Source organism: Zosterops lateralis (genome assembly GCF_965231275.1).
Source record: "Zosterops lateralis genome assembly, chromosome: 24".
NCBI lineage: Eukaryota > Metazoa > Chordata > Aves > Passeriformes > Zosteropidae > Zosterops > Zosterops lateralis.
The window spans coordinates 6,394,684-6,534,512 of NC_139784.1; the positions used below are offsets into that span (position 1 = coordinate 6,394,684).

A 139,829-nucleotide genomic window follows, 5' to 3' on the forward strand; every position below is an offset into this window, starting at 1 on the left:
ATTTAATTAATTCCAAGTGTTTGTGTGGATTTGTGGGATTGGGGAGGGGAAAAGGGAAAAAAAAAGGGGAATTTGAGGGATTTGGGGAGGAAAAATAAAAAGGGGAAATTTAAAATTTAAAAATTTAAAAAAGGGAATTGAGAGGAAACAGAGGAAAAAATAAAGGGGGAAATAAATGGAAAAAAAAAAGGAAAAATAAAGGGGAAATGGGAGGGGGAAGAAATAAAGGGAAGAAAGGAAAAAATGGGAGGAAAAGAAATTTAAAAAAAAATAAATTGAGGGGGAAATAAAGAGGAAAAAATAAAGGGGAAAAGAGAAATAATTGAGGTGATAAAGGGAAAAGGGAGAAATAAAAGGGAAAAGGGGAAAATGGAAGAGAAATAAAGGAAAAAAAACTTTAAAAATTGGAATTAGAGGGAAAAAAATAAAGGGGAAGGAAGAAGAAAAGGGGGAATAGAGGAGAAATAGGAAAATAAATAAGAACTAAAGGAGAAAAAAAGGAATAAAGGGGAAATAAAGGAGAAAATGGAGAGGAAATAGAGAAATTAAAGGGAAAATGGGGAGAGTAGAGGAAAAAATAAACAGAAAAAAGTTGAAGGAGAAATAGAAAAATAAATAATAAATGAAAGGAAATAGGGAAAAGGGAAATAAAGGGGAAATCGATGGAAAATAAATAAAGGAGAAGCAGAGGGAGGAAAAAAGAAGGGAAAATAAATAAAGCTAGAGAAATAAAATAGGGAAATAAGGGGGAATAGAGTGAGAAAAAGAGAAATAAACACAGAATAGAGAAATAAAGGGCGAAGAAAGAAGGGGAGAAAAGAGGGAAAACAGATGAACAAATGGAAATCTGAGTGGAAAATAAATAAAGTGGAAAATAGAATAAAAAAGGGGGGAAATAAGGGGAAAACCCCAGAGAAATAAAGGCAGAAATAAAAATTTAAAAATCCAAAAATCCAAAAATAAAGGTGGAAATCAGAGTGGCGGAGTCCCCGAGGATGGAACAGCGGCGGTAACGGGACTGAAAGAAATTTTTAGGGCCGGGAATATCCCGAAATTCCCCCAAAATTCCACAAAAGTCCCCAAAATTCCCCAAAATCCGGAATTGAGGGTGAGCGGGGCCGGGACTATTTCCCGCGGGCGGAGGGATAGGGAGGGCGCGCGGCGCCTCCCGGTACACCCAGCGGTCCCATGGTGTAATGGTTAGCACTCTGGACTTTGAATCCAGCGATCCGAGTTCAAATCTCGGTGGGACCTCGCGTGTCTTTTTGCCTGTGGCCGCCGCTCCGCCGTGCTGGGGCCGAGGAGGGAAAAAGAAAGGAGAGAAAAGGAGCGGATGAGGATGAGAAGCAGCGGAAGCGACACCGGGAGAACGGGGCTCGAACCGGCGCCCGCCGCGCTCCGTTTTGTGCGTGGGCGCCAGCGCTTCACGGCGCAGGCGCCAGGGGGAAGGCGGTGGATGGAAGCCTCAGGGCTCTCTCCGTGTTACGCCGCTGATTGGCTGAGTAAGGTGTCACTCTAGCATCCCTGCGTTGCTATTGGCTGGTCGCGCGGTTAGCCCCGCCTTCCACTGGCTCAGCCATGAGCCCTCCGGGGAGAATCGCGGTCTCCGTTTCCTATCGCTGAATGACTGTTCCGCCTGTCACTCTGACAGTCGCGTATTTTTATTGGCTTTTTAAACCGCCTCTTCCTTCGGCAGTCCGTAGACCCCCGAGCGGTTTCGAACTCTCCGTTTCTCAATCGCTGATTGGCTACACTTGCCGCCCCTCTCAAAATATCGCTTTTCTATTGGCTACAACCTCTCTTTGTACCGCCTCCCACTTCACAATCCCTTTCCCCTGGGAGCGATTTCGCGCTCTTTCTTTTCCACTGCTGATTGGCTCAGAGGACTGTCACTCTGCCAATCCTTCATTACTATTGGCTGGGAGCGCTCTTTGCGCCGCCTTCCCCCTCATCTTCCCCGATCCGTCATGGCGGGTTCGATCCCTCACGACGCTGCGGGTTCCTCCGGCCTTTTCTTAAGCCGCTCTTGGGCCGGCAGCGTCCCGAATCCCCTCGGAGGCGGCTTAGGCGGCTCTGACGCGCTTTCCCAGCCGTTTAACGTCGATTAAACGGGTCAATCCCCTCCGGCCCCGGCCCGGTTATGGCCCCGGATTAGGGGCAGCTCAGGCCTCAGGTGGAGCTGATCGCCTCAAGGCCACGACAAGAATATACTAATTTTTTTAAAACCTAAATAGGCTGAAATTGTCTTGGAGAGGTTGCCAGGAGAAGAAGCAGCACCTTTAGGTGAGCCACAAATTAATTACGGAGCTCCAAAATAAACCCCAAACAACTCCATTAAAAAAAAAATAGGAAAATTCGCAAAAATACCCCAGCAGAACCTCCAAAAACTGGGGCAAATAAAAGCGAAAATAAATCCGTAAATTTTGGTTTTTTGGAGATTATTTCCTACAAAAGAGACAGAGGCCAGGGCGGTGCTGGAGGGTTTATTGAGCATTTGCAAGAAAGAACAAAAACCACCTCGATTTTGGGAGATTTTTGGGGAGTTCAGGGAGAGCTGAGGGAGGTTTGAGGAAAATCCATTTTTTTTTATCCGTGCTTGAGGAAAATTCAATTTTTTTATCCCTGCTTGAGGAAAATTCACTTTTTCTCTCTTTTTTTAGGTTTTTTAGGGTGCCTGAAGTGCCTTTGCCCCTTGAGCAGAGATCCAGCAGGATCAGAAAAAGAAAAATACGGATCCAGAGGGATTTTTTTTTTTGGATTTAAACCTCTCTGGGACAAGAGGAAAAATGGAAGAAGTTTTCTATTCTGGGATGGGGACAACAGAGCTTTGAGAGACTCCAAAATTCAAATTATTGCTGATTTTCTTTGGGGGTTTGAGGGTTTGGGAGAATTTTCAAGATTAAACAGAGCTGGATTTAAAATAAAATAAAATAAAATAAAATAGCAGAACAGCTCCAAAGAGCAAACTCCACTGAATTCAGGAGCTGGTTTTGTTTTGTTTTGTTTTGTTGGGCTTTTTTTGTTTGTTTGTTTGTTTGTTTTGGGGGTTGTTTTTTTTTGTTTGTTTGTTTTTTGGGGTTTTTTTTGGCGGGAGTTTTCTGGTTTTTTTGTTTTGTTTGTTTGTTTTTTTCTGTCAAGCAGGGGATTAAATTTACCCAAAAAAACCCCAAAAAACAAACAAATAAATTAAAAAAAAATAAATTTGGGAGCAGCAGGATCAGGGCACAGCTCCAGGTCACAAATCAAAAATTAATTTTTTTTTTTTTTCCAGGGATTTTCCAGAGGAAGAAGCAAAACCCAGAGGAAGAGGAGAGTGATGACATCTCATCTTCCCTCAGAATCCCGAGGAAAAAAAGGAAAAAAGGGATTTATTTGGGGATTTTTGAGGGCACAAAGCTCATTTAACCCTGAGCAGACACAACTCAGCCCTTCCACCACCCCCAGCTGCCTCAGGCTGCTAAAAAAACACAAAAAAAGCAGAAGTTTTGAGGGTTTTGGGGTTTTTTTTACCCGTGGGAATGAAACCAAAGCTCAGCTGCAGCTCGGGGAGGGGGTGGGGACTTTCGTTTTGATTTTTTGTTCTTTTTTCTCTGTCCCTGGAGGTTTTTTCCTTTTTTCTCTGTCCCTGAAGGGTTTTTTTCCCTTTTTTCTCTATCCCTGGAGGTGTTTTTTTCCCTGGAGATTTTTTCCTTTTTCCTCTGTCCCTGGAGTTTGTTTTTTCCTTTTTTTCTCTGTCCCTGGAGGTTTCTTTTTTTATTTCCCTGAAGGGTTTTTTTTTTTTTTTTCTTCTCTGGAGGAATTTTTTTCCCTTTTTCCTCCGTCCCTGAAGGTTTTTTCCCTTTTTTCTCTATCCCTGGAGTTTTGGGGGTTTTTTTTCTTTTTTTTCTGTATCCCTAGAGTTTTGTTTTGTTTTTTCCTTTTTTCTCTGTCTCTGGAGGGTTTTTTTTTTCCCCTGGAGGGTTTTTTTTCCCATTTTTTCCTCTATCCCTGGAGGGGTTTTTTTCCTCTATCCCTGGAGTTTGTTTGGTTTTTTTTGTTTGTTTGTTTGTTTGTTTTTTCTCTGTCCCTGGAGGAGGTTTTTTATTTCCCTGGAGGTTTTTTTTTTCTTCTCTGGAGGGTTTTTTTTCCATTTTTTCTCTATCCCTGGAGGTTTTTTTTCCCCTGGAGGTTTTTTTTTTCCTTTTTCCTCTATCCCTGGAGTTTTTTTTCCTTTTTTCTCTGTCCCGGAAGGTTTTTTTTTTCCTTTTTTCTCTGTCGATGAGGTTTTTTTTGTTCTCTTTCGCTGCCGTTTGCTCTGGGGCTGTGCTGTGGGGGCAGAGGAGGATGAGGAGGAGGATGAGGATGAAGAGGAAGAGGAGGGGCAGGGACAGCCCCGCTCAGCTGATGGTGCAGCCGCCCTTCTCCTTGAAGGGGTTTTTGTCCTCGGGGACGCCCTTGAGCAGCGGGTCCTCCCCGGCCATGGACTCGATGTACTCCTTGATCTCCTTGCCCGTCTTGGACACCTGAGGGGGGATTCACAATTCCCAGGGATTCCTGGTGCCCACATTCCCAGTTCCCAGGAGTTCCTGGTGCTCAGACATTCCCAGCTCCCAGAAATTCCCCATTCCCAGTTCCCACAAGTTCCCGGTGCCCAGAAATTCCCCAATTCCTGACCACTCCCAATTCCCAGAAATTCCCAATTCCCAGAAATGCCCACAGTCCCAATTCCCAGAAATTCCAGTTCCCCACATTCCCAATTCCCAGCCATTCCCACTGCCCACATTCCCCATTCCCAGACATTCCCAGTTCCCACAAGTTCCTGGTGCCCAGGAATTCCCCATTCCCGGCCATTCCCCATTCCCAGAAATTCCCAATTCCCAGAAATGCCCAATTCCCAGCCATTCCCAGTTCCCCATTCCCAGTTGCCTACATTCCCAATTCCCAGCCATTCCCAGTGCCCACATTCTTAATTCCCAGAAATTCCCCATTCCCAGAGATTCCCCATTCCCAGAAATTCCCAGTGCCCACATTCTCAATTCCCAGAATTTCCCCATTCCCAGTCATTCCTAGTGCTCAGACATTCCCCATTCCAAGAAATTCCCCATTCCCAGCCATTCCCAGTGCCCACATTCCCAATTCCCAGAAATTCCCCATTCCCAGGAATTCCCAGTGCCTGTGTTCGTGGTGCTCAGACATTCCCGGTGTCCAGAAATTCCCAGTGCCCAGAAATTTCCAATTCCCACAAGTTCCCAAATGATCTCTAGGGTGTCCCAAAGGATCCCCGGGGATCCTAAATAACCCCTGGGGTGTCCCAAAGGATCCTTGGGGGTCTCAAAGGATCCCTGGGGTGTCCCAGATCATCCCTGGAGTGTCCTAAAGGATCCTCAGGGTGTCCCAAAGGATCCTTGGGGGTCTCTAATGATCCCTGGGGTGTCTCAAAGGATCCCTGGGGTGTCCCAAAGGATTCTTGGGGGTCCCAGATAACCCCTGGGGTGGTCCAGAGGATCCTTGGGGGGGTCTCAAATGATCCCTGGAGTGTCCCAAAGGATCCTCAGGGTGTCCCAAATAAGCCCTGGAGGGTCCCAAAGGATCCTTGGGGGTCCCAAAGTATCCCTGGGGTGTCCCAAAGGATCCTTGGGGTGTCCCAGAGCATCCTAAATAACCTCTGGGGTGTCCCAAATGATCCTCAGGGAGTCCCAAAGGATTCTTGGGGGTCCCAGATAACCTTTGAGGTGTCCCAAAGGATCCCTGGGGTGTCCCAAAGGATCCCCGGGGTGCCCTGGACACCTGTCCAGGTGTGGGGCTGAGAGAAGAACAATCCCCTGGAGGGCACAGGGGGGTCTGGCTGCCCCTCCCTGGCTTTGGGCAGCAATTCCAGGCCTCGGGGTTCATTTCCTTCTCCTGAGGAAGGAAAACCCAACTCACCATTTGCCTCTCGTTCTTCACCTCCTTCTTCAGCTGGTCCAGCTCCATCTTGAGCAGCTCCTTCTCCGTCATGTCCTGAGCCATTTTGCCCTGGAACTGAGGGAAGAGCTGATTACTGGGATTATCTCTGTGTCCTGAGAGGATTGGGACCCTCCTGGGTGTCTTGGGACAATCTTCCCAGCTTGTCTAAGGAATTAAAATTCATTAATTCGGTTTTTATTTCCTTCAGGTTTTTACAGCACGGTCCTGGACTCTGTTATTTGCAGAGCCCTGAGAGTTTTTGGGACTGTGGAGATTGGGAAAATCCAACTCTTTTTCCCTAAAAACCCAACCCTTTTTCCAAAAGAAACCCAACTCTTGTCCCCAAAACCCCCTATTTTCTTTCCCCAAAACTCCAACTCTTTTCCCCTAAAAAACCCCAACTCTTTTCTCCTGAAAACCCGTCTCTTTTCCCCTAAAAACCCAACTCCTTTTCCCCAAAACACCCAACCTTTTCCCCCAAAGAAACCCACCTCTATTTCCCTAAAAAACCCAACTCTTTTTCCTGAAAAATCCAACCCTTTTCTTCTAAAAGCCCAACTCTTTTCCCCTAAAAAACCCAACCCTTTCCTCCTGAAAACCTGACTCTTTTCCCCAAAAAACCCAACTTCTTTCCTGAAAAACCCAACCCTTTTCTCCTGAAAAACGCCAACTCTTCTTCCCTAAAAACCCACCTCTATTTCCCTGAAAAAAACCCAACCCTTTCCTCCTGAAAACCTGACTCTTTTCCCCAAAAAACCCAACTTCTTTCCTGAAAAACCCAACCCTTTTCTCCTGAAAAACGCCAACTCTTCTTCCCTAAAAACCCACCTCTATTTCCCTGAAAAAAACCCAACTCTTTTCTCCTAAAATCCCAACCCTTTTCTCCTAAAACCCCAACCCTTTTTCCAAAAAACCCCAACCCTTTTCTCTCCAAAAACCTCATCTCTTTTCCCCAAATAACCCAACCCTTTTCTCCTAAAACCCCAACTCTTTTCTCCTAACAACACGATTCTTTTCCCTTAAAAACCCAACTCTTTTCCCCCCAAAAAACCCAACCCTTTTTCCAAAAGAAACCTAACCTTTTTCCCTAATAACCCCAACCCTTTTCCCCAAAACCCCCACTCTTTTCCCCTAAAAAACCCAAACTCCTTTCCTGAAAACCCCAACCCTTTTCTCCTAAAACCCCAACCCTTTTCCCCTAAAAACCCAACCCTTTTCCCCCCAAAAAAATCAACTTTTCCCCCCCAAAACCCCCCACAACACCCATTCCCCATCCTCCTCCCCATCTCCACCCCTGGGGATCTCCTGTAGGGGCCAAACCCACCCGGAATTTCCCCGCAGGACCCCCAGACTCACCTGGCGGGGCCGGGGGGGGGACCCCTGAGCTCTGTGGGGCAGCTCAGAGCCCCCAGAATTTCCCCTCAGGACCCCCAGACTCACCTGGCGGGGACCCCTGAGCTCTTTGGGGCGGCTCAGAGCCCCCGGAATTTCCCCTCAGGACCCCCAGACTCACCTGGGGGGACCCCTGAGCTCTTTGGGGCAGCTCAGAGCCCCCGGAATTTCCCCTCAGGACCCCCAGACTCACCTGGGGGGACCCCTGAGCTCTTTGGGGCAGCTCAGAGCCCCCGGAATTTCCCCGCAGGACCCCCAGACTCACCTGGGGGGACCCCTGAGCTCTTTGGGGCGGCTCAGAGCCCCCGGATTTCCCCGCAGGACCCCCAGACTCACCTGGCGGGGCCGGGGGGAGGCCCCTGAGCTCTGTGGGGTGGCTCAGAGCCCCCGGAATTTCCCCGCAGGACCCCCAGACTCACCTGGCGGGGCCGGGGGGAGGCCCCTGAGCTCTGTGGGGTGGCTCAGAGCCCCATGGAGGGCCGGGCGCGGCTGCGGCGGGGCGGGAGCGCCGGGCGAGCTCTGTCCTGGCCGGGATAAGCCGATAATGGACTCAGAGCCCTAAAGCCGCTCAGGTGTCGGGATTAGTGCCCGGGGCCCGCCCCACACACACAGGGAGGGGTCTAGAACCGAGGGGAGGGTGGGGAGGGGTCCTGGAGAGCCCCCCGGGGGTGGGGGGACACCTGGGGTGACAACTGGAGTGACACCTGGGGATGGTCCCTGGGGGTAACACCTGGGAATGACCCCTGGGGATGGTCCCTCAGATGATCCCGCTGGGGATAATCCACAGGAATGATCCCCAGGAAGGGTAGGAGGGGTCCTGAACACCCCCCCGGGGGTGGGGGACACCTGGGGTGACACCTGCGATGGTCCCTGGGGGTGACACCTGGAAATGACCCCTGGGGAAGATTCCTGAGAATGGTCCCTGGGAATGACCCCCAGGACTGACCCAGGGAATGACCCTGGGAATGACCCCCAGGAATGACTTCTGGGAATTACCCTGGGAATGACCTCTGGGAATAATCCACATGAATGACCCCTGCGAGGGACCCCTGGGAATGATCTCTGGGGATGACCTTTGGAATGATGCCTGGGAATGACCTCTAGGAGTGACCCCCAGGACTGACCCAGGGAATGACCCCTGGGAATGATCCACAGGAGTGACCCCTGGGAGTGATTCCTGGGAATGACCCCTGGGAATGACCCCTGGGAATGACCACTGGGCGTGACCCCCGGGACTGACCCCTGGGAATGACCCCTGGGAATAATCTCAGGGGATGGTCCCTGGGACTGACCCTTTGGAATGACCCTTGGGACTGACCCCAGGACTCCCTCCTGGCAGTGACCCCTGGGGATGATCCTCAGGAATGTACCCTGGGAATGACCCCTTGGCAATGACCCCCAGGAGTGACCCCCAGGAGTGACCCTGGGAATGACCCCCGGGAATGATCCTGGGGATGGTCTCTGGGGATGACCCCTGGGGATGGTCCATGGGAATGACCCCTAGGAGTGACCCCTAGGAGTGACCCCTAGGAGTGACCCCCAGGAGTGACCCCCAGGAGTGACCCCTGGGAATGGTTTGTAGGAATGACCCCCAGGAGTGACCCCCAGGAGTGACCCCTGGGAATGGTCTGTAGGAATGACCCCCCAGGAATGACCCCCAGGAGTGACCCCTGGGAATGGTTTGTAGGAATGACCCCCGGGAGTGACCCCCGGGAGTGACCCCCAGGAGTGACCCCCAGGAGTGACCCCCAGGAGTGACCCCCAGGAGTGACCCCGGCCCAGCCCCATCCCGGTGCAGGAATTCCATCATTTCCCGGGGGAAATTCTCTCTCAGGCCGGGCCGGCCCCGCCCGGGACATCTCCCGTCCCCTCCCGGTTGTGGCCGAGCCGGGGGAGCCCCGGGGGAGCCCCGGGAGGAGCCGCAGAACGGGCGGGGGGGGCGGGGCGGGGGGGCCTTTCCGAGCTCCGGGAAACCGGGATTTCCTGCGGCCCCGCCCGGGGGGGGGGACACGGGCCGGGACAAGGGCGCGCTGGCCCCGCTGGCCCCTGGTTGTCCCTGCTGTCCCCTCTGTCCCCTCACTGTCCCCACTGTCCCCCCACTGTCCCCCCACTGTCCCCTCACTGTCCCCTCACTGTCCCCTCACTGTCCCCACTGTCCCCCCACTGTCCCCCCACTGTCCCCTCACTGTCCCCTCACTGTCCCCTCACTGTCCCCCCACTGTCCCCTCACTGTCCCCTCACTGTCCCCTCTGTCTCCTCACTGTCCCCACTGTCCCCTCACTGTCCCCCCACTGTCCCCTCACTGTCCCCACTGTCCCCCCACTGTCCCCTCTGTCTCCTCACTGTCCCCACTGTCCCCTCACTGTCCCCCCACTGTCCCCACTGTCTCCTCACTGTCCCCACTGTCCCCTCACTGTCCCCTCACTGTCCCCACTGTCCCCCCACTGTCCCCACTGTCCCCACTGTCCCCTCACTGTCCCCACTGTCCCCACTGTCCCCTCACTGTCCCCTCACTGTCCCCTCACTGTCCCCTCACTGTCCCCACTGTCCCCCCACTGTCCCCACTGTCCCCACTGTCCCCACTGTCCCCTCACTGTCCCCCCACTGTCCCCACACTGTCCCCTCACTGTCCCCCCACTGTCCCCACTGTCCCCTCACTGTCCCCTCACTGTCCCCCCACTGTCCCCTCACTGTCGCCTCACTGTCCCCACTGTCCCCACTGTCCTCCCACTGTCCTCCCACTGTCCCCTCTGTCCCCTCACTGTCCCCACTGTCCCCCCACTGTCCCCTCACTGTCCCCACTGTCCCCACTGTCCCCTCACTGTCCCCACTGTCCCCTCACTGTCCCCCCACTGTCCCCTCACTGTCCCCACTGTCCCCCCACTGTCCCCTCACTGTCCCCACTGTCCCCTCACTGTCCCCCCACTGTCCCCACTGTCCCCTCACTGTCCCCTCTGTCCCCTCTGTCCCCTCACTGTCCCCACTGTTGGGGTCCTCTTGGGTTCAGGATGATTTTAGGGTCAGGATTGTTTTGAGGTCAGGGTCCTTTTAGAGTCAGGATGATTTTAGGGTCAGGATGATTTTAGGGTTGGGGTCCTCTTGGGTTTGGGATGATTTTAGGGTCAGAATTGTTTTGGGGTCAAGATCCTTTTGGGGGATGATTTTAGTGTCAGGATCTTTTTGGGGCAGGGCGATTTTAGGGTCGAGATCCTTTTGGGGTCAGGATGATTTTGGTGTCGGGATCTTTTTGGGGAATGGTCATGACATTAAATCACCTTGATCCTAAAAAAAAGGATCCTGACCCTAAAATCATCTTACTCCAAAAGGATCCTGACCTTAAAATCATCCTGAACCCAAGAGGATCCCAACCCTAAAATCATCCTGGCCTTAAAATGATCCTGACACTAAAATCATCCTCACCCCCAAAGGATCCTGACCCCAAAAGGATCTAGACCCTAAAATCATCCTGACCCCAAAACCATCCTGACCCTAAAATAATCCTGCCCCAAAAGGCTCCTTTTGGGGTCCCTCCAGCCCCTCCATCCCCCCTCCCCTCCCCTCCCCTCCCCTCCCCTCCCCACGGCGGTGCCGGGGCCGGGCCGGCTGTCCCGGGGAGGGGAAACGGGGACACGGCGGCGCCTCCGAACCCTCCAAAGCCCACCCGGGGCAGGAAGCGAGAGCAGAGCCCGGGGATGGCGGAGCTGGAGCAGCTGCGGCTCAGCCACATCCCCCAGGGCCGGCGGCTGCTGCGGGACCAGCACGGGAACCTGCTCCGGGTGGCCGAGTACTGCCAGGGGAACTACCTGCAGGTCCGGGGGGGATGGGAGGGGGTCCTCGGGGTGGTCTGGGGGGGGGAGGTTGGTACCGAGAGAGGGTCCCCAGGGGTGGTCGGGGGAAGTTTTGGTAGCAAAGGGGGGTCCCCAAGGTGTCCCCAGGGCCAGGGGGGTCCCAATAAGGGGTCCTCAGGGTGGTCAGGGGGGGTTTGGTACCGAGGGGGGGTCCCCAGGGTGTCCTGGAGCCGGGGAGGGGGGGAGCCCAGAGGGGGTTCACAGGGTGGTCCGGGCAGGTTTTGGTACCGAGGGAGGGTCCCCAGGGTGCCCCAGGGCCAGGGGGGTCCTGAAAGAGGGTCCCCAGGGGTGGTCGGGGGAAGTTTTGGTAGCACAGGGGGGTCCTGAGGGTGCCCCAGGGCAGGTTTTGGTACCAAAAGGGGATCCCGAGGGTGTCCTGGGGCCAGGGGGGTCCCCAGAGAGGGTCCACAGGGTGCCCTGGGGAAGGTTTTGGTACCAAAGAGGGGTCCTGAGGGGTGGTCGGGGGAGGTTTTGGTACCGAGGGGGGGTCCCAAGTGGAGGTTTTGCCCCCCTGGCTAAACCCGAGGGGTCCCCGGGGGAGGTTTTGGGGGAGGTTTTTCCCCTCTGGCTCATCCCGAGAGGTGCCCGGGGCAGATTTTGTCCCTCTGGGTGATCCCGATGGTGCCTGGGGGGGGGGAAGTTTTGGTCCCAAGGGGTCTCCAGGGCAGGTTTTGCCCCCCTGGCTCATCCTGAGAGGTGCCTGAGGAGGAAAATCCCGTTCTGGCCCTCCCGGCCGGGCAGGAGTTCCTGTGTGTTCCCCCAGGGCTGTGACCCTCCTGTCCCTCCTGGTCCCTGCTGTCCTCTCTGTCCCCTCTGTCCCTGTTCTCCCCGCTGTCCCCCCTGTCCCTGCTGTCCCTCCTATCCCCATTGTCCCTGCTTGTCCCCACTGTCCCCTCTGTCCTCACTGTCCCCACTGTCCCTCCTGGTCCCGACTGTCCCCACTGGTCCCTGGTGTCTCCCCCTGTTCCCCCTGTCCCCACTGCACTGTCCCTCCTGGTCCCCGCTGTCCCCTCCTGTCCCCTCCTGTCCCCACTGTCCCTGTTCTCCCCACTGTCCCCTCTGTCCCTCCTGTCCCTGCTGGTCCCTCCTGTCCCCCCTGTACTGTCCCTCCTGGTCCCCACTGTCCCTGTTCTCCCCTCTGTCCCCTCTGTCCCCGCTGTCCCTCCTGTCCCCCCCTGTCCCCTCTGTCCCTGCTGGTCCCTGCTGTCCCTGCTGTCCTCCCTGTCCCCTCTGTCCTTCCTGGTCCCTCCTATCCCCACTGTCCCCTCTGTCCTCACTGTCCCCACTGTCCCTCCTGTCACCTCTGTCCCCCCTTGTCCCCCCTTGTCCCCCCTTGTCCCCCCTTGTCCCCTCTGTCCCCGCTGTCCCCTCTGTCCCTCCTTGTCCCCGCTGTCCCCTCTGTCCCCCCCTGTCCCCTCTGTCCCTGCTGGTCCCTGCTGTCCCTGCTGTCCTCCCTGTCCCCTCTGTCCTTCCTGGTCCCTCCTATCCCCACTGTCCCCTCTGTCCCCACTGTCCCCTCTGTCCTCACTGTCCCCACTGTCCCCCCTTGTCCCCCCTTGTCCCCTCTGTCCCCGCTGTCCCCGGTCCCGCAGGCGGCGGGGCAGAACGGAGAGAAAACGCTCTGAGCTATTCCGGGAGCTCACACAGAGTCCCCGCACAGCCGGTGCCACCCCCGGTGTCCCAATGTGTCACCAGCTGTCCCCAGACAGACAGACAGAGCTGGGTGCTCCAAAACCTGCTGGGACATCATTCCCGGCAGGAATTCCTGGTGAATTCCCGGTGAATTCCTGGATCCTGAGGGAATCTGAGTCAGGAATTCCCGGTGAATCCCTGGATTCTCCTCACCCACCGGCGTGGTGGAGCCAGGGGAATCTGAGTCAGGAATTCCCACCAGGAATTCCCAATTAATCCCTGGATTCTGAGGGAATTTGAGTCAGGAATTCCCGGCAGGAATTCCCAGTGAATCCCTGGATCCTGAGGAGGATCCGAGGCAGAAATTCCCAGCAGGAATTCCCAACAAATCCCTTCATCCTCCCCATCGCTCCGGGAGCCGGGGGGGTCTGAGCCATTCCGAAAGCAGAAGGAAAGGCCCGGGTGACACTGACAGTGACACTGACACTGACAGTGACAGTGACACCGGCTCTGTCCCCCAGGCCGAGGACAAGAGGAAGGCGCTGGAAAGGCCCGGGTGACACTGACAGTGACAGTGACACTGACAGTGACACCGGCTCTGTCCCCCAGGCCGAGGACAAGAGGAAGGCGCTGGAGGAGACGATGGCGCTGAGCACTCAGTCCCTGGCCAGTGTCACCTACCAGGTGAGCAGCGTGGCCGGGGCCCTCCTGCGCCTGCTGGAGCTGCAGGCGGCACAGCTGCGCCGGCTGGAGGCCGATGTCACCCACCTGGGACAGGTGAGACCCCCTGGGGGTGTGGGGTGGGGATGTCACCCACCTGGGACAGGTGAGACACTTTTGGGGGTGTGGGGTGGGGATGTCACCCACCTGGGACAGGTGAGACACTTTTGGGGGTGTGGGGTGGGGATGTCACCCACCTGGGACAGGTGAGACCCCCTGGGGGTGTGGGGTGGGGATGTCACCCACCTGGGACAGGTGAGACCCCCCTGGGGCTGTGGGGTCGGGAATAGGGTTTGGGGCAGCTCAGAGGAGTTGGAGATCCCCCCACTAATCCCATTGACTGCATTGATCCCATTGGTCCCATTGACCCCATTGACCCTACTGCTCACATTGTTCCCACTGACCCCATTGACACCATTGGCCCCATTGATCCCATCCCATTGATCCCATCTCATTGATCCCATTGATCACCTTGATCCCATTGACCCCATTGACCTCATTGACCCCATGATCCCATTGGTCCCACTGACCCCATTGATCCCATTGACCGCATTGATCCCATTGATCGCCTTGACCCCATTGACCCCATTGATCGCATTGATCCCATTGACCCCACTGACCCCACTGATCCCACTGATCCCATTGTTCCCATTGGTCCATTGACCCCATGGATCCCATTGGTCCCATTGATCCCATTGACGCCACTGATCCCATCTCATTGATCCCTTCCCATTCCATTCATCCCATTGATCCCATCCCATGTCATTGATCCCATTGACCTCATTGATCCCACTGATCCATCCCAATGATCCCATTGACCCCATTAGTCCCATTGACCCCATTGACCCCACTGACCCCACTGATCCCATCCCACTGACCCCAAATCCCCCCCTGCCCATCCCGTCCCTCCATCCCCGGCAGGGACACGGGCTGTCCCTTGATGGGGTGGTGGCCGTGGGAGGTTTGGTGGCACTCTGGGGACAATGTCACCCCGCAGAGCGTGGACATCCACCAGGAGAAGGTGTCCCGGCGCGGGATCGGGGCGCTGGCCGTGCCCAGGAGGGTCCCCAGCTGTCCCCAGGTGGTGCCCCCCCCGCAGCCCCCCGTGCTGGAGCCCTACTACAGGAGACCCCTGGACCTGGGCGCCCTGGACCTCGTGGGCCATGGGGTCAAGGTCAGCGGGGCCCAAATGGGGCTGGGGGGCTTTTGGTGGTCCATGGTGTCTCCTCAGTGTCCCCCAGTATGTCCCCAGTATGTCTCCAGTATGTCCCCAGTGCTCCCCCAGTGTCCCCCTGGCGTCCCCAGTGTCCCCAGTGTCCCCAGTGTCCCCCAGTGTCCCCAGTGCTCCCCAGGTGTCGCCACTGTCCCAGTGTCCCCCCAGTGTCCCCACTATCCCAGTGTCCTCCCAGTGTCCCCAGTGTCCCCAATGTCCCTCAGTGTCCTCCCAGTGTGCCCCAGTGTCCTCGGTGTCCCCAGATGTCCCTCCAGTGTCCCCCAGTGTCCCCAGTGTCCCACTGCAGGAGGAGTTTAGGAGCCCCATTGATCCTTCCCCAGTGCAGAAAATCCTACAGGAGTTTAGGAGCCCCACAGAACGGTCAGAAATCCCCCACAGGAGGGTCCAGAACCTTCTCATTCCCCCCCAGGAAGGCTCAGACCCCTCTCAATCCCCCCAGGAAGGCTCAGACCCCCCTCAATCCCCCCCAGGAAGGCTCAGACCCCTCCCAATTCCCCCCCAGGAAGGCTCAGACCCCTCTCACTCCCCCCAGGAAGGCTCAGACCCCCCTCAATCCCCCCCAGGAAGGCTCAGACCCCTCTCAATCCCCCCCAGGAAGGCTCAGACCCCCCTCAATCCCCCCCAGGAAGGCTCAGACCCCCCTCAATCCCCCCCCGGGCGGTTCAGAGGCCCCCGCCGGGCCCGGGGGGGAAGTGGCGGCCGCGGTTCTCTGGTTCTCTGGGTTCTCACGGTTCTCTCGGTTCTCTCGGTGCCGCTGCCGCCCCCGCGGCTCCTTCCGCCCCCGGGGCCGCTTCCCTTCTGGGGTGATGTCTCAGCCTTTTTGGGGGGAATTTCTCACACTTTTGGGGTGAATGTCCCACAGTTTTTTGGGGGGGATGTCTCACCCTTTTTGGGGTGAATGTCTCACACTTTTGGGGGATGTTCCACCCTTTTGGGGGGGTCCCACCCTTTTTTGATATGATGTCCCACCCTTTTTGGGGTGAATGTCTCACCCTTTTGGGATGATGCCCCACCCTTTTTTGGGGGCAATGTCCCACTCTCTTTGGGAATATCCCTCCCTTTTTTGGGGAATGTGTCACCCCTTTTTGGGGGATGTCCCACCCTTGTTGGAGTGATGTCCCACCCTTTTTTTGGGGGGATGTCTCACTCTTTTTTGAGGATGTCTCATCCTTTTTTTTAGGATGTCTCACCCTTTTTGAGGGCAATGTCCCACCCTTTTGGGATGAATGTCCCACCCTTTTGGGCTCTGTCCCACCCCGGGGGTGGTCAGGGGTGTCCGGCAGGGGTGTCACTGTCCTTGTCCCCACCCCACAGGACACCAGCACTCGGCTGTCCCGCACGGGGACCCTGGCCCGGAAAAGCACCAAATCCTCCTCGGCCCCGCCTGGGGGGACTCTGGGGTGAGACTGGGGACTGTGGGGTGTGGGGACAGTGGGGTGAGACCCCAGTGTGGGGAGTGGTGGCCCTGCTGTGTCACACAGGGAGTGGCACATGGTGTGGGCTCTGTTGGAGTCCCATCATGTCCCATCCCATTGATCCCATTGATCTCAACCAGTTGATCCCATTCCAACCCGTTGATCCCATCCCATTAATCCTATCCCAACCCATTGATCCCATTGACCCCATTGATCCCTTCCCATCCCATCCAATTGATCCCATTGATCCCATTGATGCCACTGATCCCATCCCAACTCATTGATCCCACTGATCCCATTGATCCCAACCCAACCCATTGATCCCATTGACCACATTGATCCCATTGATTCCACTGACCCCGTTGGTTCCATCCCAACCCATTAATCCCAGTGATCCCATTGATCCCAACCCTCTGACCCATTGCCCCATTGATCCCAACCCAACCCATTGATCCCATTGACTCCATTTACCCCACTGACCCTGTTGATTCCATTGATCCCATTACTCCATTGATCCCATTGATCCCAACCCAACCCATTGATCCCATTGACCGCATTGACCCCATTGGTCCCATCCCATCCCAACCCATTAATCCCATTGATCCCATTGATCCCAACCCTTTGACCCATTGACCCCACAGACCCCGTTGATCCCATTGCCCCATTGATCCCAACCCAACCCATTGATCCCATTGACTCCATTTACCCCATTGGTCCCATCCCATCCCAACCCATTAATCCCAGTGACCCCATTGACCCCATTGGCCCCATTGACCCCATTGACCCAACTGATCCCACAGACCCTGCTGACCCCATTAACCCCACTGACCCCACTGACCCCATTGACCCCACTGACCCCGTTGACCCCACTGACCCCACTGACCCGTCCCCACAGGAGGGGTGGCCGCGTCCCCGAGCCCGTCCAGCCGCCTGTGGTTCCCCAGGGGAAACTCCTGGGACCCCCCGGCAGCTCCGAGCCAGAGACCCCCAGGTATGGGGGATTTGGGGGGGGTCCCAAAAGGGTTTGGGGGTTCAGGTACTGGGGCTGCTCTGGGGGGAGACAAATCCCAAAAGGATTTTAGGGAATTTGCTGGGCCCGTGTCCAGAGCAAAAACATCCTTTAGGGAAATGATGGGAAAGGATGGAAAATTATGGGAAATTATTCCCATAATTTGGGAATTGTGGGAATTATTGTGGGAAATTATGGGGAAGTTGTGGGAAATTATGGGGAATAATGGGAAATTATGGGAAATTATGGGAAATTGTGGGGAAATGGTGGGAAATGGTGGGAAAGGATGGGAAATTATAGGAAATTATGGGAAATGGTGGGGAATGATGGGAAATTATGAGAAAATGATGGGAAATTATGGGGAAATGGTGGGAAATGATGGGAAATGGGACATGGGGTGGGAGGAAATGGGAAGGGGAAAGGTTTGCACAGCGGTGCCACCTTGTCCTTTGCTCGGGGTGGGGACAGAGCCAGCCCTGACCCCGACCCTGCTGTTCCTCCACCCCACAGCTCCAGTGGGGCTCCTGCAGCTCCTGGGGAGGGAATTCCTGCCCCCCCACCCCTACCGGGGCCACCGGGGCTGGCACTGTCACCTCCGGGGCCACTGTCACCTCCGGGGCCACCCGGGCTGGCCCTGTCACCTCCAGGGCCACTGTCACCTCTGGGGCCACCTCCTGCCATCCCAGCTCCGCCACCCCTCCCTGGGGACATCCTGCCACCCCCAGGTGAGTCCTCGGTGCTCCAGGGGGGTCACAGGGGGGCTGGTGTCACTTGTCCCTGGGGATTTTGGGGGTCCCTTCACCCCTCACTCCTTCTGGGGGGTTTCGCAGCCCTCGATGACCTGGAGCTGCTGCCACCACCCCCTGAGGTGCCCGAGTTTGGGGACATGGCCCTGCCAGGGCCACCAGCCCCAGAGGAGCTTCCATGGGCCCCCGAGAGCCACCTGGAGAGAGGTACAGATAATCCTAAACCTCCTGGGGGAAGGCAGAGAGGGTCCTAAACCCCCTAGGGAAAGGCAGAGATGATCCTAAATCCCCTGGAGAAAGGTACAGATAATCCTAAACCCCCTCAAGAAGGGCACAGAGAATCCCAAACCCCCTGGGGAAAGGCAGAGAGGATCCTAAATCTCCTGGAAAAGGGCACAGAGGATCCCAAACCCACTCCAGAAAGACACAGACGATCCCAAACCCCCTGAAGATGATCCCAAAGCCCCTGGAGAAGGGCACAGATGATCTCAGACCCCCTAGAAAAGGACATAAAGGATGATCCCAAATCCCCGAAATCTCCCGGCCCAGCCCCTGCCCTGTCCCCTGTGGTGTCCCAGCCCTGTCCCCATGTCCCCTGTCCCTGTCCCCTGTCCCCTATCCCAGCAGTGTCCCAACCGTGTCCCCTGTCCTGCAGTGGTGGCCCTGTCTCCTGTCCCCTGCCCCAGCCCTGTCCCTGTCCCCTGTCCCCAGCGGTGTCCCAGCCCTGTCCCCTGTCCCCTGTCCCCTGTCCCCTGCAGTGTCCCAGCCATGTCCCAGCCCTGTCCCCTGTCCCCTGCAGTGTCCCAGCCCTGTCCCCTGTCCCTGTCCCCTGTCCCCAGCGGTGTCCCAGCCCTGTCCCCTGTCCCCTGTCCCCAGCAGTGTCCCAGCCATGTCCCAGCCCTGTCCCTGTCCCCTGCAGTGGTGGCCCATGGCCCATGTCCCCTGTCCCCAGCGGTGTCCCAGCCGTGTCCCAGCCTTGTCCCCTGTCCCTGTCCCCTGTCCCCTGCAGTGTCCCAGCCCTGTCCCCTGTCCCCTGCAGTGACCCAGCCCTGTCCCAGCCTTGTCCCCTGTCCCTGTCCCCTGTCCCCTGCAGTGACCCAGCCCTGTCCCCTGTACCCTGTCCCCTGTCCCTGTCCCCTGTCCCCTGCAGTGACCCAGCCCTGTCCCCTGACCCAGCCCTGTCCCTGTCCCCTGGGGTGGCCCTGTACCCTGTCCCTGTCCCCCGCAGTGGTGGCCGTGTCCCCGTACGAGTGGCAGCAGGACACGGAGCTGTCCCTGGAGCCGGGGGAGCAGCTCTGAGCCCCCCGAGCCGCGGAATTCACCGCGAAATTCGTCTTCTGGAGACGGGAAATTCAGCTTTTGGAGATGGGAATTTCGGCTTTTTGAGCCGGGAATTTCGGCTTTTGGAGACGGGAATTTTTGCTTTTTAAGCCAGGAATTTGGGCTTTTGGAGATGAGAATTTCAGCTTTTGTAACCGGGAATTTCAGCTTTTGGAGCGCTGGGAATTTCAGCTTTTGCAGCACTGAGAATTTTGGCTTTCATAGCCAGGAATTCTGGCTTTTGGAGATGGGAATTTCAGCTTTTGCAGTGCTGGGAATTGTGGCTTTTGGACCCATGAATTTCAGCTTTTGGAAACCAGGAATTTTGGATTTTGGCATTGGGAATTTCAGCTTTTAGAGCTGAGAAATTTGGCTTGTACAGCACTGGGAACTTCAGGTTTTGGAATGGGGAATTTCAGCTTTTGAAATTGAGAATTTTGGCTTCTGCAGCGCTGGGAATTTCAGCTTTTGGAGCCGGGAATTTCAGCTTTTGCAGGGCTGAGAATTTTGGATTTTCGAATTGGGAATTTCAGCTTTTGGAGCACTGGGAATTTCGGCTTTTGCAGAGCTGGGAATTTCAGCTTTTGGAACCCCAAATCCCCCCCCAGTCCCATCCCCTGAGCCCAAATCTGCTCCAGCCCCAAACCCCCCGAATTTCCCCCATCCCAATGAACACACAGAACATTTTTTTTTTGTTTCACTCGCCTTTTCTGCAAATACAGAGCTCCGTCCTCACCCGCAGATTTGTGTCTTTAATTCCAAATTTCATGGCTTTGGATTCCACAGTGGGACGGGAGGAAGAACAAAAAGGAGGAGGAAGAACTTGGGGCAGCTTTGGTTCTTTTCCCGCGGGTTTTTTGGGGTTTTTTAGGGTTTTTTGGGGGCTCAGGGCCGCCCTGGGGGGGCCGATAAGGCTGCGGAGAAATCCTGGAGGAGCCACCCCCGGGCCCTGCAGAGTGCAATTAGACAGCGGTAATTAGGGGTAATTAACACTGTGATGAGGAGGGGGGTTTGGATTTTGGGGATCCCCAGGGGGGGATTTTGGCACCTCTGAGGTGAAATTCCCAGTGGGATCAGGAAGGAGGAGGAAGCCCAGTGAACAGGGATTGATTTCCCAGCTGGAATTCCCAGAAAATGGGGAAGGAGCACAGGGAGCAGAGATTTATTTCCCTGCTGGAATTCCCAATGGGATGAGGAAAGGGGAAGGAGATGAGGGAACAGGGATTTATTTCCCTGCTGGAATTTATCCCCAGTGGGATGAGGAAGGAGGAAGCCCAAGGAGTGGGGATTTATTTCCCTGCTGGAATTCCCAATATGATCAGGAAGGAGGAATGAGCCCAGGCAGGCCAGGGATTTATTTCCCAGCTGGAATTCATCCCCAGTGGGATGAGGAAAGGGGAGCAAGCCCAAGGAGTGGGGATTTATTTCCCAGCTGGAATTCATCCCCAGTGGGATCAGGAAGGAGGAATAACCCCACCAGGGCAGGAACAAGGACGTGCCCAGCCCACAGGGAACCGGCTCCTGGGTTTTCAGGAATTCTCTTTGGAGGCCAAAAGGGAACGGAGGAAACAACAACAACAACAACACCACCAGGAGATCCCCATCAGCACCAGGAACAGGCCCAGGGAACAGGCCCAGGGTGTGGCTGCAGCTCCAGGGCTGCACAAAGTGCTTCATTCCCCAGGATTGGGCTGGGACAGGCAGGAGGAGACCCGGGAGTGAGGCTGAGTGAGGAGGGGGAGCTGAGACCCCCAAAAGCGGCAGCGTTTCCTTCCTTCAGGGTTTCCTTCCTTCAGTGTTTCCTTCCTTCAGCATTTCCTCCCTCAATATTTCCTCATTATTTCCCCCCTCAGCATTTCCCCTCTCAGCATTTCCTCAGTTTTTCCCCCTCATTGTTTCCTCCTCTCAGCATTTCCTCATTATTTTCTCCCTCATTATTTCCCCCCCTCATTATTTCCTCATTGTTTCCTCCTTATTTCCTCCTTCAGCATTTCCTCAGCATTTCCCCCTCAGTATTTCCCCCTCTCAGCATTTCCTCATTATTTCCCCTCCATCATTTCCTCATTATTTCCCCCCTCAGTTTCCTCCTCTCAAGCATTTCCTCATTTCCCCTCCTCATCATTTCCCCCCTCAGCATTTCCTCAGTTTTTTCCCCTCATTATTTCCTCTTCTCAGCATTTCCTCATTATTTTCTCCCTCATTATTTCCCCACTTTATTATTTCCCCTCCTCATTATTTCCTCATTATTTCCCCCCTTTATTATTTCCCCTCCTCATCATTTCCTCATTATTTCCCCCTTTATCATTTCCCGCTGTGATCACTTCCCCTGGACCAGCTCCTGCAGGCTCCTCTCCACCTCCAGGGCCGACTCCCAGGGCACCACCGTGGCCTGGAAGGTCCCGGGTGGCTCCTGCAGGATCAGCCTGTGCATGGGGTATCCCTTCCTGGGGAACGCCACGTCCCCCGGCCTCAAACCCCCGGCGGGACAGAAATCATTGGCTCCATCCCCGACATAAAACACCCTCTGGAACTCCACGTCCTCCCCGGCCCTCTGCTCCAGGTACTCCCGGAGGATCTTCCCCTTGCACATGTTGGCCGGGCACCGCGGGCACCGGTGGCTGTGGAAAGGCCCCAAAGTCAGGAATCCTCGTCCGTCCACGCCCGCGGGATTGCTGAAAACCTTCCTGAACAACGACCTGGCCCCCATGGCCCTGAGCTTGGCCTCCACCCCAAAGACGTTGGCGTCGGAGATGAGGATGAGCTCGAAGAGCCGGCGGTGCTTGGAGAGGAACTTGAGCAGGCTGGGGACACCGGGGGACAGCGGGAGGGACTCGTAGGTGGCCCGGAGGTCGGAGGGACGCACGCCCTGCTCGCCCAGCCAGGCCAGCACCCGCTGCATGTGCCGGTTGTAGGGTTCGGTGTCGGGGTCGTGCTGGAGGTGCCCGGGCAGGGCCCGGCCCCGCAGGACGGAGTCGTCGCTGTTCTCGTCCACCAGCGTCTCGTCGAAGTCAAACACCAGCAGGAAGAGGGGAGGGGGACTGGGGGGAGAGGCCTGGGGGGAGAGGGGGGTTATTGGGGTGTCATTGTCATTGGAATGTCATTGGGGTGCCATTGTCATTGTACTTGGGGTGTCACTGTTATTGGGGTGCCATTGTCATTGGGGTGCCATTGAGGTGTCATTGTCATTGTACTTGGGGTGCCATTTTTATTGGGATGTCATTGGGATGTCATTGTCATTGGGGTGCCATTGTCATTGTACTCGGGGTGTCATTGGACTGTCATTGTAACTGTACTTGGGGTGTCACTGTCATTGGGGTGCCATTGTCATTGGGGTGCCATTGGGGTGTCACTGTCATCACTGTCACTGTTATTGGGGTGTCATTATTATTGGGGTGTCATTGTACTTGAGGTGTCATTGTCATTGTACTTGGGGTGCCGTTTTAATTGGGGTGTCATTGGGGTGTCATTGTACTTGGGGTATAATTGTTATTGGGGTGTGATTGTCATTGAGGTGTCGTTGTCATTGGAGTGTCACTGTCATTGGGGTGTCACTGTCACAGTCATTGGGGTGTCATTGTTATTGGGATGGCATTGTCATTGTACTTGGGGTGCCATTTTTATTGGGGTGTCATTGTCATTGAGGTGTCATTGTCATCACTGTCACTGTTATTGGGGTGTCATTGTTACTGGGGTGTCATTGTTATTGTACTTGGGGTGTCATTGTTATTGGGGTGTCATTGGGTGTCATTGTCATCACTGTCACTGTCCTTGAGGTGTCACTGTTATTACGGTGTCACTGGGGTGTCACTGTTATTGGGGTATTGCTGTTATTGGGGTGTCACTCTCACTGTCATTGGAGTGTCACTGCCATTGGGGTGTCACTGTCACTGAGGTCTCACTGTCCCTGGGGTCCAGTGTCACTGGTCACTCCCAGGAAGGACAGACCCCGCTGTCACTGGGGTGTCACTGTCATTGGGGTCTCACTGTCCCTGGGGTCCAGTGGCACTGGGGTGTCACTGTCATTGGGGTGTCCCTGTCATTGGGGTGTCCCTGTCACTGGGTCCAGTGTCACTGGTCACTCCCAGGAAGGACAGACCCCACTGACCCCAGTGACCACCCCGGGGCTCACTGAGCCCACCCTGATGTTCCCATCCAGGCCAGGAAGGGTTAATCCACCCTGACCCCCCCATCACCGGGGGCACCGGGATTTTGGGGAGCTCCAGGAGGAAATTCCTCATTTTGAGGAGCTCCAGGAGGAAATTCCCAATTTTTTGAGGAGCTCCAGGGGGAAATTTTGGATTTTTTGAGGAGTTCCAGAGAGAAATTTTGCATTTTTGGGGAGCTCCAGGCAGAAATTTCTCAATTTTGGGGGAGCTCCAGGGAGGAATTTTGGATTTTTGAGGAGCTCCAAGGGGAAATTCCCATTTTTGGGAGCCAATCCCGAGGTGACAGAGGTGACAATGGTGACACTGACCTTGAAGAGGCAGCACCTTCTCATCCCGGCACCATCCCCTCCTGAGGGCTGCAAAACACAGGGAAAAAAAGAGAATTTGGGTTAAAAAAAGAGAATTTTGGGTAAAAAAGAGGGAATTTGGTAATTTTCCTTGGATTATCCTGAGTTTAGGAGCTTTTTTTCCAGGGTGGGGGGATTAAAGGAGAGCTGAGCCCTCATAATTCCTCATGAGGGCAGAGAGGGAAGGGAAAAAAATCCGGGAAGAGAAAAAAAATGGGAAGAGTTAAAAAAAAAAAAAACCCACACAAAAAAGAGAAGAAGGAAAAAAAAAAAAGGAGGCAGAGGGGACAAAAAAAGTAAAAACAAAACTGGGAGTAGCAAAAATAACCCGGGAAGAGCAAAAAAAATAAAATAAAATAAACCCAAGAAGAGGAAAAAAAAAATTGGGAAGAGGAAAAAAAAAAACACCCTGAACAAACAAACAAAAACCACAACCAAACAAAATATGAACAAAATTTGGAACAGCAAAAACCAAAACCAGGAATAGTAAAAAAAAAAAAAAAAAAAAAAAAAAAAAAAAAAAAAAAAAAAAAAAAAAAAAAAAATTCCGTGAAGAGAAAAAGATTAAAAAAACGAAAAGAAAAAGGAGAAGAGAAAGGAAAAGAAAAAGAAAAGGAAGAAAAAAGGAAACAGAAAATTAAAAAAAAAAAAAAAAAAAAAAAAAAAGGAAAGAGAAAAAGAAAGGAGAAAAAAAAAAAAAAAAGAAAAAGAGAAAAAAAAAAAATCAACAAAACCCCAAAAAATTCCCCAAAAACCCGGGAATGGTGAAAACCGGTGAAAACAACCCAAAAATCCGTCCTAGATTTTTTTCCCAATTAATTCGGGATGTCCCTTTAGATGGACAAATTCTCCCAGAACAAAACCAAAAAACCGGAATTTTACCGACCCCTGGTGGCCTCAAAAAATCTCTCGATTATTTTGGGCACAAAAACCATTAAAATTAAAAAACCTTCAGCACCTGGAGCGGGGAAAAGGAGCCCGGGATGGAATTTGGGCTGGAAAATTCGGAAAAAATCTTTTTTTAAATTTTATTTGTGATGGAATTTGGGCTGGAAAATTTGGAAAAATAATTTTTTTATTTTATTTCTGAGGTCTGGAACTGCAGATTGGGCGTTTCTTTGCTAAAAATAAAACCCAGAAAAGAACTTGAGGGTTTATTTAGAGACTAAAATTGGAGGTAAAAAACCATCAGGGTTGAGCTGGGAGCGGTTTCTAAAAAGGGGGAAAAAACCAGAGATTGGACAGGAAAGAGAAATTGGGATTTTGGGCGTTGCCAGAAGAGAAAAAATAATTTGGGATGAAAATTCAGGGAGAGTTTGGAGGGTGGGAAAGAGCCCTGGGGACATTGGGGGACATTGGAGGACATTGGGGACATTGGGGGACATTGGGGGGACATTGGGGACATTGGGGACACTGGGGACATTGGGGGACATTGGGGGGACATTGGGGACATTGGGGACATTGGGGGACAGTGGGGACATTGGGGGACATTGGGGGGACATTGGGGGGACATTGGAGGACATTGGGGACATTGGGGGACATTGGGGACATTGGGGACACTGGGGACATTGGGGGACATTGGGGGGACATTGGGGGGACATTGAGGGGACATTGGGGGGACATTGGGGGGACATTGGGGGACATTGGGGGACATTGGGGACATTGGGGACATTGGGGACATTGGGGACATTGGGGACATTGGGGACATTGGGGGACATTGGGGGACATTGGGGACATTGGGGGACATTGGGGGGGACATTGGGGGACATTGGGGGGATATTGGGGACATTGGGGACATTGGGGACATTGGGGGGACATTGGGGGACATTGGGGACATTGGGGACATTGGGGGGATATTGGGGGGGACATTGGGGGACATTGGGGGGATATTGGGGACATTGGGGGGACATTGGGGGACATTGGGGGGACATTGGGGGGACATTGGGGGGATATTGGGGACATTGGGGGGACATTGGGGACATTGGGGGACATTGGGGGGGACATTGGGGGACATTGGGGGGATATTGGGGACATTGGGGGGATATTGGGGACATTGGGGGGACATTGGGGGACATTGGGGGGATATTGGGGACATTGGGGACATTGGGGGACATTGGGGGGACATTGGGGGACATTGGGGGGATATTGGGGACATTGGGGACATTGGGGGACATTGGGGGGACATTGGGGACATTGGGGACATTGGGGGACATTGGGGGGACATTGGGGGACATTGGGGACATTGGGGGGATATTGGGGGGACATTGGGGGACATTGGGGACATTGGGGGGACATTGGGGGGACATTGAGGGGACATTGAGGGGACATTGGGGACATTGGGGGGACATTGGGGGGACATTGGGGGGACATTGGGGGGATATTGGGGACATTGGGGGGACATTGGGGACATTGGGGGACATTGGGGGGGACATTGGGGGACATTGGGGGGATATTGGGGACATTGGGGGGATATTGGGGACATTGGGGGGACATTGGGGGACATTGGGGGGATATTGGGGACATTGGGGACATTGGGGGACATTGGGGGGACATTGGGGGACATTGGGGGGATATTGGGGACATTGGGGACATTGGGGGACATTGGGGGGACATTGGGGACATTGGGGACATTGGGGGACATTGGGGACATGGGGGGACATTGGGGGACATTGGGGACATTGGGGGGATATTGGGGGGACATTGGGGGACATTGGGGACATTGGGGGGACATTGGGGGGACATTGAGGGGACATTGAGGGGACATTGGGGACATTGGGGGGACATTGGGGGACATTGGGGGGATATTGGGGACATTGGGGACATTGGGGACATTGGGGGGACATTGGGGGACATTGGGGGACATTGGGGGGACATTGGGGGGACATTGGGGGGACATTGGGGACATTGGGGGACATTGGGGGGACATTGGGGGGACATTGGGGGGACATTGGGGGACATTGGGGGACATTGGGGGGATATTGGGGACATTGGGGGACATTGGGGGACATTGGGGACATTGGGGGGACATTGGGGGACACTGGGGGGACATTGGGGGATATTGGGGGACATTGGGGGGACATTGGGGGGACATTGGGGGACACTGGGGGGACATTGGGGACATTGGGGGGACATTGGGGGGACATTGGGGGGACATTGGGGGACATTGGGGACATTGGGGACATTGGGGACATTGGGGGACATTGGGGGGACATTGGGGGGACATTGGGGACATTGGGGGACATTGGGGGGGACATTGGGGGACATTGGGGGGATATTGGGGACATTGGGGACATTGGGGACATTGGGGGGACATTGGGGGACATTGGGGACATTGGGGACATTGGGGGGATATTGGGGGGGACATTGGGGGACATTGGGGGGATATTGGGGACATTGGGGGGACATTGGGGGACATTGGGGGGACATTGGGGGGACATTGGGGGGATATTGGGGACATTGGGGGGACATTGGGGACATTGGGGGACATTGGGGGGGACATTGGGGGACATTGGGGGGATATTGGGGACATTGGGGGGATATTGGGGACATTGGGGGGACATTGGGGGACATTGGGGGGATATTGGGGACATTGGGGACATTGGGGGACATTGGGGGGACATTGGGGGACATTGGGGGGATATTGGGGACATTGGGGACATTGGGGGACATTGGGGGGACATTGGGGACATTGGGGACATTGGGGGACATTGGGGGGACATTGGGGGACATTGGGGACATTGGGGGGATATTGGGGGGACATTGGGGGACATTGGGGACATTGGGGGGACATTGGGGGGACATTGAGGGGACATTGAGGGGACATTGGGGACATTGGGGGGACATTGGGGGGACATTGGGGGGACATTGGGGGGATATTGGGGACATTGGGGGGACATTGGGGACATTGGGGGACATTGGGGGGGACATTGGGGGACATTGGGGGGATATTGGGGACATTGGGGGGATATTGGGGACATTGGGGGGACATTGGGGGACATTGGGGGGATATTGGGGACATTGGGGACATTGGGGGACATTGGGGGGACATTGGGGGACATTGGGGGGATATTGGGGACATTGGGGACATTGGGGGACATTGGGGGGACATTGGGGACATTGGGGACATTGGGGGACATTGGGGACATGGGGGGACATTGGGGGACATTGGGGACATTGGGGGGATATTGGGGGGACATTGGGGGACATTGGGGACATTGGGGGGACATTGGGGGGACATTGAGGGGACATTGAGGGGACATTGGGGACATTGGGGGGACATTGGGGGGACATTGGGGGGACACTGGGGGGACATTGGGGACATTGGGGGGACATTGGGGGGACATTGGGGGACATTGGGGGACATTGGGGACATTGGGGACATTGGGGACATTGGGGGACATTGGGGGGACATTGGGGGGACATTGGGGACATTGGGGGACATTGGGGGGGACATTGGGGGACATTGGGGGGATATTGGGGACATTGGGGACATTGGGGACATTGGGGGGACATTGGGGGACATTGGGGACATTGGGGACATTGGGGGGATATTGGGGGGGACATTGGGGGACATTGGGGGGATATTGGGGACATTGGGGGGACATTGGGGGACATTGGGGGGACATTGGGGGGACATTGAGGGGACATTGGGGACATTGGGGGGACATTGGGGGGACATTGGGGGGACATTGGGGGGACATTGAGGGGACATTGAGGGGACATTGGGGGACATTGGGGACATTGGGGGGACATTGGGGGGATATTGGGGACATTGGGGGGACATTGGGGGACATTGGGGGGACATTGGGGGGACATTGGGGGACATTGGGGGGATATTGGGGACATTGGGGGACATTGGGGACATTGGGGGACATTGGGGGACATTGGGGGGACATTGGGGGACATTGGGGACATTGGGGACATTGGGGGACATTGGGGGACATTGGGGGGACATTGGGGACATTGGGGACATTGGGGGACATTGGGGACATGGGGGGACATTGGGGGACATTGGGGACATTGGGGGGATATTGGGGGGACATTGGGGGACATTGGGGACATTGGGGGGACATTGGGGGGACATTGGGGGGACATTGGGGGGACATTGAGGGGACATTGGGGGACATTGGGGACATTGGGGGGACATTGGGGACATTGGGGACATTGGGGGACATTGGGGACATGGGGGGACATTGGGGGACATTGGGGACATTGGGGGGACATTGGGGGGACATTGGGGGGACATTGAGGGGACATTGAGGGGACATTGGGGGACATTGGGGGACATTGGGGACACTGGGGGGACATTGGGGACATTGGGGGATATTGAGGGGACATTGGGGGGACATTGGGGGACATTGGGGACACTGGGGGGACATTGGGGACATTGGGGACATTGGGGGGACATTGAGGGGACATTGGGGGGACATTGGGGGACATTGGGGGACATTGGGGGGACATTGGGGGGACATTGGGGGGACATTAGGAAGGGAAATCCCGGCAGGAACAAATCCCAAATCCTAAATCCCAAATCCCAAAATCCCAAATTCTGGTCTAGGATGGGAGAAAGGGAAGGAAAATCCCGGCGGGAACAAATTCCAAATCCCAAATTTTTGTCCTGGATGGGGCAGAGGGAAGGGAAATCCCGGCGGGGGAGGAAGGGAAATCCCAAAATCCCAAAATCCCAAATTCTGGTCTGGGATGGGATAAAGAAAAGGGAAATCCCGGTGTGAGAGGATCCCAAATCCCAAATTTTGGTCCTGGATGGGAGAAAGGGAAGGGAAATCCCGGCAGGAACAAATCCCAAATCCCAAATTCTGCTCCGGGATGGGATAAAGGGAAATCCCGGCAGGAGAATTTCCCAAAAGAAGGAGAAAAAAAACAAAAAAAAAACCCAAAGCGCAGCCGGAGATTGGGGAAAGGAAAAATAACCGGGATATTTGTTCAGGAATAAAAGTTTGAACCCCCCGGGAATTGTCGGGAATCCTTTCCCGGAACGTTCCCTGCCCGAATTTCGGGAATTTTGGGGGGAATTTCGGGGAATTTGGGGATTTCTATCCCCGCTGAGCCGAGCGGGGAAAGGTCAGAACCGCCCCGCGCCCTCCGGATCCCAAAAAACCCAAAAAAACCCCCAAACCCCCCCAAAAACCCCAAAAAACCCCCCCAAAAACCCCCAAACCGCTCCCGGCCGTTTCCCCGCCCCGTTCCCGGTTTTTGGAGCGTTTTAACCCCAAATTTCGGGGTTTTTTTTAACAAACTCCAACCAAAATTATTTTTACCAAACTCCAATTTGTGTCCCGGAGGAAATTCCAGCGGAATTCCCGGGAAAACCAGCGGGGAACCCCCGGAATCCCCGGAATTCCCGGTTCAAAGAGAAGCGGGACAGGAGAAATTCGGGATTTCCCGGGAATTCCCGGGAATTCCTGGGAATTTCTGGGAATTCCCGGGGAAGGAGCGCTCGGAACCGGTTCCGGCGCCACCCCCGGATCCTCTCGGGAATTCGGGGCCGGTTTTTCCCGGGGTTTGTTGTTTTTCCAGCCGGGAATTCCCGGCTCGGGGGGTCCAGTCCCGGATTTCCAGCCCCGGGTTCCCTCCTTACCGGGTCAGAACCTGCCGGGGGCCGGTTCGGGGCCGGTTTGAGCCGGTTCGGGGCCGGTTTGAGCCGGTTTGAGCCGGTTCTGTCCCGGTTCTGTCCCGGTCCGGTCCCGGTTCGGAGCCGCCGCCGCCGCCCCGAGCGCGGCCCCTTTAAATCGCCTCCACCGCACTGCGGTGACGTCACCGCCAGCACAGCCAATAGGAGCGCGGCTTTCCCTCTGCGGGGGCGTGGTCAACACAAACCACGCCCCTTTCCCCCGAGGGGCGGGGGGAGCGCTCTCAGGCCCCGCCCACGCGGCGCCGCCAAAAGTTGCCAAATTGGGATAAAAAAACAACAAAATCCCGGTTTTTCCACCAAAAAAACCCCGTCCTTGTGTGGCCGGGGCCGTCCAGGGTGAGGGGGAGGTTCTGCCGTGAAAACACAGAGGGAAAAACGCTCGAATTGTCCCAAAAATAAACCCCGGGAGGCGCCCGGGGGATAAATTTGGGATTTGGGAAAGGGAATTGCAGGGCGGGGGTGCCAAGGGAGCCCCGCCCGGTATCGCCCGGACCGCAGGAGATAAAAATACCGGGGGAGAAAAAACCACACCCAGGGCGCTTTGACTTTGGGTTTTTATTTTTAAATTTTTTTTTCAATTTTTTGGTTTTTTTTTTTTCAAATTTTTGGGCTTTTTTTTCCAAATTTTTTTTTTCTTTTTCAATTTTTTTGGAGGTTTTTTTTATTCCAATTTTTGGGGGGTTTTTTTTCCCAATTTTTGGGGTTTTTTTAAAAAAATTTTTGGGGTTTTTTTGGATTTTTTTTTGCTTTTTTTCCCCTGGTTTTTAATTAAAAGCGCCCAGGACGGGGAAGGCGCGGCCGGGATTCCAAAGGTCGGGAAAAGCCGCCCGGGATTTGTCTCTCCCCCCTCCGGGGCTGCGGTGCCACGTTGTCCCCGGGCCGCGCTCCGGGACCAGAAATCCTGATTTTTTTGCTGTTTTTTGGTGGAATTTTGTCGCAAAGCGGAGCTGGAGAGTCCCCGGGATGTTCCCCAGGTGCCGCTCCTGGGAATGGCCGGGAATTCCTTCAGGGAATTCCTACAGGGAATTATTTTGGGGAATTATTTTAGGGGATTATTTTGGGGAATTTTTTTTGGGAATTATTTTTATCCCCCGCTCAGCCCAGGACTCTCCGCTCTGGGATTTTCTCCCGTTTTCCCCCGGAGGTTTCCCCGCTCCAGCCCCGCCGGAGGCTCCAAAAGGGGAATTTCCAAAGAGGGAATTTCCCCAGGGCTCCTCCCGGCCCTGCCCAGAGGGATCACCCCAAACCCACCCCGGGACCACCCCGGGATCACCCCAAACCCACCCCGGGACCACCCCGGGATCACCCCAAACCCACCCCGGGACCACCCCGGGATCATCCCAAACCCATCCCAGGCTCACCCCGAACCCATCCCGGATCCATCCCGGGATAATCCCAAATCCATCCTCAACCCACCCCAGGATCATCCCAAACCTATCCCAGACCCATCCTGGGAAAATCCCAAATCCATCCTGGACCCATCCTGGTCCTAACCCGGGATCATCCCAAATCCATCCCGGGATCACCCCTGACCCACCCCGGGATCATCCCAGACCCATCCCAGACCTAACCCGGGATAATCCCAAATCCATCCTGGACCCGTCCTGGGATAATCCCAAATCTATCCTGGACCCATCCCGGGATCACCCCAGACCCATCCCAAGCTTATCCCAAATCCATCCCGGGATCATCCCGGGATCACCCCAGACCCATCCCAGGCTCATCCCAAATCCATCCCGGCCCCATCTCGGGATAATTCTGGATCATCCCAAATCCATCCCGGGATCATCCTGGATCCATCCCAAATCCATCCCGGCCCCGTCCTGGGATAATCCCAAATCCACCCTGGACCCGTCCCAGGCTCATCCCAAACCCATCCCGGGCTCATCCCGACCCCATTCCCGGCCCCGGGGTTTTGGCAGAGCCGCTCCCGGTGATTTTCCACTGCGGAGAGTCCCGGGAGCGGCCGAGGACAGAGCCGGGAGCTCCTGGAAATAACCACGGGAACCTTTTCCCATCCCTGGAAAAAAACTACAGGAACCTCTTCCAATCCCTGGATAAAACCGCGGGAGATTTTTCCAACCCCTGGATAAAACCATGGGAGCCTTTTCCCATCCCTGGAAAACCACGGGAACCTTTTCCAATCCCTTGGATCCTCCTGGATTCCTGCAGAACCCGGGGCAGCCCCTGGAAAACCTGAGGAGATTTTTCCCATCCCTGGAAAAAACTACAGGAACCTTTTCCAGCCCCTGGAAAAAAAACTACAGGAGATTTTTCCAACTCCTGGATAAAATCACAGGAACCTTTTCCCACCCCTGGATAAAACCACAGAAACATTTTCCAGCCCCTGGAAAAGGACAGGAACCTTTTCCCATCCCTGGAAAAAACTACAGGAACCTTTTCCAGCCCCTGGATAAAACCACAGGAGACTTTTCCATCCCTGGAAATCCACGGGAACCTTTTCCCATCCCTGGAAAAAACTACAGGAACCTTTTCCAGCCCCTGGATAAAACCACAGGAGACTTTTCCATCCCTGGAAATCCACGGGAACCTTTTCCCATCCCTGGATAAAATCACAGGAACCTTTTCCAACCCCTGGAAAAAACTACAGGAGATTTTTCCAACTCCTGGATAAAACCATGGGAACCTTTTCCCATCCTTGGATAAAATCACAGGAACATTTTCCAGCCCTTGGAAAAAACTACAGGAACATTTTCCAGCCCCTGGAAAACCACAGGAACATTTTCCAGCCCCTGGAAAACCACGGGAACGTTTTCCAGCCCCTGGAAAATCAGGGGAACCTTTTCCAATCCCTGAAAAACCCAGGAAATTCAGGATTTTCCATTAGAGCGACACGTTGCTGGTGGATGGAGAGAATTCCCGGGATTATTTAGAAGGGAAAACCCTCTGGAATTGGCAAAAAATTCCATTTATCCCACGGCATGAATCCTGCAGGTCCCACTGAGGGGGAATTTCCCATCCCTGCAAAATTTCCCCTGAATTCCCTGCATTTTAAACCCCAATATTTCCTGCATTCTAACCCGAATTTCCCCTGAATTTCCTGCATTTTAAACTCCAATTTTTCCCTGAATTTTAACTCCAAATTTCCTGCATTTTAACCTCCCAATTTTCCCCAAATTTTCTGCATTTTAAACCCCAATTTTCCCCTGAATTTCCTGCATTTTAAACCTCACTATTTTCTGTATTTTAAACCCCAATATTTTCTGCATTTTAAACCCAAATTTTCCCCGAACTTTTTGCATTTTAACCCCAAAATTCCCCTGAATTTCCTCCATTTTAAACCCCAAATTTCCTGCATTTTAACCCAAAATTTCCCTGAATTCCCTGCATTTTAAACCTCAATATTTTCTGTATTTTAAACCCCGAATTTTCCCTGAATTTCCTGCATTTTACACCTCATTATTTTTGTATTTTAAACCCCAATATTTTCTGCATTTTAACCCAAATTTTTCCATGAATTTTCTGCATTTTAACCCAAATTTTCCACATTTTAACCCAATTTTTTCCTGGAATTTCCCCTGTTGAAGGCCCCCAGCCCTCCCTCCCCTCTCACATCACGGCCAGACCGGGAACAGGGGTTGGAATTTTTAATCTTCTTCCACAGAAAGGAAGTTCATAAAATTCTCAGAATGATCCGATACAGAGCGGAGCTGAAGAACAGGAAAATAATAATAATTAAAAAAAAAAAAAAAAAAAACAAACCCCAAAACCCCATCCCAGATTCTGGAATTATTGGAAGAGCCCCTGGAAATAATGAGGAGGAAAAAAATTAATTTTGTTAAACCTGAAATAGAAATTTTGGGAGTTTTGGGGGTTTTTTTTCAGTGTTTAAAAATCAGATTTTTTTTTTTTTTTTTTTTTTTTTTTTTTTTTTTTTTTTTTTTTTTTTTTTTTCCCCAGGTCTGAGCAGGGAATTGTGGCACGGGATGGGAATGAAGAGAATTCCAGGGAATTGGGAATTCAGGATTGGAATTTTCGTGCCAGGAGGGGAAAAAAGGGATTTAAATATTCAGGAGAATTTTTTTTTTTTTTTAAAGAAAAGTCATTCAGTTCAGCCAAAAAATGAGGTTTTTGAGCCCAAAAATTTTCCAGTGTTAAGGAAAACCCAACTCCAGGATTGGGGAAACATCCAGGGAGGAGGAAATTCCAAAGGTTTTCCCAGCCAGGAGAGAATTCCACCTTTCCTGGTTAAAAATGAATCCCAAAAAAAAAACAGGACCAGGAATTTCCCCAGGAATTGAGGAATTTATTGGGATTGGGGTGGGAAAAGCAGCAGCAGGAGGAGAAATTCCCAGGAAAAAAAGGGATTTTCTGGAGGGAATTCCTGGATCCAGGAGGGGAAATCCAGGCTGGGGGTTAAAAGGGAATCCCAACCCTTGGAATGGGGAATTCCCAGGGAACAGCTCCAGTTCCCACCCGGGGCTGGATTTGCCCAAAATCCCTGATTTTGTCCCTAAAAACCATCCTGGGTTTCTGGGATGGAACAGCCAGGGCTGGGAATGGCTCCAGCCCAGAATTTCCTTGTCCCCAAAAATGGGCAGGAGCTCCAGGAATTCCAGGAACTCCCTGATCCCACTGGATTCCCCATTCCAAGAATTCCCTGTCCCTCATCCCACTGGATTCTCCTCCTCAGGAATTCCCCGATCCCACTGGATTCCCCATTCCAAGAAATCTCTGTCCTTGATCCCACTGAATTCCCTCAACCAGGAATTCCCTGTCCCTGATCCCACTGAATTTCCCTCCTCAGGAATTCCCTGATCCCACTGGATTCCTCTCTATAGGAATTCCAAGAATTCCAGGAATTCCCTGTCCCTGATCTTCTCCCAGGAATTCCCTGATCCCACTGCATTCCACATCCCCAGAATCCTCTGATCCCACTGGATTCCCCTCTACAGGAATTCCAGGAATTCCCTGATCCCACTGCATTCCTCATTCCCAGAATTCCCTGATCCCACTGACTTCCACATTCCAAGAATTCCAGGAATTCCCTGTCCCTGATCCCACTGCAATTCCTTCTAGAAATTCCATGAATTCTCTGATCCCACTGCATTCCCCTCTTCAGGAATTCCCTGTCCCTGATCTCCCAGAAATTCCCTGATCCCACTGGATTCCCCTCTATAGGAATTCCAGGAATTCCCTGTCCCTGATCCCACTGCAATCCCTTCTAGAAATTCCATGAATTCTCTGATCCCACTGCATTCCCCTCCTCAGGAATTCCCTGATCCCACTGGATTCCCTCAACCAGGAATTCCAGGAATTCCCTGATCCCACTAAATTCTCCATTCCCAAAATTCCAGGAATTCCCTGATCCCACTGAATTCCCCTGTCCCTGATCCCACTGAATTCCCCCCTCCAGGAATTCCCTAAATCCAGAGATCAGCCCTGGATTCATCCCTAAATTAATCAATCCCATGGAAAACACACCAAATCAAACTCTTGGCTGACTCAGGACATTTCACTTCCCCCCTTTCTGCAACTTCCCAAATATTCCAAATTTCCAGGACCAAAATCTCCCTTCCCAACCCCATCCCAATAAAATTCCCAATTCCACGTCCAGCAGGAAAATCCGACCTCAAGAAGCTGAAGAGAAACCAGGAAAAAAAAAGGGAATAAAGTTTTAAAAAAACCCCAATTTAAAAAGCTCTAAAAAATAAATTAAATCCAGAAATTGTCACCGATTTTTGGGGTGATTTTTCCAGAGACCTCTCGGGGTTTTGGGTTGTTTTTTTTTTTTTTTTTTCTTTCCTCTCTTCTCCGAAGCACCTTGGAATTGTGGGGTTGGGGGGAATTTTGGGACAAGCGTCTCTCGAGGAAATCACATCTGGGCTGATTATATAAAAAAATTTCTCTATTGTACAACAAGAGGTGCAGCTACACTGAAAAAAATTACACCGTTTATGGAAATACAATTATTATTATTATTATTAATTATTATTATTATCATCATCATCAATTTTTTTTCTTATTTTTTTCGCTTTGTTTTGTTTTTAGAAACAGACTCTACTAAATAGGATCTATACAAAAAAACCCTCTAAAATAATTTCTGTAGTAAAATAAAGAAGTGTGTTAGGAGAGAGCTACACAAAAAAAAAAAAAAAAAAACAAAACAATGGGCAGGGAGGGGAAGATTTTTTTGGGGAAGGTGTTGGGTTTTTTCCTATTTTTTCCTTTTTTTTTTGTATTTTTGGACAAATACTCCAAGCTTGGGGCAGGGTGGGGGGGGTGCTGAAAGGAATCATTACGTACACAGTGATCATTAATGCTCTGTATTAATTAATTAACTCACAGCCTTTCCCATTAGTACAAAGAGCCCCGGGCCTGTCTCCTCTTTGAGGAGAGAGAGGGCCGGGATATAAAAGCCAAGCAAACCTCGCCAGCCCAGGGGAGTGAGGGACCCCCCGGGCCCCGCGGCCAAGGGGGATCAACCCAACGGGGGAAAAACAGGGACTGGGGAGGGGATCCGGTCCTGGGGGGTCCTGGGGAGGGGTCTGGGGGGGTTTGGGGCAGAGCTCGGCCCAGGAGGGGGGTCAGGGGTGGGAGGAGGGATCACAGACCCAGACTGGATCCCAAAGATGGATCTTAGATACCAAAGCTGGACCCTGCAGCCCAGACCCAGATCGGATCCCAAACCCGCATCCCAGACCCAGACTGGATCCCAAAGCTGGACCCTGGATCCCAGAGCTGGAGCCTAAAGATGGACCCTGGATCCCAGACCCAGATCGGATCCCAAACCTGGATCCCAGACCCAGACTGGATCCCAAAGCTGGACCCTGGATGTTGAAGATGGATCCTGGATCCCAGACCCAGATCAGATCCCAGACCCAGATTGGATCCCAAAGATGGTTCCTGGATCCTGGACTCAGACTGGATCCCAGACCTGGATCCTGGATCCCAGACCAAGATTAGATCCTAGACCCAGATAAGATCCCAAAGCTGGACCCTGGATCCCAGACCCAGATCAGATCTCAAAGATGGACCCTGTATCCCAGACATGGATCCCAGACCCAGATTGGATCCCAAAGCTGGACCCTGAATCCCAGACCCAGACTGGATACCAAAGCTGGGCCCTGGATCCCAAAGCTGGGTCCTGGATCCCAAATCCTGATCCTCAGTGTGCTGTGGGGTAGCAGGAGGGCAGATCCCAGATCCCACCCCAGGCGTGTCAGTGTGTCTGTCCCAGCCCAGGCCGTGCTCCAGCCCAGACCCCAAATCCCCATCCCAAACACGGTGTGGGGCGGCAGGAGAGCAGGTCCTGGATCCCAAACCTGGGCCCCAGATCCCAAATCTGGATCCCAGATCCCAAATCTGGATCCCAGATCCCAAACCTGGATCCCAGGCCGTGTCAGTCACTGTGGCTGTGCCAGGCCTGTCCAGCTGCCACAGGAAGCCCTTGCTGTGGTTTAGGGTCTCAATTCCATCCCAGATCCCACCCCTGAATCCCAGCCCAAATCCCAGATCCCAAACCTGGATCTCAGGTCTCAGATCCCAAACGTGGAATCCCAGGTCCTGGATGCCAGATCAGATCCCAAATTTGGGTCCCAGCTCCCAAACCTGGGTCCAGGGGGGGTCAGTCAGTGTGGCTGTGCCGGGCTTGTCCAGGTGTCTCAGGAAGCCACTGGTGCTGTGCCCGTGGTGGTTCAGGGGCTAAATCCCATCCCAGATCCCCCCAAACCTGGATCCCATCCCAGATCAGATCCCAAACCCCAAACCTGGCTCCAGGGCATTTCAGTCAGTGTGGCTGTGCCAGGCTTGTCCAGGTGCTGCATGAATCCATCACTGCCGCCGTGCCCACGGTGATTCAGGGCTCAAACCCATCCCAGATCCCCCTAAATCCTGGATCCGAGACCCCAAACCTGGGTCCCAGGTCCCAAACCTGGATCCCAGCCCCCAAACCTGGCTCCAGGGCATTTCAGTCAGTGTGGTTGTGCCAGGCTTGTCCAGGTGCTGCACGATGCCATCGCTGCCATGCCCGCAGTGGTGGTTCAGGGGCTCAAACCCACCCCAGATCCCCCCGAATCCCGGAGCCCAGGTCTCTGAGCCCCCAAACCTGTCTCCCAGGGGGTGTCAGTCAGTCAGTCAGTGTGGCTGTGCCGGGCTGCCCTTGTCCAGGTGTCTCAGAAATCCATCGGCCCCGCCGTGCCCGCGGTGGTTCAGGGGCTCGCTCTTGAACAGCGCCGGCGGCGGCGGCAGGTGCGGCACGGGGGGCACGGGCAGGTGCTGGGGAGGAGGAGGAGGAGGAGGATGGTGGTGGTGGTGCCCCCCGTGAGGGTGATGCCCCCCGTGGGGCACGGGCAGGGCCAGGGGACCGTAGGGGTGAGGGACCGGACGCGGCGGGGCCGGCACGGCCGGGCCCAGCCCCAGAGTGACCGCGGCGGTGGCCGGAGGGGCCGGGCAGGGGCCGGGCAGCAAGGCCGGGCTGGCGCCAGTCCCGGTGCTGGTGGCGGGGCTGGTGACACGGAAACATTTCTCCTTGTGCGCCTTGAGCATGTTGGAGAAGCGGAAGCGCTGGCCGCAGACGTCGCAGGGGTACGGCTTCTCCCCCGTGTGCGTCCGCCGGTGCCGCTTCATGTTGGGCCGGCTGGTGAAGCTCTTCCCGCAGATCTCGCAGATGAAGGGCTTCTCTCCTGCTCACAACACACAGGGGGAGGTTTGCTTGGTCATGGGGAGGGCTTGGAAAAGTTCTGGGAGGATCCCTGAGCCCTGGGAGAAGCTTTGGGAAAGTTCCCTCAGCCCTTGGAAAAGTTCTCGTATTCCTGGGAGAACCCCTGAGCCCTGGGAGAACCTTTAGTAAAGTTCCCTCATCCATGGAAAACACTTGGAAAAGTTTCCTTATCCCTGGGAGAACCCCTGGAAAAGTCCCCTGAGCCCTGGGAGAACCCCAAGAAAAGTCTCCTCATCCCTTGGAAAAGTCCCTGGATCCCTGCGAGAGGCTGTGGAAAAGTTCCCTCATTCATGGAGAACCCCTGATCTCTGGGAGAACCCTTGGAAGAGTCTCTTGATCACTGGGAGAATCCCTGGAAAAATCCCTTCATCCCCAGAAAAGTTCTCTCATCCCTGGGGAAACACCACTGCCCTTGGGGATCAATAGAGGTTTAGGAAATCTTGGCTTCCCTCAGGATTTGGGGCCAAAAGGCTCTGAAATCCTGGCCCAGTTTGGGTTTGGGCTCTGAAATCCTGGCCCAGTTTGGGTTTGGGCTCTGAAATCCTGGCCCAGTTTGGGTTTGGGGCTCTGAAATCCTGTCACAGTTTGGGTTTGGGCTCTGAAATCCTGTCTCCCCTCAGGATTTAGGGCCAAAACTCTCCACCCAGGGACTCCTCCAGACCCCAAACCCCCCAGTAAATCCTCCCCACCTCCATTTCCCCTCTCAGGAAATCCCAATTCAGACTTTAACACCACGAAGGCCCCGACCCAAGGCCACAAACCCCAAATCCCTCAGGAATCCCACAGAAATCCCCCCTCCAGGGCTCTCCCCAGCCCCTCACCAGTGTGTGTTTTCATGTGCTCGTCGAAATACTGCTTCATGTTGAAGTCCTTGCCACACCACTGGCACATGAACTGCTTGTGCCCGATGTGGATGCTCATGTGGGAGCGCAGCTGGTACTTGTACTGGAACCTCTCGTCGCAGTTCTGGGAGAAAATATTGGGAATTTTTGGGATTTTGGGGAGGTGGGAGTGACCCCCCGAGGGGTTGGGAAGGGTTGGAAGAGGATCCTTCCCTTTTTTGGGTTTTGGATGTTGAGAAATGAGGGATTGGAGTGGTTTGTTTGAGGGAGGGAGGGTTGGAAAAGCTGGGATTGGACGGGAAAAGCTGGAATTTTAAGGGAAAAGCTGGAGTTGGGAGAGGAAAGATGAAATAGGATGAGAAAAGATGGAATTAGGTGAGAAAAGATGGAATTTTAAGGGAAAAGCTGGAGTTGGGTGGGGAAAAGGTGGAATTAGGAGGGAAAAGATGGAATTGGGTGGGGAAAATATGGAATTGGAAAGAGAAAAGACGGAATTGGGAAGGAAAAGATGGAATTTTAAGGGAAAAGCTGGAACTGCCTGGGGAAAAGCCAGGCAGGGACAGGGTTATTTCAGGAGAAAAGGGTTCCTGTGGAGTGGAGCTGCCCGTTCTCTCTCCACTAGAGGACTCTGCCTCCCTCCAAACCAGCTCCTCATGGCCCTTCCCGGCTCTTTTAGGGAATTTCTTTCCCTGGAATTGTCATTCCCAAGCCTGCAGCACCAGTGTTGTTAAATCTCCATGGATTTAACCCCCTCAGTCCCTCCAGAGATCCCTGAGGAGGGACCTGGGCAGGGATCACTCCTCAGTGATTCCCCCACATGGAGAATTCCCAAAATTTGATAAATCTGCCCCTCATTCCCAGCCCATCCCAGGAGCATTCCCATGGATTTATCCCAGGGATTTTTATCCCTATGGATTTCTCCCCATGGATTTAACCCCTTCAATCCCTCCACAAATCCCTGAGGAGACCTGGGCTTCGATCACCTCTCAGTGATTTAAATTCCCAAACTCTGCCCCTCATTCCCCAGCCATTCCCAGCCCATCCCAGGCCATTCCCAGTATCCCAGGAGCATTCCCAGGGATCTCTCCCAGGGATTTAAACCCCTCAGTCCTTCCAGAAATCCCAGAGGAGGGACCTGTGCTGGGATCACCCATCAGTGATTCCCCCACATGGAGAATTCCGAAACTCTGCTGAAACCACCCCTCATCCCACATCATTCCCAGAGCATTCCCAGGCCATTCCCAGTATCCCAGGCCATTCCCATGGATTTCTCCCATGGATTTAACCCCCTCAGTCCCTACAGAAATGCCTAAAGAGGGATCAGTGCTGAGATCACTGCTCAGTGATTTAAATTCCCAAACTCTGCCCCTCATTCCCAGGCCATTCCCAGCCCATCCTAGGCCATTCCCACTATCCCAGGAGCATTCCCATGGATTTATCCCAGGGATTTAAACCCCTCAATCCCTCCAGAAATCCCAGAGGAGGGACTTGTGCTGGGATCACCCATCAGTGATTCCCCCACATGGAGAATTCCCAAACTCTGCTGAAACCACCCCCTCATTCCCAGCCCATCCCAGGCCATTCCCAGTATCCCAGGCCATTCCCAGCCCATCCCAGGCCATTCCCAGTATCCCAGGAGCATTCCCAGGGATCTCTCCCGGGGATTTCAGGCCTCACCTCACAGCGGAAGGGTTTCTCCCCCGAGTGCTGCAGGGAGTGCACCTTGAGGGACATGCTGCGCTTGAAGGACTTGCCGCAGGTCTCGCAGGTGAAGGGCATGTCCTTGGTGTGGGCTGCAGCAAAGAAAAATAATAATAAATAATATATAAATTTTGGGGGGGTCACAGAGGGGAAATCCAGGGAAAACAGGGGTTGGGGGAAATATTTCCAGGAATTTCAGGCAGGGAAGTGATTCTTGGTGGGTGGTTTGGAAGCAGAGCCTGGGCTGTGCTCACACTTGGGAGTTTCTCGCTGTTCAACATGGATTTTGTACCATTTTTCTTGCTGTTCAACGAGATCCCAGAGTTTTGGGGACAATCCAGGGAAAATGGGGCTTGGGGAGAAACATTCCCAGAAATTCCAGGCAGGGAAATGATTCCTAGTTGGTGGTTTGGAAGCAGAGCCTGGGCTGTGCTCACACTCACTGTTCACACAAAGGGGTTTGTGCCATTAAACTCTGGAATTGGCTGGGTTTCATGGGATCCCAAATTTTGGGGGTAAAACAGGGAAAACAGGGTTTAGGAGAAACATTCCCATGGAAATTCCAGGCAGGGAAATGATTCCTGGTGGGTAGGTTGGAAGCAGAGCCTGGGCTGTGCTCACACTTGGGAGTTTCTCGCTGTTCAACACAGATTTTGTACCATTTTTCTTGCTGTTCAACGGGATCTCAGAATTTTGGGGGGAATCCAGAGAAAATGGGGCTTTCCCCTCACTATTTCAATTTTCCCTGATTGTTTTACTTTACCTTGACTATTTTAACTTTCCCTATTTCAGTTTTCCCTATTTCAATTTTCCCTGATTATTTTACTTTTCCCTGACTATTTCAATTTCCCCATTCCAATTTTCCCTATTTCAATTTTCCCTATTCAGTTTTCCCTGATTATTTCAATTCCCCCTGACTATTTTAACTTTCCCTGACTATTTCAGTTTTTCCTATTTCAGTTTTCTGCGACTATTTCCATTTTCTGTGATTATTTTCCTTTTCCCTATTTCAATTTTCCCCGATTAATTTACTTTTCCCTGACTCTTTCCATTTCCCCACTTCAATTTTCCTTATTTTACTTTTCTCTGACTATTTTAACTTTCCCGATTTTAATTTTCCCTGATTATTTTAACTTTCCCTGACTATTTTACCTTCCCCTGACCATTTCACTTCCCCCACTCCAATCTCCCCTGACTATTTCACTTCCCCCAGACTATTTTAACCTCCCCAAAGCCCCCAGACCCCCCCCAAAGCCCCTGGCTGTCCCCCCGGGGTCACTCACCGACCATGTGTTTGCGCACGTGGGCCATGGTGTAGAACTTCTTCTCGCAGATCTCGCACGAGAATTTCTTCTCGGCGTAGCCGTGCACGATCTTGATGTGCTCGTGGAGGGACCAGAGCTTCTTGAAGGATTTGTTGCAGGACACGCACTGGGGGTGGGCACAGAGCGGGATTTGGGGTTAGGGCAGGGATTGGGGAGTCAGATAAGGGGAAAAAAAGGTCACAAAACGGTGAAAAAGGTGCCTGGGAATGTGGGTTTTGGGGAGGGGAAGTGCTGGTGGCCTCCTGATCCCCAAAATCCAACAGTAACGGGGGAAAATCAACCCCTGTGCTGCTGGGCTGGGAGAATCCAGACCCTGGAGTGGGGAAAATCCAAACCCTTGGAGAGAGAAACCCTGGGAGGGAAAATCCAAACCCTTGAAGAGGGAAGGATCCAGACACTTAGAATGAAAAAATCCAAACCCCTGGAGAGGGAAGATCCAAACTCTCAGAGTGGGAAGATCCAGACCGACAGAATGGGAAGGATCCGAACCCTTGGAGAGGGAAGGATCCAGACCCTTGGAATGAAAAAATCCAAACTCCTGGAACGAGAAAATCCAAACCCTCGGAGAGGGAAAATCCAAACCCCTGGAGAGGGAAGATCCAAACCTTTGGAGTGAGAAAACCCAAACATTTTCAGTGAAAAGGATCCAAACCCTTGGAGAGGGAAGATCCAAACCCTTGGAGTGAGAAAACCCAAACATTTTCAGTGAAAATCCAAACATTTCCAAACCCTTGGAGAGGGAAGGATCCAAACCCTTTCAGTGAGAAGGATCCAAACCCTGGAGTGGGAAAATCCAAACATTTTCAGTGAGAAGGATCCAAACCTTCAGAGTGAAAAAATCCAAACCCTTGGAGTGAGAAAATCCAAACATTTTCCATGAGAAGGATCCAAACCCTTGGAGTAGAAAGAATCCTTGGAGTGGGAAGAATCCAAATTCTTGGAGTGGGAAAATCCAAACCCTTGGAGAGGGAAAAACCAAACCCTTGGAGAGGGAAGGATCCAAACCAGGGGAAAGGGAAGAATTCAAACCAGTGGTGGAGAAAAAAATCCAAGGTCTTGGAATAAAAAGAATCCAAACTCTGGAGAGGGAAGGATCCAAATCCCTGGAGTACAAAGAATCCAAACACTCAGACTGGGAAAATCCAAACTCCTGGAGAGGGAAGAACCCAACAGAACTGGAAAATGCCAACACCATTGAAATCCCAAAGTCTCATCCAGCCTTTCCTGCCCCCTAAAATCCAGGTGTGGCCAGTCCAGGCTCTCCCATCCCAGTGGATCTCCTGGAAACTTCCCATCCTGAGTGATCTCCATGGAAAACAGATCAGATCCCAGTGGATCTCCAGGGAAAGCAGATCCCATCCCAGTGGATCTCCAGGGAAAGCAGATCCCATCCCAGTGGATCTCCAAGGAAAGCAGTTCCCATCCCAGTGGATCTCCAAGGAAAGCAGATCCCATCCCAGTGGATCTCCATGGAAACTTCCCATCCCAGTGGATCTCCATGGAAAACAGATCCCATCCCAGTGGATCTCCATGGAAAGCAGCTCCTGAAGCAAATCCAGGCATCAGCTCCTCCTGCTGTGCTCTCTTCATTCATTAATTGATTAATTAATTCATTTATTCATTCATTAAAGGTCCCACTGGAGTCCAAAGTGACACTGGAACGAGAGAATTCCTTTCCCAAAACTCCTGCGGAATGTCCAGGAAATCAGGAGGATTTCAGGATTTCAGCTCTTCCTTTTCTTCCTTCTCAAAAACTTCATTTTTAAAAATAAAATCCATGTCCAGTGTGGAAATTCCAGCTGGAAATCCCGGAGTGTGAGGAAACCAAATAATTTTCACCTCAGAAGGAGGAATTTTGTGCCTCGTTTTGGGGTTTTTTGGGGGATGTTTGGGGTTTTGGGGGTATCTCCCCTTCCCCCAGCCCCATCAATTCCCACCCTCTCCCCATCAGCCAGGAGGGCTGGGTGCTGATTAATTAATTAACAAATTAACAGATCCTGCTCGTTTGGGCTGTTTCTTGGACTCTCTGGGAATTCTGGGGCTCTGCCCCTGCAGCACCTGCTGGGAATTCCCCTCTTGGGAAGAGGAAAAATAAAAAATTCCCTAGAGAAAGAAGAAATTCCCAATTCCTACGAGGAATTTCCTAAAGGAATGACCCCAAATCTTTGGATTTACAGCACAACGAGCCCTTGGAGGGGGTCAAGGCCACAACCTGAATTAAGGATTCGATAATTAAGGATTAAATAATTAAAACAGCAACACAGAGAGCCCAAGGTGACGACAGAAATCCAGTGAAGGTGCTGGTTGTGATGGAGAAAAAAACAGGAATTACCTGGAAAAACAAATTTATTCCACCCCTGGGATGAAAAACTGGGAGGAGCCAACCTTGATTTTCATTTCTATCCAATAATAAATCAATATTGATATTAATATTTTGTTTCTTCAATATTAAAGCTGTTTTTATTCCAGGACAAAGTTCCCCCCTGATACATTTAATTCCCTGAATTAAGGAAAATTTTAGTTTGATTTAAACCATAATTTCTATAATTTCTCTTTTTCCCATCACACGTGTGGATGGATAAAGGACATTTCTCCATTTGATGTGTTCAAAATATTCAGGAATTCCTGCTTAAATTTTAATTCCTTTATTTTTTAAATTCTTTCCTAAATTTTATGCTGTGAATGAGGCCCCTGTAAAATGGGGCATCTCCTGAATTCCCATTTAAATGTTCCCTGCTGCACTGAACTCCAAAAATATTTTTTTCAAAAGCTGCAAAAATTACATTTATATTAATAAATCCTTCCTTGAAGCATAAGAGGAAAAAGAAACCCAACCCAGAGTTACACAGAGCTGGGAAAAAGAGCTTGGAAAAAGAGAAATTGCAATAAATATTCCCCATCTCCCACACAGTGCGAGCTGGGGATCAACCCAGTTCAGCAAACAAACAATGAAAAATGTTCAATTATTGTGCTCAAACTCTCACAATAAAAAATAACCCTCCTCCTTGCCCTGCAAATTCCAGCTGCCCAAAAATCCAACCAGAGCTGCTGCCTCTGCTGGGAGGATTTCAGGAGGAGGTGGGTGAAAAAAAGGCCAAAAAAAGCAGATTTTGGGGTGGCAGAGAAAGCAGCCAGGGGAAAAAAAACCCAGAGGGAATCATGAGAGCTGCTGGGGAGGGAAAAAAAAAAACAAACCTGAGATTTTTGTGTCTCCAGGGATATTTTTTTGGGGTTTCCTGGCAGGCTCGGGGTGCAGGTGATGAATTCCAACCCTTTAGAAACACTTTGGGAATTCCCTTTGGGGTTTAAATCCAGTTTTAAGCCCAGCTCAGATCCTGCCTCTCCGGGAATCTCACAGATTTTCCCATTCCAGGGAATTCCTGGAATTCTGTTTCCCATGGAAACCTCACCTGGCCACGCTGTGGGACCAGGAATTCCAAACTCAAGAGGAGGAGGAGGATTTACCAAACAACTTCAGATTTTTTTGGGACCATTTCCTCCAGATTCCGACCCTCCTAAAGCTCCCAACTCACAGTTTACTCCTCAGAGCAGCTGAGCATTTTTCCCCTGCCATCCCCTCCTTTTGTGAGACCCCAAAATGGGATAAATCAGAGCCCAACTCAACACTTGGGGCTGTAAAAAACCAGATTATTTTTTCCCCCTGTGAAGCATCCACCAGCCGGATCCAGGCCACGCCAGGAGGTGTGTGAGAGCCCCGGCAGAGCAGGTGAGAGCAGGACCTACCTGGATGTTTTTCTCACAGTCCGTTTGCTGGTGCAGGGACAGCTCGCTCTCGAGCACAAACTTCTTCCCGCACTTATCGCAGATCTGCATCCGCCTGTGGGTGACGTTCATGTGCTTCTCCAGGTACCAGCGGGTGTTGAACACCCTGGGGCACTTCTCGCAGGTCAGAGTCTCCTTCTCCTCGCATTTGGATTTCTGCACGGGCGCCTTGGCCTCCTTGGCAGCCGCTTTTTTCTTCCTCTTGGGGGGCTCGGAGCTTTTCCTGCGGCCCCGTGTGGCTCGGGGTGCCGGCGAGGCGGCGGCGGCGGCGGCAGAGGCGGTTCTCCTGCTCCTCCTCTGCCCCACGTTAACCTTCTCCACCGCTCTTTTCTCCTTCTTCTTCTGCCTCTCGTTGTTCTCCTCGTACTCGTTGCTGTCTTCCGTGGCCTCCTCCCCGCTGTCACCGTCCTCCTCCTCCTCCTCCTCCTCCTCGTCCTCCTCTTCCTCGCTGCTGCTCTTAAGGACAGCGGTCTCTTTGGATTGGGAGGGGACGCCCTTCTCCCCTTTGGACACATTTAAAGTTTGGTTGTTAAGGTTTACCTCCACTATAATCTGCTCCCTTTTGTAAGTCACTTCGTCCTCCTCCTCCTCGTCCTCGTCCTCATCCTCGTCCTCGTCGGAGTTCTCCCTGTCCTCCTTGACGGCCCTCACCTCTGCCACGGCTCTGCCCTCCCTGAAGAACGGGCCCTGCTGCTCGTCCCTCTCGTGGAGGTGGCCTTTGCTCACTTTGCTGTCCACCAGCACCGAGAAGGGGCTCCCCGACTCCCTCTTGTACACCTTGGTGGACAGATCCAGCTCCTGGCTGCCGAAGAAGGCGGGAGGCCCCTCCTGTGCCATGCCGGCCCCGGGGGGCTCCCCTTTGGCTGCCTGGCTCATCTGGGGGGGCTCATGGGGCTCCCTCCGTCCCGGGGGGGCTGCTCCGGCCCGGCGCCTCTTCCATCGGAGCCCGGCGGGGTCGGGGGGAGGCCTGGAGGGGCTGCGGGTCGGGATCACGGCAGGGGGAGGGCGGGGAGGGACCTCCGGCAGCCACAGGAGCCCTCGGGCATTTTATCTGCAAGAGACAGAGAGGAGAAGGGTCAGGAAATGGCCTGGCTGGGGTGGGGAAGGCAGGGATGGGACGGGGAAATCAGGGCTGGGAGAGGGAAATCAGGGATGGAACTGGGAAATAATCACTGGAATAGGGAAATGAGCACTGGGATTGGGAAATCAGAGCTGGGATTGGGAAATCAGAGCTGGGAGAGGGAAATGATCATTGGAATTGGGAAATCAGAGCTGGAATTGGGAATTCAGCACTGGAATAGGGAAATGATCACTAGAATTGGGAATTCAGCATTGGAATTGGAAATTCAGCACTGGAATAGGGAATTCAGCACTGGAATAGGGAATTCAGCACTGGAATAGGGAAATGATCACTGGAATTGGGAATTCAGCACTGGAATTGGAAATTCAGCTCTGGAACTGGGAATTCAGCTCTGGAATAGGGAAATCAGAGCTGGGAGAGGGAAATCAGAGCTGGAATTGAGAAATCATCATTGGAATTGGGAAATCAGCACTGGAATCTGGACAGATTCAAGGTTTGTAGGGCTGGGGGAAAGCCCTGAGGGTGTTTTTTTTCCAGGAGGAGCTGAGGGTGGGAGGGGTTGGGAAAGGGAGGGACAAACAGCTGGGAACAGGAGAATTCCCAGCAGCAGATTCCCAGGGAATTCCCAGGAAATCCAGGCAAGGGATGCTCTGCATCCACCAGAGATCAAACCATCTCTCCTGGATTTTTTGGGAGCACTGACAGCCCCACCAATATCAGGAGAATTCCCAGCAGGAGATTTCCAGAGAATGGAAATCCAGGCAAGGGATGCTCTGCATCCACCAAAGATCACCACAACCATCTCTCTCCTGGATTTTTGGCTATTTGTGGGATTTGGGATCCCCACAAATATCAGGGATCAGCAGATTCCCAGGGAATGTGAATCCAGGAATCCAAGGATTCCTGGAAATCCACCACAGGCCGCCTCAGTTGTTTTTCCTGGGTTTCTGGGGGGCCACTGGTGACCCCAAAATTCTGCTCTGCCCCCACAAACACGGGGCAAACCCACCCCAAAACACCCCAAACCTCCCCCAGCCCATCCTCGTGTATTCCAGAGTCACATTCCAACAACTGAGCAGCGCCTGAGGAATTCCAGAAGGATTCCAGAAGGAACTGGAATTCCAGAAGGATTCCAGAAGGAATTCTCACCTTGCAGCACTAAACCAGACCAGGAGAACAACCCCAGAGATCTTGGATTTTGAAGGATTTGAGGAATTGTTCCTTTCTCTCCCTTCCCCCAGCTCTTTAATCCCCACAATATCAGTTTCCCCATCCATTTTTCCCAAGCTGGAATTTGCCCCTGATGCTGCCACTTCCTCCTGCAGGAAGCTCCATGTGGTTCCCTCATGGACACAGATCAATCAATCCCTCACATTTCTTTTATTTATTTTTTTTTTTTTTCCCATCAGGAAAAGTCCCAGTTTGGGAGCTCAAGATGGTTTTGGGTTGGGCTGATCCTGTCAGGAACAACCTGGGAATTTCTGAGCTAAACATGGAGCTAAATCTGGGATTGGAGAGAGCAGGGAAGGAGAATTAAGGACTGAGAGATCCCAGAATGGGAATGAAGAGACACCAAATCCCATCCAGGGACACTTTCTGTGATCCCAGAGCTCTCCAGCCCGGCCTGGGACACTGACAGGGGTGGAGCAGCCACAGCTTCCCTGGGAATTCCATCCCAATATCCCAAACCCTCCTCTCTTCCAAAGATTCCCGTAATATTATTTCTGTTTAACCAGAATTTTCCTCCCTTTGGAGTGACAGGACAGGAGATGAACCAACCAGGAGATTAATTAACCAGTGCCTGAGTAATTAACATTAATTATTAATTATTAATAACAATAAAGAAAATCTTTGTGTGAGAATCCTGGAATTCCTTCCCAATATTATCCCATCCAACCCTCCTCTCTCCCAGAGATTCCGGTATTATCATTTCTGTTCAAGCAGAATTTCCTTCCCTTTAGAGTGAATTTTAACTGAATCAACCATCAGGAATTATCCAGAAGCTCAGAAAATTCCCTGTTCCATGTAAAAAACACCTGATTATTTCCTCATCACATTGAGCATTTCCAGGAATCAGGAATTCCACTGCAGAGCCAGGAAAGCACAAAACTCACCAGAAAAACAAAATTTCACCTTTTTCTTACCGAGCGGCGAAAAAAAATTCTGACAATATTTCACCTCATTTCACCAAAGGGATGTGTTTAAAAAAAAAAAAAAAAAAAAAAAAAAAAAAAAAAAAAGCTTTTTTATCAACAGGTAGCACCTCAAATGAAGGGTTTATTTTGAATTTATCAAAGGTTTTTACTGATAAAACCACCTCACTCTGCAGCATTTGTGGCTTTGAGCTTTTCGCTGCCGCCCTCGAGGGACCCACAACCTTCAAAACCATCACTGAAATAAAAACCATCATTGAAATAAAAACCAAAACCCTCCTCGGCCATTTAGTACAAACAGCAGCTCTGAAATAACGCCCTAAAAACGCTCATAAAACACTTTTTTCCTCCTCCTTCCCAAACCTTTTAAATTTCTAATCCCAAAACGGCGTTTGGGGATTTTTAATCCCCAAAACGCCCCAATTTTGGGGTTTTTTTGCTACTTTAAAGGCGAATTTTTGCACGGAACAAATTCCAGACACGCTGCCAAAAGAGAGATGCAAGCCTTGATTAAGATTTAAAAAAGAAAAAAAGAGTTTCAAAGCGATTTTTTGATGTTTATCAAGCCCCAAACCTGGGGAATATCCACAGAAGGAACCCGGAGCAATCAAAGGTTTGCAAAGTGAAAAAGCTCCAAGTCTGAAGAGAAAAGAGCACAATTTGCAGACAAAAGAGTGGGTGGAGGAAGCGCCGAGTGTGTGGGAGCAAATTCACACCGAGTTTCTGAAGAAAAACCGCATTTTTTTGGTGTTATCGGGGCTAAAAATAGAGAGATCCGGGCTCGGCTGGGGAGGCCTCGGCCCGGCCTGGGCTGGGCTCGGCAGAGGGAAAAACTGGGGGAAAATGGGGAAAAAATGATAAAAAAGAGGATTTCAGGAGAAGGGGAGAATGTGAGGGGAATGGGAGTGGAGGTAAAATGAGGGTTTGAGGGAAAACTGAGGAAAAACTGAGGGAAAAGTGGGGAAAAACTGGGGGGAAACTGACTGAGGGCGTGAGGGGAAACTGAGGGAAAAAAATGGGCAAAAACTGAGGGAAAAATGGGCAAAAAACTGAAGAAAAACAGGATTTCAGGAGAGGGTGAGGATGTGAGGGAAACAGGAGTGGAGGTAAAATGAGGGTTTGAGGGAAAACTGAGGGAAAACTGAGGAAAAACTGAGGGAAAAGTGGGGAAAAACTGGGGGGAAACTGACTGAGGGTGGGAGGGAAAACTGAGGGGAAAATGGGCAAAAAATGAGGAAAAACAGGATTTCAGGAGAAGGTGAGGATGTGAGGGAAACAGGAGTGGAAGAAAAATGAGGGTGAGAGGAAAAAATGAGGGAAAAGGGAAAAACTGAGGGGAAAGTGACTGAGGGTGTGAGGGGAAACTGAGGGGAAAATGGGCAAAAACTGAGGGAAAATGGGCAAAAAATGAGAAAAAAACAGGATTTCAGGAGAAGGTGAGGATGTGAGGGAAACAGGAGTGGAGGAAAAATGAAGGTGTGAGGAAAAACTGAGGAAAAATTGAGGTTGTGAAGGGAAAAACTGGAGGGAAATTGACTGAGGGTGGGAGAGAAAACCGAGGATTTCAGGAAAAACTGAGGGTGTGAGGCAAAAACTGAGGGAAAAAAAACTGAGGGAAAAAAAACTGAGGGAAAAAAACTGAGGGGAAAAAAACTGAGGGGAAAAAAACTGAGGGGAAAAAAACTGAGGGGAAAAAAACTGAGGGAAAAAAACTGAGGGAAAAAAAACTGAGGGGAGAAAAAACTGAGGGGAGAAAAAACTGAGGGGAGAAAAAACTGAGGGGAAAAAAACTGAGGGGAAAAAAACTGAGGGGGAAAAAAACTGAGGGGGAAAAAAACTGAGGGGAGAAAAAACTGAGGGGAGAAAAAACTGAGGGGAGAAAATGAGGGAAAAAAAACTGAGGGAAAAAAAACTGAGGGAAAAAAAAACTGAGGGAAAAAAAAACTGAGGGAAAAAAAAACTGAGGGGAGAAAATGAGGGAAAAAAAACTGAGGGAAAAAAAACTGAGGGGAAAAAAAACTGAGGGGAAAAAAAACTGAGGGAAAAAAAACTGAGGGAAAAAAACTGAGGGAAAAAAACTGAGGGAAAAAAACTGAGGGGAAAAAACTGAGGGGAAAAAATGAGGGGAAAAACTGAGGGGAAAAACTGAGGGGAAAAAACTGAGGGGAAAAAACTGAGGGGAAAAAACTGAGGGGAAAAAACTGAGGGGAAAAACTGAGGGGAAAAAACTGAGGGGACAAAAATGAGGGGAAAAAACTGAGGGAAAAAATGAGGAGAAACTGAAGGTTTGAGGGGAAATTTGAGGGAAAACTGAGGGTTTGAGGCAAAAATTGAGGAAAAACTGAGGATTTGAGGGGAAATTTAAGGAAAAACTGAGGATTTGAGGGGAAAATTAAGGAAAAACTGAGGGTTTGAGGAAAAACTGATGAAAAATTGAGGGTTTGAAAGGAAATTTGAGGGAATTATTTCAATTATTTCACTTAGTCCTCAATCCCTTCTTTCTTTGTCCATCCCGGCTGCTTTAGGTACTTAAAAAAAACCTCAAAAAAACCCAAAAAATCCTGAAAATCTGTTTTTAAGTGGGGAAGTTTTATCTCCCAGAGCCTTTTGCATTTCCATGGGAAGTGCCAGGAGCTGCCTGAGCCCATGGAAATGCAAAATAAATGCAAAATAAATGTAAAATAAATGCAAAATAAAGCACTGTGTGCTGCTAACGACCCTGTTCCTATTCCCAAACCTTGGGATCCACCTGAGCTGCAAAAGCAGAGCCTCAAAAATCAGGAAAAATAATCCTGAAATGGGAAAATAAAGAAGAGAAAAAAATCTTATTTTACTGCATTCAATTTGGGAAAGGTGCAGGAGGGGATTGGGAGAAGAATTCCCAAAAATTCCTCTGGAAAACAGGGAAAAATCAGAATTTTGCTGCCACTAAATTCCCTTGGAACAGTTTTTCCTTTAATTCCACAGAGCCTGGACAGGGAAAACCTGTAAATTCTGGAATTCCAAGGCAGGGACACAAAACCCTGGGGAGGAACAAGATAAATCCTGTAAATTCTGAGGACACAAAACCCTGGAGAGGAGCAGGAAAATCCTGTAAATTCTGAGGACACAAAACCCTGGAGAGGAGCAGGAAAATCCTGTAAATTCTGCAATTTTGGGGACACAAATCCCTGAAGTGGATCAGGATAAATCCTGTAAATTCTGCAATTTTGGGGACACAAAACCCTGGGGAGGAGCAGAGAAATCCTGTAAATTCTGCAATTCCAGAGTTGGGGACACAAAACCCTGGAGAGGAACAGGGAAATCCTGTAAATTCTGAAATTCTGGAGACACAAAACCCTGGAGAGGAAAAGGAAAATCTTGTAAATTCTGGAATTTTGGGGGGACAAAACTCTGGAGCAGATCAGGATTAAATCCTGTAAATTCTGCAATTCTGGAGACACAAAACCCTGGAGAGGAGCAGGAAAATCCTGTAAATTCTGGAATTTCGGGGACACAAAACCCTGGAGAGGAACAGGGAAATCCTGTAAATTCTGGAATTTCGGGGACACAAAACCCTGGAGAGGATCAGGGAAAAAAAAAACCTGTAAATTCTGGAATTTTGGGGACACAAAACCCTGGAGCGGAACAGGATAAATCCTGTAAATTCTGCAATTCTGGAGACACAAAACCCTGGAGTGGAGCAGAGAAATCCTGAAAATTCTGCAATTCCAGGGGGATGAAGCTTCTTTTTTTGGCCATTCCCAAAAATAACCCCGGAGTGGGGATTTTGCTGACTCAGCTGGCAGCACTTTATTTTTTCTCTTTTTTCTCTTTTTTTTTTTTTTTTTCTTTCTTTTCTTTTTTTTTTTTTTTTTCCCTCTGTCTGGAGCTGAAAATTTCCCTCCAAGTGTTCCACAGGCTCCTGAAAAATCAGATTCCCAAACCCCAGAAAAAAAAAAAAAACCCAAAAAAAAACCCCCACCACAATCTACAAACCTCTACCACTAAAACAGTAAAAAAAATAAAAATAAAAATAAGAGGAACCCTGAGGCTTTTCCCATTTTTCAAGAGGAAGGATCTGGCTGAGTCCAGATTTTTTTGGGAGACACAAAAAGCTTTTCCAGCCAGAAATTCCTGGATTTTTTTTAAGCATTATCTCCATGAAAAAAAATCCGTCCCAGAGGTTTCCATTTGGGGATTCAGCATTAAATGGGGATTTTGCAATAAATGAGGGTTTTTTTTTAATTGAATCTAAAGGAGTTTGAGATTTTACAGCCACAAACTCAAGGTTTTTCTTGAAGCAGAAAAAAAAATATCTTAAAATAACTTTTAGTTCTTTATCCTCAACTCCAGGCCTTTCCCACCACCTGAAATATCTAAAAATCTGAATTAGGAAATTCCAGGGACTCCAATCTATTCCTACATCTTTTAATGCAAAAAAACCCCACAAACAAACCTGAAAATAAGATTAAAACACCCCCAGGTGGTTCCCTGATTCACACTTTCCTTTTATCACTTTTTTTTATCATCATTTGATCATTTTTAGACCAGAAAAAAAGCTTTTTACAACCACATTAAAGATCTTTTGACCTTTTAAATTTGTAAAATTGTCCAAAGAGGTGCCAAAATTCTTTTTTTTCTTTTAAAACCTCTTGTTTTCACCCTTCTCTGCTGATGCACCTTGAAGAAAATCAAAGCTGTGCTAAGATTTTATTCAGATTTTATTTCATTTATGTCACTTCCCATTTAAGCATCACTGACCTCGAGTCCAGGAACTGTGGAAGCCCCAAAAAGGAAATCCCTCATCAAGATCTTTTGCCCAAAATTAGCATTTTTTCCCCCCAAAGAGGCCCCGGAGGTGTCTCAGTGCCTTTGGAAATGCAGAAGAGTAAATAAAGTGTGAATATCCTGCCCCAGAGTCACCTTGGAATTCCCACCTGGGCATTTCCCGGCAGGAAAAATCTCAATTTCAGCAAGAATTGGGTAAAAATGGAGGAATTTTTATGTCTGGCCTCTTAAATGAGACTTTTTCAATGGGAAAAATGAGTTTTCCCTGGTGTTTTTACCTTGATTTTTGGGGATTTCCCTCCAAAATCCCACAAAAACACCCCTGAAAACTCAGATTTTGTGTCTTTTAGGGAGATTTTCAATTCCTGATTTATCTCCACAATTCCTGATTTATCTCCTCAATTCCTGATTTAAAAATCCCATTTCAGGGGGAAAAGATCCCATTTCCAAGGGAAAAAAAAAAAAAATCCCATTTCCAGGGGAAAAAAAAGCTCATTTCCAATGGGAAAAAAATCCCATTTCTAGAGGGAAAAAAAAATCCCACTTTCAGGGAAAAAAATCCCATTTCCATGAGGGAAAAACCCATTTCCAAGGGGGAAAAAATCCCATTTTCAGGTGGAAAAAAATCTCATTTTCAGGGGGAAAAAAATCCCATTTCCAGGAGGGAAAAAACCTATTTCCAGAGTGAAAAAATCCTATTTCCAGAAAAAAAAATTCCTACTTTCAGGGAAAAAAAATGCCATTTCCAGGAGGGAAAAACCCATTTCCAAGGGGGAAAAAAATTCCTACTTTCAGGGAAAAAAATCTCCATTTTCAAGGGGGGAAAATTCCCATTTTCAGGGGAAAAAAAAAAGCCATTTCCAGGTGGGAAAAATTCCATTCCAATGAGGAAAAAAATCCCATTTCAGGGAGAAAAAAAATCCCATTTCCAGAGGGAAAAAAATTCCCATTTTAGGGGAAAAAAATCCCATTTCCAAGGGGGAAAAAATCCTACTTTCAGGGAAAAAAATCTCCATTTTCAAGGGGGGAAAATTCCCATTTTCAGGGGAAAAAAATCCCTTTTCCAATGGGAAAAAATCCCATTTCCAGAGGGGAAAAATAAATCCCATTTTCAGGGGGGGAAACCCTCCCATTTTAGGGGAAAAAAATTCCCCATTTTCAGGGGGTAAAAAATCCCATTTCCAATGGGAAAAAATCCCATTTCTAGAGGGAAAAAAAAAAAAATCCCATTTCCAAGGGGGAAAAAAATCCTACTTTCAGGGGAAAAAAAATCCCATTTCCAGGTGGGAAAAATTCCATTCCAATGAGAAAAAAAAATCCCATTTCAGGGAGAAAAAAAATCCCATTTCCAGAGGGAAAAAAATCCCATTTTAGGAAAAAAAAAATCCCATTTCCAGGGGGAAAAAAATCTATTTCTAGACAAAAAAAAAAAAAAAAAAAAAAAAAAAAAAAAAATTAAAAAAAAAAAAATCCCATTTCCAAAGAGAACAGAAGGTGCTGGAAAAGCTGCTGGGAGAAGTCCCGGTGTGAAACCTCCCCAGGGAAGGGCAGGAATCCTCTCCTGGCACCGCCAGGTTTCACTCCCTGTTCCCAGCAGGGAGGAGCAAAACCCCCAAATCACCTGCAAAACAAACTGCCAAAAATAAATTAGGGTTTTTTGGGGGTTTTTTTAGGGAAGTTTGTCTTTTGTGTTTTGGTGGGTGTGAAAAGGATGAGAATTCTGCTCCAAAATAACGGAAAAACTCCCCAAAAATGCAAAAATTGGGATGAAATCTGTTCCATTCCTATGGGGGATGTGTTTAAAAAGTTTTAATTTTTTTCTGAATTATTTAAACCTGTTCCATTTCTATGGGGGATGTGTTTAAAAAGATTTAATTTTTTTCTTAAATTTTTAAAAATTTTCCCTAAATTTTAAAAATTCTTTTAAAATTTTTAATTTTTTAAAAATGTTTTATTATTTTTTAATGAAAAAAATTAAAATTAAAATGTTCTCTGAAGCATCAAACCCACCCAAAATCTCCCTCCTCTCTGGGGTTGAGAAATTCCTTAAATTTTGCCCCAATCCAGGAGCTGCTGGAAAGGTTTTTTAAGGCCTTGTGTTTACACTGGGATCCAGGGAAGAAAGGGTTAAAAATCCACGGTTTTGGTGGAAAAAAATCCACATTTTTGGTGGGAAACACTGAGGGAGCTCAGGACAGAGCAGGGGAACCTCCCCTGGATCTGCTCTAATATTTAAAGTGTGAAAAACTTCCTCATAATCCAATGAATTTTGCAGAAAAATCCACTTTTTTTTTTTTTTTTCCTAATTATTGTTGGGGGAAAAAACTCCAAATATTCACAATAAAACAGTGAAAAGGGCAAAGAGCAGAGATTGAGTGAAATATCAATTAATACTGTTCTGAAAAGGAAAATTATGTTTAAAAATTGATTTAATCTCCCTTTTAAAAGGTCTGGATGTTGCAGGGAGGGAGCAGAGCAGGCTGAGAGTTTGTGCTGGAGGAATTGAACCAAGAGAAATAAAATATTATATTTTATATGTAATATTTTAGATGTAACATATAAAATATAATATGTAATATATAATATATTGTATATATATTATATAATATATAATATATTATATATTATATAATATATAATACATATTGTATATTGTATATTATATATTATATTATATATTTAATATATATAATTATATATTATATATTGTATATGATGCACTACAGATTGTACATAATATATAATCTATTGTATATAATATATAATAGAAAACATATGATTTATGATGTATAATAATATATATTATGTATTCTTTATTACATAAAACATAATATATATGTGTATTAAATTCCATATGAACATACAATATACAACACATATCATATAAAATACTATATATTATACACTAAAGTATCACATATTATAAATAGAATATTATCTAACATATAAACATGTAAAACTATTATATATTAAAAATAAACAGAAGCCTAAAATATTTTAATATAACAATTATTCACAAAATATTAGAGAAATTTCCTTCTCCTCAGCTGCTTCCTTTCAGTTCTGCCTCTTTAACCAGGAAAAAATTTAATTAAATTTTATTTTATTTTATTTTTTGGGGCAGGCTCCCGAGAGCTGCAGGGAGAAGTAGGTCAGTGAGGAGTTTTGTCAGGCCCTGAAATCCACCCTGGGCCCGGCCCTGCTCCTCCTGTTCTCTGCCAAAACCCAGCCCAGCCCTTCCCACACTCAGTCTCTGCCCCAAAAAAAAGGCTTTAGATGGATAAAAACTTTCATTTTAGGGGTAAAATCCCCAAATTCCAGGACTCTGGTGAAGAAGAAATCACAGCACCCCAATATCTTTTATTTTTGGGAGGATTTAGTTCCTATTTCCACCTTTCCTGCAGTGATATTTCCTCTGAAATCCATCAGAAAACATCAATTTTCTTCTGAAAATACCAATGAAAGGTTCCCTATTATCATTATTAGATAATAAAGTCAATTAAAGACTTCACAATAAAAATACAACCCGTAACCCCCAGGAAATGCAACTTTTCCACCTTCCCTACAGTGATATTTCCTCTGAAATCCACCAGAAAACATCAATTTTCTTCTGAAAATATCAATGAAAGGTCCCCTATATCACTATTAGATAATAAAGTCAATTAAAGCCTTTGCAACTCACAATAAAAATAAAAATACAACTCACAACCCCCAGGAAATGCAACTTTTCCACCTTTCCTGTAGCGAGATTTCCTCTGAAATCCACCAGAAAACATCAATTTCCTTGGAAAACATCAGTGAAAGGTTCCCAATATCACTATTAGCTAATAAAGTCAATTAAACTTTCACAACTCACAATGAAAATAAAAATACAACTCACAACCCCCAGGAAATGCAACTTTTCCACCTTTCCTGCAGTGAGATTTCCTCCGAAATCCACCAGAAAACATCAATTTTCCTCTGATAACATCAGTGAAAAGTCCCCCATGTCATTATTAGATATTAACTCAATTAAACCCTTCACAACTCACAATAATCTCCAATGCCAAAACCTCTTTTGATCAAAATATCAGAATCAGATCAATATTCCAAAGGTGTTTTAACAAATAATCCCACACAACACCCAGGGATGGGCCCCAAATCCCCATTCCTGCAGCTCTGGAAACAAACATTTCCCAGAAAATTCACAGAAAATAAAAATAAAAACCTTATTTCCTCCCCCAGCCCAGGAAACGCAACTGCTTAGCTGGAAAAATAATAATAAAAAAATAAAAAACCCTCATGAATTTTTGCACTTTTCTTTCACACAGCTCTGAGAGTTTCTGCTGGGAGTTTGTATCCAAATGTTTGTGATCACAGCTGGAATTCCAGGGATGGAATTCCAGGGGATGGAATTCCAGGGGATGGATGGGGAGTTCTGCATCCCCTCCAGAGACTGCAAAATTTTAAAATGCACAAAAATTAAAATGCACAAAAATTAAGATCCACGAAAACTAAAATCCACGAAAATTAAGATCCATGAAAATTAAGATCCACGAAAACTAAAATCCACAAAAATTAAAAACCCAGGCTAATTAAAACCCACAAAAGCAGCAGAGGAACACACCTGGCGCACAGGTAAGGGAGATAAAAACCAGCCTGAGGTGAATTATCAGAGATGATAAACGCCAGGGAGATGAGCAGAGATCACAGACCTCTCCAAATCCCACTTGGCAAATCCACAACCCTGTCAAAACCACCTAAAAAAATCCCTTTTAATTTTTTTTTAGGGATAAACTCGAGAGAGAAACAGAAGAAAAAACTTCCAGCTGGGAAAACAACCCCAAAAATCTCCTCCATCCCCTGCACACAGCGCTGAGGGAGGATAAAAAATTCTCATTTATTTTTTATCAGCACCTCAATCCCTCCAATCATTTCCTCCCTGAGCCGGCTGCGATTGAAGGCTTTGGTGTTGTTTTGGTTAAACCCGGGGAGATTCGGCGGCCTCGGGTCTCCCCCTGCACCGGGACAACCAAAGGAGCTCAAAAATCACACCCTGAAATGCCAAAATCCCAAAATCCCAACCCCGGGGCGCAGCGAGGCGGGAGAAACACCTGGAGGAAAAGGCTGAGAATGAGAGAAAACAAACAAAAATCCGGGTTTTACAGCCGGTAATGCCACCTCCCCCGGTGACAACCGCGGTGACACCAACAGGGACTCGCTGCAAACCCCGATGGCCACCCCGAATCCCGCAGGAATGTTGTGTTTGCCCCGGGAGCTCACCTGCCCTTCCCTGCCCTGCCCTCACCCGGGGAGGGGACACAGAGCCCCCGCACCCCGGGCAGAGACCCCCAGACTGAGACCCCTGACCCCCGGGCACAACCTCCGACCCCGGGCAGAGCCCTTGTACCCCGGGCAGAGCCCTCGGAGCCCGGGCACAACCTCCGGATCCCCGGTAGAGCCCCCGGACAAAGCCCCCTGACCCCAGGTAGAGCCCTCGGATCCCTGGCAGAGACCCCCGGACAGAGACCCTGACCCCCGGTAGATCTCCCCGACCCCCGGCAGAGCCTCTAACCCCGGAGGAACCCCCCGATCCCGGGCACTGCCCTGGACCCTGGGCAGAGCCCCCCGACCCCCGGTAGAGTTCCCGGATCCCTGGCAAAGACCCCTCCCCCAGACAGAGACCTCTGACCCCCGGTAGAGCCCCTCGAATTGGGGCAAAGCTCCTGGACCCCGGGCAGAGCCCCTGACCCCCGGTAGAACCCCCAGACCCTGGGGAGGACCCGGACCCCGGGCACAACCTCCAACACCGGAGGAACCCTCTGGATCCCAGGCAAAGCCCCCCGATCCCCGGTAGAGACCCTGGACAGGACCGGGACCCCGGGCAGAGCCTCTAACCCCGGGGGAACCCCCCGGCCCGGGCAAAGACCCCCGACCCCCGCTAGAATCCCCTGACCCTGGGCAGAGCCTCTAACCCCGGGGGAACCCCCCGGCCCGAGCAGAGCCCCCCGACCCCCGGTAGAGTCCCCGGACCGCGGGCAGAGCCCCCAGCCCCACGGGAAGCCCCGGATCCCGGGTAGAGACCCCCTTTCCCCGGTAGAGCCTCCGGACCCTGAGCAGAGTCCCCAATCCCATGGGAACCCTCTGGCCCCAGTCAAAGCCCCCCGGCCCCATTCCCCGCCCGCTCTCCCGCACTCCCGGTGTGTCCCCGCCGCTCCCGGGCCGAGCCCGCTCCCCCCGCCGGGCCGGGCCGTGCCGGGCCTAGCGCTGCTCGCCTGCGCCGCCAGGCCCGCGGGGGCTGAGGGAAGGGAAGGGAAGAAGGGAAGGTCGGGAGAAGCGGCTCGGCGGCCTCACGGCAGGCCCCGCACTCCCTCAGTCACTCACCCAGGCCGGTGGTGCCCTCGGGGCCGCCCCCGCCGCCGTCCATGCCGGGGCGGCGCGGGGAGGGGGCGCGGGCGGGCGCGGCGGCGGCGGAGGGCGGAGGGCAGGGCGGCCGGGGCCCTCCTCCTCCTCCTCCTCCTCCTATTCCCGGTGTCGGCCTGCGCTCCGGCCGCTCCGCTCTCAGGGCCCCGCCGTTCCGCTGCCTCAGCCCGGGGTGCCGGTGCTCAAGGCCCAGGCGGTGCTGCCGCGGCTCCCGCGGGCCCCTTTCGGCCGCCGCAGCGCTACGTGGCCGCCGCCGCCACCGCCGCCGGTCCTGGCGGGGGCGCGCGCGCGCGGGGCTCGGTGAGGGAATGAGGGGAGGAAAGGGGGGGGGGGGGGGGGGGCGGGAATGGGGAGGATGGATGGCGGGGGCGCGCACCGGGAGCGCGCGCGTGTGGGGGGTGGTGGTGAGGGAGGCGCGGGAATGAGGCGGCGGGTGAAAAGAAGGGGAAGGGCCCGGGGAAAGAAGGTTTGAAGGAAAGGTGTGGGGGTGTGTGTGTACGGGAGCGCGCATAGAGGCGGGGGAGCGCGAACGGACCCCCGCTCTGTGTGTGTGGGAGGCTTAAATCCACCCCCACAAGGCCCGAGGAGAGCGGCGGCGGAGACTCGCGGGAGCGCGCACGGATAGCCCGGTGTGTGTGGGGGAGATTACACAGTGAGCGGCGGGAGCGCGCACGGCTGCCCTGTGGTGGGGGAATTACACAGTGAGCGGCGGGAGCGCGCACACAAGGGACGCCCACAGAGAAAGCCTGAGGGGAGGCGGCGCACTGCGCATGCGCCGCCGGGGCCCGTTCCCGCCGCGGCTTCACCTGAGGCGGCGGCGCGCGCGGGGCGCAGGTGAGGCGGGCTGAGGGGAGGGGGGGCACGGACAGTGCGCATGCGCGGGGAGAGGGGCTCGTTAACCGCCGCCGATAATTAAGGTAATTAACCGCCGTGCCCTAATGGCCTTAATTAACGCGGGAAGGTGAGCGCGGGGTGTGTGTGAGGGTAAAGGGGTGCGATTGGGGGGGGTTTCCCCTCAGCAAAGCCACCCCCGTTACTCCGCTCGGGTAATTAACGAGCTCGCCCTAATTAGCGCAGCCAGGTGAGGTTCAGGTATCCCTCACGGAGCCCCGGGGGCGCCCCTGCCCTCAGAACTGCCCCGGATCCCCTCACGGAGCCCCGGGGGTGCTCCTTCCCTCAGAACTGCCCCGGATCCCCTCACGGAGCCCCGGGGTGCCCCTGCCCTGGGATCTGCCCCGGATCCCCCTCACGGAGCCCCGGGGTGCTCCTTCCCCCTCACGGAGCCCCGGGGTGCCCCTGCCCTGGGATCTGCCCCGGATCCCCCTCACGGAGCCCCGGGGGTGCCCCTGCCCTCAGAACTGCCCCGGGGGTGCCCCTGCCCTCAGAACTGCCCCGGATCCCCCTCACGGAGCCCCGGGGGTGCCCCTGCCCTCAGAACTGCCCCGGATCCCCCTCACGGAGCCCCGGGGTGCCCCTGTCCTCAGAACTGCCCCGGGGGTGCCCCTGCCCTCAGAGCCGCCCCGGTCCCGGGTGAGGCCCCTCAGCCTCCCCTCAGCCGGGGCCGCCTCTCCCTTCCCCTCAGGGCGCCAAACCCCAACTCCCGCCCGCTCAAAAACCTTTTCCCTTTAAAGCTCTAATAACCGCTTTCATCTCCAGCCTGCGGTTTGCTGATGAGCGCCCTGAGGATGGGACGGCAGCGATGCCGCAAGGAGCCGGTGACAAAGGAAGGTGACAATGGAAGGAAGGTGACAATGGAAGGTGACACCTGAGGGCTGGGGAGGCTCAGGGCTGTCCCTGTCCCTGTGTCACCTCCCCTGGGGACACCGCAGAGCCCCAGAGCTGCCGGGGCTGTGGGAGGAGGACACAGCGGGGCTGCGGTTTGGGTTTGGCAGCCGGGAGGGAAATTCAGAGAGAGCGGCACCAACCCCGAGGGGAAAAGGTGCTAAATCCTCGTTCTGGGCTTTGTGTTCCTGTCTTGAATCAATCCTTCAGGTCACAGCCTTGTGTAAAATGAAATTCGCTTTTTTTTTTTTTGTAGATTTTAAGAAATAAGTTTAATAAAAAATTAAAACAGTTAGGAGATAGAAAAAAAATTAAAACAGTTAGGAGATAGAAAAAAAAAGTAAGGTACGGTTGGTAATAAAAAAAAAATAAGACAGTTAGGAGATACTTTTTTTTTTTTTCCTAAGGTACAGTTGGTTGGGTGATTTGGCAGTTAGGTAAGTCAACACTTTGCTGTATTAGAGACATTTTTAAAATACTTTTTTTTTCTTGCATTAGTTTGTATTTCATATTCTTTTATAAATTTCACATTATTTTATAAATTTATAAAGAGAATTTAATATTCTTTTATAAGAAAAATATTAATAAGAAAAATATATTAATAAGAAAATATTATAAGAATAATTATAATAATAATTATAAGAAATATTATAAGAAAAATATTCCTTTATATTTTAGGAACTGCTTTGTATGTGGTGTTTTTTTTGTTTTTTTTTTTGGGGGGGGGGTGGCTTTTTTAGATCATTTGTGTTTTGTGGTTGTGCTTTTATTATTATTTTTAGTTTGAGCTTTGGTCTACACTATTTTTTAGATGGTAGATGCTGATAGCTGGTATATCAGTAGCAGAGTTTTTTTTATATGTTCACTGGATGTTATTTTGACCAAACAGACAATTTAAGCAGACTTATATCAAGCTTAATTTTCTTCACTAATAGCAGAAATAAAAAACTGATATCCTTACCACAACATTATTAATCCTATAGCACAAATCTTGCCAAAAGCCAACTTTATAATATAAATATATAACAACCTCTACCTGTGGTTTGTTTCTCACCTGGAGAATGTCCCCCCCAAGAGCAGAGGGGGCTGAATTTGAGATTCTACCCCCCAAAAAAATTAAAAATCTCGGTGCTCTGGTTCTCTCCGAGTTTCAAATATCAAATTCTGGAGTGTTTGAGTCGCTTGGGCATAAATAAATAAACCCCGGGGCTGAGCAGGGATTTGGGGCTCACAGAGACAAAGTCCAGGAGGGAGTTAAAAGGGCAGGGCCGGCTGGGGAAAGCCCCGCGGTGGGATCACAACAATCCTCCCCTTTTTCCTCCTCCTGGAGCACAACGGGGACACTCCGACCCTGCTGCTGCCCCAATCCCTGCTGGAAACGGTAAAAAACCACCTGGAAAATGCTCCAACGGCCCAGTGCAGTGCAGCTCCTGCAGGAAAAACAGGGAGAGGGTGTTGGGGCAGGTGCTGGGTAACTGCATTGAGGATGTGCTGGAATTTCCTGCCTCGGAGAAAGGGAAGGGAGAAGAATATTGAGTGGTTTTTAGTTTTATTTTCGGTTGTTCCTCGGAAGGTGAATGCACAAGGAGCCCCTTTTCCAAATGTGGGGTCTGAGGGGCAGAGCAAAGGAGGGGCAGAGGCACCAAAGGGGATCAAATTCAAAATATTCCTGTTGTGGTGAAAACAAGGGACTCGTGTTCCCAGCCCGGGGGTGGCCCAGGGAAAGAGCAGCTGCCAGGAGTGACTTTGGCTGTCCCCAGCAGGGAAAAGGGAATCCTGGAAAAGGGGGAAAGGAAACCCTGGAAAAAGGGGACAGGGGGGAAAAAGGAACCCGAGAAAGGGGGGGAAAGGGAACCCTGGAAAAGGGGGAAAGGGGGAAAAAGGGAACCCTGGAAAAGGGGGAAAGGAGGAAAAAGGGAACCCTGGAAAAAGGGGAAAGGAGGAAAAAGGGAACCCTGGAAAAAGGGGAAAGGGGAGGAAAGGGAACCCTGGAAAAGGGGGAAAAAGGGAACCCTGGAAAAGGGGGGGAAAGGGAACCCTGGAAAAGGGGGAGGAAGGGGGAAAAAGGAAAACCCTGCAAAAGGGGGGAAAAGAGAACCCTGGAAAAGGGGGAAAGGGGGTAAAAAATCTGTCCCCTGAGGCCGAGGGAGGTGGCAGCTCCTGGCCCCAGCCCTGGCACAGCCCCATTCCGACCGGGAATTTGCTCTCCCCATCCCTCCCCTGGAGGAGCAGAGGGAGAGAGATGGGAACCAACTCCTGCAGCCCCACAGCCACAGGTTCTTATCAGCCCTTATCAGCCCCATTTCCCGGTGTCACCTCAGAGGCAGCTCTGGCTCCTGGGCTCCTCCTCTCCAGGTGTGCCCAGGCTGGGAAAACCCCTCCTGTGGCAGGTGGAGGTGACACAAATAAATCTTCATTTCCTCCCTCGGCTGTGGCTGACATTGGCCTCCCCTACAAACCAGATTTTTGTGTTTTTTTCTGGTCTAAGCAGCTTTGGAGCCTTTCAGGGTGGAAAAAAAAAAAAGTGCAGCAGAAGTAGGAGAAGGGCTGGGATGTTCTGGCAGTGCCCAGCCCTGCAGGGCCACGGGAGCTCTGCTGCTCTGGGCCTGCCCCATCCCCATTCCTGACAGGAGAATTGTCAGGAAAAATTCCTTCTGGAACAGCTCTGGCCTTTCTCCCTGTGCTCGGTGATTTTTGAGGGGGAAAAGGGGAAAGGGAACCCCTGGAAAAGGGGAAAAGAGCCCTTGGGGTTTGGGAAGGGGAACAGTGGGAAAGAAAACCCCTGGAAAAGAACCCTTGGAATTTGGGGAAAAGGGGAAAGGGAACCCCTGGAAAAGGGGGAAAATCCCTTGGAGCTTAGGAGGAAAATGGGGAAAAGAGCCTTTGGAGCTTGGGAAAAAGGGGAAAGGGAGCCCCACCGGGTTTATCTCCCGGATCTCCTGCTCAGAACGCCCCGGGGACAGGCAGAGGGAGCGGGAGGGGAACAAAGGGATCTTCCTGCTGGGTTCTGCCACAGGAAACCCCTGTCCCGTCCCAGGGAGCTCCGGGGCTTCGGTGGCAGCGCAGGGGAGAAGTTCAAGCAGAGGAAATTCCCGTTCCCGTTCCCGGTTTAAAGGCACAATTAAAGATTAATTGATCGCCTCGAGGGGCAGAGCGGAGCTCACACCCGGCGGCACCTCCTGGGGCTGGAGAGATTCCCTTTCCTTTGAGGAACGCCAGCAGAGCCCAAAAAACACCAAAAAATGGGATTTCCCTTTGGTTTTGTGCTTTGTGGCCTCGGGGCTGCGCTGTCCCCGCGGGGACATCGCTGGGGACAGTCGGTGCTGGCACCGGGAGAGGGTAAAGGTGGAAAAGGGTAAAAGGGAACCCCCTGGAAAAAGGGGGAAAGAGGGAAAAGGTGGAAAGGGAGGAAAAAAGGGGAAAAGGGAACCCCATGGGAAATGGGGAAACAGGAAACAGGTGGAAAGGGGGAAAAAGGAACCTCTGGAAAAGGGGGGAACAGGAAACAGGGGGAAAAGGAAACCCCTGGAAAAGGGGGAAATGGGGGAAAAAGGGAACTCTGGAAAAGGGAAGAAATGGGGAAACGGGAGGAAAAGAGGAAAAAGGTGGAAAGGGAGAAAAAGGCACCTTTGAAAGGGGGAAAGGAAACTCCGGGAAAGGGGGAAAAGGGAGAAGGGAAACCCCTGGAAAAGAAAGAGAAGGGGAAGAAGGAGGAAAAGGAAACCCCTGAACAATGGCACCTCCTCCCATCCTCACTGTCACGGTGGGTGCTGCAAAGCTGCAGCTCCATCACTCACCTGCAGAACTCCCCCGGGACAATTTTGGTGAGAAAAGGGACAATTTCGGTGCTAAAAGGGACAATGTCCCACTCCCAGAAGGGTTTCCTGCACACAGCTCCCTGCTCCTCTCACCCCACAGAGCTGAGCCTGAGCTGAGGTGGCTCTTGGGTGACACCTGGAGCCCTGTGCAGGTGTCCCCAAGCTCTGAGGTGACACCTGGGGTGGCTCAGGGCCCTGAGCATCCCTGTCCCAGCCCAGGTGGGGACACCCCTGGGCCATCCCAGCCTGCCAGGGACTCACCTGGGCTCCATCCCAGGAAATCTCTGCTCCTGCTGCTCCAAATTCCCAGAAAGAGGCAATTCCCAAACCTCCCTCCCTCAACTCCCAACTTTTTTTCCTGAATCCCCAAATTCAGTCACCAAAATCCTCCTCTGTGACCTCACAGGGGACCAACCTCAGGCCTGGCTGTCGTTGTGAATTTTTATTCCATTCCCCTATCCTCAGTTCCTCAATTTATCATTTTTTTCCTGAATCTCTAAATTCAGTCACCAAAATCCTCCTCTGTGACCCCGCAGGGGATGAACCTCAGGCCTGGCTGTCATTGTCACTTTTTATTCCATTCCCCATCCTCACTTCCTTATTTTTTTTCCTGAATCCCCAAATCAGCATCACCAAACTCCACCTCAGTGACCTCACAGGGGACCCACCTCAGGCCCGGCCATTGCCATCACTTTTTATTTGATTTCCCATCCTCAAATCCTCATTTTTTTTCCTGAATCCCCACACTCAGCATCACCAAACTCCACCTCAGTGACCTCACAGTGGACCCACCTCAGGCCCGACCGTCGCCGTGACTTTTTATTCCATTTCCCATCCAAAAAAAAAAAAACCCCTCAAAAAAATCCCTCCAAAATTTCCAAAAATTTCCGTTTCCTCCCGCGCGAGGAAATGCCGATGATTTCAGGGTGTTTCTGTGCCTTGTTCCCCCCTGGGGGCGGTCACTGGGGCAGCTGCAGCAGCACGGACTGTCCCGAGGGCAGGTAGGTGATGTTTCGGGAGCGGGACAGCTGGTAGGCGATGTCCTCTGCCGCCTCCAGCTTGCGCAGCTCGATCAGCCCGTCCCCGGCCGTGGCCAGCGAGTTGGCGATCAGCTCTGCCGCCTTGGAGTCTCCTTCTGCCGAGATCACCGCAGCCTTCTTCTGCTGCTCCGCCTGCAGGGGGGAATAAAGGGGGTTAGGAAACATGGGGGGGAAAAGAACAACAGGGAAAAAGATCAGAAAAAAAAAAAAAGGGGAAAATAAAAGGGAAAAGGGAAAAAAAAAAGGGAAAAAAACAACACGGAAAAAGATCGGGGAAAAAAAAGGAAAAATAAAAGGGAAAAAAAGGGAAAAAAACAACGGGGAAAAAAGGGGAAAATAAAAGGGAAAAGGGAAAAAAATCAGGGAAAAAAACAACAGGGAAAAAGATCAGGGGAGAAAAAAGGGAAAATAAAAGGGAAAAAAAACAACAGGGAAAAAAAACAACAGGGAAAAAAAGGGGAAAATAAAAGGGAAAAGGGAAAAAAATTGGGGAAAAAATCAGGGATAAAAAAAGGGGAAAATAAAAGGGAAAAGGGAAAGAAAAAGGGAAAAAAAACAACAGGGAAAAAAATCAGGAGAAAAAAAAGGGGAAAATAAAAGGGGAAAAAAGGGAAAAATAAATTGTGGGAAAATAAATCGGGGGAAAAAATCAGGGAAAAAAGAAAAAAAATTGGGAAAAATCAGGAAAAAAATTGGGAAAAAATCAGGAAAAAAATGGGGGGAAAAAAGGGAGAAAAAATGGGGAAAACAAATCAGGAAAAAAGGTGTTGTTTAAATTGGTGAAGGGGGGAAAAAAACCCCACAGCCAGTTTTCCTTCTGTGGGAAAAGGGCAAAAGGCCATTTCTAGGTGGATTTTGGTGATTTTCCACCCATCCCTCCCACAACCTGGATTGTTTTGTGGATGCTCCCAAACCCAGAAAGCTCCAAACAGCTGAAATTTGGGACGGCACAAGGGATGGAAATTCCAATTCTGCTGCTCCCAGAGATGATCCAGGCAGCAAACACGGAGCAGGGAAAGAGGAGCCTCCAGCCAGGATTATGTTGGATACTGGGAAAAACCTTTCCCAGGAAGGGGACAGGGTATTCCAGAGAAAGGTTTGGGGAGGGCAGGAGGGAGCAGGAGGCAGTTTTAGGGTCCCAAAAGTACCTTCTCCACGATGAACCGCGCCCGCTCCGCCTCCTGCTGCGCCACCTGCTTCATCTCCACGGCCTCGGTGAACTCCTTCCCGAAGGTCAGGTGGGTCTGGGGACACAAACCACACCAGGGTCACTGCAGGGACAGGACACCGGCGTGGGGACACAAACTGGGGGCCTGAGAGGAATCCCAGATCCCTGAGAGAAATCCCAGACCCCTGAGAGAAATCCCATCAGGGTCCTTGAGTGAAATCCCACTGAGATCCCTGAAGGAAATCCTGCCAGGATCCCTGAGAGAAATCCCTGAGAAATCCCACTGGGAGCCCTGAGAGAAATCTTGCCAAGATCCCTGAAGGAAACCCGATTAGGATTCCTGAAGGAAACCCCTTAGGATCCCTGAAGGAAATCCCAGATCCTGAAGGAAACCCCACAGGGCTCCCAGGCCGCCACCTCAGGGCTGGGAAAGCTGCAGAAACAAAGTGTCCGAGTTTCCCTTTGACAGAAACAAAGTCACCTCCCCACAGAGGCTCCAGGGGAAGCCCCAAGGGAAGAGGGAGCCCTGCAGGAGGAGCCTGATCACAGCTCTGAAATTAATTACAAAGGGATTAATTCCATTTGTAAAGGGAGGTGGGAGGGCAGAGCTCCCTCTTTAGCAGAGGAGCCAGGGGGAGTTTTCTGCTGTCCGAGGGGGAATTTTGACTCCTGGAGCTTCCCCCGGTGCCAAATCCCAAAAGCAGCTGCAGCCCAATCCATCACCCTCAGAAAAACCCCTGAGGCCACCAAGGGCTGCCCAAGGTCACAGGGACAAAAACAGAGCTGGGACCACGACGGCCAGACACAGACATGGGTCCAAAAGTCCAACTGTACAAAAGTCCAAATGTCCAAACAGCCAAATGTCCAAACGTTCAAACTGTCCAAATGTCCAAACATTCACACATTCATATATCCAAATGTCCAAACAGCCAAACGTTCAAACATTCAAGTGTCCAAACGTTCAAATGTCTGAATGTCCAAACGTCCAAACATTCAAATATCCAAACATCTAAATGTCCAAACATTCAAATGTCCAAACGTCCAAACATTCAAATGTCCAAACGTTCAAATGTCTGAATGTCCAAACGTCCAAACATTCAAATATCCAAACATCTAAATGTCCAAACATTCAAATGTTCAAATATCCAAAATATCCAAACATCCAAACATCTAAATGTCCAAACATTCAAATGTTCAAATATCCAAAATATTCAAACGTCCACACATTCAAATATCCAAATGTCCAAATGCCCAAACATCCAAATGTTCAAACATTTAAATGTCTAAACATTCGAACAATCAAATATCCAAAATGTCCAAACATTCAAAGATTCAAAAATCCAAATGTCCAAAACGTTCAAACATTGAAATGTCCAAATGTCCAAACATTCAAATATCCAAATGTTCAAACATTCAAATGTCTAAACATTTAAACATTCAAATATCCAAATGTCCAAACGCTCTAATGTCCAAAAGTCTAAACATTCAAATGTCCAAATGTCCAAACGTTGAAATGTCCAAACGTCCAAATGTCCAAATATTCAAACGTCCAAAAGTCCAAACATCCAAATGTTCAAATGTCTAAACACTCAGGCACCCCAAGGTCCCCCCTGCCATCCCGGGGCAGTCGGGGTCTCACCAGGGACACGTCGTCCAGGATGAGGCCGAAGGTGGCCGCGCGCTCGGTCAGGTCCTCACTGACCTGCCGCGACACCAACTCCCGCTGCGTGATCAGCTCGCCCGCGTCGAACCGCGCCTGGAACGGGAACAGGGTGGGAACTGGGTGAGAACCCCTGGGAATAGGGTGGGAACCTCTGGGAATGGGGTGGGAACAGAATGGGAACGGGATGGGAGTAGGGTGGGAATGGCATGGGAATGGGGTGGGAGCAGGATGGGAATGGGAAAGACAGAGCTGGGAATGGGAGGGAAACCTTTGGGAACAGGATGAAATGGGATGGACACTGCTGGGAATGGGATAGAATGGGATGGAATAGGATGGACACCTCTGGGAACAGGCAGTGACCAGACACAGCCCCAGGCTGCACCAGCAGCAGGAATTTCCCCATGGAAAGGGCCTTGCAGGGAGGTCTGGACTCCCCACCCCTGGAAATACTCAAGGCCAGGCTGGCTGGGCTTTGGATCCCAGGGCAGGAGATGGAGCTGGATGAGCTTTCAGGTCCCTTCCCAAACCCAAACCCTGTGGCCCTGATATTTCTGAGCCTAAGAGATTTTAGCCCTGCTGGCAGCTGCTAACTTTTTCCCAAGGAAAAAAATTCTCAAGAAAGCTTCTCCTCCTCAAAACAATCTTGGCAAACAACTCTCCTTCCTCAAAACAACCTTTCTCCAGGTGGTGTTTTGCTGTTTAACCAACAGGATCAGAGAGGTGTCATTCCTATTCACCAACCACATTAAATGTGTATTGGAACACTTTATAAAAGGTAATAAAAATTAGATAATGAAGGGGGTTTTTTCTCTGCTCTTTGCCTTTTGAAACATTTGGGGTCTTTCTTTTGTGTCCTACAGTGACATCACCCACACCAGGCTGGAATCCCGGGGCACAGCACATTCCCCAGGGCTCAGCACACTCCCCAAACCCCCAGGAGAGGGCAGGACGTGCTCACCACCACGGACTTGAGGATCTCGGTGGTGATGGAGGGCAGCACACGCTCGTCGTAGTCCTCGCCGATGCTGGTGAAGATGCGCGGCAGCTGCGCCGTCACGGGCCGGAACAGGATCCGCAGGGTGATGTTCACGTTCTGCAGGTCTGGGGGGACACAACCCACCTCTGGGAGCTGCTCTGGGACCCCCAGGGCTGCTGGAGGACCAGGAGACATTCCCCAGACTCGGTTTGCTGGGGAAAATGAGGTGGTCTTGCTGCCCTTTTCCCCTTTGGGATCTGAATGTGCTGCTGGATTTTGGCCCCTCCTGTGTCACCTGGCCCAGGTGAGCTGGGAAAGCTCCAGAGGTCCCTCCCAGCCCCTCCTGTGGCACCTGGCCCAGGTGAGCTGGGAGAGCTCCAGAGGTTCCTCCCAATCCCTCCTGTGGCACCTGGCCCAGGTGAGCTGGGAGAGCTCCAGAGGTCCCTCCCAGCCCCTCCTGTGGCACCTGGCCCAGGTGAGCTGGGAGAGCTCCAGAGGTTCCTTCCAGCCCCTCCTGTGGCACCTGGCCCAGGTGAGCTGGGACAGCTCCAGAGGTTCCTCCCAACCCCAAAGATTTGGGACCAAAAGAAGAGCTCTTTAACCTGTCCTTTATCAAAACCCTCAAACCCTCAAACCAAAGTCCTGTGTCAAACTGGGACATTTGATATCACACGTTTGGGACTGGAGGATCTCCAGATCTTCCAACACCAAAGATTTGGGACAAAAGGAAGAACTCCTTAAGCTGTTCCTTATCAAAACCCTCAAACCATTCCCGTGTCAAACTGGGACATTTGGGATCGTCACAGAGCCAAGGAACGTTTTGGGACTGGAGGGTCCCTCCCAACTCCAGCTACTCCTGGATTCCATGGAGATCCCACATGTTTGGAACAGCCAGGCATGATTTAATCTCTTTAACAAGGATATTTTCCCTCAGTCCCAAATATTTGGGGTTGGGAGGGACCCAGCCAAGGTGGGGTCACCTGGAGGAGGGGACACAGGAAGGGCTGGAATGTCTGGGACACTTTGGGGACACTCCGGGGACACTCCAGACCCTCCCCGTCCCAGTGTTTGCTCACCCTTCAGCAGGAACTCGTTCAGTTTCTGCCCACTCCTCCACCCCCTGCCTTTTAGGAACAAAAGGACAAACCGCAAACACCCCAAATCCCCCAAAACCCCCCTGAAATCCCCCCAGGTGTCCCAGTGCTCGCCCACCCTTGTCCCACACTCAGCTGGACCTTGCTCAGTTTCTGCCCACTCCTCCACCCCCTGCCTTTCATGAGCACAACCCCACCTCCAAAAGGACAAACCCCAAACCCCGCAAAAACCCCCTGAAATCCCCCCGGGGGGCCCAGCGCCCACCTTTGCTGCCGGTGATGACGGGGACGTTGCGGGGCCGCGAGCGGCAGTCGAAGATGATGGGCTTCTGCACCCAGGGGATGAGGAAATGCGTCCCCTCGCCCACCACCACGTCCTGCACGCCCCGGAAACGGTCAAAGATCACGGCACGGTGCCCGGCGTCCACTGCGGGGACACGGGGGGACATTGCTGAGGGGGGACACTGCTGAGAGGGTGACACTGATGAGGGGGGGGACACTGCTCAGGGTGGGGGACATTGCTGAGAGGGGTGACATTGCTGGATGGTGACAGTGCTGAGGGGTGACACTGATCCTGGGGTGACAATGCTGAGGGGGGACATTGCTCAGGGTGGGGGACAGAGATGTCACAGGGGGAGACAATGCTGAGGGGTGACATTGTTGAAAGGGTGACACTGCTCAGGGGTGGCATTGCTGCAAGGGTGACACTGATGAGAGGGGTGACATTGATGAGAGGGGTGACATTGATGAGGGGTGACACTGCTCAGGGGTGTCCCCTGTGGCAAGGGTGACACTGCTGAGGGGGGAACCCTGCTCAGGGAAGAGAGGGGACACTGCTCAGGGGAGAGAGGGGACACTTCTGAAGGGTGACAATGCTCAGGAGGGGACACTGCAGACCCACCAGTCCAGCCAGGGAATCAAAGCCATAATTAACACAAAACCAGGAAATTAACGGGACCATTTGGATACAAACCAAGCCAAGAGAAGCTCCAGAGGGAACTCCAGACCCTCCCAACCTGCTCCTCTTTCACAAAAACCAGCTCCCAACGGCCTCGGTCTGGTTTTTATCGGGCAATAAAAGCTCTGGGAGGGTCAAGGCCGGGACAGAAATACAAAACAAGGAGCCCCAGCAGCGCCCACTCACCGTTGTAAAGAGCCGAGTTGACAACTCCCCCCGCCACCGCCAAGCCCAGGCCCAGCTTCCCGATGCTCTCGAAGACCTTGGCAGCCATCTCAGCGCTCCAGCACCCTCCTGGAAATACCCCGGGGCTGTCAGACCCCACCCGGGGGCAGAGAGACCCCTGTCCTGCCCCAAAACCCCCCTGTAAATCCCCCCGGGGGAGAGAGACCCCTGTCCTGCCCCAAAACCCTCCTGTAAATCCCCCCTGGGGGTCTCCCTAATCCCGGGGATCTCCTCGGTCTCAGGGGGTCTCCCCAGCTTCGGGGGTCCTCTCAATCCTGGGGATCTCCCCAGCCCCGGGGGGTCTCTCCAATCCCAGAGGTCTCCCCAGTCCCGGGGGTCTCCTCAGCCCAGGGGTCCCCTCTCAGTCCCGGGAGTTCCTCCAGCCCTGGGGGTCCCCTCAGCCCTGGGGGTCTCTCCAATCCCAGGGGTCTCCTCTGCCCCAGGGGGGTCCTCTTAGCCCTGGGGATCTCCCCAGTCCCGGGGGTCTCCCTGCCGTGCCCCCTCCCCGGGCTCGTCCCCTCCGTCCCCGCCGCCCCCCGGGGTGTTCCCCCCTCCAGGGCCTCCCGCAGCTCTCCCCGTTCCCCCCACCTCGACCCCACACGCCCCCCAGGCCTCTCCCTCCCCGCTCCCTCCCAGGCCGCTCTCTCGCAGCACGGGCACCCCCCTCGCTGTCCCCGCCCTGCCCGCCCGCCCTCAGGCCCCGGTTCGGCCCCGGTTCCCCCCGTTCCCCGCAGTTTCCCCGGACCCACCGCCGCCCTCAGGCCCGCCGCTCCCGCCGCGCCGCTGACCTCCACATGAATCCCCGGCCGCCCCTCCCGGCGCGCCTGCGCGCCGCGCCAAGACGCGCGCTCCCGATTGGCCCGCGCCTCCCGCGGCTCTCTGGGATATGCAGTTCTCCGCCGCCCTGCCCGCTATAGGCCGGCATACAGCTCCCGGCAAACCCCGCGGGCTGAGCAAGGCCGCGCGCTATTGGCTGGAGCTGCGCGCAAAGGTTCTTGGGAGGTGTAGTCCCCAAGGGGAGGCACATGGAGGACATTTCTATGGCTATTTGAGATATTTCTATGAATATTTGAGATAATTGCGTGGATTGATGGGATCCTCTCTCCAGTGACAGATTTCTACCGATATTTGGGATATTTCCATGGATTGATGGGATCCCCTTTCCAAAATGAGAGATTTCCATGGATATTTGTGATATTTCTATGAATATTTGAGATTTTTCTATTAATATTTGAGATATTCCCATGAATAATTGGGATGTTCCCATGCACTGACAGGATCCCCACTCCAGTGTCAGATTTTTATGGATATTCCCATAGAATTAAGGGATATTTCCACTCTCACCGGGCTCAGCTCCCTCTCCCCTCCTCTCCCGAGCTGCTCCAGACCTCAAAAATAATTTTTAATATTTTAAAATATTTTTAATAATTTTTAATAAATTTTGGGGCCTCTCCGTGTCTCCTCCTGTCCCCGGGGCCGCTAGAGGGAAGCAGCGCTCTCCCTTTGGTTCCGGAAATCCCGAAAAATGGGGGAAAAAGGGGGAAAAAGGGGAAAAAAAAGGGAGTGAAAAAATGGGAAAAAAAGGGGGGAAAGGGGGAACATTTGGGAGGCATTTTGGGGACATTTGGGGAATATTTGGGGACATTTGGGGGACATTTTGGGGACATTAGGGGGATATTGGGGGGATATTTTGGGGACATTTGGGGGACATTTTTTGGGGATATTTTGGGGATATTTTGGGGACATTTTTGGGGGATATTTGGGGGGATGTTTGGGGGATATTTGGGGGATGTTTGGGGGATATTTTGGGACATTTGGGGACATTTTGGGGAATATTTGGGAGAAATTTGGGGGCCATTTGGGGGATATTTGGGGGATATTTTGGGGGGCATTTGGGGAATATTTGGGGACATTTGGGGGATGTTTGGGGGGACATTTTGGGGACATTTGGGGGACATTTGGGGGGTCCCAGCCCATCTGGGGGGTCCCAGCCCAGCCCCAGGCGCGGCACAAACCCGAATTAAGCTCAATAAAGGCAGAAATTGAATTAAGGCAAAGGACATGGAAGGTCTGGAGGGTTTAATGTGATTTTTGCGGGTCCCGCCAATGGGGTTTGTGCTTTTTGTGCTCCGGGCGCGTTTTAATTAATCTGCTTTAAATCCCCGCCTCGGTCTGGGCTCAGACAATTCACCCGGCCCGGCCCCGGGGACAGGAAAACAAAAATAAAGTTAAAAAAATATATAAAAAAATATAAATATAAATCGCAAAAAATCCCCCAAAAGCACAAAAAAAAATTTCCCGAAAATCACCAAAAAAATTCCCCCAAAAACACACACACACAAAAAAAAAAAAAATCATCAAAAAAATTCCCCCAAAATCTCCAAAAATAAATCCCCCAAAATCACTTAAAAAATCCCCCCAAATCGTTCCAAAAGTCCTCAAAATCACTAAAAAAACCCCAAAATCTCAAAAAAAAAAATCCCCCAAAATCACAAATTTTCCCCAGAATCACACAAAGATTTCGCCCAAAATCACCCAAAAAATCCCCCCCAAGTCACTAAAAAATCCCCCCAAATCACCCAAATAATGCCCCAAATCACCAAAAAAAAATCCCCCAAATCACCCAAATAATGCCCCAAATCACCAAAAAAAAATCCCCCAAATCACCAAAAAATCTCCCAAAATCACAAAAAAAAAAAAAAATCCCACCAAATCCTCCAAAAATCACACACATACACAAAAAAAAAAAAAAAAGAAAAAATTAAAAAATAAAAAATCCCCCATAATAATTAAAAAAAAAAAATTAAAAAAAAAATAAAAATCCCCCATAATCACCAAAAAAATTCCCCAAAATTCTCCCCATTCCTGCTTTTCCCAGGCCAAGGCCTGCCCTCCCCATCCTCCCCCGGACAATCCCGGTCATTGTTTCCTCTCCAACCGCCCCCGGGGCCGGAGCCGCTTCCGGGGCTCCAGGGGGGTCCTGGGGGTCCCAGGGGGGTCTAGGGGGGTCCTGGGTTAGTTCCTGTCCCCTGTCCCTGTCCCTGTCCCTGTCCCTGTCCCCTGTCCCCAACTCATTCCCTGTCCCAGCCCTGTCCCTGTCCCTGTCCCAGCCCTGTCCCTGTCCCTGTCCCAGCCCTGTCCCAGCCCTGTCCCCATCTCTGTCCCTGTCCCTGTCTCTGTCCCTGTCAGATATCAGGGGGTCACAGACACTCGGGGGTCACAAATATTGGGGGTTCACAGATATTGAGGGGTGACAGACACTGGGGAGTGACAGATGTGGAGGTCACAGATATTCAACAGTCACAGATATCGGGGGTGTGACAGAGATTTGGGGGTCACAAACACTGGAGGGTCACAGACATTGGGGGGGTTTGGTGGACCATGGCGGGGTTTGGTGGCCCACGGGGGGTTTGGTGGCCCACAGAGGGTTTGGTGGCCCATGGGCAGGGTTTGGTGGCCCACAGAGGGTTTGGTGGCCCACAGTGGCTTTGCCCACCCCACCCTGTGTCTGATCCCCTCCAGCCAAAGGCTCCTCCAGGCTGGACTGGGGCTGTTCCATGCCAAAGGCTCTCCCGGGTCCATTCCATGCCAAAGGCTCCTCCAGGCCAGGTCTGTTCCATTCCATGCCAAAGGCCCCTCCAGGCTGGTTCCATTCCATGCCAAAGGCTCCTCCAGGCTGGTTCTGTTCCATTCCGTGCCAAAGGCTCTCCCAGGTCCGTTCTGTGCCAAAGGTTTTCCCAGACCAGACCAGGTCCATTCCATGCCAAAGGCTCCTCCAGACCAGGTCTGTTCCATTCCATGCTAAAGGCTCTCCCAGGTCGGGTCCATTCTGTGCCAAAGGCTCCTCCAGGCTGGACTGGGTCTGTTCCATGCCAAATTTGCTCCTGGGTCCATTCCATGCCAAAGGCTCTTCCAGGCCACCATGTGGTGGTGGTGGTTTTTTTGGGGGTGTTTTATTTTCTTTTTTTCTTCTTCCGAAAAGAGCTGCCAACGGATTGGGACATCCCCAACCCTTCCAGCATCTCCCGGGCTGAATCAACCCCAGAAATTTTCCCTCCCAGGGGCCACCACCAAACCCCTTTATTTTTTTCCCAGAAAGCCCAAAAACCCCCCTTTTTTTTAACCCCTATAAAAGGCCGGCTCAGGGATTTGGGGGAGACACATCTGGGACCCCCAAAACCCTCTGGGGGGATGAAACTGCAGCTCCTGGTGCTCCGGGAATTGTCCCCGGCACTTTCCAGATCCAGGGCAGGATCCATGGGGAAAATTCCCCTTGCGAGGGTTGAGAAAATCACCTCGGGCTCCTCTCAGAGCTCCCAGGGCCTTCCCAGGGGAGAAAAAAAACCCCCAAAACCCCCAAAAATCCCAAATCCTGACCCTCCTCCATTCAAACCTTGGGTGGGGATAGATTGAAAACCTCAAGCAGCTGGAAAAGGGGGAAATTCCAGCCCAGATTTCCCAGAAAAGATTGATAAAATCAGCTCAGGCTCCTCAGAGGATCCCAGAGCACCCAGGGCCTTCCCAGGGAAGAGTGACAACCCCAAAACCCCCAAAAATCCCAAACCCTGACCCTCTCCATTCACTCCCTGGGTGGGGATAGATTAAAAACCACAAAGGGAATTTCCAGCCCAGATTTCCAGAAATTATTGATAAAAGCAGCTCGGGCTCCTCTCTGAGCACCCAGCACCTTCCAGGGGCGATTGATAAACCCCAAAAACCCCCAAACCCCCAAATCCTGACCCCCTTCCATTCAACCCCCTGGGTGGGGATGGATAGAAAACCACAAAGGGAATTTCCAGCTGGATTTTCCAGCCCAAATTTCCAGGAAAACCCCGATTTTTTTTCCCCAAGGATGATGCTGATGATGATGAGGCTGCTGGGGATGAAGAAACTCTCCCAGCCCGGAGCATCCCCAGCCCCAGGAGGGTCTCAGATGGACCAGGGGAGGGAAAGGGAAGGGAAAGAGCCAGAGCTGCCTCTCCGGGGCCATAAATTCCCCCCGCAGGTTTCCTAATGGGCCACGCTGATTTATCTCCTGCCTCTTGTCTGGACTAATTGAGTTCATTCCTCGGGTGATTCATGCCGGGGAAATGGGCCCGGGGAAAATGGGACTCCGGCAAATCCCGGTTATTGGCCTGGGAGCCCAAAGGCTTTTAAACCGGGGGGGGGAAATAAAAGGGTTTGTGGAACATCCGTCACTGGCCCGGCACCGCTCGGGTTACACCGGGGAAATGGGGTGGGGGAGACCTCTGGGACACGGAGAGACTCCCTGGGACAAGGAGAGACCCCCTGGGACACAGAGAGACCCCCTGAGCCAGCCTGGGGTAAGGGAGAGACCCCCTGGGACACAGAGAGACCCCTGAGCCAGCCTGGGTTTGGGGAGAGACCCCCTGGGACACAGAGAGACCCCTGGGACACAGAGGGACCCCTGAGATACAGAGAGACCCCCCTGAACCAGCCTGGGTTTGGGGAGAGACCCCCTGAGACACGGAGAGACCCCTGAGACACGGAGAGACCCCTGAGCCAGCCTGGGGTGTGGGGAGGGGGAAATTGGGGTGGGGGAGACACCCTGAGACACAGAGAGACCCCCTGAGTCCACCTGGGTCTGAGGAAGGACCCCCTGAACCCACCTGGGGTGTGAGGAGGGAGAAATTGGGGTGGGAGAGACCTCCTGAGTCCTCCTGGGGTGAGGGATGGATGGATGGATGGATGGATGGATGGATGGATGGATGGATGGATGGATGGAGGGATGGAGGGATGGATGGATGGAGGGAGGGATGGATGGATGGATGGATGGATGGATGGATGGATGGATGGATGGATGGAGGGAGGGATGGAGGGATGGATGGATGGATGGATGGATGGATGGATGGATGGATGGATGGATGGAGGGATGGATGGATGGAGGGAGGGAGGGATGGATGGATGGATGGATGGATGGATGGATGGATGGATGGATGGATGGATGGATGGATGGATGGATGGAGGGAGGGATGGAGGGATGGATGGATGGAGGGATGGAGGGATGGATGGATGGATGGATGGATGGATGGATGGATGGAGGGATGGATGGATGGAGGGATGGATGGAGGGATGGATGGATGGATGGATGGATGGATGGATGGATGGATGGATGGATGGAGGGATGGATGGAGGGATGGATGGATGGAGGGATGGATGGATGGATGGATGGATGGATGGATGGATGGATGGATGGAGGGAGGGATGGATGGATGGAGGGATGGATGGAGGGATGGATGGATGGATGGATGGATGGATGGAGGGATGGATGGATGGATGGATGGATGGAGGGATGGATGGATGGATGGAGGGAGGGATGGATGGATGGAGGGATGGATGGAGGGATGGATGGATGGATGGATGGATGGATGGATGGAGGGATGGATGGAGGGATGGATGGAGGGATGGATGGAGGGATGGATGGATGGAGGGATGGATGGATGGAGGGATGGATGGATGGAGGGATGGATGGATGGATGGATGGATGGATGGATGGATGGATGGATGGAGGGAGGGATGGAGGGATGGATGGATGGAGGGATGGAGGGATGGATGGATGGATGGATGGAGGGATGGATGGAGGGATGGATGGATGGAGGGATGGATGGAGGGATGGATGGATGGATGGATGGATGGATGGATGGAGGGATGGATGGATGGATGGATGGAGGGATGGAGGGATGGATGGAGGGATGGATGGAGGGATGGATGGATGGAGGGATGGATGGAGGGATGGATGGAGGGATGGATGGATGGAGGGATGGATGGAGGGATGGAGGGATGGATGGATTCCCCACAGCTGGGAGACAGGGATGAGTATCCCAAACTTTATCCAAAATCCCAAAGCTCCTCTGTGTCCCAGGAGGAGCCTTCACCCCTCCTCCTTGTCCTCTTTCTCCTCCCCCTGGCCATCCTGGTCATTCCCTGTGCTCTACTGGGCCAATTCCAGCAGAAATCCATCCCTAATCCATCCCAAATCCATCCCAAATCCTGCCCCAGGGCAGTCAGGGAGCAGCAGCCACCCAGCCCAGCCCAGCCCAGTCCCCACTTAGTCCCCCCAGACCCCACAAACCAGTGCTGGGATCCCCCAGACCCCACAAACCAGCTCTGGGATCCCCCAGACCCCACAAACCAGTGCTGGGATCCCCCAGACCCCATAAACCAACTCCTCCCCTCTCCTCTCCCTCCTGGATCCCCCATTCCCACCCCACCCGCTGTCCCTGTCCCTGTCACTGTCCCTGTCACTGTCACTGTCCCTGTCCCTGTCCCTGTCACTGTCCCTGTCCCTGTCCCTGTCCCTGTCACGTCCCGGCCCTCATTAAACCCCTCTCAAAGCCAGGAGAAAATTGCTTTTATTTCCAATTTCCTCCTCGCTCCTCGCCGTTGGCGGCTCGGAGGATTCCAGCGGGGAAAAGACGGAGCAAATCTGATTATCCCGATGGCATTGATCCCAAATCTGATTGTCCCGATGACATTGATCCTGATTGTCCCCAATGCCATTGATCCTGATTGTCCCCAATGCCATTGATCCCAACCTGATTGTCCCCAATGCCATTGATCCTGATTGTCCCCAATGCCATTGATCCCCAATTGTCCCCAATGCCATTGATCCTGATTGTCCCCAATGCCATTGATCTCTGATTGTCCCCAATGCCATTGATCCTGATTGTCCCCAATGCCATTGATCCCCAATTGTCCCCAATACCATTGATCCCTGATTGTCCCCAATGCCATTGATCCCCAATTGTCCCCAATGCCATTGATCCTGATTGTCCCCAATGCCATTGATCCTGATTGTCCCCAATGCCACTGATCCCCAATTGTCCCCAATGCCATTGATCCTGATTGTCCCCAATGCCATTGATCCCAACCTGATTGTCCCCAACGCCATTGATCCTGATTGTCCCCAATGCCATTGATCCCAACCTGATTGTCCCCAATGCCATTGATCCCCGATTGTCCCCAATGCCATTGATCCCAACCTGATTGTCCCCAATGCCATTGATCCCTGATTGTCCCCAATGTCATTGATCCTTGTCACCTTTGTCAAACTCTCACCTGATTCCCCCCTTGGCCCTTCCCTGGGATGGGATGAGCATCCCACACCTCAGTCAAAATTTAAATTTCTATTCTATTCTATTCTATTCTATTCTATTCTATTCTATTCTATTCCCTTCACCTCTATTTTATTTCTATTTAATTTCTATTTTTTTTCTATTTAATATTTATTTAATTTCTATTTTATCTCTATTTTTTCTATTTTATCTCTATTTTATTTCTATTTAATTTCTATTTCGTTTCTATTTTTTTTCTATTTTATCTCTATTTTGTTTCCATTTTATTTAATTTTATTTCTATTTAATCTCTATTTTTTCTATTTTATCTCTATTTTGTTTCTATTTAATTTCTATTTTTTCTATTTTATCTCTATTTTATTTCTATTTAATCTCTATTTTTTCTCTATTTTATTCCTATTTTATTTCTATTTCGTTTCTATTTCATTTCTATTTTATCTCTATTTTATTTCTATTTTATTTCTATCTTATTCCTATTTTATTTCTATTTTATTTTAATTTTATTTCTATTCAATCTTAATTTTATTCCTATTTTACCTCTATTTTATTCCCATCCCCATTCCATTCTCTCTCATTCCTCTCCGGCCGAGCCCTGAATCAACCCAAACAAATCCCCACCCCCCAAACTGAAACCAAATAAAATAAAAATAAAAATAAAAATAAAAATAAAAATAAAAATAAAAATCTCCCCTCTGGCCCAGCTCATCCCCAGGGCTGCTCTGACCCTCATTTCCTCCCGAGCCATAAAAACCCCAAATCAATCGGATCCCAAAAACCCGAGATGGATCAATAAGAGATAACCCTGCTGGGTGTGGCCTGGCCTTGATTTTCTCTCTCCCTGGGATTTTTCCTCTCCCAGGATTTTTGTCCCCAGGATTTTCCCCCCGGGATTTTCTCCCCTCTCTGGGATTTTTCATCTTGGGATTTTTTTTTTCTCACCAGGATTTTCTCTCTCCTGGGATTTTCTCCCCAGGATTTTTCCCTCTGGGATTTTTTCCCCCCGGAATTTTCTTTCTCCTGGGATTTTCTCCTCAAGATTTTTCCCTCTGAGATTTTTTCTCTCCAGGATTTTCTCTCCCACTGGGATTTTTTCTCTCCCTGGGATTGTCTCTCCAGGATTTTTCCCCCCAGGATTTTTCCCCCCGGGATTTTCTCTCTCCCCAGGATTTTTCCCCCAAGATTTTTTCCCTCCCTGGGATTTATTCTCCCCGGAATTTTCTCGTCAGGATTTTTCTCTCCGGGATTTTTTTCTCCTTGGGATTTTCTCCCTCCCCAGAATTTTCTCCTGGGATTTTCTCCCTCCCTGGGATTTTCTCCCTCCCTAGAATTTTCTCTCTCCCCAGGATTTTTCCCCCTGGGATTTTTCTCCCCAGGATTTTTCCCCCAGAATTTTCTCTCCCCTGGGATTTTCTCTCTCCCACTGGGATTTTTTCTCTCCCTAGGATTGTCTCTCCAGGATTTTTCCTCCTGGGATTTTTCCCCCCAGGATTTTCTCTCTCCCCAGGATTTCCCCCCAGGATTTTCTCTCTCCCGGGTTTGTCAGGAGCTGGCCAGGCCCTGTTTTTTCTCTCTCTGGGGTTTTGTTTTCCCCAGCCCGGCTCGGTTTTCCTGGAGGTTCCTCCAGCCCGGCCTTATAAGGCTCCGAGGATCCTCCCGGGGCCTGGCAGGGGATGAGGGATGGAAAAAAAAAATAACGGGATAAAAAAAAAGGAAAAGGGAATAGGGAGAGGGATGGAGGGAGGAATTCCAGGGTGGAAATCAGGGACAGTGACCCCAAACCTGGCTGGGACATCCTGAGGGGGACAAGGATCAGCTCAGGGGGTTTGGGGAGCTCCTGCCACGGAGATTTGGGGGATGTTTGGAGTTTTGGGGTCACATCCTGACCCCAGAGGGTTCCCTGTGTGTCCCCCATGTCCCCCTGTGTCCCCCAGCCCCACAGCCCATCCCAGTGGGAATTCACCTTTACCTGCTCCACCTGCATCGCCCCATCCCTGTAGGAACGTTTCTATGGGAATAACTGGGCCCCATTCCTATGGGAATAACTGGGCCCCATTTCCATGGGAATAACTGACCCCCATCCCTACAGGAATCACTGAGCCCCATTCCCATGGGAATAAATGGGCCCCATCCCTGTAGGAACAACCAGGCCCCATCCATATGGGAATAGCTGAACCCATCCCTATGGGAATAATGGCCCATCCCTATGGGAATAACTGAACCCCTCCCTATAGGAATCACTGGGCCCTATTTCTATGGGAATAACAGAACCCATCCCTATAGGAATAACAGCCCCATTCCCATGGGAATAACTGACCCCATCCCTAAAGGAAAAACGGAACCCATCTCTGTAGGAATAACAGCCCCATTCCCATGGGGATAACTGGATCCCATCCCTGTAGGAACAACCAGGCCCCATCCATATGGGAATAACTGACCCCCATTCCTATAGGAATCACAGCTCCATCCCTATGGGAATAACTGACCCCCATTCCTACAGGAACCACTGAGTCCATCCCTATAGGAATCACTGGACACCATTCCCACAGAATAACTGACCCCATCCCTATGGGAATCACAGCCCCATTCCTATAGGAATCACAGCCCCATTCCTATAGGAATCACAGCCTCATTCCCAATGGGAATAACTGACCCCATCCCAATGGGAATAACAACCCCATCCCTGTAGGAATCACTGACCCCATACCTATAGGAATCACAGCTGCATTCCTATGGGAATAACAGCTGCATCCCTATAGGAATAACAACCCCATCCCTATAGGAATAACAGCCCCATTCCCATGGAATCACTGACCCCCATCCCTGTAGGAATCACTGACCCCATCCCTATAGGAATCACAGCTGCATTCCTATGGGAATAACAGCTGCATCCCTATAGGAATAATTGAACCCATCCCTATAGGAATAACAGCCCAATTAACAGGAATCACTGACCCCATCCCTATGGGAATAACAGCCCCATCCCTACAGGAATCACAGCCCCACCCCAATGGGACTCTCTCCCCTCAGAGCCAATTTTCCAGAACATTCCCCCTTTTCATGACCCAGGTCACGGATGGGACGAGCAGGGCTGGATTCAGAGAAATGTGGGAATTGTCCTGCCCAGTCCCATCCCAGGCCACCCAAACCCAGGGAAGAGTTTTCCCCTGAATGGAAAACCCACCCCAAGAGCTCCCGGTGATCCCAAAGCTCCCGGCAGGAAGGAATTGTGGTTCCAAATGGAGGCAGAATTCCCACTCCTCCATCAGGGATGGGATTGGAGCTGGCAAAGCTCCGGAACGTGCTCGGGCACCTCGGCACGAGGGAGCTCGGCTTGGCTCCCGTCCCTCAAGGCTTTTAGGGGCCTCAATCCCACGGAATTTCCAGGAAAAATCGGGAGAATCCAGGTGGGAGCGTTTCCCTCCCTGCCCCAGACATGGTTTGGCTCTGGGTGAGCGGCCTGAGGAGTTCAAACAAAAAATTTCCCCTCCCTTTTTGAATTTTGGGGATAAAAACCCCCCAGAATGGATCATTTAAAAAAGGTTCAATTTAAATTACGAGGAGATGGGAATATTCTGATGGCTCCCAGCAAAGCGACAGCAGCTCAGAGCCTGATTCAACCCCAATTTTCCTCTTTTTCACCCCCCAAAAAAGGGATTTTTCTGCTCCATTTTCCCCTGAGCAGAGGCTCAGACCCCATTCCCTGCCTCAAATCCACTCCCAGCCCTTTTCCCTCCCCGCAGGATTTTCCCCCTCCCAGCCGACCTGGGCTGTGGGTTATCCCTTCCCGAGCTGGATTAGTTATTAATTAATTAATCCTCATTAATATCTGGCCATTACTGCGGGCTGGGCTTTGTCGGGAAGGGAATTTCACCTCGTCTTTGGAGTAAAAGCCGTAAAATAATAAAATAAATTAAAAAAAAACCCTTGAGGGTTTAACCCGGGATTTTTCTGGGGGTTATTTTTGGGACCCCCGGGGTGGAGGGAAAGGAAAACCTCAGACTGAGGGGGGGAAAATTCCAGGAAAATCCGTGGAATTATTTTATTTTTATTTATTATTTATAAATTTATTTATTTATATTTATTTATTTATAGTTATTTTTTAAAAAATGGGGCCCAGCGCTCCCTTGAGTTGCTCTCACGTTGATTTTTGGGATGGCCCTGAGGCTTTTTGGGACCCTGATCAGAGCCAGGGGCAGGTGGGTGAATTTTGGGGGTTGTAACAATCCAAAAATCCCATTTCCACCCCAAAAAAACCCCCACAGAGCCTTTGGGTTTAATCCCAGCAAAACTTTCCAAGGTTTGGAGCCGGGAAAGGGTCGCAATAATTTTTGGGGATGGGGAAAAACGAGGTGGGAGCGATTGGGGTGAGGAATTCCTGCAGTTCCTGCTCCAGGGTTGGGATGGGAGAGGGAATTTTTCCTTTCCCTCCCCTCGGTGGGCACAGATGGGGCCGGGCTGGGCTTTTCCAGGGCCGGGGATTTTCTGGGGATCATTCCCAGACTGGAGGAGGAGGAGGAGGAGGGATTTATCCAAAGGCCCGAGGAAAACATCTGGATTTGGGATTTGCCACTCGCCGCCCTGAATTAATTAATGACAGGATCCCCCCTGGGCCAGCCCTGCCCCGGCCCTGCCCCATCGCTGTGTCCCCAGGGCCACTGTCCCTTGTCCCCCACGGCCGGGGGTCACCCCTGTCCTGTCCCATCCCATCGGGGCTGTGGGGTCATCCCTGACCCCATAAAAACCCTTAAAATGCTGGGATTGTGTGGCTGGAATCCCAAATCCTGATGGGCATCCCAAACTCCAGGTGGGCATTCTCAACCCCAGGGTGGTCATCCTGATCCTTGGGTGGTCATCCCAAGCTCTGGGTGGTCATCCTGTTATGAATAAAAATGGGCGGAGAAAATATTAATCTCCATAAACGCCTTTATTAATCAGCTCTTATTAATATTTGCTCGAGGGGTTTGATCGCCGTGGAGGAGGAGGGCTTTATCAGCTCTGCTGCATGCAATTCAACAGAGCTGGAGGACTGGCCCTCGCTGGGAAGCAATCCCAGACTCCTGTCAGTTCTTTGTTTTCTCCTGTGGTCTCATCTCTGGTTTGGTCTTTTTAACTTACGGCTAGTAAGCAAAACTGGAGAAATTAGCTCTTCTGATTCTCTAGGGTCTACACGGCTGAGTATTAGTTCTTATCCGTTTTAATTTTACTTGGTTTTTATTTGATAAGGGTTTTTTTATGTTAGATTTCATCCCGGGACGCTTTTGGAGTTCTTAATTTGCATGCGGGATCACCGGGGCGGGGGCTTGGAGCTCTTTGCGGCCATGGGGTAGTTTTTGCCGCAGAAATGGCGTCTCAATCTCATGCTGCTTCACAGCGGCGGTAGTGTTGTGGGGGTTTGGAACGTGGTGGATGTGGGGTTTTTCTTTTGAAGTGGGGCAGAGGTCCGGCCGGCTCGGGGGCGCTTCATCTGGCCGAGGCGGCTGACCGCGTGGCGGCTGCGGGTGGATGGGCGGCCGGGGCTCTTTTCTCCGCTCCGGCACGGGGAACGGCTGGGGCTTGGGGAGAGGCTGCTCCGCGGCTGCGGGTGGGGGCGGCCGGGGTTTCTTTGCGCTGGACCGGCGGCGCCTGACTGCGGGCGGCTTTGCGGGCTGGACGGCCGGGGCTTTTCTGCGCTCCGGCACGGGGCTGACTGCAGTCAGGCTTCTGCTCGGCTGGAACTCTTTGCGCTGAGCCTGGGGGGGAAAGCGGCCGGCTCCTCTGCCCTCCCTGCTCCGGCGGCGGGTGACTGCGGGCGGCTCCGCGGGCTGGGCTCTCTCCCCCCCGCCGGCTCCCAGCCGCGGACGGCGCTGGGAAGGGGCTCCTCTGCAGCGAACCGGGGGGGGGGAAGACGGGGCGGCCGGCCCCTTTCCTCTCTCTCTGTCGGTGGCAGAGCCGGCTCTGCCGCGGCCTCCCCGCCCCGTCCCCGACCCGGGACGGGGGGGGTGCGGCGCTCGGGAGCTTCTCCATGGGAACGGGCTCCCCGTTTTTCCAAGGTGGTCTGGGAGGAAGGAAAGCCACGGAGATGGCCCTCCATTGCTACATCATAGGACAAACACCCCAAATTTCATTTTTAACAATTCCCTCCTCTTTGCTTTTGATCAGGTTGTTTAAACCTGCATCAACTTATTTATGGTAATGATTTTTGATTATTTTTGGGGTTTAACTTCACTTGTTCAAGTTTGGACTTTGCTCATATCAATCACAGCTTGGTTTTGTTTTGTCATTTTTTGCTTAATTTTGGGGTCTTTCTTTGAGGTGCTTTTGGTATTAAAAGGAATCCAAATTTGGGCTATATTTTTGACTACTAGGGACTGTTTGTAGCCTATTTTTTTAATCAAAATAATAACCAAATTTTTATTGAGAGGTTTGCCTAGCTAAAACCATTCTCTTATAGAGCACTCTCCAGTTAAGCTTTGCTCAAAGGTGGCAGTATTTTTTATGACCAATTGTTTTTTCTCATCCTGACAGGTTGAGAGTTGCGGATCAGCAAAGCAAGTGTGGTTTGGGTTGATATAAACTCTTATTGAGGACTTTGAGTTCTTCTCATCATTGATGAGGGAATGCCTCTCTGAACCAGCTCCTCTCATGGGGCTACTCATCACCCAGACTATCATGAGTCTTTCCAAGAGTCCAGTGTGAACTAGTTTCATTTTTCTAATCTCACCTGGGCTTGCCTCTTGGTTCTAGGAGCTCTCCGGGTTCAGTTTTTAGAGTTTTTTCTTGCACTTTCACACTTGGCTGTTAACTTTTAGGTAGCCTTTTTGGGTTGTGCTCTATGAGAGATTTTTAAATTTTTGTAGTAATTTTCTCAATAATTTATACTAATTTAAAACAACAAACAATCCCACAGCTTTTGTGATTGATATGCGCTTTCAGTCACAACATTACAATAATAACAACAACAAACTTTTAACAACAATATCACAACCACTAATGCAAACAGTAAAAAAAACTTCTTCTATGCAATATGTAGTTTGGGTGTTTTTTTGAAAGTCATTTTTGAAGAGTTTGAATATGAAACAACAGTCTATGGGGGATGATGTTTTGAAAGGTTTGTGCTGGACAGGATGTTTGGAGGTGGTGTTGCTGGTCCTTTCACTTTGGTCTTTAGCAGCACCTGGAAAGGACTTATATTTCGGGGTTAATGGGGTGATATTTGAATTAAGGGGAGGAGTTTGGGGATTTTGGTTTTCTTTCTTGGTAACCTCCTGGGTTCGAGAGTTAACAAGAATGGAAGTTTAAACATTTTTTTAAGGGGAAGCTCTTATGTTAAATTGGGGTTAGGTTTTAATTTACAGAAGAGCTAGAGGCAAACAAACAGCTGAGCCAATTTAGCTGTGTTTCCTCTATTAATTTGGTTTTTATAATTTTGCAAGTCATACATTTTATGACTTTTTAAGTTTCATCATCTTTTTCATTTAATATACTTTTTAATATATCTTTCTCTCTTTTGATTGCCTCATCAAATGATACTTTTGGGCAATCTTTTCTGAGGTGCCCTATTTCTTCACAATAAAAACACTTTCGAGTTTCCCCTTGTCTTTTAGGGGTCACCCAAGGTAGTAAATTATTTCTTTGCCCTCTGACTGGCTTCCTATCCTCTCGGTGGGGTGAACTCTGGTTAGATACACTTTCTCTAGCCACAGCTACCATGATTTTTCCCTTCATTATGGTTTTTTCTTCTTCCCTTCTTAAATAGACTTTTAAGGCTTCCCTTAACAAGTCATTTATTCCTCTATCTTGCCAGTCTTCTAACTTTTCTAATTTTCTTCTAATATCTGGCCAGGACTTTGTAACAAACTGTGTTTTAAGTAACACCTGGCCTTCAGGGCTTTCTGGGTCAATATTAGAATATTTTTGCAAATTTTGTTTTATTTTGCTCAGCCAAGTGGCTGGGGTCTCATCTTTTCCTTGCATATTATCAAATGCAAGTTTTGAGTTAATGCTTCTGGGGACTGATTCTTTAATTCCTTTGATTATCAAATTTCGATAATCATCCATATTCCTCCTGTCTTCTTCCCTATTTGGGTTCCACTTTGGATCACTTACTGGCAGTTTATGTTCACCTGAGGGCCCTATTCTATTCTCCCTTTCCCAAATCTTTATCCCTGCTGTTCGAATCATTTTTATCTCTTCGGGGCTAAATAAAATTTTGAATATAGAATTCATTTCCCCCCATGTGAAGGTATTGGGACCTAGGAACTGATCTACCTGTTCAGCCACCCCCACTGGATCTTCAACTAAGTTTCTTAGTTCCTTTTTGAGGTTCCTGACCTCTGAGGCTGTCAGAGGGGCATTTACAAATCCCACCCCTCCAGCAACTCCGCCCATTGGAACCTCTCTCAAGGGAAAAAGCTTAGCTTTAGATCTGGTGTTATAAGAATGTCCCTCTGGATTATTTTCAGGGGGACGCTCTATGCTTGGGGTGGGCAAATTTGGTTCCCAGTTTGCAGGTGGGGCTGGAACCATGGATGGTAAGGGAGAAAAGACATAGCTACTGTTGGGGGAAACTGGGGGTACTTCTGTTGTACAGAAGGGGTTAGTACTGGATGGGGGAAGACTCACCGGAGGGCTGGTTAGGGAGGGGGCAAAGGTATTGGTAGAGGGAGGAATAGGGGAATTAGTTTGAGGGATTTGAGGGTGGCTTGGGGCTGAAGGTAGGGGGGAAACAGGGGTTACAGTTTGGGGAAGTTGGAAGGGGTTTCCAGGGGGAACCTGGGGCATATCCGGATATGCGGGAGGGGGAGGTAAGTAATTAAGTGGATCCCAGATGGGGCCATTCTCTTCTTTATCTGTTTTTTCTTTTTTCCCCTGTAACTTACAAATCCTTATGTTGTCTCTATTTCTGTTTTGTTTTTCCCAACAAGCAGCATACTGCACTTGTTCGGCTTTTTTATCACCTTGGGCTCTCAGATGTTGATTTAACTGGGCACACATCCAAGGGTCTGTTGTTCCGTGCCATGGCCATTCTCCAGGTAAACCCAGAGTAGGCCATACTTCTATACAATAATGGATCATTTTGATCCTATCTAAATATTTAGTACTTTCCTCCCTGTCCCACTGTTCTAACATCTTTCCTAGTGGGCTCTCTGGAGGGATATGTGGTATTTTTTCTTTTTGTACTTCAGCCTCTCTAGACCTACTTATCCAAGTACCCATTTTTACTTGGTAAAATTTATTCAAAAAAATTTTTTGAAAGCTCTTTCACTCACACTCACTCACTCACACTCACTCGTGAGCTCTGGAAGCAGTTCGTACGACCCGCCCTTAGGGCCCCGACCACTGCCACAGCCAGCCCCCGGTACCCGTCAATGGCCTCAGCACCCCTGGTGCTTCCGTCACCACCCCAGCCGGTACCCTCTTTCACTCCTGCGCGTCCGGCGTATCCCCGTAAGCAGCCGGTCAACCTGGGCCCAGAGTTCCAGTCACTACTTCTGCCAGGACACACACACACAGTATGCGACTCACTCACTCGCCCTATCGTCAAGTTCCTCGCACGTTGGAACTCCCCTGACTTTCACTCACTGCACCCGGTAGCACCGGCCTTAGATACCCCCGACCAGCTTTACCTCTCCGTGTCCGGTAGCATAGAACTCTTGCCTACCCCCGCCCAACACGACACACTCAAGCCCGGTAGCGTATCTAATCCGACCCCCGCCCAATGCACTCTTCACACCCGGTAGCGTGCTCCCCTTAGAGCACCCCCGTCCAGTGTGACCGTCCTGTACTCCGTCAGTTACCTCAGCCTGGCCACCCCTCTCCTGGGAGCAGCCCCTGGTAACCTCGGCCAGTACCTCTTTCTCTCCCCACACCCCTGCAGGTCCCTGGGAGCAGCCCCTAGCCACCCTTTCTCCTGCGTCGGTGTGGTGCGTGCCTCACACACTTGTCCCTGGCCTCCCCGCACACTTGAGGTGACCTGGGTGGTTTGCCCCTACAGGTTTAGGGGAAACCCACAGTACCACTCACTCTATGACGTGCCACTCACACTCTATTCAGCCTCCGCACGTCCGGAGGGGGGTCCCCTACACCCCTGGAGACGCCTCGCTCACTCTGTTTCCTCTCGCTTCCTCCTGTTCCTGACCACTCCTCTCGCGAAGATGTGGAAATGCAGTACTGAGGAGTCCTCACTCGCGGCGGGGGTCCGAGCTGCCGGCCCCCGTCTCACTCACACACACACTCGCACGTCTCCTGCTCCCGCCACCGAGTTTTATACTTACCCGGTGCTCCTCAACGGCGCCCCCTTGTGGCTGCTGTGCGTCCCTCGAGGCTGGCGTGCGTTGTCCTTGCTGGTTGTCCCTCGAGGCTGGCGTGCGTTGTCCTCTTTGGTCCAGGAGGCCAGCTGTCCAGGAGGTCCAAGGTGGGCGGCGCCTTCCCGTCTCGGTCCTCTTCTGGGCGTGGCCAATCCCGGACGAGCCCCCAGTTGTTATGAATAAAAATGGGCGGAGAAAATATTAATCTCCATAAACGCCTTTATTAATCAGCTCTTATTAATATTTGCCCGAGGGGTTTGGTCGCCGTGGAGGAGGAGGGCTTTATCAGCTCTGCTGCATGCAATTCAACAGAGCTGGAGGACTGGCCCTCGCTGGGAAGCAATCCCAGACTCCTGTCAGTTCTTTGTTTTCTCCTGTGGTCTCATCTCTGGTTTGGTCTTTTTAACTTACGGCTAGTAAGCAAAACTGGAGAAATTAGCTCTTCTGATTCTCTAGGGTCTACACGGCTGAGTATTAGTTCTTATCCGTTTTAATTTTACTTGGTTTTTATTTGATAAGGGTTTTTTTATGTTAGATTTCATCCCGGGACGCTTTTGGAGTTCTTAATTTGCATGCGGGATCACCGGGGCGGGGGCTTGGAGCTCTTTGCGGCCATGGGGTAGTTTTTGCCGCAGAAATGGCGTCTCAATCTCATGCTGCTTCACAGCGGCGGTAGTGTTGTGGGGGTTTGGAACGTGGTGGATGTGGGGTTTTTCTTTTGAAGTGGGGCAGAGGTCCGGCCGGCTCGGGGGCGCTTCATCTGGCCGAGGCGGCTGACCGCGTGGCGGCTGCGGGTGGATGGGCGGCCGGGGCTCTTTTCTCCGCTCCGGCACGGGGAACGGCTGGGGCTTGGGGAGAGGCTGCTCCGCGGCTGCGGGTGGGGGCGGCCGGGGTTTCTTTGCGCTGGACCGGCGGCGCCTGACTGCGGGCGGCTTTGCGGGCTGGACGGCCGGGGCTTTTCTGCGCTCCGGCACGGGGCTGACTGCAGTCAGGCTTCTGCTCGGCTGGAACTCTTTGCGCTGAGCCTGGGGGGGAAAGCGGCCGGCTCCTCTGCCCTCCCTGCTCCGGCGGCGGGTGACTGCGGGCGGCTCCGCGGGCTGGGCTCTCTCCCCCCCGCCGGCTCCCAGCCGCGGACGGCGCTGGGAAGGGGCTCCTCTGCAGCGAACCGGGGGGGGGGAAGACGGGGCGGCCGGCCCCTTTCCTCTCTCTCTGTCGGTGGCAGAGCCGGCTCTGCCGCGGCCTCCCCGCCCCGTCCCCGACCCGGGACGGGGGGGGTGCGGCGCTCGGGAGCTTCTCCATGGGAACGGGCTCCCCGTTTTTCCAAGGTGGTCTGGGAGGAAGGAAAGCCACGGAGATGGCCCTCCATTGCTACATCATAGGACAAACACCCCAAATTTCATTTTTAACAATCCCAAATCCTGTGTGGGCATCCCAAATCCCAGGTGGTCATCTCGAACCCTGGGTGGTCATCCTGACCTCTGGGTGGACATCGCAAACTCTGTGTGGGCATCCCAACCCCAGGGTGGTCATCCCAAATCCCCAGGTGGTCATCCCCAAATCCTGAGTGGGCATCCTGACCCCTGGGTGGTCATCCAAAATCCCATGTGGGCATCCCGATCCCCGGGTGGACATCCTGACCCTCGGGCGGACATCCCAAGCCCTGGGTGGTCATCTCAACACCCAGGTGGTCATCCTGACCCTTGAGTGGTCATCCCACTCCCTGGGTGGGCATCCCGCCCCCGGGTGAGCATCCCAAACTTTGGGGGGGGCATCCTGACCCCCGGGTGGACATCGCAAACTCTGAGCGGTCATCCCAAACTCTGAGTGGTCATCCTGACCCTCAGGTGGACATCCCGCCCCCTGGGTGGACATCCCAAACCTTGGGTGGTCATCCCAACTCTTGGGTGAGTATCCCAACCCCCAGGTGGACATCCCAAACCCTGGGTGATCACCCCAAGCCCCCGGGTGGTCACCCCCAGCCCAGGGTGGTCACCCCAAATCCCAGGGTGGTCATCCCACCCCCCGAGTGGTCATCCCAAACTCTGGGTGGACATCCCAAAACCCGGCTGGTCATACTGACCACTGGAAGGGAATCTCAACCCCTGGGTGGACATTGCAAACTCTGGGTGGTCACCCCAAACCCCCAGGGTGGTCACCCCAAACCCCCAGGTGGTCACCCCAAACCCCTGGGTGGTCACCCCAAACCCCCAGGGTGGTCACCCCAAACCCCTGGGTGGTCACCCCAAACCCCCAGGGTGGTCACCCCAAACCCCCTGGGTGGTCACCCCAAACCCCTGGGTGGTCACCCCAAACCCCCAGGGCGGTCACCCCAAACCCCCAGGGTGGTCACCCCAAACCCTCGGGTGGACATCCTGACCCCCAGGAGGGAATCCTGACCCCCGGGCGAGTATCCCAAGGTCAGGGTGGCCATCCTGCCCCCCAGGTGGTGATCCTGACCTCTGGGTGGTCACCCCCAGCCCCCGGGACCCCCCCCGGCCATCCCCATCTGTTCCCCGCGCTGTTCCCGGTCCCGGGGCAGCCTCCCCACGTGTCCCGCAGATGTTTTTCCCCGCGCCGGGAGAACAAACGGCGGCCCTGGATGGGTTTAATCCCCGGGAAAAGCGGCCAGGGAGGGAATTCCCAACTGCGGGCGGCTTTTCCCGGGAACAGCCGGGCCCAGCCCCCGGGAACAGCCGGGCCCAGCCCCCGGGAACAGCCGGGACTGGCTTTGGGGGTTATTTTCCTGCCCAGCGGCGCCTCCCCGGGGATTGGGGGAGCTGCAGAGGGGGGGAAAGGGGAGGGATTTGGGGAGCCCCAAAAACACCTGGAGAACCCGGGAGGGGAGGAAACGCCTGGAGCCGGAGACAAAACCTGCTGTGGCCACAGGAGAGGGGACAGCGGCTCGGGGCCAGTCCCAGTGTCACCGGTGACCCCCGTCCCATTAGGGGTGGCCCCACACAGAGGTGTCCCTGTCCCATTGGGGGTGTCCCTGTCCCATTGGGGGTGTCCCTGTCCCATTAGGAGTGACTGTCCCATTAGGGGTGACCCCACAGAGCGGTTTTGGGGCTGACTCAGAGCTTTGGGGTCAGGGAGGACACTCAGAGTCACCCCAGAAATGTCACCACAACCGGGGGTGACTCGTGGGGACATTTTTAGTGACAGCGGGACACAGAAATGGGATTTTTTGTGGTTTTTTTTCTTTGGAGGGCAGAATGACAAAGGTTTGATTGAGGCCCCGCCGTGTGTCACCCCCCGGGGCCTCTCGGTGTCACCGCGGGGCGGGGACAGGCCCCGGGTGGCCCCAGGGTGGGGGAGATGTCACTTGTCCCCTGGGGGTGGAAAAAGTCTGGGGACACATCCCGGGGGTGGGGGACACGGCGGGGGAGGGGACAAAGGGACAGGAGACAGAAAGATGGGGACAGAAGGACAAGAACGGACAGAAGGACAGGGACAGAAGGACAAGGGACAGGATGGGGACAGAAGGACAGGGGACAGACAGACGGGGACAGAAGGATGGGACAGAAGGACAAGGACAGACAGATGGGGAATAGAAGGACAGGGGACAGAAGGACAAGGACAGACAGACAGATGGGGACAGAAGGACAAGGATGGACAGAAGGACAAGGACAGAAATTCAGGGGACAGAGGGATGGGGACAGAGGGAGGGGTCCCTGGGGGGGGTCCCGGGGGGGGGTCCCTGGTGGGTCCCTGGGGGGGTCCCTGGGGGGGGTCTCGGGGGGGTCTCGGGGGGGTCTCGGGGGGGTCCCTGGGGGGGTCCCTGGGGGGGGTCCCGGGGGGGTCCCGGGGGGGTCCCGGGGAGGGGTCCCTGGGATGGTCCCTGGGATGGTCCAGGCTTTGTGCGGCAGCAGAGCAGGGCGCGGGCTGGGCGATGCTCCGAGGGCGGGTCGGAGGAGGAGGAGGAGCACGAGGGACTCACAGCCCTTTTCTGGCCGCCCCAGGCAGAGGCAGAGGCAGAGCCCGGCACAGCCCGGGGCAGAGCTGGGGCAGAGCTGGGGGCACAGCCCGGCCCCGCTCCGGCCGCTCCCGGGGCTGGCCCCGCTCCTCTCCCCCTCCCCAGCCATGGCCGCGCTGCCCCCGCCGCTCCTGCCGCTCCTGCTGCTGCTGCTGCCCGCGGTGAGTGCGGGGTCTGAGCCCCCCGAGCCCCCCGAGCCCCCCCAGCCCCGGCGGGGATGGGGATGGGGATGGGGATCCCGGCGGGACCGGGAGCGTCTCCTGAGAAAACGGGCGGGGGGTCCTGGAGGGTCCTGGAGGAGTCACTGGGGGGGTTTGGGAGGGTCCTGGAGGAGTCACTGGAGGGGTTTGGGGGGTCCTGGAGGAGTCACTGGGGGGGTTTGGGGGGTCCTGGGCTGGGTTAGGGGTCGGGGACAGCACAGGGACAGCACAGGCAGCAATGGGGACACGGCTGGGAGCAGCTGGAGGGTCCTGGAGGCATCACTAGGGGGGTTTGGGGGGTCCTGGAGGAGTCACTGGGGGGTCCGGAGACATCACTGGGGGGGGTTTGGGGGGTCCTGGAGGCATCATTGAGGGGGTCTGGAGGGTCCCAGAGGTACCGGGGACCCCCCGGGGAGGGTCGGGCAGGGCTCTTTGGGTGTCTCAGGGACCCGGGTGGGGTTTGGGGGGTCCCGCAGCCCCCAATTCTGTCCCTGTAAAAGGTGACGGAGGCTCAGCCCGAGGGGACCCCCCCAGACCCCCCAAAAACCTCCCCCGGATTTTCCCAGCTCCAAACTCTCCCTCCAAAAGGAGCCTTTTCCTCCCTCGCCCGGCGCCCCAGACCAAAATAAAACAAAATAAAATAAAATAAAATAAAATAAAATAAAATAAAATAAAATAAAACCCAATTTCAAGGCACGGAAAGTGGGGAGAGCAGGGAGGGGAAAGCCCGGGGGGGTCCAGGTTGGTTTTTTTGGGGTCCAGGATTTTTTGGGGTCTCCAGGGGGGGGTCAATCCCCCGGACAGGAGGTTAAAGGTGGAATTGAGGAGCTGAGGGGGGTCCGGGGGGTCTTTCCATATCAAACCCCCCTGGGAAAGCAGGAGGGACAGAGGGTGGATGGATCCCGACCTTGTCATTGTCCCCAAATTGTCACTTCCCTGGGCTGGGGGGTCACCTCGGGGGGCTGGGGGTGTCCTGGGGGGACCCCAGAGGTGCCAGGACTCCCAGGGACCCCCCAGGGACCCCCCAGACCGTGGAACCCCCCGAGACCCCCTTCACCCCAGGACCCTCCGTACCCCAAAATCTCCTCACCTGGGGACCCCTGGCACCTCCAGAACCCCCTGAACCCCAAATCCCCTCACCCCAAGACCCCCAGGACCCCCCACACCCCTAATCCCCTTATCCCGACACCCCCAGGACCCCCTGAACCCCAAATCCTCCTATCCTGAGACCCCCCACCCCCCAAATTCCTGCATCCCGAGACCCCCTGGACCTTTGGGACCCCCCACACCCCAAATCCCCCCACCCCAAGACCCCCAGGACCCCCTTTCTCCGCTCTGTACCTGCCCTGCCCATCCCTGGAGCTGCAGATCCTCCTCGCCCTCGGCTCCCTGAGCTCCCCAAATTTGGGGATTTGGGGTTCAGCCCCTCCTGGACCCTCAATTCCCCCTCCAAACCCTCCCCCAGCTCTAAAAAAAAATCAATTTAAAGCTTTCCCGAGGTGTGGCCCAGCTGTGGGGGATGTTTTATGGCTTTGTCACCGTTAATAACGCGCGGCCCTAACGCGGCCCAGGTGCCCCTTCCCGGCCCTGGGGGGGCTCCCAGCCCCCCGAGCCCCCCGGGGAAAGGCCGGGAGAGAGGAAAAGCTGCACCTGGAGCCGGGAATTGGTGTTTTCTGAGGGGTCTGGGGGCAGGGGAAGGGGACAAGGGGCTGGACAGTGGGGACGGGCACAGCCAGGCTGCCTGAGGTGGGGAGAGATGGGAGATCCGGGATCCTCTGGGAGAGATGAGAGATCCAGGAGAGATGGGAGATCCAGGAGAGATGGGAGATCTGGGATCATGGGATCCTCTGGGAGAGATGGGAGATCCAGGAGATGGGAAATCCTGGATTGTGGAATGATTTGGGATAGCTAGGAGATCCAGGAGAGATGGGAGGTCTGGGATTGTAAGGGATGGTTTGGGAGAGATGGGTGATCCAGGAAAAATGGGAGATCCAGGGGAGATGGGAGATCTGGGATCATGGGATCCTCTGGGAGAGATGGGAGATCCCGAACTGTGGGATGATTTGGGAGAGATGGGAGATCCAAGAGAAATGGGAGATCCGGGATCTGGGATCCTCTGAGAGAGATGGGAGATCCGGGATCGTGGGATGATTTGGGAGAGATGGGAGCTCTGGGATCACAGGATTTTCTGGGAGATCTGGAAGCTCTGGGATCCTGGGATGTTCTGGGATCTCAGGATGCTCTGGGATCACAGGAAGCCCTGGGATCTTGGGATGCTCTGGGGAGATCTGGAAGATGTGGGATCACGGGAAGCTCTGGGATCCTGGGATGCTCCAGGGGCGTGGGGCCACTGCCCCACCCCAAACCCTTCCCCAGGTGATGTTTGGGGGGCTGGGAGGATTCCCAATATTCCAATTCCTCCCAGAGTGGGCTGGGAAAAGGCCTGGGAAAAGGGGGCTGGAGAAAGGGGCTGGAAAAAGATCGTGAAGAAAGGGCCTGGGAAAAGGGTCTGGAAAACGAGTCTGGAAAAAGGGTCTGGGAAAAGAGGCTGGGGAAAAGGGTCTGGAAAAAGGGACTGGAAAATGAGCCTGGGAAAAGGGGCCTGGAATAAAGGGCCTGGAAAAGATCCTGGAGAAAGGGGCTGGAAAAAGATCCTGGGAAAAAGATTTGGGAAATGGGTCTGGAAGAAGGGGCTGGGAAAAGAGCCTGGAGAAAGGGATCTGGGAAAAAGGTCTGGAAAAAGAGCCTGGGAAAGGGTCGGAAAAAGGGGCTGGGAAAAGAGCCTGGGAAAAGGGTCTGAAAAAGGATCTGGGTAAAGGAACCAGGAAAAGAGCCTGGGGAAAGGATCTGGGAAAAGGGTCTGGAAAAAGATCTGGGAAAAGGGTCTCGGAAATTATATAGGAAAAGGTCTGGGAAAAGAGTTTGGGAAAAGGTCTGAAAAAGGGTCTGGGAAAAGAGCCCAGGAAAAGGATCTGGGAAAAGGGTCTGAAAAAAGATCCGGGAAAATGATCCGGGAAAAGGTCTGAAAAAGGGTTTGGGAAAAGGATCTGGGAAAAGGGTCTGGGAAATTATATGGGAAAAGGTCTGGGAAAAGGGTTTGGGAAAAGGGTCAGGGAAAAGGATCCGGGAAGAGGATCTGGGTAAATTATCTGGGAAAAGGGTCTGGGAAAGGATCTGGGAAAAGGGTCTGGGAAATTATATGGGAAAAGGTCTGGGGAAAAGATCTGGGAAAAGGGTCTGAAAAAAGATCTGGGAAGAGGATCTGGGAAATTATCTGGGAAAAGGTCTGGGAAAAGAGTTTGGGAAAAGGGTCAGGAAAAAGATCCGGGAAAGGGTCTGGGAAAAGAGCCCAGGAAAAGGATCTGGGAAAAGGGTCTGAAAAAAGATCCGGGAAAATGATCCGGGAAAAGGTCTGAAAAAGGGTTTGGGAAAAGGATCTGGGAAAAGGGTCTGGGAAATTATATGGGAAAAGGTCTGGGGAAAAGATCTGGGAAAAGGGTCTGAAAAAAGATCTGGGAAATGGGTCTGGGAAATTATATGGGAAAAGGGTTTGGGAAAAGGGTCTGGAAAAGGATCCGGGTGGATTATCCGGGCAAAGGGTCTGGAGCAGGGGCTGCCAGGCCGGGCTGGCGCGGGGGGGGGGAGCGGCCGCCTCCCCTCCCCTCCCCTCCCTCCCCTCCCTCCCCCGGGGTAACCGGAGCACTTTGTCATTCAGCCGCCGGCAATTGGCGCTCCATTGTCTCGGCCGGGCCGGATGCGGAGCCCCAGCGGCCGCCCCGAGCCCGGGCCAAGGCGCTGACGAGGCCGCCAGATGCTCCCCCGAGCATCTCCTGCCCCCTCCTTCTCCCCGGCTGCAGAGCCAAAATATCAGCCCTGGGTGGGTGGGGAGGGCACGGGCTGAGAGCTGAGGGGGCTGGGATGGGCAGGGTGGGGGTCCCTGAGCCCCCCGGTCTGGGCCAGGATGGGGATTTTGGGGGGTATCTCCTCCTTTTCCAGGGTGCAGAGGTGACCCCCAGGGGCGGGGAGGTCACCAAAGCTCCTGGTGCTCCCTCAGTTCATAATTCCCAGTGCCCAGTGGGGTTTGGGGGCACAAAATATTTGGGATTTGGATATTTGATATTTGGGGTTTGGGATATTTGATATTTGGGAGATTTGATATTTGAGATTTGGGATATTTGTGATTCCAGGCAGGGGTTTCTCCTCTCCCCCTTTCCCGGGGTGCAGGGGTGACCCCCAGGGGCAGGGAGGTCACCAAAGCTCCTGATGGTCCCTCAGTTCCTCATTTCTGGTGCCTGGAGGGTTTTGGGGGCACAGGTGATACCCAGAACCCCCAGACCCCCAAATTCCAGGCAGGGATTTCTCCTCTCCCCTTTCCCCAGGGTGCAGAGGTGACCCCCAGGGACAGGTGACACCAAGGGAGGTGACACCAGACAAGGAGGTCACCAAAGCTCCTGGTGCTCCCTCAGTTCATCATTTCTGGTGCCCTGGAGGGTCTTGGGGGTACAGGGGTACCCCCAAATATTTGGGATTTGGATATTTGATATTTGCGGTTTGGGATTTGGGATATTTGGGATTTGGGATATTCGGGATTTGAGATTTGGGATATTTGGGGTATTTGATATTTGGGAGATTTGGGATTTGGGATATTTGGGATTTGGGATATTTGGGGTATTTGATATTTGGGAGATTTGGGATTTGGGATATTTGATATTTGTGATTCCAGGCAGGGGTTTCTCCTCTCCCCTCCCCAGACCCTCCTCGGTGACACCCAGGGGAGGTGACCCAGGGGAGGGACAAGGACAAACAGAGGCCACACCACCCCAGGACCCCCCCAGCCCCAAAACTCAGCTGGGTTTATTTCCTGAGGAGGGAATTTTGCCTGGAAAATCGCTTTTTTCTGCAAAAAAATTCTGTATTTATGACAAGTGGGATGTCCCCAGAGCAGCCCCTTTGCCCCAGGTGTCACCTCACCTTGGGTGTCACCTCTTTCTTTCCTGAGGCATGAATTAATTAAATAATAATTAATAAAAATAATAAAATGCATATAAATATACGTATAAAATGCATATAAATATACATATAATAATAAAATGTATAGAAATATACATACAGTATTAACTTTGTACATACATACAGTGTTCATTTGATAAAAATACACATTTATCACCTTTCTAAACCCTATTAACAAAACATAATGCAATATAATTACACATATAATAATAAAAATATATAAATACACATATAATAATAAAATGCATCTAAACACGCACATAATAATAAAATATAGATAAATATACATATAATAATAATATGTATATAAAAATACATATAATAAAATAGACATAAATATACATATAATAATAAAATGCATATAAATATACACATAATATATATAAATACACACATAATAATAAAATATAGATAAATATACATATAATAATAAAATATAGATAAATATACATATAATAATAATATGTATATAAAACACATATAATAAAATAGACATAAATATACATATAATAATAATATGTATATAAAGATACATATAATAAAATAGACATAAAAATACATATAATAATAAAATACACACAAACACACACACAGCATTCATCCTGTACCTACACACAGCATTCATTCGACAAAGCCAAACTTTATTACAACAACCAGAACAATATAATATTACATTTCTACCAACCAAAACAACATTATACGATATTAAATATATTTATTTTTCCCCCCCAGGGCGGCTCGGAGGACGCGTGTCTGTCCGGGCTGTTCACGGCGGGCGGCGAGTGCTGCCGGAGCTGCTCCGTGGGCGAGGGGGTGGCGCAGCCCTGCGGGGTCAACCAGACCGTCTGTGAGCCCTGCCTGGACAGTGAGTACCCACAGGGTCACCCAAGGGTGTCCAGGGGTCACCAAGGGTCCCCAAGGGTCCCCAAGGGTCACCAAGGGTCATCAAAGGGTCACTAAGGGTCACCCAAGTATCACCCAAGGGTCCCTGAGGATCCACAAGGGTCACCGAGTGGCCCTGAGTGGCCTCAAGGGTTCCCAAGGGTCACCCAAGTGTCCCCGAGAGTTCATAAGGGTCCCCAAGGGTTTCTGAGTGACCCCAATGGTGACCCAAGGGTCCCTGAGTGTCCCCAGGGGTCCCCAAGGGTGACCCAAGGGTTCCCAAGGGTCACCAAGGGTCATCCAAGGGTCACTCAAGGGTCCCCAAGGGTCACCCAAGGGTTCCCAAGGGTCACCCAAGGGTCACCAAGGGTCATCAAAGGGTCACTCAAGTGGCCCCGAGTGTCCCCAAGGGTCACCAAGGGTCCCCAAAGGTTTCCGAGTGTCCCCAATGGTCCTCAAGGGTCCCCAAATGTCCCCAAGGGTCACCCAGGAGTCCCCAAGGGTCACCAAGGGTCACCAAGGGTCACCAAGGGTCACCAAGGGTCCACAAGGGTCCCTGAGGGTCCACAAGGGCCCCCAAGTGTCCCCGAGTGTCCCCAAGGGTCCACAAGGGTCACCCAAGTGTCCCCAAGGGTCACCCAAGTCACCCCTGGGTCGCTGTTTTGGTCACATAAAGGGCGAGGCAGGCAGAGGGAGGTCAGGCAGGAAAAGCTCTGGTTTAATTCTCTGAATTTTAATTTTTCCATCAATATTTTAATATTTTAACGATAATATTTAAATAAAATTTAATTCTAATATCTTAAATTTGGGATATTTGGGATATTTGAGATTTGGGATATTTGGGATTTGGGACATTTGCGATATTTGGGATTTGAGATATTTGGGATTTAGGATATTTGGGATTTGAGATATTTGGGCTTTGGGACACCCGCCTCCCTCCAAAGCTCCTCCCTGTCCTCCCTCCCCTCCCCGGGCTGGGATTTGATCCCAAACACATTCCCAACCTCGTTCCCTCCCTCTCTCCACCCCCTAAAAACTCCCCCGGCCCTCCCTGCCTGACCCCAGCTCCACCCCAGGGGATTTGGGAATAAAATAAATAATCTCCCGTTTATTTATTTTTATTCCAAACCTGGCAAAAGCCACAAAATAAAAACAGCCAAAGGGAGAAGGGAGAGGAGGGAGGGAAAGGAGGGAAAGGAGCTCTCCAGGCACAATTCCCGTGTCCATAAAAGCTCCAGAAATGTCAGTGGGAGCCCCGAGGGAGGGATGGAGGAGGGGCAGGGATGGGATCGCTGGCTGGAAATATCAGGATGGGACACACAGGGCCAGGATCAGTCAGACAGGGCCAGGATTGGTCAAAAAAAGGCCAGGATTGGGGTCAGAAAATGCCAGGATTGGTCACACAGGGCCAGGATCACTGTCAGACAATACCAGGATGGGTCTCATAATGCCAGGATCAGTCACAGAGTGCCAGGATTTGGGTCAGAAAATGCCAGGATTTGGGTCAGAGAATGCCAGGATGGGTCACAGAGTGCCAGGATCACTCTCAGACAATTCCAGGATCGGTCAAATTGTGCCAGGATCAGTCAGAAAATGCCAGGATTGGTCACACAATACCAGGATGGGTCTGATAATGGCAAAATCAGGGTCAGAAAATGTCAGGATTGGTCATACTGTGCCAGGATCAGTCAGAAAATGCCAGGACTGATCAGACAATACCAGGATCAGTCAGACAGTGCCAGGATGGGTCAGACAATACCAGGATTGGGGTCATAAAATGTCAAGATCGGTCATACTGTGCCAGGATCAGTGAGAAAATGCCAGGATCATTGTCAGACAATGCCAGGGTGGGTCACACAGTGTCAGGATGGGTCCGATAATGCCAGGATTTAGGTTAGAAAATGCCAGGATGGGTCAGACAGTGCCAGGATTGGTCACAGAGTGCCAAGACCATTGTCACCCAATGCCAGGACGGGTCACACAATGTCAGGATCATTGTCACACAGTGCCAGGATCACTGTCAATGCCAGGATCACTCACACAGTGCCAGGATTGGTCACACAATGCCAGGATGGGTCACAGAGTGCCAGGATCATTGTCACACAGTGCCAGGATCACTGTCAATGCCAGGATCACTCACACAGTGCCAGCAGTGCCCCAGGGCCCTGCACAGGCTGAAGCACCCGGAGCTGTCCCTGTCCCTGTCACTGTCCCTGTCCCTGTCACTGTCACTGTCCCTGTCCCTGTCACTGTCCCTGTCCCTGTCCCTGTCCCTGTCACTGTCACTGTCCCTGTCCCTGTCCCTGTCACTGTCACTGTCCCTGTCACTGTCCCTGTCCCTGTCCCTGTCACTGTCCCTGTCCCTGTCCCTGTCCCTGTCACTGTCACTGTCCCTGTCCCTGTCCCTGTCCCTGTCACTGTCCCTGTCCCTGTCCCTGTCACTGTCACTGTCCCTGTCCCTGTCCCTGTCACTGCCACTGTCACTGTCACTGTCCCTGTCCCTGTCACTGTCCCTGTCCCTGTCACTGTCACTGTCACTGTCCCTGTCCCTGTCCCTGTCCCTGTCACTGCCACTGTCACTGTCACTGTCCCTGTCCCTGTCACTGTCCCTGTCCCTGTCACTGTCACTGTCCCTGTCACTGTCCCTGTCACTGTCACTGTCCCTGTCCCTGTCACTGTCTCTGTCACTGTCCCTGTTACTGTCACTGTCCCTGTCACTGTCCCTGTCACTGTCCCTGTCACTGCCACTGTCACTGTCCCTGTCACTGTCCCTGTCACTGCCACTGTCACTGTCCCTGTTACTGTCACTGTCCCTGTCACTGTCCCTGTCACTGCCACTGTCACTGTCCCTGTCACTGTCCCTGTCACTGTCAGTGTCCCTGTCACTGCCACTGTCACTGTCACTGTCGGTGCCAGCCCGGCCCCGATGGCTCCAGGGGGGCGAGGGCAGAGGAGGAAGGGCTGGAGAGGGACTGGGAGGGAGAGGAGGGAGAGGAGGTACAAGAGGCAGAGGAGGAAGAGGAGGAACAGGAGACACAGGAGGCACCGGAGGCTGGAGGAGCCGAGCAGGGACACAGCAGAGCCAGGGCAGGGCTAAAAATACCTCACAGTCCTTGTGGGATCGATGGATGGAGCCGCATCCCTGAGCCCGGCCCGGAAACGGAGCACAGGCAGGGCTGGATCCCAGGGAGGGAGGGATCCCACCAGGGGCTGGATCCCACCAGGGGCTGGATCCCAGTGAGGGATTGATCCCACCAGGGGCTGGATCCCACCAGGGGCTGGATCCCATTGAGAGCAGATTCCCAGTGTCAGATGGATCCCAGTGAGAGCTGGATCCCATCAAGGGATGGATCTCAGTGTCAGATGGATCCCAGTGAGGGCTGGATCCCATTGAGAGCAGGTTCCCAGTGTCAGATAGATCCCACCAGGGGCTGGATCCCATCAAGGGATGGATCCCTCCCAGACCCAGGGCTGGATTCCACCAAAATCCAAATCCCACCCAGGTCTGGATCCCAGTGAGGGAAAACCTCACCCTGAGCCACTCCCTGAGAGGGATTTCGGGGTGTGGAGGGAAGGAAACCTGCAGATCCTTTGCTGGGATGGGGAGAGGACCCCTGTGATCCCCCTGGATCCCCCTGGACCCCTCTGGATCCCGCGGGCCGGGCAGGTGGAGGCAACTCCACTCCTGGCACAGCCTCAGGAATGTGGGCAGGGCTGGGGGTCCCCCACCCACCCCGGGGGTCCCCACCCACCCCTGGGGCTGGGAATGGGGCACAGGCAGGGCTGGGGGTCCCCACCCACCCCGGGGGTCCCCACCCACCCCTGGAGCTGGAAATGGGGCACAGGCAGGGCTGGGGGTCCCCACCCACCCCCCACCCACCCTCCATCCACCCCCCCGGGCTGGGAATTTGGTCTGAGCACCCCCTCCCACCCCCCAGGTTATGAATTTGGGCTGGGGGTCCCCTCCCACCCCTCGGGCTGGGAATTTGGGCTGAGCACCCCCTCCCACCCCCCGAGCTGCATCTCCGGGCACTCCCTTGGACTCCTTCCCAATGATTTAGGAAAAAAATAAAATAAAATCTTCTACACCCAAAGCCAAACCCCTGGGGGAGCTGCCAGACACCACTCCCAAACCTGGGGGGATTTGTTCTAATTTCCCCCTTTTCCCCCCCATTCCAGCCCCCCCGGATTGAAGCTCCATGATTTATTTATTTATCCCTCCAGCCGGGGGAGGGATGAGGGATGAGGGAGGGCCGGGTTTGGATCCCTGAGCTGTAATTGCTGGGCTCGGAAAGCTCGGGCTGCTGTAAATGTGCCCACTCAGCCAAAGCCTTTCCTGGCCACTTCCCCGCTCTAATGGGGCCCATCAATAATTCAGGATAATGCGGGGGATGAGCCGGGTTAATGGGAGACGTGTGGGCCTCTATCCCCCCCCGGGCACAGGGAGGGACACCCAGGGGCTGGGGACAGGGGGGACAGGGCAGGGACACCCAGGGGCTGGGGACAGCAGGGACAGAGGGGACACCGAGGGGCTGGGGACAATGGGGACAGTGGGGACAGAGGGGACAGGGCAGGGACACTGAGGGGTTTGGGGACAATGGGGACAGTGGGGACAGTGGGGACAGGGCAGGGGCATGGAGGGGTTGGGGACAGAGGGGACAGGGCAGGGACACCGAGGGGCTGGGGACAATGGGGACAGGGCAGAGACAGGGCAGTGACACTGAGGGGCTGGGGACAATGGGGACAGAGGGGACAGAGGGGACAGGGCAAGGACACCGAGGGGCTGCTTGGGATCAGGGATCACCATCACTGAGATCAGGGATCTCCATTCCTGGAATCAGGGATCGCCATTCCCAGCACCATCCCCAGGATCAGGGATTTCCATCCCCACTCTGGGCTCAGGGATCTCCATTCCCAGGATCAGGGATCTCCATTCCCACTCTGGGATCAGGAATCTCAATCCCCAGGACCAGGGATCTCCATTCCCACCCTGGGATCAGGGATCTCCATCCCCAGGATCAGTGATTTCCATTCCCAGCACCATTCCTGGTCTCAGGGCTCCCCCAGTCCCTCTCCAGCCACCCCAGCCGGTCTCTCCATCCCTTCCTCCCTCCCGGGGCTGGAATTTCCCCGGGCACGGGGGCGGCGGGAGCGGCAGCTGCGCCCCCCAGGCCGGGCCCCGACCCCTCTTCCGGGGCTAAAAATATCCCCAAGTCCTGCGGGAGGAGCCGGGATTGATTTCCCCGGCAGCGCTGAAACCGGAGCGCGGGGTCAGCCGAGTCAGCGAGCCGGGGATGGCACTGCCACTGTCACTGTCACTGTCCCTGTCACTGCCGCTGTCACTGTCCCTGTCACTGCCACTGTCACTGTCACTGTCCCTGCCACTGCCACTGTCACTGCCACTGTCCCTGTCACTGCCACTATCACTGTCCCTGTCACTGTCCCTGTCACTGTCACTGTCACTGCCACTGCCACTGTCCCTGTCACTGTCACTGTCCCTGCCACTGTCACTGCCACTGTCCCTGTCACTGTCACTGTCCCTGCCACTGTCACTGCCACTGTCCCTGCCACTGTCACTGTCACTGCCACTGCCACTGCCACTGTCACTGTCACTGTCCCTGCCACTGTCACTGCCGCTGCCGCTGTCACTGTCACTGTCACTGCCACTGCCACTGTCACTGTCACTGTCACTGCCACTGCCACTGTCACTGTCACTGTCACTGTCACTGTCCCTGCCACTGTCACTGCCACTGTCACTGTCACTGCCACTGTCACTGTCACTGTCACTGCCACTGCCACTGCCACTGTCACTGTCACTGCCACTGTCACTGTCACTGTCACTGTCACTGTCACTGCCACTGCCACTGCCACTGTCACTGTCACTGTCACTGCCACTGTCACTGTCACTGCCACTGTCACTGTCACTGTCACTGCCACTGTCACTGCCACTGTCACTGTCACTGCCACTGTCACTGCCACTGTCACTGTCCCTGTCACTGTCACTGTCCCTGTCACTGTCACTGTCACTGCCACTGTCCCTGTCACTGTCACTGTCACTGTCACTGTCACTGCCACTGCCACTGTCACTGTCACTGTCACTGCCACTGCCACTGCCACTGCCACTGTCCCTGTCCCTGTCCCTGTCACTGTCACTGCCACTGTCACTGTCACTGTCACTGCCACTGTCCCTGTCACTGCCACTGTCACTGTCACTGTCACTGCCACTGTCACCTCCTGGGGGGCACTGCTGTCACCTCCTGGGGACACCACTGTCATCTCCTGGGGCACCAAAGTCACCTCCTGGGGCACTGATGTCACCTCTCGAGGGCACTGCTGTCACCTCCTGATGGTGGCACTGCTGTCACCTCTGAGGGGGCACCAAGGTCACCTTCTGATGGTGCAGGGGTTAATGGGATGAGGAACCTGGAGGGTCCCAAAGATGGGAATTTCTGCAAGCTGGGAATTTCTGCAGGAATGATGCAGGTGCTAATGGGAAGGGGAACATGGAAGGTGCCAGAACTGGGAATTTCTTTGGGAATGGGGAAGCCATTAACAGGAAGAGGAGCCTGGAGGGTGCTCAGAACTGGGAATTTCTGTGTAAATGGTGCAGGTGTTAATGGGAAAGAGGAACCTGGAAGGTCCCAAAGCTGGGAATTTCTGCGAGCTGGGAATTCCTGTGGGGATGGTGCAGGTGTTAATGAGAAGGGGAGCCTGGAGGGTCCCAAACCTGAGAATTTCTGCAGGAATGGTTCAGGTGCTAATAGGAAGGGGAACATGGAGGGTGCCAGAACTGGGAATTTCTTTGGAAATAGGGAAGCCATTAACACAAATATGAACCTGGGGAAGACCTCGGACTGCACCAGTAGGAAACCACAGAACAGATCCCCCTCTCCCTATAAACCCAACACACAAACACCACTAACCCAAACCCCGATTCCCTCTGCTGACCCCAATCTGTGAGCTCAAACCCTCCCTGTCCCCCCTGGCAGGCGTCACCTTCTCGGACACGGTGAGCGCCACGGAGCCCTGCAAGCCGTGCACTCAGTGCGTGGGGCTGCAGGGGAGCATGGAGGTGCCAGAACTGGGAATTTCTGTGTAAATGGTGCAGGTGTTAATGGGAAAGAGGAACTTGGAGGGTCCCAAAGCTGGAAATTCCTGCGGGGATGGTTCAGGTGCTAATAGGAAGGGGAACATGGAGGGTCCCAAAGATGGGAATTTCTGCAAGCTGGGAATTTCTGCAGGAATGATTCAGGTGTTAATAGGAAGGGGAACATGGAAGGTGCCAGAACTGGGAATTTCTTTGGGAATAGGGAAGCCATTAACAGGAAGAGGAGCCTGGAGGGTGCTCAGAACTGGGAATTTCTTCAAGCTTGGAATTTCTTTGGGAACAGGGATCTGAAACCCTCCCTGTCCCCGCAGGTGTCACCTTCTCGGACACGGTGAGCGCCACGGAGCCCTGCAAGCCGTGCACTCAGTGCGTGGGGCTGCAGAGCATGTCTGCCCCTTGCGTGGAATCCGACGACGCCCTGTGCCGCTGCGCCTACGGCTACTACCAGGACGAGGCCAGCGGGAGCTGCCGCGAGTGCCGCGTGTGCCCCGCCGGCTTCGGCCTCATGTTCCCCTGCAAGGACTCGCAGGACACGGTGTGCGAGGAGTGTCCCGAGGGAACCTTCTCCAGCGAGGCCAACTTCGTGGATCCCTGCCTGCCCTGCACCACCTGCGAGGAGAATGAGGTGCTGGTGAGGGAGTGCACGGCCGTGGAGGACGCCGAGTGCAGGGGTGAGGAGGATGTGTCGTGTTGTCTTTGTCACGTTGTCGTTGTCGTGTTGTTGTTGTCACAGTTCTGGTGTCACCGTGGGGAAGTTCGTGGGGAAGGTGGTTGAGTGTGGTTTAGCTCAGGTTTAGGGAGTGGTGATGGGATTTGAAGTGCTGGGGAGGAGAAAGGAGATGGGGATTCCTCCCTGTTCCCATCAGCGTCCTGAAAATACAGTCCCAACCCCTGGGATCTGGAAGAGCCCCCAAAACAAAACCCCAGTTCCTGGGATCTGGAAGTGCCCCAAAAACACACCCCAGCCTTTGGGATCTGGAGGTGCTGGGCAAGAGGAAGGAGCTGGGGTTTCCTCCCATTCCCTATCAGCATCCTAAAAAAATAGCCCCAAGCCCCTGGGATCTGGAAATGCTGGGAAAGAAAGGAGCTGCAGTTTCCACCCTGTTCCCATCAGCATCCCAAAAACAGCCCCAAGCCCTGGGATCTGGAAGAGTTTGGGATCTGGAAGTGCTGGGGAGGAGAAAGGAGCTGGGGTTCCTCCCTGTTCCCATCAGTATCCTGAGAATACAGCCCCAAATCCTGGGATCTGGAAGTGCTGGGGAGGAGAAAGGAGCTGGGGTTTCCTCCCATTTCCTATCAGCATCCCAAAACCAGCCCCAAGCCCCTGGGATCTGGAAATATTTGGCAAAAGAAAGGAGCTGGGGATTCCTCCCTGTTCCCATCAGCATCCCAAAAATACAACCCCAGTTTGGGATCTGGCAGAGTTTGAGAAGAGAAAGGAGCCGGGGTTTCCTCCCTGTTCCCATCAACATCCCCAAAGCAGCCCCAGGCCCGTGAGAAAAGGGACAAATCGGGCCAGACCAAAAGTCAGAGCCCAAAGTGAACAAAAAGCTGAAAGTCCCGGCAATGGGGCTCAGGTTTCCCCCGGGGCTTTGTTTGGGAAGAGCTGATGATTTCCCCGGGATGGTCCCGGCCTGGAGGGGATTTATGGACCATTAAAACCTCCCCGAGGTTTCTTTTCCCCTCCTCATCCTCAGCCGGGAGGTTTTTCCTGCCCAAAAGCTCCGGGATTTTTTTCCTTCCTCCCAGCAAAGCCCTCCCAGCTCCTTCCAGCCTGGAATTCCCACAAAATCCCGTCCTGAGCCCGGAATTCCCAAATCCCTCCCTCCATCCCGGCCCCACCAGGTGCATCCAGAGTTAAATCCCCTTTCAACGAGCGTGGGAGGTGTTGGGGAAAAGCTGCAGGATGAGGGGAATTTTTTTCCTGGGAAAATCCACTTTTTTTTTGGGTGGGTCCATCCGGGAAAGGGCTGGAGGGCACATCCAGAATCCACCTGGATTTAACTCCACCTGGAATCCTCTGGGATGTAACCTGGATATCCCATGGCCGGGATTGGGGCTGGGAACAGGGAAAAGGGAATTTTTCCTGGGAAAATCCACTTTTTTCAATGAGGGTGGGAGGTGTGAAGGGGAATTTTTTCCTGGGAAAATCCACTTTTTTTTGGGGTGGCTCCATCCGGGAAAGGGCTCGAGGGCACATCCAGAATTCACCTGGATTTAAACCCCCTGGGATTCTCTGTCATGTAGCCTGGATTTCTCATGGCCAGAAAGGGGCTGGGAACAGGGAAAAAGGATTTTTTTTGTGGGAAAATCCATCATTTTTTGGGGTGGCTCCATCTGGGAAAAGTCTCAAGGGCACATCCAGAATTCAGCCCTGAGATTCTCTGGGATATCCCTGGATACCCCATTGCTGGGCTTAGAGCCGGGAACAGAGAAAAGGGATTTTTTTTTCTGAGAAAATCCACTCTTTTTTTTTAATTTTTTTTTTTTTTTTGGCTGGAAGTTTCCGGCGCCCCAGCCGGGCCTGCCCGCGGCCATCCCCGGCCCGAGCGGCGTCAGCGCCTTCGGCCGGGAGAAAAGAGCTTTGTCCGGGCTCTTGGTGGGGTCAGTGGAGACACAAGGGCCGGACACAGCGGGGCCTTTGTCCTCGGCCTGGGCCCCCAAAGGGCGGCGGGGGCTGGACACGGCGGGGCAGGATGTCACCAACCCCCCCCGGGACAGGGACAGCGACAGGGACAGCCTGAGCCCCCGGGGGATGGCGGGGTGGAGGGATTCCAGACCTTCAAAACTCCAGCCAGGCTCAATTCCAGCTCCTCATAGTCCCAGTCCTTCATAATTCCATCCCTCACAGTCCCAGCCCTTCAAAATTCCAGCCAAGCTCAATTCCAGCCCGGCGGGATTCCAGATCAGCTCAATTCCAGCTCCTCATAGTCCCAGTCCTTCACAATTCCATCCTTCACAATTCCATCCTTCACAATTCCAGCCCTTCAAAATTCCAGCCCAGTTCAATTCCAGCCCCTCACAATTCCAGCCCAGAAAGGACCAGAGAGGGCACAGGGAGTGTGGGATGGGATCAGTGGGATCAATGGGATGGGAATCAATGGGGTCAATGGGATCAATGAGATGGGATGGGATCAATGGGATCAGTTGGATGAATGGGATCAATAGGATCAATGGGATCAGTGGGATCAGTGGGATCGGCAGGATGGGATCAATGGGATGGGTGGGATGGGATCAATGGGATCAATGAGATGAGTGGGATGGGATCATTGGATCAGTGGGATCAATGGGATCGGCAGGATGGGATCAATGGGACGGGTGGGATGGGATCAATGGGATCAATGAGATGAGTGGGATAGGATCATTGGATCAGTGGGATCAATGGGATGGGATCAGTGGGATCAATGGGACGGGATGGGGTGGGATGGGATCAGTGGGATGGGATGGGATGGAAATCAGTGGGATCAATGGGAATCAGTGAGGTCAATGGGATCAATGAGATGGAGTGGGATGGGATCAATGGGGATCAATGAGATGGGATCAATGGGATCAGTGGGATCAGATGTGGCAGGATGGGGTGGGACAGGATTAATGGGATGGGACGAGGCAGCTGTTTGTTTCCCTGGGACAAGCCCAGACATTTCCACTGCCGGGACACGCCCGGGTGTGGCAGGGCCGGGACAGGGGCAGGTCCAGACTCCAGGAGCGGCTCCCTGCGGGGTTTGGGGCCCTGGGGTGCCTCAGCCCGGCCCTGGGGAGGGTTTGGGGCACAGGGCAGGAGCTGGGGGGGATTCCCTGGATTTGGGGGCTGTGCTGGGAAGACCCGCAGGGCTGGAGCGAAGGCAGTGCGGGGACAGAGCTGACAAAGCCACCCCCGGGGAGGGGACGGATTTGGCTTGTCCCAGGGTGAGGTGGCAACAGGGGGGAGCCACTGCACCCCTGTCCCTGTCCCTGCCCCTGCCTGTCCTGGCACCCTCCTTGTCCCTGTCCTGTCCCTGTCCATGTCCCTGTCCCTGTCCTGTCCATGTCCCCTGTCCCCTGTCCATGTCCCATCCATGTCCCCTGTCCTTGTCCCTGTCCCAGTCCTGTCCCTGTCCCCTGTCTCTGTCCCTGTCCTTGTCCCTGTTTCTGTCCCGTCCCTGGCCATGTCCTTGTCCCTGTCCGTGTCCATGTCCATGTTCCTGTCCCCTGTCCCCTGTCCCCTGCCCCCTGTCCCAACTCATTACCTGTGCTGCTTCTGCCCCTGTCCCTGTCCCCTGTCCCTGCCCCATCCCATCCCTGTCCCTTCCCTTGTCCATGTCCTGTCCCATCCCTGTCCCTTTCCCCTGTCCCTTTCTCCTGTCCCTGTCCCTTCCCTTGTCCCTGTCCTTTTCTCCTGTCCCTTGTCTTGTCCCCATGCCTGTCCCACCCCTCTCCCTGTCCCCATCCCTCTCCCTGTCCCATCCCTGTCCCTGTCCCACCCCTGTCCCTTTCCTGTCACTGCTGCCACCTCCACACCCCCCACACCCTTGGGAAGAGACTCCCACAGGCTCCCCCATCCCAAATCCTGATTTTCCCTCCCCTTTTTCCAGGTCTCCACCCTCGCTGGACAACCCCCACCCCATCCCTGGGGGGCTCCGAGAGCCCCGAGGTGACCACCAGGGACCCTCCGGGCACCGAGGGCGGGGCCAGCACGGCCACCGCTGTCCCCGGCACGGCCACCACGGTCATGGGCAGCTCCCGGCCCGTGGTGACCCACGGGGGCAGCGACAACCTCATCCCCGTCTACTGCTCCATCCTGGCCGCCGTCGTGGTGGGGCTGGTGGCCTACATCGCCTTCAAGAGGTGCGGGGACACGGGGACAGGATGGGGACACGGGGACAGGGACAGGGGACACAACGGGGACAGGGACAGGGGACATGGAGACAAGGAGGGGGATGGGGACAGGGATGGGGACGGGGACAGGGGACATGGGGATGGGGCACAGGGACAGGGATGGGATGGAGCAGGGACAGGGGACACAGCGGGGACAGGGACAGAGATGGGGACAGGGACAGAGATGGGGACAGGGATGGGACAGGGACAGGGATGGGATGGAACAGGGACAGGGGATACAGCGGGGACAGGGACAGGGGACACGGCAGGGACAGGGATGGGGACACAGGGACAAGGGACATGGTGGGGACAGGGATGGGATGGGACAGGGAAAAGGGACAAGGACAGGTGAGGACAGGGACAGGGATGGGGACAGGGACAGGGGACATGGTGGGGACAGGGACACAGGGACAGGGACGGGGACAGGGACAAGGGACATGGCAGGAACAGGGACAGGGGACAGGGACAGGGGACAGGGACGGGGACCAAACCCCAAGGAAGAGGACAAACCTCTGCCAGCCTCGGGGACATCATCCCAGTGTCCCTGTCCCTGTCCTGGCACCAGGACAGAAACCAGGGCCAAACCCCAGGGGAGGGGACAAACCTCAGGAAAAAGGACAAACCCCAGGAAAAAGGACAAACCCCAGGGGAGGGGACAAACCCCAGGGGAGGGGACAAACCTCAGGAAAAAGGACAAACCCCAGGGAAGGGGACAAACCCCTGCCAGCCTCAGGGCCATCACCCCCATGTCCCTGTCCCCACAGGTGGAACAGCTGCAAGCAGAACAAGCAGGGGGCCAACAACCGCCCGGTGAACCAGACCCCGTCCCCCGAGGGGGAGAAGCTGCACAGCGACAGCGGCATCTCCGTGGACAGCCAGAGCCTGCACGACCAGCAGCCCCCCGGGCAGGGACCCCCGGGGACAGGTGGGGACCCCGGGACAGTCTGGGGTGGGCAGGGACAGCCTAGGGTGGGCAGGGCACCCAGGGGACAGGTGGGACCCCGGGACAATCTGGGGTGGGCAGGGTCACCCAGGGGACAGGTGGGGACCCCGGGACAGTCTGGGGTGGGCACAGGGTGGGCAGGGTCACCCTGGGGTGAGCAGGGACACCTGGAGCTGGCACGGACACCCTTGGGTGGGTAGGGCACCCAGGGGATAGGTGGGGACCCTGGGACAGTCTGGGGGGGGCAGGGACCCCCGGGGACAGGTGGGACCCCGGGACAATCTGGGGTGGGCAGGGACCCGAGGGGACAGGTGGGGACCCCTGGAACAGCCTGAGGGGAGCAGGGACACTCTGGAGTGGGCAGGGCACCCTGGGGACAGGTGGGACCCCCAGGACAGCCTGAAGGGGACATGGGGTGGGCAGGGACACCTGGGGTGGGCAGGGACATTATGGGGACAAGTGGGGACCCCGGGACAGCCCAGGGTGGTCAGGGACATCCTCAGGATGGGCACAGACACCTGGAGTGGGCTGGGACACCCTGGGGTGGAGAGGGACAAGGGACAGGGACACCCGAGGATGCACAGGGACACAGGGGATGGACAGGGACACTCTAGGATGGGCCAGGGGGATGGACAGGGACAGTGGACAGGGACACTGAGAATGGACAGGGGGAGGGACAGGGACACTGGGGACCAACAAGGACACACAGGGACATGCTGCGAGGATGGACAGGGACACGCCAGGAAGGACAGGGACACAGGGGGTGGACAGGGACACTGAGAATGGACAGGGGGATGGACAGGAACACTGGGGATGCACAAGGACACCCAGGGATGTCCCAGGAGGATGGACAGGGACACTCCAGGAAGGTCAGGGACACAGGAGATGGACACAAGGGGTGGACAGGGACACTGAGAATGGACAGGGACACCCAGGGATTGACAGGAACAATGGCCAGGGACACTGTGGATGGACACGGAATAGCCAGGAACACTGGGGACACACAAGGACACCCCAGGACACACCAGGAAGATAAACACACTCTCCCCACTCTAAATCCAAGCCCCTCTCCCCTCCCCAGCAGCCCCCAAGGCCGAGGGCACCCCATACACGGCCCTCCCTCCAGCCAAGCAGGACGAGGTGGAGAAGCTGCTGAGCAGCTCGGCCGAGGACACCTGGAAACACCTGGCCGGAGAGTTGGGCTACAAGGAGGAGGCTCTGGACTCCTTCGGCCGCCAGGACCGGCCGGCCCGAGCCCTCCTTGACCACTGGGGCCGGCGGGACTCGGCCACGCTGGAGGCGCTGCTGGCGGCCCTGCGGCGAGCCCAGCGAGGGGACATCGCCGACAGCCTGGCCAGCGACTCCACCGCCACCTCCCCCGTCTGAAGGGCGGCCTGGGGGGGCTCCCCGGGACCCCAGGGGGCTTTGGGGGCACAGCGGGGCAGGCCTGGGGTCAGCGGGGGATGGAGGTGGAGGGTTGGGGTTGGGTTTGGGTACCGAGCGCTCCCCAAGCCCACCCAGGGCAGCCCCTGAGAGTGACCCCAAAGCCTGGCCCTAAATGGGTTGGGGGGTTTCAGTTCTACTCTGACCCCAAATCCTGGCCCTAAATGGGCTGGGGGGGTCAGACCCATCCTGATCCTAAATCCTGGCCCCTGGACGTGCTTGGGGGGCTCAGCCCCATCCTGATCCCAAATCCTGACCCTTGAAGGTACTGGGGGATGCTCAGCCCCATCCTGACCCCAAAGCCTGGCCCTAAATGGGCTGGGGGGGCTCAGAGCCATCCTGACCCTAAATCCTGGCCCCTAAATGTGCTGGGGGAGGGGTCAGACCCATCCTGACCCCAAATCCCAGTTCCTGGATGTGCTTGGGGGGGTTCAGCCTCATCCTGATCCTAAATCCCAGCCCCAGGAGGTGTTGGGGGGTTTCAGTTCTACTCTGATCCCAAAGCCTGGTCCTAAATGTTCCGGGGGGGGGGGGGGGGGGTCAGACCCACTCTGATCCTAAATCCTGACCCTTGAAGGTACTGGGGGGGTTCACCCCCATCCTGATCCCAAATCCTGGCCCTAAATGTGCTGGGGGGCTCAGCCCCATTCTGATCCTAAATCCTCGCCCTACATGTGCCGGGGGGGGGTCAGACCCGCCCTGACCCCAAATCCTGACCCTTGAAGGTACTGGGGGATGCTCAGCCCCATCTTGATCCTAAATCCCGGCCCCTAAACGTGCTTGGGGGGCTCAGCCCCATCCCGACCCCAAATCCTGGCCCCTAAATGTGGTTGGGGGGCTCAGCCCCACCCTGATCCCAAATCCTGACCCCTGAAGGTACTGGGGAGATTCAGCCCCACTCTGACCCCAAATCCTGACCTTTGAACTTGTTGAAAGGGCTCAGCCTCACCCTGACCCCAAATCCCAACCCTTGAATGTGCTGAAGGGGCTCAGCCCCACTCTGACCCCAAATCCCGACCCCTGAAGGTGACCCCAAATCCCGAACCGTGGCCGGAGCGTTCAGAGCCCCGGGAGGCCGCAGGATGGACAGATGGACAAATGGACAGATGGACACACAGGAGTGACCTCAGCCCTCCCAGCCCCTCCTTTTCCTCCTGCCCGCCCCCAAATCCTGATGATTTTCCCCCAAAAATCCGGGGCTGGGAGCCCGGGGGGGTCCCACACTGTGACATTTGGGGGTGTCAAAATTCCCAAATTGTGAGAGGATTTTGGGGTGGTGCCACCCCCTGTAGGGGACACTGAGGGGACACTGAGGGGACACTGAGGGGACACTGAAGGTGACAGCGCTGAGCAAGTGCTGACACCCCCCAAGGGCTCTGCTCCTCCTTGTCCCCATTGTCCCTGCTGTCCCCATTGTCCCCACTGTCCCCAAGCCACGGGGATCCGAGGCCACCCTGCCACCATTGCACTGTCTCCATGTCCCCGTGTCCCTGCGTCCCCACTGTCCATGTCCCCCCTGTCCCCATGTTCCCGCTGTCCATGTCCCCACTGTCCCCTCTGTCCCCTCTGTCCCTGTGTCCCTCTGTCCCCACTGTCTCCTCTGTCCCCATGTCCCCATTGTCCCCACCCCTGTGGGAAGGGCTCCTCCTCCTCCTGTGCCCTCACTGTGACAGGAGGCTCAGAAATGTCCCCACAGGTCCCTGTCCCCTTTGGGTGACCCCAGCACGTCCCCAGGGAGGTGACATCGCTGCACTGAGATGAAAGTGAATTTTTGGGGTGGTTCGGGCCCAATGGGGTGAGCTGGAGAGTGACACCGGGACAGGGATGTCCCCTGAGGTGACACCAGACTGAGGAATGTCCCCTGAGCTGTCATGAAGCTGCTGGTGATGTCCCCTGAGCTGTCACTGAGCTCCCAGTGATGTCACTGAGCTCCTGTTGATGTCCCCAAGCTCCTGGAGATGTCCCCTGAGCTGCCACCCACCTGGGGAATGTCCCCTGAGCTGCCACCAAGCTCATGGAGCTGTCCCCTGGGTGGCCACCGGGCCAGGGAGTGTCCTCTGAGCTGTCACCGAGCTTCTACTGATGTCACCGAGCTCCCAGTGACGTCCCCAAGCTCCTGGAGATGTCCCCTTAGCTGTCACCAATCTCCCAGTGATGTCACTGAGCTCCTGGTGATGTCACCAAGCTCCTGGTGATGTCCTCTGAGCTGCCACCAAGCTCTCAGTGATGTCCCCAAGCTCCTGGTGATGTCCTCTGAGCTGCCACCAACCTGGGGAATGTCCCCTGAGCTGGCACCAAGCTCCTGGTGATGTCCCCTGAGCTGCCACTGGTCTAGGGAATGTCCCCTGAACTGTCACCGACCTCCCAGTGATGTCACTGAGCTCCTGGTGATGTCCCCTGAGCTGTCCTCAAGCTCCCGGTGATGTCCCCTGAGCTTTCCCCGCTGTCCCCACTATCCCAGGTGTGTCCCCTCCCTCCCCTCTGGATCCATCCCCAAAACTGGGGCCGGAAATTTGGGAATTCCCACAGGAGAGACTCTGTCCATGTGACCTGTGTCCCCTCCCTGGGGACAGCCCTGTCCCCTCCCCGCCTCCAGCCGGGAATTCCTGGCCCAAATCTCATTTCTGGCCTTAAAGACTCCACGGGGGGGGCAAAAAACCCTTTAACTCTCCCCAAAAATCCCCTCGGCAGGGTTTGGGTGTTCCCGGGGGAGCTCCGAGTCCTCCTGGTCCAGGGGATTGCAGCACTTGGGTCCTTCAAAAGCTTCTGGGAATTTCACACCAGATCCTCCAAAAGCTTCTGGGAATTTCCATCCAGATCCTCCAAAATTATCCAGGAATTTCTCTCCAGATCCTCCAAAATCATCCGGAAATTTCCCTCCAGATCCTCCAAAATCTTCCAGAAATTTCTCTCCAGCACCCGGATCCTTCAAAATCCTTCAAATTCTTCTGGAAATTTCTCTCCAGATCCTCCAAAAGCTTCTGGAAATTTCCCTCCAGATCCTTCAAAATTATCCAGGAATTTCTCTCCAGAATCTTCTGGAAATTTCCCTCCAGGACCTGGAACCTCAAAAATCTTCTGGAAATTTCCCTCCAGATCCTCCAAAATCTTCTGGATTTTTTCCTCCAGATCCTCCAAAATAATCCAGAAATTTCTCTCCAGATCCTCCAAAATGTTCTGGAAATTTCCCTCCAGGACCCGGATCCTTCAAAATAATCCAGAAATTCCTCTCCAGATCCTTCAAAATCTTCTGGAAATTTCTCTCCAGCACCCAGATAATCCAAAATCTTCTGGAAATTTTCCTCCAGATCCTCCAAATTTATCCAGGAATTTCTCTCCAGATCCTCCAAAATCATCCGGAAATTTCCCTCCAGATCCTTCAAAATCTTCTGGAAATTTTCTTCCAGCACCCGGATCCTCCAAAATCTTCCGGAAATTTCCGTCCCTGCCATGCTCAGGATGATGGAAAAGCTCAGGCCGGGTCTGGATCTCCAGGATTTGGGATTATTCCCACCCTGAAGGTCCCTTGGGAAGAGCCAGGCCTGGATGGAAACTCTCGGAAATGCTGGAAAAAATCCCAAATCCGAGCCCCAAACTCCTCCCGTGGCTCAAATCTGGGGGAATTTACCCCAAAATTTACAAACCCACTCACAGCGGGTTGGAAACTCCCCAAATCCTGCCAGACCCAGACACACAATGGGATGGGTTTGGGATGAGTTTGGGATGAACTTCAGATGAATTTGGGATGGAATTTTGGGATTAATTTTGGATGAAATTGGAATGGATTTGGGAGGAATTTCAGATGAATTTGGGATGAATTTTGGATGGATTTGGGATGGATTTGGGAGGAATTTTGGATGGATTTGAGATGAATTTGGGATGGATTTGGGATAGATTGGATTTGGGATTAATTTGAAATGAATTTAGAATGGATTTGGGAGGAATTTTGGATGAATTTGGGATAGATTTGGGATGGACTTGGGATGAATTTCAGATAAATTTGGGATAAATTTTGGATGGATTTGGGATGAATTTGGGATGGATTTTAGATGCATTTGGGAGGAATTTCAGATGAATTTTGGATGGATTTGGGATGAACTTTGGATGAACTTCAGATTGATTTGGGAAGAATTCTGGGTGAATTTGGGAAGAACTTTGGATGATTTTGGGATGGATTTTGGACAGATTTGGGATGAATTTCAGCTGGATTTGGGGTGAATCCCACCCCTGCTCATCTTCAGGCTGCTCCCATTCCCTCGGAGTTGGGATTTTTTTGGGAAAAGTGACTCCAGGACAAACTGGGGGCTCCTGGAATGAAGTGCCCGGATGGATCCAAACTGGAATCCCTGGATGATCCAACCCGGCCGAGCCGCTCCCGCCGGGAATTCTCCTCCTCAGGACAACTCTGAACTCTGCTGCCTCATCTCAGGTTTCCATTGCCACGGGAAAGGGATTCCAGCACCCAGAATCCCAAAAATCCGATTTCCAGGGCCGAGGGAAATGGGAACAAACTCAGCACCCAGAATCCCAAAAATGGGATTTCCAGGGCCGAGGGAAATGGGAACAAACTCAACACCCAGAATCCCAAAAATGGGATTTCCAGCGCCGAGGGAAATGGGAACAAACTCATCACCCAAATCCCAAAAATCCGATTTCCAGGGCCGAGGGAAATGGGAACAAACTCATCACCCAAATCCCCGCCTGGCTGCGGGAAAGGAATGGAAACAAAACTCAAAAAAACACCAAAAAATCACTTAAAAAAGCCAAATCCAGGAAGGAAACCAAAGCCAAAACCGGAGCTCGTTTGGTGTCGTACAAACCCCGTGTGTCCCTCCACTCCCTCTGTGTGATTCCAGGATTTCTTAGGAAGTAGAAGGATTTTGGGGGGATTTTGGGAGGGTCTGGGGGCAGCATGAGCCGGGGGGGTGCACGGGGGGAGTTGGAGTTTGTCCGTGTGTATCCTTGGGATGCCAATAAAGAGCATCGTTGTCGTCGTCCCGCTGGTTCTTCCCGCTGTCCCCAGAAAAAAACAGGAATCCGGGATGGGGAAAAGCCCTCAACGCCTTCCTGAGGGGATTTTCCTGCCTTTTTTCTTCCTCATTTTCTCTCCATTCCCAGTCCCACTCCCATTCCCATTCCTACTCCTGTTCCCATTCCCATTTCCCATCTCCATTCCTGTTCTCATTCCGACTCTCATTCCCACTCCCATTCCATTCCCATCCCCATTTCCACTCCCATTCTCATCTCCATTCCTGTTCCCATTCCTGCCCCCATTCTCATTCCCATCCCCATCCCCATTTCCCATTCCCATTCCTGTTCCCATTCCCATTTCCCCTTTCTATTCCCATTCCCATCCCATTCCATTCCATTTCCATTCCCATTCCCATTCCATTCCCATTCCAAACCCATTCCCATCTCCATTCCTGTTCTCATTCCTGTTCCCATTCCCACTCCCATTCCCATGTCTCATTCCCATCCCCATTCCCATTCCATTCCCATTCCTATTCTCATTCTTATTCCTTTCCCATTCCCACTCCCATTCCCATTCCTATTTCCTTTCCCATTCCATTCCCATCCCTATTCCTGTTCCCATCCCCATTCCCATTTCCCACTCCCATTCCCATTCCTGTTCCCATTCCCATTTCCTGTTTCCCACTCCCATCTCCCATTCCCATTTCCCATCCCCATTCCCATCCCATTTCCCATTCCCACTCCCATCCCCACAGACAAACCCAGGACAATAATTCCAACAAATCCTTTTAATCAGGGCAATAATTCCAACAAATCCTTTAATTATTTTCCTCTCCATCCCCTCGGGAAAGGGGCTGGGAATGGAGCCTGGGGTTGGGGAAAAGGGGAATCCCCTGATCCCAAATCCCTGAATTCCCAGGACTGAGCTGAGCTCCGTGTGTGGGATCAGGAATTGTCGGGAGCAGGAAGAGAGGGGGAAAAAAAAGGGGGAAAAAATCAGGAATAAAGTCTGGAAAGGAGCCTGATGTTCACACGGGCTGGGAGAAAATCCCTGGAAAATCTCCTTCCCCCTTTTTTTATGGGAGTTTGGGGAGGGCTGGAGCTGCTGGATCCACATCTGGTGCCAGGGGGGCCGCAGGGACAGGGAAAAATCCCCAGGATTTGGAATTTTCCCAAACCCCTCCCCGGCTCCAGACCCTGGGAAATCTCAGCAATCACCGGGAAAAAAAAATAAAATAAAAATAAATGGGGAATAAAAATTCCAAATTAAACTTCACGGGAGGCGCTTTGCACTCAAACCCCGGGGCGAAAGTGGGAAGGGAAAACAGGGAAGGGAAAACAGGGAGGTGAAAATTGAGAAGGGAAAACTGGGAAGGGAAAATTGGAAAGGGAAAACCAGGAAGGGAAATTTGAGAAAGGAAAATTGGGAAGGGAAAACCAGGGGATGAAAATCGAGAAGGGAAAATTGGGAAGGGAAAACAGGGAAGGGAAATTTGGGAAAGGAAAATGGGGAACGGAAAATCGGGAAGGGAAATTTGGGAAAGGAAAACCGGGGAGGGAAAATCAGGAAAGGAAAATTGGGAAGGGAAAATTGAGACGGGAAAACAGGGAAGGGAAATTTGGGAAAGGAAAATGGGGAAGGGAAAATCAGGAAAGGAAAACAGGGAAGGGAAATTTGGGAAAGGAAAATAGGGAAAGGAAACCCAGGAAGGGAAAGTCGCATTCCCCAGGGCCCAGGGGGGCTCTGGCCTTGCAGCAGCTGAAAATCCCCCAAATCTCCCCGGCATTTCCTCCTCCATCCCTTCTGCTCCATCCAACAAAACATTCCCGAATTTTCCCGCAGATTTTTCTCCTGGCCCTTCACCCCGGATTTTTTTAGGGCTTGGAGATATTCCCCATCCCAGGGGCAGCTCTGGGTGGGATCAGCACCCCCCGAACCCCCCGAATTTCCCCCAAATCCCCCTTCCCACCCCAAGCCAAACCTGGCTCCCAGATGGAGCCGCATTCCCCGATAATGGGAACCAGTTGGAGCAAAGCTGGAGCTGCTTTGTGCCCCCGGGAATTGTTCCAAAAATATCCCATGGGAAGCTCATCCCGGCCCTGATCCCCTTCCAGGACCCCCGGGAATTGGGGAACAGCCCTGATCCCCTTCCAGGACCCCCAGGAATTGGGGAACAGCCCTGATCCCCTTCCAGGACCCCCGGGAATTGGGGAACAGCCCTGATCCCCTTCCAGGACCCCCAGGAATTGGGGAACAGCCCCAATCCCCTTCCAGGACCCCCGGGAATTGGGGAACAGCCCTGATCCCCTTCCAGGACCCCCGGGAATTGGGGAATGACCCCAATCCCCTTCCAGGACCCCCAGGAATTGGGGAACAGCCCCGATCCCCTTCCAGGACCCCCAGGAATTGGGGAATGGCCCTGATCCCCTTCCAGGACCCCCAGGAATTGGGGAACAGCCCTGATCCCCTTCCAGGACCCCCGGGAATTGGGGAATGGCCCCAATCCCCTTCCAGGACCCCCAGGAATTGGGGAATGACCCCAGTCCCCCTCCAGGACCCCCGAGAATTGGGGAATGGCCCCAATCCCCTTCCAGGACCCCCAGGAATTGGGGAACGGAGCTTTTGGGCAGGAAAAACCTCCCGGCTGAGGATGAGGAGGGAAAAAAAAACCTCTGGGAGGTTTTAATGGTCCATAAATCCCCTCCAGGCCGGGACCATCCCGGGGAAATCATCAGCTCTTCCCAAACAAAGCCCCGGGGGAAACCTGAGCCCCATTTCCGGGACTTTCAGCTTTTTGTTCACTTTGGGCTCTGACTTTTGGTCTGGCCCGATTTGTCCCTTTTCTCACGGGCCTGGGGCTGCTTTGGGGATGTTGATGGGAACAGGGAGGAAACCCCGGCTCCTTTCTCTTCCCAAACTCTGCCAGATCCCAAACACTGCCAGATCCCAGAGGTTGGGGCTGGTTTTGGGATGCTGATGGAGACTGAAAGGAAACTGCAGCTCTTTTCTCTTCCCCATCATTTCCAGATCCCAGGGCTTGGGGCTATTTTTTTAGGATACTGATGGGAACAGGGAGGAATCCCCAGCCCCTTTCTCTTGCCCAAGACTTCCACATCCCAAACTCTTCCAGATCCCAGGGCTTGGGGCTGTTTTTGGGATGCTGATAGGGAATGAGAGGAAATCCCAGCTCCTTTCTTTTGCCCAGCACCTCCAGATCCCAGGGGTTGGGGCTGTGTTTTGGGGATGGTCATGGGAACAGGGAGGAATCCCCAGCTCCTTTCTCTTCCCAAACACTTCCAGATCCCAGAGATTGGGCCTGTGTTTTTGGGATGTTGATGGGGACTAAAAGGAAACTCCAGCTCTTTTCTCTTCCCCAGCACCTCCAGATCCCAAACTGGGGCTGTGGTTTTGGGAATCTGATGGGAACAGGGAGAAAACTGCATCTCCTTCCTTTTCTGCAAGACTTCCAGATCCCAAAGGTTGGGGTGTGTTTTCAGGATGCTGATAGGAAATGGGAGGAATCCCCAGCTCCTTTCTCTTCCCCAGCACCTCCAGATCCCAGGAACTGGGGCTTTGATTTTGGGGCATTTCCAGATCCCAGGGCTTGGGGCTGTTTTTGGGATGCTGATGGGGACTGAAAAGAAACTGCAGCTCCTTCCTCTTCCCCAGCATTTCCACATCCCAAACTGGGTCAGTATTTTTGGGGCATTTCCAGATCCCAGGAACTGGGTCAGTATTTTTGGGATCATCCCGGGGAAATCATCCCCTCTCCCCAAACAAAGCACCGGGGGAAATCTGATCCCCATTTCCCTCCCCGGGAGCTTTTTTGGGGAATTTTTCCCAGATTGGGAGTTTCCAGCTGCCGGAGCTTTCCCCGCTCTGTGTCAGCTGCGGGGGCCCCGGTTCCCAGGGACAGGAAGAGACAAAAAGGAATTGGAGATTTGGGATGAAATGGACACCCGGCATCCTGCTGGCCAAAAATAAAATAAAATAAAATAAAATCCGGGAGAGGAGGAAAGGCCGGAGCTGGAGCAGCTCCCAAACCCTCCCTGGGCTCCAAAGGCCGTAAATTCTGATTTTCCTGTTTAAAAAATTGAGGATAAACGGGGAAATTTGGGATAAACGGGGCTGGGGGCTGAGAATCCCATGGGATTTTTGCTTTTGGGATTTTTCCCTTTTTCCCCACTCCCAGCTGGGTTTCCTGGGAATGGAACCAGCCCTGACTTTCTGTGGAATTTTGCTGCCTCAGGGAGGGAATTTTCCCCCTTTCCTGCCCCCCCCCCCGAGGGCCATAATTATCTCTGGATCGATCAGAACCATTTCCTGGAAATGGAAGAATAAATTTTTCGGGATCGATGGATGACCCCGAGCAAAAACCCCCCAGGAAAATTCTGCTGCTCTCAGCAAGACCTTAATGAATCCTTTAATTCCTGTTAATTAACCCTGGCCCAGAACCAGCAGCCAGGGGGATTCATGGGGGGTTAATTTTGGGTTTTAGGGTGGGATTTGGGATTTTTTTTTTTCCTGGAGAAGGTTCCAGAAGGTTCCAGCAGGGAGAATTCCCGGATTGGCAGGCGGGGGTGGAGGGATGGGAAAGGCAGCTGGACAGGCCCGGCCGCTCAGGGAGGTCCTGGAAGGAGCAGCAGGACCAGGAGGATTTGCCAGGATTGAAAATTCCTGCCAGATTTGGAGTCTGGGAAAGTGCTCGGAGCTGTCTCGGCTCCGTCCTGATGAAAATCCTGTTAGTGGGGAGAGCAAAGAGTGAATCTCGATGAAAATCCTGAGTGAATCCCAACAAAAATCACATTTTTACTGGAAATCCTGAGTGAATCCTGATGAAAATCAGATTTCCAATGAAAATCCCAAGTGAATCCCAGTAAAAATCCCATTTCCAATAAAAAATCCCAAGTTAATCCCAATAAAAACCCTGAGTGAATCCCAATGAAAATCCCATTCCCAGTAAAAATCCCAAGTGAATCCCAATAAAAATCCTGAATTAATCCCAATAAAAATCCCCAGTGAATCCCAATGAAAATCCTGAGTGAATCCCAATAAAAATCCCATTTCTACTGGAAATCGTGAGTGAATCCTGATGAAAATTAGATTTCCAATGAAAATCCCGAGTGAATCCCAATAAAAATCCTGAGTGAATCCCAATGAAAATCCCATTCCCAGTAAAAATCCCCAGTGAATCCCACTAAAAATCCTGAATGAATCCTACTAGAACTCTGATTCCCAATAAAAATCCTGAGTGGATCCCAATAAAAATCCCAATTGAATCCCAATAAAAATCCCGAGTGAATCCCAGTAAAAATCCCATTTCTGCTGAAGATCCTGAGTGAATCTCAATAAAAATCCTGAGTGAATCCCAATGAAAATCCCATTTCCAATAAAAATCCTGAGTGAATCCCAATAAAAATCCCAAGGGAATCCCAATAAAAATCCCATTTCCAATGAAAATCCCGAGTGAATCCCAATAAAAATCCCCAGTGAATCCAAATAAAAATCCTTAACAAATCCCAATAAAAATCCCAAATCAATCCCAATAAAAATCCCCAGTGAATCCCAATAAAAATCCCAAATCTGTCCCAATAAAAAAATCCCATTTCTGCTGAAGCTCCTGAGTGAATCCCAATACAAACCCCGAGCGAATCCCAGTAAAAATCCCATTCCCGGCCCTGAATTCCAAAGGGACCCAACCCCGGGGCCGGGGGCGTTCCTGGAGCGGCTCCAGCCGCGCCAAACCCGTGGAAAATCGGGATAATTCGGGATAATTCGGGAGGAAAATCGGGATAATTCAATTCTGGAGAGGGGCAGGGACCACCCAGAGCTGCAGCTCCGGGATTTGGGATTTGGGACCTCCAGGGGAGAATTCCCAACACCAAAAGCTCTGGAAGCACCTGGAGACACCCAGGGAATGGGGGAAAGGGGAGAAATGGGAAAAATGGGATAAAGGGGATAAATGGGAAAAATGGGATAAAGGAGATAAATGAGATAAATGGGATAAAGGGAATGGAATAAATGGGATAAAGGGGAATGGGATAAAGGGGATAAATGGGATAAATGGGAATGGGGTAAATGGGAATGGGATAAAGGGAATGGGATAAATGGGACAAAGGGAATGGGATAAAGGGGATAAAGGGGATAAATGGGATAAAGGGAATGGGATAAATAATGGGAATGGGGTAAATGGGAATGGGATATATGGGATAAAGGGGAATGGGATAAAGGGAATGGGATAAATGGGATAAAGGGCATAAAGGGGAATGGGATAAAGGGAAATGGGATAAATGGGAATGGGGTAAAGGGGAAAAATGGGATAAATGGGATAATGGGGAACGGGATAAATGGGAATGGGATAAATGGGATAATGGGGTAAATGGGAATGGGATAAATGGAATAAATAGGATAAATGGAATAAATGGGGTAAAGGGAATGGGATAAATAATGGGAATGGGGTAAACGGGATAAATGGGATAAAGGGGATGATGGGACTGGGACAAATGGGAATTGGGATAAATGAGATAAATGGGAATGGGATAAATGGGACAAAAGGAACGGGACAAATGGGAATGGGACAAAGTCACCCCAGAGCCTGGTGTGTCCCAACCCTGCCAGGAGCAGGGAGGAGAACATCCCAAAAATATCCAAAAACATCCCAAAAATATAAAAAAAATATCCCCAGAATATCCGAGGGCGGACAAAAAATATCCCAGAATATCCCAAAACATCCAAAGACACCCAAAAACATCCAAAGACACCCAAAAAGGTTCCAAAAACATCCCAAAACATCCCAAAAACATCCCAAAACATCCCAAAACAAATCAAAACATCCCTAAAACAATTCAAAAACATCCCAAAACAAATCAAAACATCCCAAAAATATCCCAAAACATCCCAAAAACATCCCAAAACATCCCAAAAACATCCCAAAACATCCCAAAAAAATCCCCCAAACAAATCAAAACATCCCAAAAAATCCCCAAAACATCCCAAAAATAACCCAAAAAATCCTCAAAACATCCCAGCCCTCCCAAAGGTCCTGCCAGGGTTAATTAACACTAATTAATCCCGTCCTGGGATCCCGGCCAAGGCTGAGTTTTTGGGATGTTTTGGGATATTTTTGGGATATTTTTGGGATGTTCCCCCTGAGGCTCCGGGGCTCCCGGCCAGTCCTGGAGCTGAAAGAGACAAAGGAATTTGGCCACCCCTGAGTGTTGTCCCTGCAAGGACCCAAATCCTCCTGGAATGACCCAAAAATTCCCCCCAAAATTCCCCAAAAATTCCCCCCAAAATTCCCCAAAAATTCTCCCAAAATTCCCCAAAAAATCCTCCAAAAGTCCCCAAAAAATCTCCAAAAATTCCCCCCAAATTCCAAAAAAAATCCCCAAAAGTTCCCCAAAAATTCCCCTCAAATTTCCCAAAAATTCCAAAAAAATTCCCCAAAAAATTCCCCAAAAATTCCCCCCCCAAAAATCCCCCCCAAAAGTTCCCCAAAATTCCCCAAAATTTCCCCCAAAAGTCCCCAAAAATTGCCAAAAATTCCTCCCCAAATTCCCCAAAATTCCCCCAAAATTCTCAAAAAATTCCCCCAAAAATTCCCAAAATTTCCCCCCAAAATTCCCCAAAAAATCCCCAAAAGTTCACAAAAAAAATCCCAAAAATTCCCAAAAAAATTCTCCTAAAAATTCCCAAAAAATTCCCCCAAAATTTGTCCCATCCCAGGATTAATTAATTGGATTAATTAGATTAATTAATCAGAGCCGAGTCACTTTTTTACCTGGAAAATCCATCCCAGGGACAACTGGGGGCAGAAAAAATTGATTTTCCAGCCAGAAAAATTCCATTTTTTCCCCAGAATTGTGGGGTTTTTTCCCCCTCCCCTGGGAAATCCCAAATATTTTGATTTTTTTCCTCCTCCCCCCAAAAAATCCCCCAAAGATTTTCCTTGAATTCCCAGGGCAAATGTTTTCCATAAATAAAAATATTTATATTTATATATAAAAATAAAAAAATGGGGGGGAAAGCAAATCCAATTATGGCCAGAAAAATTCTCTGGAAAAATAATAATAATAATAATTTTTTTAAAAAGGGCTGAGGTTTAATCAGAATATCAAAATAACAGATTTTAGCTTTAAATTCCTTTTTTTTTTTTCCCAAAAAAAAAAGCTCTTTCCCATCCCTCCCTTCCTTAAATCTCCATCCAAACTCCTCGTGCCAGAAAAAAAAAAAAGGATTTGAGCCAAAAAAAAATTAAATTAAATTGCAGGAAAAAAAAAAATCTGCCAAGAAAAGAGGAAAAAAAAATAAATCCAGAGTTCACTTGGTTTGCTAGGATAAAAAATTGATTTTTTTTCCTGCTGCTGGTCAAGATTTTGGCTCCTGTAAATCCCATAAATTTCCCTGGAATTTTGTCCTTAATCCCAAAAAATCAACCTGGGAATTTTGGTCCCTGATCCACCAAATTTTTCCCCCCAAAAAAATTAAAATAAAATGAGGACTGGGGTGAAAAAATTTAAAGGGGATCCCGCCCTCCCTGGGCCTTTTCCTGGTGGAAAAATATTCCAGAGCTGGGAAAAATTTGGGAATTCTCAAACCTGGGGCTGGAAAAATCCCCTGGGGCGGTGAAATCCTGATCCCAAAATTCATCCCAAAATTCCAGGAAAATTTGGGGCTCAGGGTTGGGATTTGGGGATTTGGGAATTTGGGGAAATTTGGGAAATTGGGGATTTTGGGGATTTTGGGAACATGGAATTTGGGGATTTGGAGATTTGGGGGTTTGAGGATTTGGGGATTTGGGGATTTAGAATTTGGGAATTTGGGGACATTTGGAAATTTGGGGATCTGGGAATTTGGGGATTTGAAAATTTTGGAATTTGGAAATTCAGGAATTGGGGATTTGGGGTTTGAGAATTTGGGAATTTGAGGGTTTGGGGGTTTGGGAATTTGAGGGTCTGGAAATTTGGGAATTTGGAGGGGTTTGAGGATTTGAGGATTTGGGAATTTTGGGATTTGGGAGCCCCTGGATCTGTTTTTTTGGGTTCTCCAGACCCTCCCCCGCGCCCTTTTCCTCCTCTCCCTTTTCCTCATCCCGCGGTTTTCCCGCCAGAGGGCGACAAGAAACCGGGAAAGAGACGGAAAATTTGGGAAAAAGAGCCCCAATCCCCAAAAATCCCCCAAAATCCCACAAAATCCCACAAAAATCCCCCCAAATCCCCCAAAATCCCCCCAAAATCCCCCAAAATCCCCCCAAATCCCCAAAATCCAAAAAAAATCCCCCAAAATCCCCAAAAAATCCCCTCCCCAATCCCCAAAAAATCCCCCCAAAAATCCCCAAAAATTCCAAAATATCCCCTGGATCCTGAGAATGGGGGATCAGCCCAGGGGGGACCCAAAAAAACCCCAAAATTTGAGATTCTGGGGGTTTTATCTGGAATAGGATCGGCTTCCTGATCCAAATATTCCCTGAAATCCGGGTGGGAACAGAGGAATTCCTGAATTTAGAGGGGAAAGAGCTCCCAGAAAACCGAAAATTGGGATCTGGGGGTTTTATCTGGAATAGGATCGGCTTCCTGATCCAAATATTCTCTGAAATCTGGGCAGGAATAGGGGAATTCTGGGATTTGGGAGGGAAAAGAGTCCCAAAAAACCCAAATTTGGGATCTGGGGGTTGTATCTGGAATGGGCCAGAGCTGATCCCAGACTGAGCTGAACCTGGGCCAGAACCGGTCTGGATCCAGAGTCAATCCCAGCCAGGGCTGATCCTGAGCAGATCCCAGGCCAGAGCTGGTCCTGGGTCAGAACAGATCCTGGCCAGAACTGAACCTGGGCCAGGACTGGTCCTGAGCCAAGAACTGATCACAGCCAGGCCAGAATTAATCCTGGCTCAGAGCTGATACCAGAGTCAATCCCAGTCAGAACCGAACCTGGGCCAGGACTGATCCCAGCCACAGCAGATCCTGAGCTGATCCCAGGACTGAGCTGGTCCTGGGCCAGAACCGACCCCAGGCCAGGACTGGTCCTGAGCCAGAACTGATCCCAACCAAGCCAGAATTAATCTTGGCCCTGAGCTGATCCCAGCCAGAACCGATCTGGATCCAGAGTCAATCCCAGCCGGAGCTGGTCCTGGCCCAGAACTGAATCCAGCCAGAACCAAACCTGGGCCAGGACTGGTCCCAAGCCAGAACTGATCACAGCCAGGCCAGAATTAATCCTGACTCAGAGCTGATACCAGAGTCAATCCCAGTCAGAACCGAACCTGGGCCAGGACTGATCCCAGCCAGGGCTGATCCTGAGCTGATCCCAGGACTGAGCTGGTCCTGGGTTGGAACCGATCCCAGCCAGAACCAAACCTGGGCCAGGACTGATCCCAGCCAGAACCGATCTGGATCCTGAGTCAATCCCAGCTAGAACCAATCCCGGGCCAGAACTGATCCCAGCTGGGCCAGAATTAATCCTGGCCCAGAGTTGATCCTGGCCCAGAACTGGTCTTGACCCAGAACCGATCCCAGGCAGAACTGAGCCCAGACTAGGACTGATCCCAGCTGGGCCAGAACCGATCCTGAGCCAGAACTGATCCCAGCCAGAACCGAACTCAGGCCAGAACTGATCCTGGCTCAGAACTGGTCCCGGCCCAGAGCTGATCCCAGTCCAGAACCAAATCCAGAACCGATCCCTGATCCAGCCAATCCCAGCCAGGCCAGAGCTGATCCCAGACCAGAGGATGATGTTGGGACCCCCATGGATCCCCCCGTGTCCCCTCTCCCAGTCCTCTCCCAGTCCTCTCCCAGTCCTCTCCCAGTCCTCTCCCAGTCCTCTCCCAGTCCTCTCCCAGTTCTCTCCCAGTCCTCTCCCAGTCCTCTCCCAGCCCTGGGATGGAGTCAGGATGGGGAAGGGGATGGGGAAGGGATGGAGCAGGTTTTGATCCCAGTGCTGCCCGTGGGGAGTTAATTCCTGGTATTCCAACTCCTCCTGAAAAGTGGGAGAAGAGAAGGAGAAAAGGAGAAAGGGAGGAAAAGAGAAAAGGGGAAAAGAGGAAAAGAGGAAAGGAGGAAAGGAGAAAAGGAGAAAAGGAGAAAAGGAGAAAAGGAGAAAAGAAAGGAGGAGAAGGAGAAAAGGAGAGAAGGAGAAAAGGAGAAGCACTGCCCTCCGTGGGATAAATCTCTGCTGGAGCAGGGAAGGAACGAGCAGAGAATTGAACGAACAGGGGATGGAGCAGGGGATGGATCGAGGCTGGAACCACCAGGGATGGAGACACCGGAGCTGGAGCGAACGGGAATAAATCTGGGAAAAATCCAGGAAAAATCTAGGAAAAATCTGGGATAAATCTGGGATAAATCTGAGATAAATCTGGGATAAATCTGGGAATAAATTTGGGATAAATCTGAGATAAATCTGGGATAAATCTGGGATAAATTTGGAATAAATCTGGGAATAAATCTGGGATAAATCTGGGAATAAATTTGGGATAAATCTGGGATAAATCTGGGAATACATTTGGGATAAATCTGGGATAAATCTGGGATAAATCTGGGAAAAATCCAGGAAAAATCTGGGATAAATCTGGGATAAATCTGGGAATACATTTGGGATAAATCTGGGAATAAATTTGGGATAAATCTGGGGATAAATTTGGGATAGATCTGGGAATAAATTTGGGATAAATCTGAGATAAATCTGGGATAAATCTGAGATAACTCTGGGATAAATCTGGGATAAATTTGGGATAAATCTGGGAATACATTTGGGATAAATCTGAGATAAATCTGGGATAAATCTGGGGATAAATTTGGGATAAATCTGGGGATAAATTTGGGATAAATCTGGGAATAAATATAGGATAAATTTGAGATAAATCTGGGATAAATCAGGGCTGGAAGGAGCCGAGAACAGCGAGGAGTTTCCCGGAGCCTCCAGCGAGGGGCGGGCGGGGACAGAGCCGGGGGAGGGGGTGGGCAGGGGGGGACAGGGGAGGGAGGGAGGGGACACCGAGGGGACACCGAGGGGACACCGAGGGGACACCGAGGGGACACCGGGACAGCCCAGGGGACACCAGGACAGCCACAGCCACAAGTGAAACCCCTGAGCATCTCCCAGAGCCGGGACCCCCCAATGGGCCCGTAGGGAACAGGGGGACCCTCCCCTTCCCCACTTCAGGGAGGGAAAAACAGGAAAAAAAAAATAAAAAAATAAGAAAAATCCCAGAAAAAAAACCCGGAGCAGCAAAAAAAGAGGCGGCGGCGGCGGCCGGAGATGGATTTTCCTCGGAGCTGCGTCTTCTTCTTCTTCATCTTCTTCATTCTCTTCTTCATCCTCACCCAGGGCAGCGTGGGGAGGATGGTGAGAGCTGGGGACAGCTGGGGACAACTGGGGACATCAATGGGGATATTGGGGGGACATTGGGGGGACATTGGGGACATTGGGGGGACATTGGGGGGACATTGGGGGGACATTGGGGGACATTGGGGGACATTGGGGGGACATTGGGGGGACATTGGGGGGACATTGGGGGGACAATTGGGGGGACAATTGGGGATATTTGGGGACATCAATGGGGACATTTGGGGACAATGGGGGGAGTGCTCAGATGGGGAGGGCACCCCTGGGTGCCCCTGGGTGTCCCTGGGCTCAGCTGGGTGTCCCCAGCTCCAGGTAAGGGGTACAGCACCCCTGGGTGCCCCCCGGATTTACCCGGGTGTCCCCAATCCTGGGAGATGAGGCTGCAGCACCCCTGGGTGTCCCTGGGCTCAGCTGGGAGTCCCAATCCTGGGTGATGGAGTTGCAGCACCCCTGGGTGTCCCCCTGGACTTATCTGGGTGCCCCCAGCCCCTGGTGATGGGACTACAGCACCCCTGGGTGTCCCCAGGCTCGGGTGAATGGGTGCAGCACCCCTGGGTGCTCCCGGTCTCAGCTGGGTGTCCCAAGCCCTGGTTGAAAGGGGTGCAGCACCCCTGGGTGTCCCCAACCCCTGGTAATGGGGTGCAGCACCCCTGGGTGTCCCTGGGCTCAGCTGAGTCCCCCTAGACCCGAGTAAGGGGTTGCAGCACCCCTGGGTGCCCCCAGCCCCTCCTGGATGTGCCGGTTTGGGGAGCGGAGCTGGAGAAGCCTCTGCCCGAGGGGAAATAGAGAATTAAAGGGAAAAACAAATAGAAAATAGAAGGGAAATACAAATAGAATAAAGGGGAAACATGAAACAGAATAAAGGGGAAATAAAGTGGAAACACAAACAGAAACTAAAACGGGAATACAAATAGAATGAAGGGGAAATCCAGGACAAAATAAAGGGGAATAAAGGGAAAATACAAACTGAAATAAAAGGGAAACACAAACAGAAAATAAATGGGAAACACAAACAGAATAAAGGGGAAATACAAAACCAAACAGAGGATAAAGGGGGAAATACAAACAGAATAAAGGGGAAATAAAGAGGAAATACAGAATAAAGGGGAAATGGGGGAGGTGACCCTGGGGCAGGGGCAGGGGTGACCCCAGGACAGGGGTGACATCAGGGAAGGGTCAGGGGTGACATTGAGGACTCCCCCTCCCCTCCCCAGGCCTTCTCCTCTTGGGACCACCCCAACCCAGGAGACCCCGACCCCACCAAACCCCACGGGACCAACCCGGGACAGAACCTGCTGCAGCTCCTGAGCCCAAACCCCCTCAGGAACCCAAACCCAAACCCAAACCCAAACCCTTCACCCCAACAGAACCTCCCAGGACCCATCAGAACCTCCCGAGAACCTCGAGCAGCTCCAGAGAACCTCGAGGATGAAAAGACCAACCCAAGACCAAAACTGCAGCAGCTCCTGACCCCAAACTCAAACCCAAACCCTCCACCCCAACAGAACCTCCCAGGACCCATCAGAACCTCCCAAGAACCTCCACCATCTCCACACAACCAAGAAAATGAAAAAACCAACCCAGGACCAAAACTGCAGCAGCTCCTGACCCCAAAACTCCTCAGGAACCCAAACCCAAACCCTCCACCCCATCAGAACCTCCCAGGACCCATCAGAACCTCCCGAGAACTTCGACCATCTCCACAGAACCTCGAAAACGCAAAAACGCAACAACAACGACGAGACCCCGTAACGACGCCGACCAAAAGACAGAAACTCTTGGGTTGGGGAGATTTTTATTCCAACATCAAGACGGTGAAGCTGAACCTGCTGATCACGGGCAAAGTGGTGGATCACGGCAACGGCACCGTCAGCGTTTTCTTCCAGCACAACTCCACCGGCCACGGCAACATCTCCGTCACTTTGGTGCCTCCGTCCAAAGCGTTGGGTTTCGACTCGGAGCAGCAAATCTTCATCGAGGCCAAAGAATCCAAAGTGTTCAACTGCAGGGTGGAGTCGGAGCAGGTGGCCCGGGCCAGGAAAACGTCTCTGTGCACTTTCGATCCGGCCAAGACGTGTTTGCAGGAGCACACGCAGAGCAGGGCGGCCTGGAGGTGCTCCAGGCCCTTCAGGGCTGTCTGTGTTTATATCGCCTTCTACAGCAGCGATTATCGCCTGGTGCAAAAGGCCTGTCCGGATTACAGCGAGGGCAGAGGGGTCCCGCGGGCCTATTCGCCCTCGGGGTGAGGGGTTTGGGGTTGTCGGGATCCCTGTTCACCCTTGGGATGATGGTTTTGGGGTTGTTGGGATTCCTGTTCCCCCTTGGAGTGATGGTTCTCAGATTGTTGGGGTTCCTCCTCCTCCTCCTCGGGGTGATGGTTCTGGGATTGCTGGAGTTCCTATTTACCCTTGGGGTGATGGCCCTGGGATTTTTCCCTCTCGGGGTGATGGTCCTGGAATTCCTGGAGTTCCTCCTCTTCAGGGTGATGGTTCTGGGGTTCCTGGAGTTCCTCCCTCTCGGGGTGATGGTTTTGGGATTTCTCCCCCTTGGGGTGATGGTCCTGGGATTCCTGAAATTCCTATTTCCCCTCGGGGTGATGGTTCTGGAATTCTCGGGGTGATGGTTTTGGGATTGCCGGATTTCTTCCCCCTCGGGGTGATGGTCCTGGAGTTCCTGGGATTCCTCCTCCTCGGAGTGATGGTTCTGGGATTTCTCCACCTCGACGTGATGGTTCTGGAATTCCTGGAGTTCCTATTCCCCTTTGGGGTGATGGTTCTGGGATTCCTGAAATTCCTATTCCTCCTCGGGGTGATGGTCCTGGAATTCTCGGGGTGATGGTTTTGGGATTGCCGGATTTCTTCCCTCTCGGGGTGATGGTTTTGGGATTCCTGTAGTTCCTGCTCCTCTGCAGGGTGATGGTTCTGGAGTTCCTGGAATTCCTATTCCCCCCTCGGGGTGATGGCTTTGGGATTCCTCCCCTCGGAGTGATGGTTCTGGGATTCTTCCCCCTTGGGGTGATGGTTCTGGGATTGCCGGAGTTCCTATTCCCCCTTGGGGTGATGGTCCTGGAATTCTTGGGGTGATGGTTCTGGGATTGCTGGGATTCCTCCCCCTTGGAGTGATGGTCCTGGAATTCCTGGAGTTCCTCCTCCTTGGGGTGATGGTTTTGGGATTCCTGGGTTTCTTCCCCCTTGGGGTGATGGTTCTGAGATTCCTGGGATTCCTATTCCCCCCTCGGGGTGATGGTTTTGGGATACCCGGGATTGGGGTGATGGTTCTGGAATTTCTGGGATTCTTCCCTCTCGGGGTGATGGTTTTGGGATTCCCAGAATTTCTCCCTCTCGGGGTGATGGTCCTGGAATTCCTGGGTTTCTCCCTCTTGGGGTGATGGTCCTGGAATTGCTGGTTTTATTTTTATTTTTCCTTGTTTTTATTATTATTTTTTCCCCATTTTTTATTTTCCCCCATTTTTTATTTTTCCCCATTTTTATTTTCTCCCTATTTTTGCTTTCATTTTTTCCCTGATTTTTTTAATTTTTCCCCATTTTTGTTTTTATTTTTCCCTTGTTTTATTTTTATTTTTTCCCTGTTTTTGTTTTCGTTTTTTTCCCTGATTTTTTTATTTTCCCCCCTGTTTTTATTTTTATTTTTCCCCCGGTTTTTATTTTTATTTTTTCCCTCCAAGTTTCTTCTCCCTGTTGTTTTTTCCTGCCCCACTCTGGGAAATTTCTCCCCCCTTTTTTTTTTATTTTGGTGCCTCCACAGCTTTAAATTAAATTAAACAAAATTAAATTTATATTTTTCAATTAAATTTCAATCAAACGACGCCCTGGGATTCGGAAGTTGCCAAATTTTCTGGAATTGCAGCCAAAGGAGCCGAATGAGCAGCAGGTCAGGGAAGGACAAATAAACCTGACAAAACCTTCTCTAATTAAATGTTTTTGTGTTAAATTAAATTAAATCCTAAAAAAAAGTCATTGGGACACCAGGATGGAGATGAGGGGAAATGGAGGGAGAATTCCAGAGGAAAAAATCAGAGAAGGGGAGAAAGATTCAGGAATGGGGTAAAAAAAAATTAAATTAAATCAAAATTTGCTCTGTTCTCTTTCCTGGGAGAGTTCCCATGGCTGGGAAAATCCCTCAGGAAATACCTGGGACAAATCCTGGGATAAATCCAGGGATAAATCCAGGGACAAATCAAGGGAAAAACCAAGGAAAAATCGTGGGATAAATGCAGGGAAAAATCCAAGATAAACCCAAGGATAAACCCAGGGATAAATCCATGGAAAAATCCAGGGATAAATCCAGGGATAAATCCAGGATAAATCCAGGGATAAATCCAGGGAAAAATCCAGGGAAAAATCCAGGATAAACAGGGATAAATCCAGGGAAAAATCCAGGGAAAAATCCAGGATAAACAGGGATAAATCCAGGGAAAAAAATCCAGGGAAAAATCCAGGGACAGGGAGAAATGTCCAGGTTTGGATGCTCCGAGGGGCTGGAGCTGAGAGCAGGGACAGGGCAGAGATCCAGGGATCTGTTCCTGGGGGATTCAGGGATCCAGGGATCTGTTCCAGGGATCCAGGGAGTCCTGCCCGGGGAATCCAGGGATCAGGGATGGGGGATCAGGATTAGGGATCGGGATCAGGGATGAGGGATCAGAGATCAGAGATGGGGAATGAGGGATTTGGATCAGGGATGAGGAATGGGGATCATGGATCGGGGATCAGGGATTGGGATCAGGGTTAGGGATCAGGATCAGTGATTGGGGATCATGGATAAGGGATTTGGATCAGGATTAGGGATCGGGATCAGGGATAGGGATGAGGGATTGGGATCAGCATTTTGGGATATTCCCAGGAAGGCCAGGGATGGGATCCACCAACCCTCAGGGGTGGGAAAAAGAGGGAGAGAAACTCTCCTTCCTCCAGGGATGGAAAATCCAGGACTGGAGATCCCTGGGATCCATCCCCAGAGGATTCCCTGGGATCCATCCCTGGAGGATTCACTGTGATCCATCCCCTGCCCAGAGGATTCCCTGGGCTCCATCCTCAGAGGATTCCCTGGGATCCATCTGCAAGGAATTCCCTGGGATCCATCCCTAGAGGATCCTTTGGGATCCACACCCAGAGGATTCCCTGGGATCCATCCCCAAGGAATTCCCTCAGATCCATCCCCAAAGGATTATCTGTGATCCATCCCCAATAATTCCCTGGGATCCATCCCCAGAGGGTTCCCTGAAATCCATCCCCAAGGGATTATCTGTGATCCATCCCAGAGGATTCTTTGGGATCCATCTGCAAGGAATTCCCTGGGATCCATCCCCAAGAATTCCCTGGGATCCATCCCCTGCCCAGAGGATTCCCTGGGATCCATCCCCAGAGGATTCTTTGGGATCCACCCCTAAAAGATTCCCTGGGATCCATCCCCTGCCCCAATGGTTCCCTGGGATCCATCCCCAAAGAATTCCCTGGGATCCATCCCCAGATGATTCCCTGGGCTCCATCCCCAAGGGATCCCCTGGGATCCACCCCTGGAGGATTTTTTGGGATCCAGCCCCTGCCCAGACCCCTCTGGAGCTGCTCCCATCCCTTTTCCAGGGGGGATTTTGGGACATTCCTGTCCCTTGTCCCTCCTCACCCGCACACAGTGAAGGGAAGGACTCAGGGCTGGAATTCTGCATTTAAAATTTAAATCATTTAAAATTTAAATAATTAAAAAACTCTGGGAATTTTGGCCTCAGCTGCGACCCAGGGCTGGAATTCCGCATTTAAAATTTAAAATTTAAATAATTTTAAAACTCTGGGAATTTTGGCCTCAGCTGCGACCCAGGGCTGGAATTCCGCATTTAAA

General features: G+C 52.3%; 8 protein-coding genes and 1 long non-coding RNA gene across 10 annotated transcripts; 3 read left to right on the forward strand and 6 right to left on the reverse strand.

Annotated features, from left to right (window-relative positions):
* Positions 1 to 4,018: 4,018 nt before the first annotated feature.
* On the reverse strand, positions 4,019 to 6,002 carry GNGT2 (G protein subunit gamma transducin 2). Its single transcript, XM_083877702.1, has 2 exons — positions 5,905 to 6,002; positions 4,019 to 4,502 (listed from the first exon to the last, which is right to left on the reverse strand). Exons 1-2 carry the CDS (start codon positions 5,986 to 5,988, stop codon positions 4,377 to 4,379), a joined length of 210 nt encoding a protein of 69 aa, XP_083733828.1. The 5' UTR covers positions 5,989 to 6,002; the 3' UTR covers positions 4,019 to 4,376.
* Positions 6,003 to 10,993: 4,991 nt separating this feature from the next.
* ABI3 (ABI family member 3) lies at positions 10,994 to 19,512 on the forward strand. Its single transcript, XM_083877828.1, has 8 exons — positions 10,994 to 11,126; positions 13,407 to 13,574; positions 14,515 to 14,568; positions 14,617 to 14,779; positions 17,062 to 17,157; positions 17,862 to 17,900; positions 18,006 to 18,128; positions 19,150 to 19,512. The coding sequence occupies exons 1-8, from the start codon at positions 11,010 to 11,012 to the stop codon at positions 19,218 to 19,220; spliced, it is 831 nt and encodes a 276-aa protein (XP_083733954.1). The 5' UTR covers positions 10,994 to 11,009; the 3' UTR covers positions 19,221 to 19,512.
* Positions 19,513 to 20,092: 580 nt separating this feature from the next.
* PHOSPHO1 (phosphoethanolamine/phosphocholine phosphatase 1) lies at positions 20,093 to 30,482 on the reverse strand. Its single transcript, XM_083877605.1, has 3 exons — positions 30,353 to 30,482; positions 23,716 to 23,763; positions 20,093 to 22,293 (listed from the first exon to the last, which is right to left on the reverse strand). Exons 2-3 carry the CDS (start codon positions 23,737 to 23,739, stop codon positions 21,559 to 21,561), a joined length of 759 nt encoding a protein of 252 aa, XP_083733731.1. The 5' UTR covers positions 23,740 to 23,763; positions 30,353 to 30,482; the 3' UTR covers positions 20,093 to 21,558.
* Positions 30,483 to 35,745: 5,263 nt separating this feature from the next.
* On the reverse strand, positions 35,746 to 37,407 carry LOC310918521. Its single transcript, XR_014591679.1, has 3 exons — positions 37,287 to 37,407; positions 37,160 to 37,190; positions 35,746 to 37,026 (listed from the first exon to the last, which is right to left on the reverse strand). It is a non-coding gene; the product is annotated as an uncharacterized lncRNA (long non-coding RNA).
* Positions 37,408 to 38,503: 1,096 nt separating this feature from the next.
* ZNF652 (zinc finger protein 652) lies at positions 38,504 to 47,736 on the reverse strand (the record flags this gene model as incomplete). The annotated part of the gene is made up of 5 exons (XM_083877829.1): positions 46,702 to 47,736; positions 42,916 to 43,063; positions 41,609 to 41,724; positions 39,911 to 40,055; positions 38,504 to 39,051 (listed from the first exon to the last, which is right to left on the reverse strand). The coding sequence occupies exons 1-5, from the start codon at positions 47,614 to 47,616 to the stop codon at positions 38,504 to 38,506; spliced, it is 1,872 nt and encodes a 623-aa protein (XP_083733955.1). The 5' UTR covers positions 47,617 to 47,736.
* A 1,946-nt stretch (positions 47,737 to 49,682) lies between these two features.
* Positions 49,683 to 61,657, reverse strand: LOC310918858 (uncharacterized protein; the record flags this gene model as incomplete). The annotated part of the gene is made up of 4 exons (XM_083877830.1): positions 49,683 to 51,304; positions 52,011 to 52,052; positions 52,108 to 52,253; positions 61,108 to 61,657. The coding sequence occupies 4 exons, from the start codon at positions 61,655 to 61,657 to the stop codon at positions 50,582 to 50,584; spliced, it is 1,461 nt and encodes a 486-aa protein (XP_083733956.1). The 3' UTR covers positions 49,683 to 50,581.
* Positions 61,658 to 67,262: 5,605 nt separating this feature from the next.
* PHB1 (prohibitin 1) lies at positions 67,263 to 74,712 on the reverse strand. 2 transcript variants are annotated; one of them, XM_083877755.1, is made up of 7 exons: positions 74,659 to 74,712; positions 73,832 to 73,939; positions 72,953 to 73,114; positions 71,576 to 71,718; positions 70,594 to 70,710; positions 68,935 to 69,030; positions 67,263 to 67,918 (listed from the first exon to the last, which is right to left on the reverse strand). In XM_083877755.1, exons 2-7 carry the CDS (start codon positions 73,917 to 73,919, stop codon positions 67,706 to 67,708), a joined length of 819 nt encoding a protein of 272 aa, XP_083733881.1. In that variant the 5' UTR covers positions 73,920 to 73,939; positions 74,659 to 74,712; the 3' UTR covers positions 67,263 to 67,705. The 2 variants fall into 2 exon arrangements, with proteins under 2 accessions (XP_083733881.1, XP_083733882.1); XM_083877756.1 differs by having other exon boundaries at positions 74,620 to 74,684.
* Positions 74,713 to 90,734: 16,022 nt separating this feature from the next.
* On the forward strand, positions 90,735 to 116,608 carry NGFR (nerve growth factor receptor; the record flags this gene model as incomplete). The annotated part of the gene is made up of 6 exons (XM_083877831.1): positions 90,735 to 90,749; positions 102,168 to 102,300; positions 109,737 to 110,096; positions 113,997 to 114,249; positions 115,044 to 115,204; positions 116,304 to 116,608. The coding sequence occupies 6 exons, from the start codon at positions 90,735 to 90,737 to the stop codon at positions 116,606 to 116,608; spliced, it is 1,227 nt and encodes a 408-aa protein (XP_083733957.1).
* Positions 116,609 to 133,889: 17,281 nt separating this feature from the next.
* NXPH3 (neurexophilin 3) lies at positions 133,890 to 136,222 on the forward strand (the record flags this gene model as incomplete). The annotated part of the gene is made up of 2 exons (XM_083877832.1): positions 133,890 to 133,976; positions 135,683 to 136,222. 2 exons carry the CDS (start codon positions 133,890 to 133,892, stop codon positions 136,220 to 136,222), a joined length of 627 nt encoding a protein of 208 aa, XP_083733958.1.
* Positions 136,223 to 139,829: the final 3,607 nt, after the last annotated feature.

Excerpts from the sequence above, each read along its gene's own strand:
- GNGT2 (XM_083877702.1), bottom strand. The coding sequence starts at position 5,988 with ATGGCTCAGGACATGACGGAGAAGGAGCTGCTCAAGATGGAGCTGGAC. Across the intron at positions 4,503-5,904 it reads TGAAGAACGAGAGGCAAATG|GTGTCCAAGACGGGCAAGGA; the intron begins GTGAGTTGGGTT and ends ATCCCCCCTCAG.
- ABI3 (XM_083877828.1), top strand. The coding sequence starts at position 11,010 with ATGGCGGAGCTGGAGCAGCTGCGGCTCAGCCACATCCCCCAGGGCCGG. Across the intron at positions 14,569-14,616 it reads GCGGGATCGGGGCGCTGGCC|CCCCCCGTGCTGGAGCCCTA; the intron begins GTGCCCAGGAGG and ends CCCCCCCCGCAG. Across the intron at positions 17,158-17,861 it reads TCCGAGCCAGAGACCCCCAG|CTCCGCCACCCCTCCCTGGG; the intron begins GTATGGGGGATT and ends CTGCCATCCCAG.
- PHOSPHO1 (XM_083877605.1), bottom strand. The coding sequence starts at position 23,739 with ATGAGAAGGTGCTGCCTCTTCAAG. Across the intron at positions 22,294-23,715 it reads GAAGGTGCTGCCTCTTCAAG|GCCTCTCCCCCCAGTCCCCC; the intron begins GTCAGTGTCACC and ends CTCTCCCCCCAG.
- PHB1 (XM_083877755.1), bottom strand. The coding sequence starts at position 73,919 with ATGGCTGCCAAGGTCTTCGAGAGCATCGGGAAGCTGGGCCTGGGCTTG. Across the intron at positions 71,719-72,952 it reads CGTCATCACCGGCAGCAAAG|ACCTGCAGAACGTGAACATC; the intron begins GTGGGCGCTGGG and ends GTGTCCCCCCAG. Across the intron at positions 67,919-68,934 it reads CGCGGTTCATCGTGGAGAAG|GCGGAGCAGCAGAAGAAGGC; the intron begins GTACTTTTGGGA and ends TCCCCCCTGCAG.